At 42.6% G+C, this 123,458-nt stretch overlaps 2 protein-coding genes, 1 long non-coding RNA gene, 1 other non-coding gene and 4 pseudogenes across 4 annotated transcripts; 2 read left to right on the top strand and 6 right to left on the bottom strand.

The window, feature by feature from the left end:
• Positions 1-18,568: 18,568 nt before the first annotated feature.
• Positions 18,569-25,548, bottom strand: LOC100977296 (myomegalin). The gene is made up of 6 exons (XM_063604698.1): positions 25,545-25,548; positions 23,825-23,932; positions 23,030-23,256; positions 21,953-22,096; positions 20,727-20,865; positions 18,569-18,714 (listed from the first exon to the last, which is right to left on the bottom strand). The coding sequence occupies exons 1-6, from the start codon at positions 25,546-25,548 to the stop codon at positions 18,569-18,571; spliced, it is 768 nt and encodes a 255-aa protein (XP_063460768.1).
• Positions 25,549-34,825: 9,277 nt separating this feature from the next.
• Positions 34,826-44,083, bottom strand: LOC134730459 (myomegalin-like; annotated as a pseudogene).
• A 193-nt stretch (positions 44,084-44,276) lies between these two features.
• LOC100974271 (insulin-like growth factor 2 mRNA-binding protein 2) lies at positions 44,277-46,585 on the top strand (annotated as a pseudogene).
• Positions 46,586-64,520: 17,935 nt separating this feature from the next.
• Positions 64,521-67,959, bottom strand: LOC134730761 (uncharacterized). Its single transcript, XR_010112716.1, has 3 exons — positions 67,680-67,959; positions 66,336-66,560; positions 64,521-65,468 (listed from the first exon to the last, which is right to left on the bottom strand). It is a non-coding gene; the product is annotated as an uncharacterized LOC134730761 (long non-coding RNA).
• A 407-nt stretch (positions 67,960-68,366) lies between these two features.
• TRNAH-GUG (transfer RNA histidin (anticodon GUG)) lies at positions 68,367-68,438 on the top strand. Its single transcript has one exon. It is a non-coding gene; the product is annotated as a tRNA-His (tRNA).
• An 8,916-nt stretch (positions 68,439-77,354) lies between these two features.
• LOC100973934 (lupus La protein-like) lies at positions 77,355-78,743 on the bottom strand (annotated as a pseudogene).
• Positions 78,744-79,760: 1,017 nt separating this feature from the next.
• LOC112438753 (U1 spliceosomal RNA) lies at positions 79,761-79,902 on the bottom strand (annotated as a pseudogene).
• Positions 79,903-95,744: 15,842 nt separating this feature from the next.
• On the bottom strand, positions 95,745-120,249 carry LOC100976640 (neuroblastoma breakpoint family member 3). Its single transcript, XM_014346372.5, is given in 21 exon segments — positions 95,745-97,254; positions 97,257-97,277; positions 100,132-100,368; positions 104,746-104,918; positions 105,680-105,731; positions 106,775-106,860; positions 106,862-106,942; positions 107,571-107,622; positions 108,329-108,379; positions 108,382-108,499; positions 109,103-109,158; positions 110,200-110,363; positions 111,154-111,205; positions 112,473-112,684; positions 113,843-113,913; positions 114,973-115,015; positions 115,017-115,175; positions 115,964-116,066; positions 118,963-119,175; positions 119,273-119,290; positions 119,293-120,249. Coding segments are annotated over 21 exon segments (2,340 nt in total). The 5' UTR covers positions 119,489-120,249; the 3' UTR covers positions 95,745-97,072.
• Between the last annotated feature and the right edge of the window lie 3,209 nt (positions 120,250-123,458).

Raw genomic sequence — 123,458 nt, 5'->3', positions numbered from 1 at the left:
ATTGGCACCTCTGGTCCTCTGCACGGTGAAGCCCCTTCCTTTCAATTCCCCAGTAGCCAGTGCTCTAATCCACCAGGTCTCAGGCATGATCTATGTTTCTCCACACTCACTTTCTGAGGATAGTTTTACCTGGGTTCTATCATGAACAGGCCCTCCCTGCTGTCCTGGCCTCTATTTGCATAGTGTTTCCTGCTCCCTCTGCCATCCTGTGGCTCCCAGACCTGGCTAAAGAAAATCACCTGAGGGCCACAGTGTTCCCTAGCCCTGGTGTTTAGGGGCAGGATTATGGGTGAGATTTTTGAGTCTCTAAGTTGACCCCTACGGCTCTGAAGTGTATGTTGAGAAATTCAGCTGTTATCATCCTAGGTGGACTTGCTCCCTCCTATCCTCCTACTTCAAATGCAGAACTTCAATCATTTACAAAAGAAGACTGAATCGTATAATAGAACACACCCTTATTCATTGGCTGGCTTCACCAATCATCTCATGGCTGAACTTGTAAAAATACAATCTTAGCCACATACCTATGAAATGTATATGTGTGTGTATATATATACATGAATTTGCTTCTGAGATTATGGAGGCTGAAATTCCCAAGATGGAAGGAAAGCTGGATATCCAGGAAAGCATTTGTTTCCCATTAGGCCTCTTAATTCTCTCCTGGCCCTTGATTGATTGCATGAGGCCCACCCCTATTAAGGAGGGCAATCTGCTTCACTTAGTCTGCCCATCCCAATGTTAATCGTATCTGAAAGACTCTCTGGAACACAACCAGGATCATGTTTGACCAAATGTCCTGGCACCCTGGTGCTCGGTCACAGTGACAAGTACAAGTAACTATCACACATGCCCTTTGTCATATTGGTGATTTCCACTGTTTTTCTCCCAAACTGCAGCTTATATTTGTTCTCTTAATACTGTTGAGCAAAAACTTTTAATTTTTATAAAGTCGAATTTATCAGTGTTTTCTTTAATGGTTTGTGTTTATTGATAATAAAGAACACTTTGCCTAACTCTGTGTCATGAAGATTTTGTCTTATATTTTCTGCTATACTTTTTCTAGTTTTATAGTTTATATTTAGTTGCATAATCCATTTTGAGTTAGTTTTTGAGTTAGTATTGAGGTTCAGGTGAATTTTTTTCCTTTGGGGATATGCATGTCCAGTTGTTTCTACACAATTTGTTGACAAGAGAATGCCTTCTCCATTGAATCATATTTGCACCTTTGTCAATCCATTGGGTGTTTGAGACTGGTGAGAGGACTGTCCTGGTGTTTGTTTGGACAGAGAGACAGGGCATGAAGTAGGATGGTTCTTATGGGAAAAATTAAGGAAGACACATTTTTCCATGAGGAATAGGAAATCCCCAAGCACAATTGGGGTACCCTCTACCAGCATGTTGTAGCACACTCATCTCTGCTCTACCTGTCCTGCTGCAAAAGCTTGGGTGTGCATAGACACTGAGGTTGAGTGGTGTCTTTGGGCACTTCTGAGCATTGACACCAAAGTTCCAGCATCAAATCTTAGAATATCAAGCAGCCAGATGGATCACCTGAGGTCAGGAGTTCACGACCAGCCTGACTAGCATGGTGAAACCCCATCTCTACTAAATACAAAAAAATTAGCCAGGCATGATGGTGCATGCCTGTAATCTGAGCTACTTGGGAGGCTGAGACAGGAGAATCGCTTGTGTACCTGGGAGGTGGAGGTTGCAGTGAGCTGAGATCACACCATTGCACTCCAGCCTGGGCAATGGGAGCGAAACTCCATCCCCCACCCCCCCCCAAAAAAAATAAATAAAAATAAAAGAATATCAAGCAGCCAAAGAAGCAGGAAAACATGACACATAATGAAGAATCTAATAATCTAGTTGAAATTGACAGACATGTTGGAAATAGAAGAAAAGGACATTAGAGCAGCTAGTATAATTGTATTTTAATTAAATGGGGAGGTTGAAGATTTTTTAAATATCAAATTCTGTAGATAAGAACTCTGATTTACATTCTGAAATGGAAGAAGGCAGTGGATTAAACATTGCAGAAGAGAAGATTATTGAACTAGAAGGAATAGAAGTTGAAACTAACATAAATGAAACACACAGTAACAAATGACTTGAAAACATAAAAAGACCATCAGCATCAAAACTTTAAACCCCCTAGTATAGGGCTAAATGGAATCCCTGAAGGGCAGGTAGTGGAGAAGAGAGACAAAGATATTTAAAACATACTGGATGAAAGATTTAGAAGCTCCATGGAAACCATAAACTTCAAATATTACAGAAATATGATTATTCTAAGAACAAGAAACATGAAGAAAACTTCACCAAGGAACACCTTAATCAAATCCATCAAAACCAGTGATAAAAAGGAAATCCTAAAAGGAATTAAAAGGGAAAGAACATGTTATATACAGAGCACTAAATATAAGGATGGCATAAGATTTCTCATACAAACCAGAAGTTTGCAATAGAGTACTTAAAAAAAGGAAAACTGTCACCTACAATTCTACACCTGGCCAAATTATCTTTTAAAAATAAACATGAGAAAAAGTATTTTTGAACAGAAAACAAAATGATCTCAATTTGCAGATGGTGTGATCCTATGCATAGAAAATCCCAAATAATACCTACAGATGCAAACACACATACATGCGCACACAGAGGCCAGACACACACACACACACACTCACATACACACACTACTAGAGTTAATAAGCAAATTCAGCAAACTTTCAGCAAACAATCAGTTGTGTTAGCAATGAACAATCTGAGAAGAAAATTGACACAATGATTTCATTTATAATAGCACTTGTAAGAATAATATGCCTGGGAATAAATTTGTTCAAGAAGGTGCAGTACTTGTACACAGACAAATACAGAACATTGCTCGAGGAGATTCAGGAAGACCTAAATCAATGGACAGACATCTTGTGTGCATGGGTTGGAAGTTGTAACATGGTTAAGACAAAAATACAACTCAAAGCAATCCACAGATTCAATACAATCCTATCAAAAAGTGGCCTTTTTTACAGGAATGCCTGAGAAGAACTTCATATTCCTAAAAAATAGTGTGTCCCCCCAAAACAAAAGCAATCTTGAAATGCAAGAAGGAACATTTTCTATTCCAAAGGTCTTCAACTGCTCTAAGCAGTACTTGGTAGTCTTCAATATATAGGCTTTCACATCTTTTTTTCTTCTTTTGTTTCTGCACAGGATCTCACTCTTTCACCCAGGCTGGAGTACAGTGGCACAATCACAGCTCACTGCAGCATGGAATTCTCAGGCCTATGACATCCTAGGGCCTCATCCACTGATTCCTGGGACTACAGGCTCACACCACCAAACCCGGATAATTTTTCTGATTTTCAGTAGAGATGAGGGCTCACTATGTTGCCTAGGCTAGTTTCAAGCTTCTGAGATCAAGCAACCCTCCTGCCACAGCCTTCCAAATTGGTGGGATTTGAAGCCAAGCCTGGCTGGCTTTCACATCTTTTCTATGTAGTTTATATTTCTTGATGCCATTGAGAGCCTGGCTGGCTTTCACATGTTTGCTATGTCGTTTATATTTCTTGATGTTATTGTAAATGTTTATTAAAGGAATCTTTTAAAAACTTTGTTTTGGCCAGGCGCGGTGGTCCACGCCTGTAATCCTAGCAGTTTGGGAGGCCGAGGTGGGTGGATCATGAGGTCAGTAGATCGAGACCATCCTGGCTAACATGGTGAAACCCCATTTCTACTAAAAATACAAAAAAAAAATTAGCCGGGCGTGGTGGCGGGCGCCTGTAGTCCCAGGTACTTGGGAGGCTGAAGCAGGAGAATGGTGTGAACCTGGGAGGTGGAGCTTGCAGTGAGCCAAGATAGTGCCACTGCACTCCAGTCTGGGAGACAGAGTGAGACTCTGTCTCAAAAAAAAATTGTATTAAAATTATATATTTAAGGAATTACATATATATTTATATATATACATAATACATATCCTTAAACTATATATATTTAAGGAATACAACCTGAGGACTACATATACATATACATAATGAACTAATGCCTACTAGGTGAGGGGCTGCCTTGTGAGCAAACCCAAGGTCCCTGGCTTATGAAGCCTTTGTCTAGAAGGATGGAGGGATCAGCAAGTGGGCACATGGCAGGTTCTGTCTTTGGTGTGGGCATCTGCCCACTCGGGTCTCTGGCAATAGTAACCAGGCTTCACAATGGGTGAGGTGAGCTAGGAATGGGAAAGTGGATGACTTCAGATCCAGAGACTGCAGTTGTCACCTGGGGACCTGGCGTAGGCGTGGAGGAGTCTCCCACTGACTTGGCCCTGGGTCAATGCCCAAACATGCACAAGGACAGGACTCTCAGCCTCAATGTTTTAGGAGCCCCCAGTCTTCTAAAGAGGGTTTGTGGTGGGGAAGAATGTTCAACAAAACAGAAGAGTTATGGGTACTCTAGCTTGGCAACGGAGAATACTTCCTTGTGCTACTAAATGGCAATATTTGACAATTATGGATGACACAATTGAGCAACAGCTTTCACTGTTTAACAAGCAGTGTCTCTGGAACACTGGGTTAGTGCTGTCGGATGTTGACTGAAAAGTCAGTGGTTTGAGCCCATCCAGTCATATTAATGTTTCTAGCTGACATGACCTTCCATCTGAAGAGTCTCTTCCTTGGACCAAATATCTCTTAAAGCTTCTCTTCTTGTTGTCTCTTGTCTATTTTCTAAGGTGCCTCTTTGTTGCTTGGGGCAAAAAAAAGTCCATCTTAAATACACACCCAACAAACATCTACCCTTACGTATCCTGGCTTTTAGGGTTTTGAGTTTGTTTTCTCAGCTTCTCATATTTGGAATACTGGAAATTCCTAAAGTGGAGAATGACAGAACGTGAATCACACCTATGGTGAAGCCACAGGCTCTGGATGAAAAACCTAATCTGCCAGGGTTTGAAGTTAAACACATTAATCTTCTGTGCCTCCATTTCTATCTGTCCAATGGGCTAAATCAGAACACTTAGGTTGTCCAGTGTTTAAATGAGCAGTGCAGGAAAAGCGTGGAGCCAATGCCTGTCACGTAGTAATTTGTCAACACGCATGATCTCCTGTCAGCGCCATGGTCTCCAGCATTTCCATCAGGTTTTGATCTTTGAAATGTCCTTCTTGATATGAAAGGATCATTCCTCAAATATTCTCTAACCGATGGCCATGAAATTGCTCCAATGTGTATTATTACAAATACAACTGCAGGGACCAGACTGACACATGTATCTGTCGTGCATCTCTTGTCTATTTCTCCGTAGACACCTGGAGATGGAATTGTCAGACCAAAGTATTTATACATGTTTGATTTTGCTAATTTCTGTCTAAATTACTGTGAAAAGAAAATATAACATTTCATACTTTTAACATTTTTTGAGAATTCTTTTTTTCTCCATCTTCTGGTCAAAACTGGGAAGTACTTGCCTACCATTTCCTCTGAACTTACTTTTGCCAACATTTGTGTAGTCATACAGTGGGATCACATTATATGCATGACATCAAACTCAAATCCTTAAATGAAAGCGATTAACATGACTGTGTAAAAATTTATCTTCAAAATTCAATGAATACATATATACACACATACTTATATGGGAAAGGAATTATTTTATTTGGATACTTTATCAAAGTTATATATACTTGAAAATTTGTTTAGTAAAATAGCATTCCCCTTGTGTACTCCCAGAGTTTCATCACATAGAAGCAATTATTTCGTTATTTATCTCCTTATGTCTAAATAGATATTATTACTTTTTGATTTTCAAGTTTAGGCACTACCTCTCCTTCACATACTTGCTCATCACCACCACCCCCAAACATGCCTCTCACCACCTTACCCTCCAACACGTTTGTGTCCTCGTTTGCTGGGTCAATTGCTACATTGTTATAACTTGTATATTTTATTCAGAGTTCAGTCACATTGGATATACATAGCAGGAATGAGAGGCCAGTATCTTCAGGGACTCTCTCTCAAGTAGATAAGCTTCAGAGATTTTTGTAGTCTTTGGTCACTCTCCCCATCTTTTTCCTATTCCAGGTAAGTACTGGATCTGATGGGCCCAGCTCAGGTCAGGCACTCTCTCCTTGAGCAGGGGAGAGCGGGACATCTTCATGTGCAGTACCAGGAAGACACTGTCCAAAGAGGGACAGGTAGTTCTAAGACAGAAAAGTCTGTCTGGGGTACAGGTAGGCAAAACAAGGACACACACACAAAAATTAGTCTGTTCTGTGAGGGGAGCATGCAGTAGAGGGTGGATTCAGAGTGGGAGGGGAGAGTTTTGAGAGATATGGGCCATGGATATCACTCTGTGGGCTGGAGCCACACAAGATGGTTGGGGTCTCTCAGGGGCAGGGAGCTGAGGAGGATCTGCCCTCCCCAACCTGGGAGACTGGTGAGGGGACTGTCCTGGTCACCAGACAGAAATGGGGTCTGGGCCAGGGCAGTTCTGGTGGGAAAGAAAGAACAGGACATCTCCTTAAGGAAAGGTCCTGAGTCAGGTCTTGGCAGGGAGGGAGGTTACCTTGCCCATTGGCAGCTGAAGATGGTTGGCCAGATGAGGGCACTGAAATCCATGTCCTCTAAACTTGTAGTTCAGTAAAAGAATGACAGCAGTAAAGGGTCTTTAGGAAGAGGAGGTGGAAGACCTGATTTGGGTTGGGGGCTCCAAGAAGAATGTCTGCCTTGCTGTGCAGAAGCCTGCTACACAACCTCCCTGGTCCCCTTGCTCAGTCTCCTGTCCAGACCCCTGTGAGCCCTGGAAGTGCACAGTCAGCTTAGCCAAGGCATCTCCAGCCGGGACTCATCCCTGGGCATTTCTGTGGCCTTGGATGCCCTGGCCTCCTCCAGGCCCTGTCTTGCAGGCAATCATCCTGCAAGGGAAGGGGGAAAGGAGGCTACTTGACAGTTAACTCTGAGCGGCTCCACAAGGTCCTGACTTAGCTCCTAGTCACTTGCAAACCTATATACCCCCATCTCATCCCCCAAATGATGAAAAGAAACTTTGCAGGACTCATGCCAGACAAATAGGGTGGGACCATTCTGTAGAGCCAAGTTCTCAGGACATCAATAAGAGATGGAAACCACCTGCTGGAAGGTGCCACAGTGGGAACCTTGGGGTCAGGGAGCAGTCACTGAACTGTCAGGGTGAATCCTGGCTCCTGGCCCTCACATACCCTTTCTCCCCCTCCCTCCTTCTCTCCTCCTGTCTGCTCTTTCCCCTCTCTCTCCTGAATCCCTCAGGTACCTTCCATGGGCCCTGACCCCTCCTTTTCAGAGGCTCCAAAGTGAGCCCTCAAAACACTTGGTAACCTTGGACATTTCCAAAACTGGAGAGACTTGACCACAGCATTTTTATGAGCTAGGAAGGTCCTCCAGAGCTCTTGCCTAAATTTTTCTGCTGATAAGAGAACAAGAGTTTCCATCTGATCTGGTCCTAAGGCAACTTCTCCTTGGAGCAGAGTCTGGGCAGGAAGAAGGGGGTTGCCCAGGGCCCTGGACTTGCCCCTCCCAGCTGCTCTGCTCCTCTCCCCTTCACTGCAGGAGGCTGGCCAGGGATCAGGAACCTCTGTTCTCCACAGATGCTGGGATTCCAGGCTCAAATCTAAATATTGGCTGATTTAAGAGGCTAAGGGAGGCAATTCCCTGGAGGGAGGTGTCAGGATTTTGGACAAGAGCAGCATCTAGTTACCATCCACAGAGACCCCAAGGACAGGAATCCACTGGTAGCTGGTTGGAGGGGATCCCATGAAAACAAGATGAAATGCGCGCATTAGTACTGGACCCAAGATCAGGAGATGAAAAACTGCACTGTCCTAGGGGATGAAGGAATTAGGGAATCCTGGAAGTAAAGTGTTTCATATAGGTCATTTCTTCCAAAGAGACATAGGGCAATGGCCCAATGACGTGAACAAAAGAAAACTCGGGGTCTAGGATTGAGGGGAGGCAGCCTTTTTAGTGGAGACCTGTGACCTGGAGGCCCAGGGTCACCCCGACAGGGGAGGGGTCTTGCTGGTCGCTGGGTCCGGGACTCCAATTGCACACAGCCAGTGGCATGGAGGGTCTGTGACCACGATTGGGCAATTTCCCCCATTCTGCTTATGGAGCAATAGAGAGGAACCTCACTGGAATTATACAGAAAGGTTCCAGTGAGACTTGAACTCTGATCACTGTATTCAGAGTCCAAAGTGCTCACCATTACACCATGGAACCTCACACTAGCTTATAACTGGAGGTAACTGAGTTCATACTTAGCAGCCATAGTTCCCACACACCTATGTTAAGGCATTTCTTCTGATCCCTCAAGCAACACCAAAGAAGGTGGACCTGCGAGAGAGGAGTCATCCTCTTTCTTTCTTTCTCTCTGCCCTCTCCTTTGATCAACTTTTATCATTTCATTTGCACCTCAGAAAATGAGGCAAAATCCAGTTTGGGCTTAGGGCCAGAGAAGAGCCCTTGAGGCCTCCCTCTGGAAAACATACTCTCTCAGTTTACCAGAGTTTCCTGTACCAAGGGGAAATTTCCACAAACAGTAGTGTTATATTCTTTTTGCCTTCCCTCTTTTCCCTTTGCCCAGGTAGGCCAGATAATTGTGAGAACAGGACTTGGGACTTCCTGGGTGTCTTGCCCCCATCCTCCATGTGATAAATAATGGCTGACACCAAGCAAGTGGGATTGGGAGGCAGGGAATCTTTCATTTTCTTCTTCATATACTTCTATGCATTTGTTTGGTTGGTTTTGGCAAGATTTTCTCACCAGAAATGGAGATTTGTTGGATTTAAAATAAAAAGTAATCAGCCATGTTTTACATTTCTATAAAACACTCAAACCAGGCCATACTCCCCTGCTGTGCCTCAAAATCAACCATAAACTGTCGAGGTCAGGAGGCAGGGCCCTGACACTTAAGCACAGTGTGTTTCCTCAGAATTGGCCAAGTTGATGCCACTCCAATTTCTCAATATACCACAACCTATTAATTGCAGTTTTTAAAAGTGTACATGTATTTTTACCAAAACCCCAGGGCTTCAGTGTTCTCAGCACACAGAAAGACAATCATTGAGACATTGAGTATTGCTGAGGAAGAAGGCTTTAATCAGGTGCTGCAGCTGAGTAGACAGGAGATGAGTCTCAAATCTATCTCCCTGATTGACTAAAGTTAGGGGTTTATATAGCGCAGAAGAAAAGTTAACTGTGTGTGGGAAAAGAGGAACTAGGGAGGGGTGAGGAAGCACTCGTGATGAGTGAGGGGACTGGCATCTCATTGTCTGGATGCTGTGATTGGCTGAGTTTCAGGTCTCTGATGCTTTTTGAGAGGCCTGAGAGTCCTTTCCTGAGGAAGGAACTCAGATAAAACAAATATAAGTTTGTTTTATAGAATGGCTTGACCTCAGGAGTTTGAAACCAGCCTGGGCAATATGGTGAAACCCTGTCTCTACCAAAATACAAAAAGAAAAAGAGGGTTGCTTCCAAGATGGCTGAATAGGAACAGCTCCGGTCTACAGCTTCAAGTGAGATAGACGCAGAAGACAGGTGATTTCTGCATTTCCAACTGAGGTACCTGGTTCATCTCACTGGGACTCGATGGAGAGTGGATGCAGCCCATGGAGGATGAGCCAAAGCAGGGTGGGGTGTCGCCTCACCCGGGAAGTGCAAGGGGTTGGGGGATTTCTTTTTCCTAGCCAAGGGAAGCTGTGAGTGACTGTACCTCGAGGAGCAGTACACCCCTGCCCAAATACTGTGCTTTTTTTCCACTGTCGTTGCAACCGACAGACCAGGAGATTCCCTCTTGTGCCTGGCTTGGCAGGTCCCATGCCCATGGAGCCTTGCCTGCTGCTAGCACAGCAATCTGAGATCAACCTGTGACACTGGAGCATGGCAGGGGGAGGGGGTTCTGCCACTGCTGAGGCTTGAGTATGTGGTTCTATGGTCACAGTGTAAATAAAGTGGTAGGGAAGCTCGAACTGGGTAGAGCCCACTGCAGCTCAGCAAGGCCTACTGCCTCTAGATTCCATCTCTGGGGGCAGGGCATATCTGAATAAAAGGCAGCAGACAGCTTCTGCAGACTTAAACGTCCCTGCCTCACAGCCCTAAAGACAGCAGTAGTTCTCCCAGCATGGCATTTGAGCTCTGATAATGGACAGACAGCCTCCTCAAGTGGGTCTCTGACCACCATGTAGCCTAACTGGGAGACACCTCCCAGTAGGGGCCGACAGACACCTCATACAGGTGGGTGCCCCTCTGGAACAAAGCTTCCAGAGGAAGGATCAGGCAGCAATATTTGCTATTCTGCAGCCTCTGCTGGTGATACCCGGGCAAACAGGGTCTGGAGTGGACCTCCAGCAAATTCCAACAGACCTGCAGCTGAGAGACCTGCCTGGTTAGAAGGATTAACAAACAGAATGGAATAGCATCAACATCAACAAAAAGGACATCCACACTAAAACCCCATCTGTAGGTCACCAACATCAAAGACCAAAGTAGTACATAAAACCACAAAGATGGGGAGAAACCAGAGCAGAAAGGCTGAAAATTCCAAAAACCAGAACACCTCTTCTCCTCCAAAGGAACACAACTCCTCACCAGCAAGGGAACAAAACTGGATGGAGAATTAGTTTGATGAGATGACAGAAGCAGGCTTCAGAAGGTCGGTAACAACAAACTTCTCCGGGCTAAAGGAGCATGTTCTAACCCATCACAAGGAAGCTGAAAACCTTGAAAAAAGGTTAGATGAATGGCTAACTAGAATAAACAGTGTAGAGAAGAGCTTAAGTGACCTGAAGGAGCTGAAAACCACAGTATGAGAACCTCGTGAAGCATAAACAAGATTCAATAGCCAATTCAATCAAGCATAATAAAGAATATCAGTGATTGAAGATCAAATTAATGAAATAAAGCGAGAAGACAAGATTAGAGAAAAAAGAGTAAAAAGAAATGAACAAAGACTCCAATAAATATGGGACTATGTAAAAAGACCAAATCTACATTTGATAGCTGTACCTGAAAGTGACAGGGAGAATGGAACCAAGTTGGAAAATGCTCTGCAGGATATTATCCAGGAGAACTTCCCCAACCTAGCAAGGCAGGCCAACATTCAAATTCAGGGAATACAGAGAACGCCACAAAGATACTCCCCAAAAAGAGCAACTCCAAGACACATAATTGTCAGATTCACCAAAGTTGAAATGAAGGAAAAAATGTTAAGGGCAGCCAGAGAGAAAGGTCGGGATACCCACAAAGGGAAGCCCATCAGACTAACAGCTGATCTCTTGGCAGAAACTCTACAAGCCAGGAGGGAGTGGGGGCTAATATTCGACAATCTTAAAGAAAAGAATTTTCAACACACAATTTCATATCCAGCCAAATGAAGCTTCATAAGTGAAGGAGAAATAAAATACTTTACAGACAAGCAAATGCTGAGAAATTTTGTCACCACCAGGCCTGCCCTAAAAGAGCTCCTGAAGGAAGCACTAAACATGGAAAGGAACAACCAGTACCAGCCACTGCAAAAACATGCCAAATTGTAAAGACCATCGATGCTAGGAAGAAACTGCATCAACTAATGAACAAAATAACCAGCTAACATCATAATGACAGGATCAAATTCACACATAACAATATTAACCTTAAATGTAAATGGACTAAATGCTCCAATTAAAAGACACAGACTGGCATATTGGATAAAGAGTCAAGACCCATCAGTGTGCTGTATTCAGGAAACCCATCTCACATGCAGAGAAACACACAGGCTCAAAATAAAGGGATGGAGGAAGATCTACCAAGCAAATGGAAAACAAAAAAAGGCAGGGGTTGCAATCCTAGTCTCTGAAAAAACAGACTTTAAACCAACAAAGATCAAAAGAGACAAAGAAGGCCACTACATAATGGTAAAGGGATCAATTCAACAAGAAGAGCTAACTATCCTAAATATATATGCACCCAATACAGGAGCACCCAGATTCATAATGCAAGTCCTTAGAGACCTACAAAGAGGCTTAGACTCCCACACAATAATAATGGGAGACTTTAACACCCCACTGTCAACATTAGACAGATCAACAAGACAGAAAGTTAACAAGGATATCCAGGAATTGAATTCAGCTCTGTACCAAGTGGACCTAATAGACATCTACAGAACTCTCCACCACAAATCAACAGAATATACATTCTTCTCAGCACCACACTGCACCTATTCCAAAATTGACCACATAGTTGGAAGAAAAGCACTCCTCAGAAAATGTAAAAGAACAGAAATTATAACAAACTGTCTCTCAGACCACAGTGCAATCAAACTAGAACTCAGGATTAAGAAATTCAATCAAAACCACTCAACTACATGGAAACTGAACAACCTGCTCCTGAATGACTACTGGGTAAATAATGAAATGAAGGCAGAAATAAAGAGGTTCTTTGGAACCCACGGGAACAAAGACACAACAAACCAGAATCTCTGGGACACATTTAAAGTAGTGTTTAGAGGGAAATTTATAGCAATAAATGCCCACAAGAGAAAGCACGAAAGTTCTAAAATTGACACCCTAACATCACCATTAAAAGAAGTAGAGAAGCAATTGAAAACACATTCAAAAGCTAGCAGAAAGCAAGAAATAACTAAGATCAGAGCAGAGCTGAAGGATATAGAGACACAAAAATCCCTTCAAAAAATCAATGAATCCAGGAGCTGGTATTTTGAAAAGATCAACAACAAAATTTATAGACTGCTAGCAAGACTAATAAAGAAGAAAAGAGAGCAGAATCACATAGATGCAATAAAAAATGATAAAGGGGATATCACCACTGATCCCACAGAAATACGAACTACCTTCAGAGAATACTATAAACACCTCTATGCAAATAAACAAGAAAATCTAGAAGAAATGGATAAATTCCTTGACACATACACCCTCACAAGACTAAACCAGGAAGAAGTTGAATCTCTGAATAGACCAATAACAGGCTCTGAAATTCAGGCAATAATTAATAGCTTACCAACCAAAAAAAGTCCAGGACCAGATGGATTCACAGCCGAATTCTATCAGAGGTACAAGGAGGAGCTGATATCATTCCTTCTGAAACTATTCCAATCAATAGAAAAAGAGAGAATTCTCCCTAACTCATTTTATGAGGCCAGCATCATCCTGATACCAAAGCCTGGCAGAGACAAAACAAAAAAGGAGAATTTTAGACCAATATCCCTGATGAACATCGATGCAAAAATCCTCAATAAAATACTGGCAAACCGAATCCAGCAACACATCAAAAAGCTTATCCACCATGATCAAGTGGGCTTCATCCCTGGGATGCAAGGCTGGTTCAACATACACAAATCAATAAACGTAATCCAGCATATAAACAGAACCAACGACAAAAACCATGAGTATTTCAATGAAGGCCGAAAAGGCCTTCGAAAAAATTCAACAGCCCTTCATGCTAAAAACTCTCAATAAATTAGGTATTGATGGGACGTATCTAAAAATAATGAGAGCTATTTATGACAAACCCACAGCCAATATCATACTGAATGGACAAAAACTGGAAGCATTCCCTTTGAAAACTGGCACAAGACAGGGATGCCCTCTCCCACCACTCCTATTCAACATAGTGTTGGAAGTCCTGGCCAGGGCAATCAGGCAGGAGAAAGAAATAGAGCCTTTTCCTCAATTAGGAAAAGAGGAAGTCAAATTGTCCCTGTTTGCAGATGACATGATTGTATATTTAGAAAACCCCATCGTCTCAGCCCCAAATCTCCTTAAGCTGATAAGCAACTTCAGCAAAATCTCAGGATACAAAATCAATGTGCAAAAATTAGAAGCATTCCTGTACACCAAGAACAGACAAACAGAGATCCAAATCATGAGTGAACTCCCATTCACAATTGCTTCAAAGAGAATAAAATATCTAGGAATCCAACTTACAAAGGATGTGAAAGACCTCTGCAAGGAGAACTACAAACCACTGTTCAGTGAAATAAAAGAGGACACAAACAAATGGAAGAACATTCCATGCTCACGGATAGGAAGAATCAATATCATGAAAATGGCCATACTGCCCAAGGTAATTTATAGATTCAATGCCATCCCCATCAAGCTACCACTGACTTTCTTCACAGAACAGGAAAAAAAACTACTTTAAACTTCATATGGAACCAAAAAAGGGCCCTCATAGCCAACATAATCCTAAGCAAAAAGAACAAAGCTGGAGGCATCATGCTACCTGACTTCAAACTATACTACAAGGCTACAGTAAACAAAACAGCATGGTACTGGTACCAAAACAGAGATATAGATCAATGGAACAGAACAGAGGCCTCAGAAATAACACCACACATCTACAACCATCTGATCTTTGACGAAATGACAAAAACAAGCAATAGGGAAAGGATTCCCTATTTAATAAATAGTGCTGGGAAAACTGGCTAGCCATACGTAGAAAGCTGAAACTGGATCCATTCCTTACACCTTACACAAAAATTAACTCAAGATGGATTAAAGACTTAAATGTAAGTCATAACACCATGAAAACCCTAGAAGAAAACCTAGGTAATACCATTCAGGACATAGGCATGGGCAAAGACTTCATGATCAAAACACCAAAAGCAATGGCAACAAAAGCCAAAATTGACAAATGGGATCTAATTAAACTAAAGAGCTTCTGCACAGCAAAAGAAACTATCATCAGAGAGAACAGGCAACCGACAGAATGGGAGAAAATTTTTGCAATCTATCCATCTGACAAAGGGCTAATATCCAGAATCTGCAAAGAACTTCAACAAATTTACAAGAAAAAAAACAACCCCATCAAAAAGAGGGCAAAGGATATGAACAGACACTTCTCAAAAGAAGACATTTATGCAGCCAACAGACATATGAAAAAATGCTCATCATCACTGGTCATCAGAGAAATGCAAATCAAAACCACAATGAGATACCACTCATGCCAGTTAGAATGATGATCATTAAAAAGTCAGGAAACAACAGATGCTGTAGAGGATGTGGAGAAATAGGAACGCTTTTACACCGTTGGTGGGAGTATAAATTAGTTCAAACATTGTGGAAGACAGCGTGGCAATTCCTCAAGGATCTAGAACTAGAAATACCATTTGACCCAGGAATCTCATTACTGGGTGAATACCCAAAGGATTATAAATCATGCTACTATAAAGACATGTGCTCACCTATGTTTATTGAGGCACTATTCACAATAGCAAAGACTTGGAACTAACCCAAATGTCCATCAATAATAGACTAGATAAAGAAAATGTGGCACATATACACCAAAGAATACTATGCAGCCATAAAAAAGGATGAGTTCATGTCTTTTGCAGGGACATGGATGAAGTTAGAAATCGTGATTCTCAGCAAAATATCACAAGGACAGAAAACCAAACTCCGCATGTTCTCACTCTTAAGTGGGAGTTGACCAATGAGAACACATGGACACAGCGAGGGGAACATCACACACCGGGGCCTGTTGTGGGGTAGCAGGCTGGGGGAGGGATAGCGTTAGGAGAAATACCTAATGTAAATGATGAGTTGATGGGTGCAGCAAACCAACATGGCACACGTACACCTATATAACAAACCTGCACGTTGTGCACATATACCCTAGAACTTAAGGTATTTTTTTAAAAAAAAGATTATTTCTTTGAATAAGCGTTCTACTCTTTGCTCCTTCTCAACTCCCTCTTTAAGGCCAATGAATCTTTGATGTTCTCTTTTCAGGCCCTCTTCTAGATCTCTTAAGCATTCTGTGTTCCTTCTCATTCTTCTTTTCTTTTTTCTCCTCTGACTGTATTTTCAAATAGCTTGTTTACATGCTCACTAATTCTTTCTTCTGCTTGATCAATTCTACTGAGACCCACTAATGCATTTTCCAGCTCCAGCATTTGATTTTTTTCTCTTACTTCAGTAATCTTGTTAAATTTCTGATATATTTCTGAATTGTTTCTCTGTGTTTTCTTGAAGTTCATTGAGCTTTCTCAAAATAGCTATTCTGAATTCCCTGAGAGGTTACACATCTCCATCTCTCCAGGGTTGGTCACTGAGTGCCTTACTTGGTCCATTTGTTGAGGTCATATTGGCTTCAATGTTATTGATACTGTTGATGTTTGTCAATATCTGGGCATTGAAGGATAAGGTATTTATTCCAGCTTTTGCAGTCAGGTCTTGTTTGTACCTGTCCTTCAGAGGACCTTCCAGGAATTCAAAGTGGGCTGACGAGTTCCCTAAGCCAGTGATCACTGCAGCCATTTTTGTACTACAGGGCACCCTAGGCCCAGGTACACTGCAATTGTTACAGATTCCTAGGTCCCCAGCCCTGTGGACTTGGGGAAGATCAGGGATTGTTCTCTGCATTCCCATGTAAAGCCCCTAGCTTACTTCCCTTTCTTTCCCCCAAGCAAGAGGAACCTCTCTTCAGGCTGCACTGCCTGGAGTGTGGGGAGGTGTGATACAGGCATTTCCATAGCCGCTGCAGCTGCTGCCATCATACTGGCTCACACCTCAAGTCCAGGGTCTTCCAGACCTATGCAGCATCAGGGCTTGACCAAGGACTGCGGTTACTACAGCCTGCCGGCCACTGAAATTTATTTGTAGCCCAATAAATTTCCAGTGATAAAGCCAGCCAGAACTTTGCTGGGTTCTTCCTCCTGGGGCAGCTGATTCCCCTGTGGCCCAGGGTGGGTCTAAATGCTTCTTTTGTGGACACCAGACTGGAATCAAGTGCTGTGGGGTTCTGTCCAGTGCCGTGTGTCACTATGGCAAGACAGGTACTAAGTTTCATAAAGTCCCACACTTTCCCCCTTGTCCCCAAGCCATTAGATTTTCTCTCGGAGATGCATTTCCTGTGGTTGGGGGAGAGGTGTCATAGGCAATGCAAGACTGTCCTTCCTCCCTTCTTCAATGCATCTTTTCTTGTTAGCATGTTAAAACCAGGTGCTATGATCTCTCACCTGGTTAGCCCTTGTGAGAGTATTTTCTTGCATAGATAATTGTTCAATTTGATGTTCCTTCAGGGAGACCATTGCTGGAGAATTCTATTCTACCATCTTACTCCACCTTTTACCTGTTTATTTTTTAAATGTTTCTAGTAAATAATTGTGAAGTGATACCTTTATTTTAATCTTGGGGATCAAAAGCATGTAGCTAAGAACTTTTCCCAAGGAATATTTTAAAATTTTTATATCAATGTTTATGGAATGACATACTTTTTGTTCAAGGTTCTTAAATGTAGTTTTAGTTTTGATTCAATGTTATAGAACACTGTTTTTTTAAACTGTGATCTGCAGCCCACATGTAATGGAATCACCTGGGGTGCTTATATTTAAAAAATGCAGATTCTAGGGCTCACACCAACTAAATCTCCTGGGATTGGAGACCAGGAGGTAGTTCCTATAATCTCCACAGCTGCTTCTAAGGTACACCAAGTTTAAGAACCATTCTTTCATATTTTCAGACTGGGGATTCTTACAAAATGACAAAGAAGGAAAACCTTAATCTTTTAAAGTTAGAGTTCAACCATTAGACTGTGCACTTCTTAAACACAGTTTGTCTTTCCCATTTTCTCTTTCCAGTTCTTTATACTGTCAAGGAATTGGGGCAGAAATGGGAAACAAAGCAGTGAAAGAACAACTATTTATTTCTTTACACACATTTTGCTTTAATAATCACCAAAAAGGCTTTCATTTTCTGTCACCCACCCTGTCCACCAGTTATGCTGGCCTTCAATATATGGCGATAGCAACATAAATAAATCTGTATCATACATTTATACACACAAGCACATTCTATTCAAAACTGTGAAGACACAGACTAGGCTTTACTATGGCTGGGGGCCTCTCCCATGCCACTTAAAAATGAGCACAGGTTTGCTCTATGCAAGAATTTCAACAGAATTGGTCTGGCCATCAGTCCCAATTTCCCTGAGGTAAGATAGGACGACAAAATGGGACAAGATATTTGAAGTGAGGTCAGTCCAATTTGGATATCATAGAAGAAAAGAAATAGGATGTGCTAGGTTAAGCCTGAGATGGTATCTGGGAAGTCACCACATTCATGATGTGAACTGAAAGAACACAGGTGCTACAGTGCAGACCAAAGCCCAGCCTGACTCGACCCAACAGGGTCAGGTGTGGATCTGTGAGTAGTGCTCACTGAGCCCCCACGAGCAGTGTCTGGCAGGGCACCGCTGCTCCGTAGTGTGCTTTTAGAACCTGCCAGAGGAGCTCCAGCATTGGGACCACGTGCCCCATTCATCGGAATCAGGGTCCTATATCCACTGAGTTTTCCATCTCAGGACAGCTGATGAGGCAAGAAATGTGCTCTTGCTAGTTCCCAAGCTGCTGGGGCTGTTGAGAGGCAGTATCACAAAACCTTCTGTGCAAACTATGCATCTTTTTCTTAGTGCTGGGCCAAGTGGACCTTGGCTAATCGTATTCCATAGCTGTCAGAAAGGCTTTCTGCCTTTCTCCCAGCTCCACCAGGATACAACTCTGACTCCCTCTTCTGGACCCTCCAGTGGACTTGGAGGAATGAGGCCCAGATGCCCCTCAGCAGATAGGTAGCTGCACAAAAGGGGGACAGGCCAACCTTTCCTGATGTTTTAAGGACTTCCGGTGGCTGCGCTTCTTGCATGGTTCCTGGAAGGCAAGGGTCACAAGGCTGGAGTACACGGCAGAGCCCTTAGGGATTTCACCTGCAGACAAACATAAAACAAACCAAATCAGTGTATATTGCCAGGCCCTACTGATGGCTACCCAAAGCTGGAGTGAGAACTATGGGGTGACCAAAGCCAGGAGCACAGTGAGAGCCAGTGAAGAGGATGAGCTAAGAGCATGCGCTGCAGTCTGGAGAAGCAACAGGTGCCCGAGGTTAGGGGGAGCCTCCCACCTCCCTGTGTGCTGAGATCCCTGCTCCAATTCACTGCACACTGGGTGGCTGGATCCTACCACTCCCTCTTCAGGGGCCAGGTGACTCTCCAAATCACTTTGTCTCAGCAGAAAGAGGCCTTTGCCATCTCCACCCAAGAAAGAAGTGCTTAGCGTGAAACATGCACATATAGAAACAGCCTGTTGTAGGAAGAAGAGGACACTCTGCAGGGAAGTCCTCTGTTAAGTTTATGTCCAGTCGCCATAATGAGGGTGTGGAGGGGCCAAGTCCACAGGGACCTCAGAGCTCAACTAAGTCCAGTTCCATCTTTGACAGATGAGGGTGCAGCAGTCTCACAGAGACTAAGGGACAAGCCAAAGCCACACAGCAGTTAGTGATAAGCCTGGGATTAGAACCGAGGCCTCGGGTCCTTTCCAGTGATCTGTGGGAGGTGGAGGGGAAAGCTTCCACACTAGAGAAAGCCAGTGGATACTAGAGACATTTGGGTTACCTTTCAGTGGATACTAGAGACTTTTTGGGTTACCTTTTCTGGGACAGGAATAAGGCTTTACAGAGGCAATCCTGTAAGTGCTGCTCTAAAGAGGCTCAGGAAAGAGAAGAATTATCAGAGAAAAACAAAACGGAATTAGTTTAGAAAAAAAAAAAGTGCAAGTTAAACTGGCCCAAGTCATTTTCACACTATGGAGATCAACATTCTCTCAGGTTATGGTTTAGAAACATTTCTAGGAATATGCTGAATTGCTTATGGCAAAGCTTTGAAGTCCACGTTAAAAGGTTTAGTTTCTGCTTTTTAAACCATTTCATATACCTCAAGTTTTTCTTCAAAGCAATTCCTAGGGAATGATTAAACACTTAGTGTTTTAAGTAAATGTAGATAATGTCTGATATATATATAACATTTTTCCCGTGAAGGTTCAGTTGTTATTTAACAAATTCTCTTTTAGACGAATGAGACCCAACAGATCTCTTTTGTCGTGTTACTTAAAGAAATATCAAAATCAAATTGCGTTCTTAACCCAGGAGTGTGCAGTGAAATCAGTTTATTAGGTTGCAAATTGCTTTTAGTTTTTCATGAAGAGTAGAACACATAACTGGCCTCAAGATCCCTCTACCAAAAGCTCATTCAGAGGCAGACTCCCAAATGTCTAATGACTTCAAGAGTGAGCTGAATTGCATTTCTCCAGTCTCCTGACTTGGTATCAAAGAAGAAAAATTGGAGTAAAAAGGAGAGATGCTAACAATGTGAGAGTGAACCAAGATACAGGGGTAGGAGCTGACAGGGTGGGAGGGTGATGGGAACAGAAACTAGCAGGAAGCCCACTGAGGACCTGTGATCTTACAAGTGGACTGGAAATCTTCTCCTGGAAGGCGAAAGCAGGCCAAGCGTCACCTACAAGATCTGCTAACAGATGGTGATGGGTTGGGGACAGGCTTGGTGCCTCTGACTGGTGCAGTAGTTTCCTTAACTCTAGGTTAGTACTTGCCTTCTTTAAAACATCATGTGTTCTGGTTACTGAAACAACAAAAGAGCACCACAGAGTAGAAATAGTCAGCAGAAATTAACCCTACTTGCTTAGCATGAGAATCCTAAAGCATTTATTTCTCTCTGGCCATTCAGCTTGGAGTTTTCTGCTATCCACCCCCTGTCCTCCCCTCCCTCTGCATCCACAACTGCTCGGGGCACAGGAGGTTTGGGGACATCAAATCAGCCTCCACTCCCAACATCCCCAAGCCCCCCAGTCACTGCTCATCAGCAGCACAAGTGGGGCATCGGGAAGACCGCCCGTTTCTTCCCCCATTCCCTCTCAGGGAACCTACGCTGGCTGACGATGAACTGCTCCATGCTCTCCTTCTGTTGGTTGGCGGTCTTCAGATGCTCAGCTGTGCTCTGAAGGAGCCGCTCCTGTTTGGATACTTTGGTTCTCAGTTGTAGAAGTTCCCTTTCTGTCGATTCTCTCTGGATAAGAGGAACAGACTCTTACTGAACAGGCAGAAGGCATAAAGCACCCTGTGCTTTGTGGCTCTTTCCAGTTCAAAGAAGGATTCTACAATCTTCTCAACCCTCCTGAACTGGATTTCCTCCTTCACAGCCTTGAATACCTCCAGCTGAGGACAGTTTAGGATGAGGCCATTAGGTAGGAATATTGAGACTCTGGAATTCCCCATGCAGACTAGCACAGGCCTACACACCTGTAGCTTAAGAGAACCTCGCCTCAGGCTGGTATAAAACTCCCAGTTCTGAAGAGGACCTTGCTTTAGTCCTGATATCAGTTCTGTCACTCTCCCTTCACAGGTAAGATTGAGAGTTCAGAAATGTTCTGTTGGGGAGAGAGATCTGGACTCAGGCAAGTATGCAAGTTTGTAAATATTTGTGCCAATATGAAGATAGCAAAACACCCTCTCCCTGGAATTAGCATAGTTGGATCCAAAAGGTATTGGTGACATTGACCTGGAGCTAGAATCCCTGGGGAGGGGATCCTGAAACCTACCTACACAAGGGTCTGCCAATCAGAGTTAGCCTGAGCTCTGAGCAGATCCTGAGGGGAGGCTGACTTTCCCCAGGCCTGGTCCAGAGATGCCAGCTTAAGTGATATGCTGGGATTCCAGGCAGTGGCTAAAAAGGCTCAGTCTCATGGGGGCATTCTATGATAATTTGACCATGGAACCTGAGGGTTAGGAGATGGGTGCTAAAGCTTTAACTGAATTTCAGCTCATCCAAACTTCAGAGAGGTAAAGAAACTGAACATTTATGGATTGCCAGGGTTCTGATGTCTCCGCCTTCTCCACACTCCTTCCTCTTCTTCTTTGGTTTCTTATCCAGGGGCCAGGGGGCTGGTGTGGAATGGGATGTATTTAGAGCTGCAATGAAAACAGTGACTGTGGGTCAGAGATGTCCCTCCAGGGACACTCCTCTAAGTTCGTGTCTATCCCAATTCACTATGTGGCTCCTGATTTTCTGGAAAAGCTGTGACATTGAGGAGACAGAACAGTATTGGAGGGCAGGAGAACTGGGTTTGAACCAAGAAAGGACACTGGTATCTTACCACTTTGCCAGGCAGCACAGGGATGTGGGTGCTTGGCAGGGCCACTCTCCAGAACATGGTGAGGAGGGAAGCCGACTCCTCTAGGGCATGGTGCAGGGCACTGGTGCTGCTCCGAAGCTCATGAATACCTTTGCTGCCTAGCACCTGGGGAAAGGTAACACCACAGGAGCGGAGAGATTACTTTCTTCCCCTTGCATGGGCTCAAGTTCCTTTGTGAGTGAGGCACAGAACATGGGCCTGCTTGAACCTGTGAAGCCCTCACACAACCATTTGCAGCTCTCAGAACTAAGGTGTTGCTCCCTTTACCAGGAATGCCTTCCTCCACCTGCAGAACCCACAAGGCTTTCAAAACTCACCCCCCTTGCTATGTCCTCTATGAACCTGTTACCTTCCTTGCCTGAGATAAATGACCACATTTGCATTGGTGCTCTCACAGCACAGAGGATGACTTCTCATACTGTGCCTGTAGCCCCTTACTGTGCTTATCTACTTGAGTGTGTGTCTTGCATTCCAGTGTGGGGGCTCCATGGAGGCAGGGCTGTCCCTACGCACCCATGGGTCTCCAGCAGCTCAGACAGCACAGCCACAGGTTCCTGGTCTCTCTCACTGGCAAGGTGCTCTGAGAAGCTTTGCTGACTGCCTTCCCTCCCTCTATGCAGTCTGCACAAGGAAATGCCGTGGCTGCCAGGCTTCTCACCCCTTCCACACGTGGGGGTCATACACCTGCAAATCCTTCGGTTTCTGTCCATCCCATTGAGTCTACTCTGCCCACAGATGGTTCATGTGCCTGCATGACTGTGGTAGATAATAAGCTACCAAAGGCTGCTAGGCAATGCCACATGTTTCTGTGGGTTTGAGGGGAAATATCCAGTCAGCTACATATGGAACAGAGCAGAACTCACAGTGAAAATAGGAGATAGAGAAGAAAGGGCCTGGCTGCTATACATGGAAGAGGAAGCCTCAGCTCTGGAGAGATGCAAAGCATGAAAAAAACCAAAAATGGTGGGAGAAGGAGTTAACATCAAAGGAAGAAAGGGCACAAGTAAAGAGTGCACCTAAAGCTACAGATGTGATTACCCCTGTGCCTTGGGCTTCAAGGCCAGGGAAGCTGCACGCTGATCTCACAAGAGACACTATCTTTTTGACCAGCAGCTTACCCTCCGCAATCTGCTGTCTTAGGGCACTGTAGTCATCAATGTGGCCAATGACATGGCGGCCATGCTTACTGGCAAAGGAGCCATCAGTAGCATCACCCTCCAGCTTGGGAGGGGTCTTCATTACTGGAGAAGTATCAAAACCCAAGCCTAAAAAAGAAAATGACAGCACAACAGAATCTTCTGTTATTCATAATGATATCCTCAGTTTGCTCCAACTCAAAAGAGGTAGGGAACAAGAAAAGGACGAGGCTGGGAACAAGAAAGGAAGCCTGGGAATGTACAAGGGTGGGGCAAAGTCCATAGAGATCTTCTGGCTTCTCTATTTTTATAATCTTTCTTACATTATCTCTTAATGATAAATTTGCCAGGAGACAACTTTTTCATTATTGGATAATGAAATAGGACAAATCACAATAAATAATAAGTTTCTGGGTAGAGAAGACACAGACAATTAAATCAAGCTGGATACAGAGAGCATTTTCAAGAATGGAGAGATTACGGTGCAATGAAGCAAAAACAGCAGTAGGAAAACTACAGGAGGATGAACAATGGCAAGAAAGGCAGCCACAGAAGGTGCAGGGAGTAGGGCTAAAGGCCTTGGGGCATGCAGAGAATACTCTCTAAATACAGATAATATGTTTAGAGACAACAAAAGGTTGTTTGCATTAATCTCTTTCCATCATCAGTCCCTGGGACCTGTAATTGCCATATTTACCATTTGTTCTGTTGATTATGGCTGTCTCTGAGCCGGAAGCAGAGCTGGGGAGGACCAGAGCTTGGGAATTCATACCAACATCCCGGACTGGAGGGGACACAGCTGAATCTAGGGAGTAAAGGCAACCACAGTTTTCAGGAGCCCTGGAACACCCTGCATGTGAAGCACATGCACACCTAGCCGTCCCCACTGAGGACTAATTTTCACCAAGACATTCCAGATAAATTCTTTCCACAACAACAAACTCATACTGGGGTTGAGTGGAAGCAAACATGGCTGTAACAAGTCTATTCACTTAACTTCTTTGAGCCTCAGTTTCCTTTTATATAAAATAAGGATGATAACACTTACCTAGTGGAGTTAGCAGATGCTTAAATGAAATTGCATATATGGTATGGCTAGCTCAGGGTCTAACAGGGAAGTCATTCAATGCCTGCTGTACTAGCTGCAGACCTGAGAAATACCAACAGCAGAATCCCATGTGGTGCTGCCAGGCACGGTGGCTCACGCCTGTAATCCCAGCACTTTGGGAGGCTGAGGTGGGCAGATCATGAGGTCAGGAGGTCGAGACCATCCTGGCTAACACGGTGAAACCCCGTCTCTGCTAAAAATACAAAAAAATTAGCCAGGTGTGGTGGCGGGCACCTGTAGTCCCAGCTACTCGGGAGGCTGAGGTAGGAGAATGGCGTGAACCCGGGAGGCAGAGTTGCAGTGAGCGGAGATCACGCCACTGCACTCCAGCCTGGGTGACAGAGCCAGACTCCATCTCAAAAAAAAAAAAAGCTGTAGAGCAAAGGTCTATGAATCCACATTTTACTTAAGTTCCACAGGTGATTCTTTTTTTTTCTTTTTTGAGACAGAGTCTCACTCTGTTGCCAGGCTCGAGTGCAGTGGCAAGATCTCGGCTCACTGCAACCTCCAGCTCCTGGGTTCAAGCAATTCTGCTACCTCAGCCTCCCGAGTAGCTGGGACTACAGGCACGCACCACCATGCCCAGCTAATTTTTGTATTTTTAGTAGAGATGGGCTTTCACCATGTTGGCCAGGCTGGTCTCAAACTCTTGACCTCAGGTGATCCGCCCACCTTGGCGTCCCGAAGCGTTGGGATTACAGGCATGAGCCACAACGCCCGGCCCACGGGTGATTCTTAAGCATGCTAAACTGAGAACCCCTGAGCTAGAGGATGCACAGGAAATGGGTAATTCACAACTTGAAGGATCAGTAGTGGCCTATGCACATAGATTGGATTTCTCAGAATCCAGGAGTCTTGGAACCTAGAGCAGAGCTTGTCTGGTGTGTTTCCGGGAGGAAAATAGGACATAGCATACAGACAGACAATCTATGAGATAGTTTCTCAATAAAGAAAAAGGGGATAGGCATTTTACCAAAACTGGGATGTGAATGGGGGATAAAGAGGGCACATGTGTATATGGAAAAGGATATTTAATATTATGTTCTAACTTTATGTTTAAAAAAAACTGATGTTTCTAAATACAAACAAATAAAAGAAAAATTCAACAAAACTTTCTTGAAAGGAAGAACAATGCATTAGATTCTACCTTCTACAGTATCAGTGATTCTGTAGGTTGGGTGGAGGGTTGAACAAATCAGAGTTTCAGGTTAGTAACTCTGAGGACAAAGGAAAATAATCCACAGGGATATCTACAGAGGGTTTGATTGTAGGTTCAACAATAGAATCAAAAGAGATGTCCTGTTCTTACCCATGACAACTCAATTACGTTTACATATGCAAAAATTTAAGTAAAATAATATGCTTTAAGTAGAACTTAAGGAAAAATTTATTATGATAATTCAGGGCAAAAGAATCAGCACTTAGAACAATCACAAGAATTTTTTAAAAATTGTTTGACAAAGTATGTAGTATAGAAGCAAGGTTTAGATGTTAGAAATTGGGAGCCACAGACTATTATGCAACCTTGAGAAAGTCACTTGAAACTTTCTAGGCCTGAGTTTCCTCAGCTATGAAACAAGGACATGAGGCTAGATGTGTAGGCCCTTTTTAAAGTGCTAACATTATTCAGGGAAGTTTAAGTGGTATGTAATATGCAGGGAAACAACAGGGCATGATTTAGAAGTTGTACAGCTGAACTTTAAACAGGCAGTGATGATGATAGTCCTGGGAGTGAATGAATAAATGGATCAGCCCTACAGTATCAGCATGTTCTCCAAGTATCTTTTGACAAAAAGCCATCAAAGACAGAGTGGCCAATCTAACCAATGAATGAGCTATCTGTGATTTCTGTAAAATTACTAAAGCACCAGAGATGATTAAAATTGATATTCTATGATTCAAGAACTTATGAGCAGGAGCTGAGAGGAGAGGGAGTGGCCTCTACAGAAACCCTGCCAAGCAGCCAACTCTGCAGCTACTGGAAGGTGGAGGTGAAGCCACCCTGCCAAGCAGCCAACCTCACTTTTTGGTAATTATCCTTGTGCTTATGCTGCCAGACAAACTCTCTCTACAAATCTCAGCATATGGAAGAAACAGAGGCAGGAACAATTGCCCAGCACCTATTTCTCAAAGACACCCTTGAAGTTACTCATCAAAGTTTTAATTAAAGCAGATCTTATGGCTTTTCCTCAAATGGGAATTTGTTAACTTTTAGACTTTGTTATTGTTCATTTTGGGCCTCTGTGCAAATCTGATGTCCTGTTTGAATGACATTGTTTTGTTTTTACCCTATTGCTTCATATCTGTCACAATGTTAAGTCAGTTCTCAACATTAAGGCATTAAAAATTAGCTTTTCTCAAATGCTCAGCATCACTAATCATTAGGGAAATGCAAATTAAGACCATAATGAATATCATCTCACACCTGTTAGAGTGGCATTTATCAAAAAGGTGAATGATGTGTTAGAGATAATGCAGAGAAAACGGAACACACATTGTGAATAGGTATGTAAATTAGTACAGCTGGTGTGGAAAACAGTATGGAGTTTCCTCAAAAAACTGAAAATAGAATCTACCCTATGATCCAGTAATCCCATTTCTGGATATATATCCAAGGGAACTGAAATGAATATGTTAAATGTATATCTGCACTCTTGTGTTCATTACAGCATTATTCATAATAGTCAAGATGTAGGACAAACCTAGGTCCATCAGTAGATAAATGGGTAAAGAAAATGTTGCAGATAATACACAACGGAATACTATTTAACCTTAAAATGTTGGGGGATAGGTCCTGTCATTTGTGACAACATGAATGAATCTGAAGGTCATTATGCTTAGTGAAAAAAGCCAGGCACAGAGAGACACCTACCACATAATCTCACCTATATGTGGAATCTAATAAAGTTGAACTCATAGAAGCAGAGAGTAGAATGGTGGTTACTAGAGGCTGGTGGAGTGGGGAGGGAGAGGAGGGAGAATTGTTGATCGAAGGTATCGACAAAAAGAATAGGTCTTAAGGTATATTGCATAGCAGGGTGACTATAGCCAATAATAATGTATATTTCAAAATAAGAGTAAATTTCCAGTGTCTCACCACCAAAAATGATAGGTAGGCAAGTTGATGAATATGTAATTGGCTTGGTTTAATCATTCCATATTGTTTGTTTGTATATATATGTGTGTGTGTATACATATAATCATATCATACCCTATAAATGTATATAATTATGATTTGTCAATCAAAAATAACTAATTTTTTAAATAGCCTTTTTGAAGTTTATCACACTTTGACTACTAATGTCTGTTCTTTGTATTTGAATCTTGATTTTTTTTCTTCAAGAGGTGGGGGTCTCATTATGTTGCCCAGGCTGGCCCTGAACTCCTGGGCTCAAGAGATTCTCTTGCCTCAGCCTCCTGAGTAGCTGCAACTATAGATGCACACTACCTGGGCTTGAATCTTTATTCTTAATTAACTTTTTCTCCATTACAAAAGTTCACATTAAAAAATGCAATGGTTGATTAGTTTCTTTCACAGCAATTTCATAGGTATTTATTATAGATCTTACATCTGCTTGAGAATAGAATTTTGTGGGAGAAAATCTAGGGAAAATTACTATCATGCCAGACTTGAGGCTTCCTGAGGTGGCTGAGTCCAAAAAATAAGGAGGAAGCAAGTTGCATTGGCCAAAAGGTGATTCTCACCTTGGAAGAAAGACAAGGTTGGATGTGTCTGTTAGTGAAAGTGTATGAATGCTTGGAGTAGGAAGGGAGCTTTGTGTCAAGCAAAAGTTTACCTTCCAAGGACATAACAAGGAGAAGCTCAAAATCTATCTTAAGGGACCACTTCCCTGGAAACAAGCAAACAAATTTTGAGAATCTGGACACAAAACAGTTATGGTAAAGTAAGCTTTATTTAGTTGGTAGCAGGAGAGTCACAACCTCAAACTCCAGAAAAGATGAAGTAAATTTGCAATGATTTCATACACCAAGATTCCTCCTACCCAAAGCTGAAGATGTATTTTCAAGGAAAGGTGATAGAAAGAAAAATGATGCTTACCCAAGAGATTCTTCCATCCAGCAGGCATATACTTTGTCTATCATGAGTCAAGCCCTGATCCAAAGGCTTGTTAACTCACAATTACACTAAGCGTCTCTCCTATGCCAAGTAATATGGCAAGTATTGTGATGGAAATACTAATGCCCTAATGTAAAAAGTACATTCCAGGGTGGGCTGACATCCTCAAAATGGGGTCTGGTCAGATTCTCCATGCTAGGCTACAGGAAAGAAGGCTGAAGAAGAAGCAACTTTACAAAGCAGTTTGCCTACAGTTCAGAATTAGAGCAAATGACTTGCAGTACCTGGAGTACTTCAGAACATATCAATCAGAATCTGACTGTCTTCATATCTGTATCTCCTGTTCTTTTATTCTGAAGTTAATCTTGTCCCGCAGTCATTATAACCATCAGTGACCAGCTAACCTCCCAATCTAGCTGTCTTAGAGTAGACATTTGTTCACCCTGAAGGTCCCTCTCTCTCACCCAAGATCCTCAATGAAATCAGAGAGTGAGGACAGAGGGATCTCTCTGGAGGGAGAGAGATGTATATAAAGTCACAACCATCAGTAAGGAGGACTCAGGAGAAGCTGTTCAAGCAAAAGGAAAAGTGGAGCTCATGCAAGCACTCAAGGGAGAAGGGAAGGTCGGATACAGCTATAGCAACAAGAAGGTGATCCTATTATAAGAAGGTGATCCTACTACTATAAAGAAACTGTTGAGAACATGACGTATCCCAGACAACTACTCATGTCCCCAAGTGCCAAATCCCAAAAGATTTGAGGACGCTCACTTGGGCTTTTCTTATTGGTTGATTTGATGTCTCTTCTTTTTCTTATGCAGAAGACATACAGGCAGACCCAGAAAGCCTCATTTCTTGTTTAGTTTTCCTAATAGCCCCAAGAAAGCTATCACTGGAAAGTCCAGCTGCTTGTGTGGGATATCTACCAATGATTCACTTTCTCCTTAAGAATCATAGGCACAATCCATCTAGGAGATGAGATGGCTAAATGGCATGGACAAAGTGGAGACATTATAGGAGTTCCAGTGAGTGCTTGTGGGATCACTATTGGTGACTTAATCTCTGAAGTCCAGATTATTCACTCTTGTAACATGCTAGTTACATCTTCACTGATGGTGGGTGGAAGCAATGGTCTCTTTTTTTCTTCAAAGAACACGAGAAATAGGCTTTTCTAGGAATGTTTAGAGACAGCACTACCCACCACAGTTGGCTCCTCAAACGTCTGTCGTGCTTTCTGCTATTCTCCTACAGCAAAGAAAGCAAGGAAGGGTTTTTAAGGTAAATTAGCCTATGTCCCATTTCTGGGGAAAGTGTAACACTGTTTCTTTAGTGTTACACTTTTCATTTCTTCAAGAGGAGAAAAATTTGGGTTTCTTCTTCCTTCCTTTAGTTAAATAAATACTCATTCTACAAGCCTTGCTTTGACTTGGAATTTAGTAAATAATCAATAGATTGATTCTCCTATAAGGAAAAAAAAGATACAAGCTTTCTCTACTTCTTTTTTTAATAAATATTTTAAGAATAAAACCAAATAGTTTCTATTGGCCTTTGATAAGTTTATTGGATCAGTAACAATTTTTTGTGTCTCAACTAAGATAGCTAAAATTCTAACACTTATATGTAAAAATTACACTCCATTTTAGCACAAATGTTAACACAAATTAACAGCACAGTGCCATGAAGAAATGAAAAATATACAGCTTATTTTGGTGGGGAAATGGTCCTGGAAATAATGTAATGCCAAGTTTCTGATCATTTAATATATCACTCACCTCCTTCTTCATCTGATGTTATGAACCACTTTATTTATTTATTTATTTAAGACGGAGTTTCACTCTTGTTGCCTAGGCTGCAGTGCAATGGCATGATCTCGGCTCACTGCAACCTCCACCTCCCAGGTTCAAGCATGAAGTTATGAATCACTTTAATTCTTCTCAACAACCTACAAAATTTTAAGTGAAAACTAACAAGACTTCATGGACAAAGATAGAAACTCATAATTTATAAAATGTGCTGATATATGCACATGCCTCCAAAGGTTATAGATTGAGAGTGAGGTCACTATCTTGGAGCTATGACTTTGATTATTGTAAAAAGAAACACTACATATTCATGTTATACACTAAAAGTAAACCTGCAAGGAAGCCAATTTGGTTTATGTACTTAAAACCCCTATTCTCCATATTATTTTAAATACAACATTTTCTGATGTTGCTGAACTTTCTATTTTACCCTTCCAGTTTAAGTAAGAGCAAAACAATATGATAAAGATTTTTACTTCTGGAATTTGATTTTAAACAACAAAAAGGGAGAGTAACACAAAAATAATCAGTATGTCACTTTATAAGTTTAATTATTCTTATTTGAAACCTGGTAGAATTAGTATTGTCAGGACCACAGTTTTGTGTTTATTTCCGTTTCCCATTCTTTGTTGGAGGCAAATTACGATGCTATTTTTTATTTAGAAAATTCATCTTGGCCCAGATGAGAACATGGAGAAGTTGAAGACTTACCTTCTGTTAACACTTAGACTACTTAAAAGCAACAGGCTTGTTATTTGATCATAATAAAATGTTTTAACAAAGCTACTGGTGCAAAGGGTGAGAAGGTGGCTTAAATCCACATTCTAAAACACATTATAACTGAAATCATTACCCTACAGAAATCACTCCAATATATTATCCTACTGACTCATTCCTTCTGTTTATTACTGTATTGCCACATTGGAGTTCCATATTTCCAGCTATTCTTTCTATGGTACAAATGGTTCCACACTACCAAAGAGAAAAGAAAAGCTAACTGAGCTTTAACCCTGAGAGAACTGAGAGAAAATACTCTGTGCTGGTATCTCACAGGATATATCTGGAAAAGAAATCTAATTTCATTTGTTCTATCTCTAGTACAATTTCTACACAGTAAAATGGAAAATGGACTTTAAGTGTGTGTGTTACTAATATTTCTTCCTAACCTCACAGGAAGTTTGTCATGTTTCCTTGCAGGATACTGACTGTAAACCTGCAGAATACTACATAATACCCTATTTGAAAAGGCCACTTGAGCTTTTCAGGGATGCCAAATGTCAAGATTTTGTGACTGTTTTATATAAAAAGACCATGAAATGAGAAAACAAGTTTATCCTATCAATGGGAACTAGAGTTTTCTAATACTACCTCAAGAAAAGCAAAGGTATTATTGTTCTCTCTAAGGCTTACAGTCCAAAGGAAAGTGACTTTAGGTAGCTCAGTCAACCTTTATTTCTCAATGAAAAGGACAATTTTCAGTATAATGTGATCTGCTACTCCTTTCCACAATCAGAAGACTCCAGATCCAACTGGAAGATCAACATAGAGAGAACTGAAATCAGTTTTCTTGAACTGTTTTTGAAGCTATGAGCCAAACATCTCATGACCCAGACACGGAATTAGGAGGATGAATGAGCATAAAAGTGATAGGTTTTTTATGTACATTGGCCACAGAGTTTACTTATGCATAAACCGTGTAAAAAGAATATACTAAAGAACCCTCAAGGAAACTAATTCTTATGGTTAGGAACTCATATCCTCTACAGGTTAAGATTTTCTGGATCCTTAATAGATCTCTTGCTATATATAATGTAATAGAAACATCTTTTAAAAATATAAATAAGGAAAAATGTATTTCCTCTAAGAAGCAAAGGTCCTGAAAATATTACTGCTGTCCACAGCTGAATGAAGAGAAGAGGGTGTGGAGAAGATTCGGTGGCAGATAAGAGTACACACTACCAAAGAAAAAGGCTGACCTACTAACTTAGTCCAATAATGTCTTTTCAAAAAAGTTATAACTTGGTTATCTAAGAAGAGAACATCAGATGAATGTTGATTTATACTAGGTACTAATAGTCATCAAATTTTCCATACTATAAACTTTCAATAGAAAAGAGTTTGGGAAAATATCTACCTAAGGACATTTATTTCACTCATTAAATAAGTCCTCTTGGAGGTTCTTTTCAACTCTATAGTTCTAAAACCTACAGATTTCATCTACCCTGAACTCTTACAACCATTACTCTGCATTATTTGCTATTATTCAAAAAGGAAACATGAGAAAAACAAAATTTATCATATGGATTTTTTTCTGAATTTAAGTTCTATGCTTCCAATTAAGCACGGCCTAAGTAAAAATTTACTTCATTATTTTTATTTGAAGATTATTTTTACTCAAGCACAAGGTTCTATAAGCACAGGATGCTTTATCTAAAATTACTGTCATGTTGAAAAATGACTGTGAAAGGTAGAATAATCCAGTATGAGAAAGAGTCTGTGCTCCTGAAGAGAAAATGGAATATTATATCACGCTAAATATTATTAAATGATGTGTCCAACCACAGCATGATCTATGTGTGGATTATAAAATTTATCAGACTCATGCTCTCTAGTCAGATGCCAAATTATCACACAAAGTTGTTAGACCAGCAAGCTCTCTCCAGACAACACTGTTTGCAAGCCTCATTCCAGCTATCTAGACCAGAAAGTTAGTACCATATTTTAGTCACATTTATGACATTAAGATCAGACTTTTAATTTATCCTGCTATCAATCTACTCTTGCTGCAGGTTGACAGAAGTAGGAGTGATTATTAACATAAACTGTAATCACTATGAGCCATTAGAAACCAAGAATCACCCGGAGCTGAATCTTACTAGCGGACTCAGAAGGCTTCTCTGGTCTATTAGTAAAATTAAGGAAAGATGTTCCCTAAATGCCTTGTTGTAATGACACAACAAACTAGTCTTTGATGGGTTGACATTTCTATAGCTCCATTACCTTCCTCTTTACTTCTGGAAAGTTACAAAAAATTTTGTGCAAGAAAGGGTCTCTTAAAATTAGAAGACTAAGAAAAGTGGATGGATCAGCCTACACTTCCTATCTCCTTCCTTAAATGACTCCTTTTTCCTCAAAAGCCATTGAAACTGAAATGGCAGATCCATTAAGAGTAAGGCTTATGGCTATCAATCTTTTGCAAATGACTTAATCAGAAGATTCCAGAGTGCTTCCCCAGTAGAACATTTTCTCCCTGTCCACTCTAGTTTGACTGATGCTCTATCTGTTATAGACACAGCTAAAGTTACAGAAACAGATGAAATTTAGAATGTAATACAAGCCATGTCAACATGTGAAAGAAATAAAGCGTCATGTAAAAAAAAAAGGAAGGAAAAAAATCATTGTGCCCCACTTAGTTTAAAAAGGGTATTCAGTCACATTTATTGTGCTAGAAATCCTCAATCCCTGTTCCCAAATTCCATGTTTAAAGTAACTGAAACCTCAGCTTCTAACCTAGGAAACTTAAAACCAGAGGAAATAAAAACAAATTCATGATGTTGAACCCACAAAGCTGCAAAGCAATCTTGGTTACTTTTCACACTCCTGACATTCGAGACATCAGAAATACAATCTCCAGTGCCCCTCTCCTTATACCTGTCATGTTGCCACAAGAAAGCATTGAGACGATTAAAACTATAAACATACATCTGTAACATTTCTTTTTAAACTATTCAAGTACTTCAAAGCCTGAAGCCTATTACTTATTTTTATATGGAGAAATGTATGCATACTAAATAGTGAAAAACATAGGATCCTATCTAGTGCCACAAATGGAAGAAGCAATACCCTCTTCTGGCTGTAATGAGTTATTTGGTGAAACACTGAATGTAAAGAGAGATACTACATTTGAAATTATCTTTGTAAACAGAGAATTCTGACTCTGGAAGGCCATTCTAGAAGTCATGTTCTGACTAAATAGCATGACCTTGGCTTAAAGAAACGTAAAGGAATCAGTAAAGAACAAATTTTAAGTAGAATTTAACCTGTACCTAATCTAATTTCACTTGTGTACAACAGTCAACTCTGAGACAGTATTGGAGATAAAAGTTGACTATGATCACTTTCATAGTTCTTGCCTCTGTTCTTTAACTTGGCCTTCCCAATACTTGCAGTCTACTATTACAAGACTACTCTCCTGGTTTTGATTACCTTCTGATAAGGATTATATCACTTTTGCGAAGTCATTCTTATAGACTCAATCTCTTTCCCACTCTCTCATCTTAAAACTTGTATTCCTTTGATTTAAAAAATGCTCTCACTCAAAGAGAAGTTGACTGAATGGCAAAAATACTACACACACATGCATTTATGATATGATATGGGACACATGAAATGGATTGTGAAAGTGGGGGAAGAATAAACTTTATTGGCCCACAGAAGGGATGAGGGAATGAGAAGAGCTAGGGATAAGAATGAATGAAAATGGAAAAACTAAAACAGAATGATTTAAAATGTGCAAATACACTTTGCAACCTCCACCATTCAATTTAGGAATTGATATATATGTACAATGAGATCCATGTAGGCTAAAGTGAGTTTCACTTTGTAGTTGATGCTACTTGTACCAGTTCTATCATTAGTAAGTCACCATTTAATTCTGCCAAAGTCAGACAAGGATCTTTCTGGTTAGTGCAAACAAGGTTTTTCATCTTGGGCTGCAGTCTGACCCACCAGTGCTCAGTAGGCAAGCTTGTGATGAATTCAAACACTTTCCAGTTCCCCACCTCCAATGGCAGCCAGGGTCTCCAGACTGTTTAAGCGCTCCAAGCTTCTTCCAAGAACTTCTTCTAGCCGACTACGTAACACCTGAGCCCCCTCCAGTTCCACCTGCAGAGTTTGGTCTCTCTCAGAGCTTATTAAACATGCCTCACAGAAGGAAAATGGATTAGCTATCAACTGTAGTGAGTCCATATTTGCTTCCAAAGAACCATCAATGCCATTTTGAGCCACACGACTTTGTAAAGTAATTATTCCCCAGGACACAATAAATGAATGTAGTCTTTGTGTGGCTTTCGTGTTCACTGTTGATAGATTAGTAAGGACCATTGCTTTTTTTAAAAGCTTGCCCCTTATGCTAGATTCTGGGCCAATTTCACATAAAATTATAGCTCCTAAGACTTATCTCACACCCCTATAGCCCAAACAAGAGAAATTTCATTATTTGGCTAAAAGCTTTTGTTTCTGAAAAACTAAAACCCAGGACAAACTAAATATAAACTGGAGCAAGACTGAGCCAAGTAGAACCACTACTGAAGATATTTGTTTTCTCATTTGTTACCAAACTTGATGGTGGGATGGTGTGCTGAAAAGGAATCTGGTTCATAAAAACTAAAGCTCCAGAGGTTCTTTAAAAAGTAACACAATCAACTGGTCCTATCATACCTTTCCTCTGCCTTCATTTTCCTGGTAGAAAGAAAACATTTTTAAAGCCCAACAATAAATTACAAGAAACTGAATAGCAAATAATAATAATAATAATAATAATAATTGAAAAAGAGGAAAAGGGGCTAGTAGGGGAGGCAAAATGAGAAAAAAAAAATGAAGAGTATAGAAAACGATCCAGAGAGGTATCATATATGTGACCAAAAATCAAGAGGTAGAAGAAAATGTATTCATCATGATAGTTATCGGTGGTCCCAGGATGATATTAGCCATCCCAATTAATATATTTTCTTTGATGATATTAAATGAATATCAGAGCCCATTATAGCCTTACTTTTTTTTTTTTTTTTTTTTTTTTGAGACAGAGTCTTTCTCTGTCACCCAGAATGGAGTGCAGTGGTGCGATCTCGGCTCACTGCAACCTCTGCCTCCCAGGTTCAAGTGAGTCTCCTGCCTCAGCCTCCCGAGTAGCTGGGACTACAGGTGTGCACTACCTCACCCAGCTAATTTTTCTATTTTTAGTAGAGACAGGGTATAGCCTTATGTTTGTAATAGAACAGCCTTTAACAGGACATGGATCACAGAAAAGAAATGAACATACATTGAGTGCTTAGTATATACAAGGCATTGTTTTAGACACCAAAGATGTCTTCTTATTTAATCTCTGCAATAGCTGTATGAAACAGGCGCTATTCCCGACTTAAGATTTTGACACTGAGGCTCAGAGCAATCCATAAAACAAATGAAAAAGTGGGTGGCCCTGGTAATTGTCCCTGTTTTTTCTCCCCTCTTCAGTATCATAAGCATCTGCACTTAATGAAGAATAAAAGGCATAAAAAGAATACAATAGTAAAAGAAATAAAAATTTCAATAAAGAATAAAAGAAAAAACAGCCACTCTCTTACCTCTCTGGATGGGCATGGAACTTCACCAGACTGCTATAGAGCTGTCTCTCTGCTTGTAAGGCCTCATTGAGCTGACTCCGTTCATCTACTAGTCCTTCTAGCATCAGCAGCAACTGAGAAAAGAAGAGAGAGGAAGCAATATGCAAATGGCACAGTGAGACATGAAACCACAGTTAATCCTGAGAAACAAGAAAATGCATTAGCATGTACTATGACTTAAAAAGCCCACTATCTTAGTACTTAAGCTTTTGATACTATTTTATGGTTTTCGAATCAGTGTCATATTATCTTTTTTTTAATCTTTAAAACCTGTAAGGTAGAATTCAAACATGGGAGCAAAAAGAAGAAAAAGGAGAGAAGCTAGAAGCACAGGAAAGCAGCTAAGAGAAAAGAGTAAGAGGGAAACAGGACAGGCAAGAGGGAAATGTATATAATAGGACTTACTAGTATTCTTCATTCATTCAATTAATATTTACTGAGCACCTTCTATGGGACAGACCCTGTTCTAGGTTCTAGGGGGAAGCTTACTATCTAGGGGAGGAAAAAGACATTCATTAATCATAGATGCGTGTCATTGTGAGTGTAATAAGTGCTATAAAGATAATGAGCTATGATAATGTATAACCAGAGTTGTTTAAGGTAGAGTTAAAAGCCAGAATGGAGTGGGGTGAGTAGTTAGTGAGAGAGATGAGTCTTTTGGAAAAGTCTGGCATTGAAGAAAAGTTAAACGGGGCTGTAGCTACAAAGAAATTTGGGGCAAATGTAGGGGTTTCTTTCTCTTTCTTTTTTTTTTTTTTTTTTGACTGGGAGAGATTTGAACATGGTTAAATGCAGATAAAAGAGAAAGATTCAGTTGAGAGGGAGGTGACTTAGGTATGAGTGTGAGGGATAACTATTGGTATGTGTCCAAAAGAACTGCTGCTCTTTTCAGAACTACAAATGTCAGAAAGGGGCATCTATAGCTGCTACCGACCAAAGTAAGAAACGTCAGAGCACAGTTTCTCTATGAAATACCATCAACTAACCCTCCACAAATAGCTGAGATTGACAGCTTTACCATGGTTTATTTCACAGTAGAAAAATTAAGTTTGAGCCAGGCGTGGTGGTGTGTACCTGCAGCTCCAGCTACTCAGGAGGCTGAGGCAGGAAGATTCCTTGAGCCCCAGAGTTTGAGGCTGCAGTAAGCTATGATCGTACCACTGCACTCCAGCCTGGGTGACACAGTGAGACCGTGTCTCAATGTGGTGACTCATGCCTGTATGTAATTCCAGCACTTTGAGGGGCTGAGGAGGACAGCTCACTTGCAGTCAGGAGTTCAAGACTAGCCTGATCAACATGGTGAAACTCCATCTCTACTAAAAAAAAAAAAGAATACAAAAAAAGTAAATAAATAAATAAGGTTTATATTCCAATAACTTACCTGTTGTCTTTGGTTTCCTGAAATTTCTTGACCCTGGGATTCTACTGAAGCAACTTTTTCCCAAAGAAGTAAGACTTCCTGGGTCAGGCGTTTCATAGCTCTTATGTCTTCAGGATCAACCAGTTGCATTTGCAGGTCCTAGAAGTCAAAAAATAAGTGTGGATGTGAAAATAGTAATAAAAGGATTATTCAGCAGAGGGGAGCATGGGAACAAATGTTCTTGAAATATTCTGCCTATACTTTCAAGTGGGATATTGATAATCACTGGCCAAGGGATTCAATGTGTGCAAATATTGTCTGAAGAGGCCCTATAAGTATTCTGAGCTGTGAACATTTCCAGTGGTCTTTAAAAAGTTTTGAAAGACCTTTATGAGATCTTCTTTCCATATCAGCAGCCTGCACCTGCGGCTCTTCTTCCTGCACAGCCATCATGGACTGTAGAGCAGAAAGTTCCATCTGTGAAAAGAGGAAACAATGTCTGCCATGTTTACATTTTAACACTGAGGCAAATGCTTTTGCATATCTATCACTATCAGCCAGTAATGGAAAAGAAAACGAGAACATGAATAGGGCTCTACAGCATCAAATCAATAATCCATGCAGTATGGTAACAAAGGATGTTTTATGGGAAGATGTCATAGTCGTTCTTAATGATGTCTTCCACTTTAGCTGGCACTGTAAAACACATCAAATTCATTTAACAAGCTTATTATGATACTGAAAAAGAATGGTCACCATTAGCAGAAGCAAGAAGAGATGAAGTTTTTATGTATTTCACCTAACAAATGAAAACAATGATAGCATTAGGATATCTCCATTTTGCAACTCTTAATGAATTAATGGATAAGGCATCAAACAGCAACAGCTGCTAACATCATGAGAGATCACCAAACATTACATGCCTCCTGATGGAAGAACACGCCACCACCTATGAAGAAATATTGCCAAAAGCTGGCACTACATGCCCTAAACTTTCAGTGTTCTCACCAGAAAATGACAAGTACTTGGTTATGACAAAGTTCATTAAAAATCATGATAATAGGCAGGGCGCGGTGGCTCATGCCTGTAATGCCAGCACTTTGGGAGACTGAGGTGGGCAGATCACGAGGTCAGGAGTTCGAGACCAGCCTGACCAACATGGTGAAACCCATCTCTACTAAAAATACAAAAATTAGCCAGGTATGTTGGTGTGTGTCTGTAATCCTAGCTACTCAGGAGGCTGAGGCAAGAGAATCACTTGAACCCGGGAGGCGGAGGTTGCAGTGAGCCAAGATCACGCCACTGCACTCCAGCCTGACAACAGAGCAAGACTCCGTCTCAAAAAAAAAAAAAAAAAAATCTTGATAATAACCATAGCTGCTAACATTTACTATGCCCCGGGTGCTCTAATAAATGTTTTGTGTATATTTAATCCTTTTAACAAACCTAGTGATCTGGCTCCTGCCTACTTTTCCTACTTTGATATCTGCCATTTTACTGCTCACTCATGACTCTGTAGGCACACTAGACTTTTTCTGTTCCAGGAACACCAGACTTTCTCTTGACTCGGCCTTTACAACTACTACTCCCTTTGCCTGAAATATCTTTCCCAGGGCTGCCTCCTTTTCATCCTCAGGTCCCAGCTTACATGTCGTCTGCTCAGAGAAGCCTTCTTTGGCCACCCTATTTAAGATGGTCTCCATCCATGTTGCTTTCTACCATTTCCCTCATATCACTTACTATACTCTATAATTATAATGTTTATTTATTGTCTGTATCTCCCCAGGAGAAATTAACTACATACAGCCAGAGACCTTACTGATTTCATTCACTACCTCATCCCCAGCACTAGCCCAAGCTTAGAGAAGGTCCCCATATAGCTAATGAATGAATGAGTGAATCCTCACAAAAATCCTATGAGATAACTACTCTTTGATTTATACATAAGGTGATTTCTTCTACTCTTCAATTTACAGACAAGGTGATTGAGTCTGAGGGAAATTAAGGAGCTTGTTCAAAAATCACAGGGCTGGCTAGTAAGTGGTAAATCCAGAATGTGAACTCAGGGAAGCTGACTCAGAGCCACTAGGTTATAATGTCTTTCCTGTAGATACCACATATCCATACAATCTTTATGGTAAGGACAAATTATTTTAAATAAACCCTTTAAAGGAATTTAGCCATAGCTAAATATCACTCACTCAAAATATCTATTCATAGGCATTACAATTTCATGATCCTGAAAACAGGACAGAATCAAAAAGTAACATTACTCTGGATTTGATAAATGCGACAAAAACAGGAAGAGGATGTGGAAACTAAAATATCTGATATGAATACTCAGATAACGGCTAAGGTAGAACCACAAAATGGAAGGGAGACTAGGGGATTTTTAAAACTGGTATTTCTTAAATGCCACACATTCTCATATCCTGAAAACTAATTGAGTTGAAAAACATGAGTCTGTTAGTAAGCAGAAATATGGTAATGAAATCAAAAGATAAAATATGATAATTCCATCACAAATAGAAACACAGGTTTTATATTACAGATCTAGCTATGGCAAAAGGTAAAAAAAAAAAACTAAGAGCTATTTGGACTAGCTAGCTAAACTGAGTTTAGGAAGCCATGACACTGACTGATCTTCTAAAAGAGATGCCAACATAGTAACAAACAAGCTTTTAGTTTCAGTCTGTAACTCTGCGCTGTGGTCCTAGTATTTCTTCAACATCATAGTTGAATATGCAACTAGCTGTGGAGGAAAGGCAGGGGGAAGGGAATCTCTAAGGTTTAAAGGTCTCTTCTAAAAAAATTGAAGAGAACTCTATGCTAGAGAGAGTTAAAGCATAAGGTGGGAAAAATGTGCTCTAGGAAATGAATCTTCTTAGGAAGTATGTGAAGTCACAAAAGGCTTGAGTTTGAATCATAACTCTGGCATTTATTAGTTACATGACTATTTTCCACTCCCATTTTAAAAGAGAAATCAGTGTTTCAGCTTCTTCGTCTATAATAATTGGGCCGACACCACTTACTTTGTGTAGAGTTGTGAGCATTAGTGCTAATTTAAATACCTAGCACAGTACATTGCACATGAGTACTCAATAAACATTGATTATACTCAAATTTCTCTTGTTTAATGTTTCTAAAACTGATTTCATGGGTCTAATGTCATAACTCTAAGCAGCAATCACACAACACTTCCTTTTTTCACTAGTGCTTTACAATTACTGTTATTATTATTATCTTGGAGGCGGAGTTTTGCTCTTGTTGCCCAGGCTGGAGTGTGATGGCACGATCTCAGCTCACTGCAACCTCCACCTCCCAGGTTCAAGCGATTCTCCTGCCTGAGGCTCCCAAGTAGCTGGGATTACAGGTACCCGCCACTACACCTGGCTAATTTTTGTATTTTTAGTAGAGACGGGGTTTCGTCATATTGGCCAGGCTGGTCTTGAACTCCTGACCTCAAGTGATCCGCCCACCTCGGCCTCCCAAAGTGCTGTGATTACAGGCATGAGCCACTGCACCCGGCCTTTACAATTATTTTATTCCAGTTAGCAATGGGGAGAGAGGGTTACGTTTTTCCAGCACTTAATAAGTTTTAATGGTCCCAATCTAAAAACAGGAGCATCTTTTTGAGATAATGTATATATAAAATAACTTATCTCCAAAAAGAAAAAAGTCATACCTGGCATTTGGACTCAGATATTATACTTGGAGAATTATATGCTTTTAAATATAAACTATTTTGAAAGAAAAAATAATAGGGATTTAGAAATTAAGACTTGACTAGAAAACTCACCTGACTTTCTCTTTCTTTGTTAGCCATGAGTTCAAGTTCCACTTTGGCATTACTCAGTTCTTTTTCCAGCCCTACAACTGTGTCCAAGTCTCCTAAAATGAAAATATAGCACTAGTTTTCATTGCTATTAACATAATGTGATATTTGCTGCCTCCTTTGAGTAATTTATAGAGGACACATTCCAATAATAAGAAAAAAGAAAACATACACAGATTGTTCTTTGTAGCATTATTTATCATAGCAAAATACTGCAATCATCCTAGATGCTATAAAGAAAAGATTGAATAAACTATAGTATATTCACAGATGGCACTATATACTGCTGTAAAAAAAGAATAAGGATGATCTTTATGAACTTTTATGGACTGATTTTGAGATTCTAAGAATATGTTAAGTAAAACAAGCTATGTGCTTAAGAATACATCTAAGGTAGTAGGTTTTATATTAGGAAAAAGGGGAAATAAGAATATATATATATACATCACATATACACAGATGATTCATTTGCTTATTTTTGCAAAAAGATATACAGGAAGAATAACCCAGAAATGAAACTGATTACCTGAAGGAGATGAGTGGAAACAGGAGAGAAGGGATAGGGAAATATGGGACATCTGAGTATATTGTTTTATATACTGGAGTTTTGAACTGTGTAAATGTTTAATTTTTAAGTGTAAGTCAGCTTGACAATGAATGGGAGAGAAAATGTCTAGAATTGAATACTAATATAAATAAATAAAGCTATATAGCAAATAGATAATGAAACTACCCAGAAGATAATAAAAAAATTAATCCAAATAATTTTTGAACTCACTACTCTAACTGAACACTGTCAGTGCAAAATATCCTAAGGATAAAAAGAATTACAAAAAAAATCTTAAATATTACTTAATACATTTATTGTTGATGGTGGTATTTATGTAGCAATTCTGAAACTACCTTTGCATACTATAGTATTCTGCAAATGTGTAAATATTTTGAAACATATTGATGCTATAAGTAACCAGGGCTCTCAAGGAGATACAAATATGAAATGAGGGAAAAAAGAACCTATATTGTTAAATTGGAATTACAGAAATCAGTATCAAATCTTCATTATGTATACAAATACGCACAAACATACTTAAAAATATTCATTGCTAGCTCTGTTCTCTTAAAAGGGCCTAGAAGCAAAAGGCATTCATGTAGCAATGAACACATCTTGTGTCCAGATCATAGTTTCTGAATGCCATTACCCACCAAAAGGAACCAGGGAGCTCTTTAAGATAATGGCTGATTCTGGGACTGAGGCAGGTAAAGCAAAAGGTAATCATAGAACATCTTATTGTGCCAGAAACTATCAAACTATGCTAAAAAAAGAAACTGATGGGGATATGGCAAAGGCTCAGAGAAACAGCTTGATGAGGCTCCCACTGACCAAATATGGGTTAATTTGAGCATTAAAGGAAATAATGACCAAAATCAATAATATAATGATTTTTAAAACTCCATATTGATAAAAACAAATGGGGTATAGAGATAAGGAAAGGACAGCTCTTCTTTATAAATAACACCCACAAATAAACAAAGAAGAAATTTTACAAACAGAAAATCATAATTTCTTTTTTTTTTTTTTTTTTTTTTTTGAGACTGAGTCTTGCTCTGTCCTCCAGGCTGGAGTGCAGTGGGGCAATCTCTCCTCTTTCCAGGTTCAAGCGATTCTCCTGCCTCAGCCTCCTGAGTAGCTGGGATTATAGGCATGCACCATCAAGCCCGACTAATTTTTGTATTTTATAGTAGAGACAGGGTTTCACCTTGTTGGCCAGGCTGGTCTCAAACTCCTGAGCTCAAGTGATCTACCCGCCTCAGCCTCCCAAAGTGCTGGGATATAGGCATGAGCCACCGCGCCCAACCCTGAAAATCACTATTTTTAAACTACCAACGTAGTTTAAATTCAGCCAGCAGATCACTTATATACTAAAGGGGAAATAAACCTTTTACAATGGAGAGATTTGGCAGCTACAACCTTAACTAAATGACTAAATTTAATATCACCAAGGATGACACAAACTGATTATCATGCAATGACGTGTGGCACCAAAAAAGATGTCATCCAGGCCATGCGCGGTGGCTCACTCTTGTAATGCCAGCACTTTAGAAGGCTGAGGTAGGTGGATCACTTGAGGCTAGGAGTTCCAGACCAGCCTGGCCAACATGGCAAAACCCTGTCTCTAAGAAAAAATACAAAAAAACTAGCCAGGCATGGTGGCGCATGCCTGTAGTCCCAGCTACTTGGGAGGCTGAGGTGGGAAGATTGCTTGAAACCGAGAGGCAGGCAGGCAGCCAGGCAGGACGGAAGGAAGGAAGGAAGGGAGGGAGGAAGGAAGGAAGGAAGGAAGGAAGGAAGGAAGGAAGGAAGGAAGGAAGGAAGGAAGTCACCCACCCATATGGTATTCCTGCCAAAAATGTTTAACTCGAATCTAACCATGAGGAAACAATCACAGCTAAATTGAGGAATATTATCTGGCCTGGATTCTTCAAAATGCCAATCTCAGCCTCTGCCCCCGGGCGGGCCGGGCGGCAGTGGTCGGGGGAGCCAGGCTGAGGGTGGGGGTGGGTGGCCGGCGGGCGGTGGGCGGGGAGGGCAGTGGAGGAGAGGAGGGCAGCGGAGGAGGCGAGGAGCGCCGGGTACCAGGCCGGGGGAGGCGCGGGCTCCCGGGGAAGAGACGGATGATGAACAATCTTTACATCGGGAACCTGAGCCCTGCGGTCACCGCCGACGACCTCTGGCAGCTCTTTGGGGACAGGAAGCTGCCCCCCACCGGACAGGTCCTGCTCAAGTCCGGCTACGCCTTCGTGGACTACCCCTACAAGAACTGGGCCATCCGCGCCATCGAGACCCTCTCGGGTAAAGTGGAATTGCATGGGAAAATCATGGAAGTTGATTACTCAGTCTCTAAAAAGCTAAGGAGGAGAAAAATTCAGATTCGAAACATCCCTCCTCACCTCCAGTGGGAGGTGTTGGATGGACTTTTGGCTCAATATGGAACAGTGGAGAATGTGGAACAACAAGTCAACACAGACACAGAAACCACTGTTGTCAACGTCACATATGCAACAAGAGAAGAAAATAGACATGGAGAGGCTAAGCGGGCATCAGTTTGAGAACTAGTCCTTCAAGATTTCCTACATCCCGGATGAAGAGGTGAGCTCCCCTTCGCCCCCTCAGCGAGCCCAGCGTGGGGACCACTCTTCCTGGGGAGCAAGGCCACGACCCTGGGGGCACTTCTTAGGCCAGACAGATTGATTTCCTGCTGCAGGTCCTGGTCCCCTACAGTTTGCAGTTTGTTGGTGCCATCATCAGAAAGAAGGGCTTGACCATAAAGAACATCACTAAGCAGACCCAGTCCCGGATAGATATCCATAGAAAACAGAACTCTGGAGCTGCAGAGAAGCCTGTCACCATCCATGCCACCCCAGGGGGGACTTCTGAAGCATGCCTCATGATTCTTGAAATCATGCAGAAAGAGGCATATGAGACCAAACTAGCCAAAGAGATTCCTCTGAAAATCTTGGCCCACAATGGCTTGGTTGGAAAAGAAGGCAGAAATTTGAAGAAAATTGAACATGAAACAGGGACCAAGATAGCAATCTCATCTTTGCAGGATTTGAGCATAAATAACCAGGAAAGAATCATCACTGTGAAGGGCACAGTTTGAGGCCTGTGCCAGTGCTGAGATAGAGATTATGAAGAAGCTGCGTGAGACCTTTGAAAATTATATGTTGGCTGTTAATACGCACTCCGGATACTTCTCCAGCTTGTACCCCCATCACCAGGTTGGCCCGTTCCCGCAGCATCACTCTTATCCAGAGCAGGAGGTTGTGAATCTCTTCATCCCAACCCAGGCTGTGGGCGCCATTATCGGGAAGAAGGGAGCACACATCAAACAGCTGGTGAGATTCGCCACAGCCTCCATCAAGATCGCCCTTGCGGAAGGCCCAGACGTCAACGAAAGGATGGTCATCATCACCCGGCCACCGGAAGCCCAGTTCAAGGCCCATGGACGGATCTTTGGGAAACTGAAAGAAGAAAACTTCTTTAACCCCAAAGAAGAAGTGAAGCTGGAAGCCCGTATCAGAGTGCCCTCTTCCACAGCTGGCCGGGTGATTGGCAAAGGTGTCAAGACCTTGAATGAACTGCAGAACTTAACCAGTGCAGAAGTCATCGTGCCTCGTGACCAAAGGCCAGATGAAAATGAGGAAGTGATCGTCAGAATTACTGGACACTTCTTTGCTACCCCAACTGCACAGCACAAGATCAGGGAAACTGTACAACAGGTGAAGCAGCAAGAGCAGAAATACCCTCAGGGAGTCGCCTCACAGCGTAGCAAGTGAGGCTCCCACAGGCACCAGCAAAACAACGGATGAATGGAGCCCTTCCAACACCTGACAGAATGAGACCAAACACAGCCAGCCAGATCGGGAGCAAACCAAAGACCATCTGAGGAATGAGAAGTCTGCGGAGGCTGCCACGGACTCTGAAGAGGCCCTGAGAATTCCAGGGGCCGAGGAGGGTTGGGGAAGGTCAGCCAGGTTTGCCAGAACCACTGGGCCCGCTTCTCACCCCCATCAGGGCTTCTGCAGGCTTCAGCCATCCACTTCACCATCCACTCCGATCTCTCCTTAACTCCCACGACGCTATCCCTTTTAGTTGAACTAACATAGTGATGCGTTCAAAGCCAAGCAAAATGCACACCCTTTTTTTGTGACAAGTCATCTCTGTGCATGTGTATACATATTAGAAGGGAAAGATGTTAAGATATGTGGCCTGTGGGTTACACAGGGTGCCTGCAGCAGTAATATATTTTAGAAATAATATATCAAATAACTCATCTACAATTTTTAATCAATCATTAATTTTTTTTCTTTTTAAAGAGAAAGCAGGCTTTTCTAGACTTTAAAAGAATAGTCTTTCTTTGGGAGGTCTCACAGTATAGACAGGAGCTTTGAGGCCACCCACACAAAATTCACCCAGAGGGAAATCTCAAAGGAAGGACAATCACAGCAGTTCTGGATCACCTGTGCATGTCAACAGAAGGGATACCATCTCCTTGAAGAAGAAACTCTGTCACTCCTCATGCCTGTCTAGCTCTTACATCCATTTCTCTTTGCTTCACAGGTTTTAAACTGGATTTTTGCATACTGCTATATAATTATCCATCTCTCTCTGTTTATCTCTCCCCTCCCTCCCCTCCCCTTCTTCTTCATCTCCATTCTTTTGAATTCCCTCATCCCTCCATCTCAATCCCGTATCTATGCACCTCACTCCCTCACAGGGAAAGCAGTGCTCTGAGTATCGCATCACACGAAAGGAACAAAAGTGAAACACACAAACCAACCTCAATTTACACTTGGTTACTCAAAAGAACAAGAGTCAATGGTACATGTCCTAGCGTTTTGGAAGAGGAAAACAGGAACCCATCAAACCAACCAATCAACCAAACAAAGAAAAAATTCCACAATGAAAGAAGGTGTTTTGTCTTTTTTGCATTTTGGTGTATAAGCCATCAATATTCAGCAAAATGATTTCTTTCTTTAAAAAAAATGTGGAGGAAAGTAGAAATTTACCAAGGTTGCTGGCCCAGGGCATTAAATTTACAGATTTTTTTAATGGGAAAAACACACAGAAAAAGCTGCCTCAGGTGTTTTTTACCTCAGCACCTTGCTCTTGTGTTTCCCTTAGAGATTTTGTAAAACTGATAGTTGGAGCATTTTTAATTTTTTTTTAATAAAAATTAGTTGGAAAAAAAATAAGATGTCAACTGCCAGCCTGGAGAAGGTGACAGTCCAAGTGTGCAACAGCTGTTCTGAATTGTCTTCTGCTAGCCAAGAACCTATATGGCCTTCTTTTGGACAAACCTTGAAAATGTTTATTTAAAAAAAAAAAAGATGACAAAGAAAAACAGACAGAGATAATATTGGAGATGTCCTGAATTTTAATAGGGTATGCGCCATTAGGACTTTTTGTGCTAAAGGATGAACATGTACTGTTTTATGTGAATAAGCCATTATACCACCAGACTGCAATGCCAGTTTCCTCTACTGCAAACAGTGTTCTGTGACAAAAAAAAAAAAAGAAAGAAAAGAAATATATCCAGCTAACAAGAAAAAAAATGCAAATCTCACTAAAGAAAAAAAAAGCTAGACAATTGTTCTAGATTAGAGACTAAGAGACATGACAACTAAGCACAATGCATAACCCCTGGGTTGGGGGAAACCAAAGTAGCTATACAGAACATTATGGGGACAACAGGAACTCTGAATGTGGACTGTATATTAGATACGAAGCCTATATCAAGGTTAAATTTTCTGAGTGTGATAATTATATTGTAGCTATGTAGGAGAATGCCCTTCTTCTTAGGCAATACTTACTCAAGTATTCAGGAATAAAATGTCATGATTTCTGTAAGAAATTCCCCAGTGGTTCAAAAAATACATTACAACTACATATGTGTGTGTAACAGAAAGAAAAAAGGCAAATGTGGCAGAATGTTAATAACTGGTAAGTCTGAATAAAAATGTATATGAGTATTCACTATACTATTTTTGCCACTTTCCTGTAGGTTTGAAATTTCCAAAATCAAAAACTTTAGGGGAAAGTATACTTTTTTAAAAAGGCAAATAGGCCGGGCGCGGTGGCTCACGCCTGTAATCCCAGCACTTTGGGAGGCCGAGGCGGGCGGATCACGAGGTCAGGAGATCGAGACCATCCTGGCTAACACGGTGAAACCCCGTCTCTACTAAAAATACAAAAAATTAGCCGGGCGTGGTAGCGGGCGCCTGTAGTCCCAGCTACTTGGGAGGCTGAGGCAGGAGAATGGCGTGAACCCGGGAGGCGGAGCTTGCAGTGAGCCGAGATCGCGCCACTGCACTCCAGCCTGGGCGACAGAGCGAGACTCCGTCTCAAAAAAAAAAAAAAAAAAAAAAAAAGGCAAATAAAGAATAAATAAAACAAATTCAACATTCTTTTACTCTTTGATTAGTGTAAAGCTTTCTTGCTAGAGAATGACTACTTGTAAGGCTTTTCTAAACCGTTCCCTGAATGGGGCTAGGCTTGGAAAATAACTCAATGTACATTGCCTACCCTTCCTAACGGTTTAATGTAGGTGATGTCAAGTTACAGTGAGTGGCCCCAGACTTGAAAGATACCCGGAAAAAGGTGTCAGCTCATGGCTCTGCTGTGCAGGATTGGAACCTCCTGCATTTCTGAATCCCTGCAAAGCTATCTGAAAAGGAGAATAATGATAGAGTTTCTCTGGCCAAATTGTGAACCCAGAGCAATAACCTCAACTCAACGTAAGGTAAGGACAGTTCTTCAGCCTTTCAGAGGAATTCCAAACTTGTTTGTTCCATTAAGGTAGGAAGAGAAAAGAGTCTTGGCCAAACCTATTAATACGGAGATTACTAGAAGGAAAAACAAGAGAAAAACAAAGTCCCTTAATGAAATGAAATTTGATACTTATCTAATGTGGATCTGGGTATGCTGGCATCCTCTTTGGCAGTCGATGAAGTGCTATCATCTCTGGAAGGTATCTGCATTGAACCCTAAAAAATTGGAAAAGTCGGGGGACTTAGGAAGATGCAGGAACTATGACCACAATGACACTACTGAGAATATTCTCAGAATTTGGTATTAAAATTATCAAACTTACACCTCAAATGTAAAAAGAAAATGGAATCTGCATGAATTATCTAAGTCCACAGTTCTTACTTGATCAGTCTGTTCTCCAAGAGTGGGGGCCAATGGAGGTAAATTCAGCTTGCTGGTTAGAGATGGGTGCTTGGGACATTAGGGAGCCTCTCCCTCCTAAATATTGGTGCAGGGCCTGTAATTCTGAATTTCTTTCCATTAAGGCTTGCACCATATTCTCTCTTCTCGAAAAAAAAAAAAAGAATTTACTTCTTAAATATTGTGAAATTAATATACCCCATACTATTATGAGATTGTTTACTCTCACCATGACCTCTGAAAAATGCAATATTTTTTCCCTCTTAAGATAACTCAGATTTTACAAAAACTAAGAGTAAACATGTTGAGTGTAAGTTTTCCCATACCTTGACTGGAAATGCAAAATCTCACTCAAGTCTTAATAATTTAGAATCAAAACCAAAACACTCACAACCCCTACTCCTTTCTCTCAAAATGATCAGATTATTAAGGAAAAGAAAATGTATGTAATGAAGTTAATGGATACATGTATTGTTTAGGCACCCTTCCAAATGCAAGGTTTTCAAGAAATGTTTCATACTTTGATGATTAATGTAAAACTGTGGTCTAAGGCCAGGTGCAACAGCTCACACCTATAATCCCAGCACTTTGGGAAGCCAAGGCAGGATGATTGCTTGAGCCCAGGAGTTCGAGACCAGCCTGCGCAACACAGCGAGACCCCCACCTCTAAATAAATAAATAAATAAAACTGTGGTCTAGGTAACAAATAGAAGGAAAGAAACTAACAGAGTTGACTGTAAAATATATAAATATACATGCATCTATAGTCTGCAAATGCTTCCTATTTGCAGACTATAAATGCACTATGTGATACTTTTCTGATCTGTGCATTAATCCTTACTTGGCTTTCCTGCTCCCTGGTGTGCATAGACCAAAGCAGGCCTTGAATCTCCATTTCATCTTCTACCACTTCTTTGTTTTGATCACTTAGAAGGTCCTGCAGCATCCTTTCCTTTCGCTGTAGACGCTGGCACAGCTCCTGTGCTATCTCACTCTGCCCTGGTTCAAGTTTGCAGAGCAATGTTGCACTAAGATCCTAATGCAGAAAGGACACTGTAAGTTTCTGGAGGAAAGAACTGCCTCTACTAAATATCAAAGGGCTTATAAGAATCTATCATAGAAGAAGGAGTGTGAGATACTTGAGAATAAGTATCATGTTTTACTCATTTTTGTTTTACCAGATCTAGCACAAGCCTGGAACACAGAAGTCTCTAAATACATGTCCCAGGAATGAATACAAACAATACAGAAAACTGTCTTTAGTGGCCACTTACATACATATTGTTTTCTGAAATAAGTCTTTTTCCTATTTGTTCAGGGCATGTAACAATTAATGTTAGGTGAGGATAAATGGACACTCAGTTCATTTATTTGTTTTCTCCCCAGTGTAACTTTATAAGGGTAAGCATAAAATGATAAGCTGAAAGGAATACTAAACACTATGTTTGCTATCATAGTGATGGTTTCTATTTCTGTACTAACCGACGGCACACGGTGGAGGAAACGGAGGAGCTATACTGCCTAGGTTGATACTGGATCTGCTACTTATTAGCTATGTTAGCTTGGGCAAGTTACTTAGCTTTAGACATCTGTTTCCTCCTCTATAAAACAGGGATAATAGAATGTGCCCATGAACTTGTGGGGATTCAATGAGTTAATATCCATTAAGATCTTAAAACAGTACCTGACCCAGCATGAACACTATAACTAATAAAGGTTAGCTATCATATTAAAGATGCAATTTTTAGGTCTCATTAATTCTCACATAACTTCTTTGAGAAAGTTAATTGCCAACTTAAGCTTCTAGATGTGGGGGAAAAAAATCCCAGTGAAAGTCAATTACTTGCCCAGGCACAGAATCACTTGTACCTGGAGAATCACTTGTACCTGGGAGGCGGAGGTTGCAGTGAGCTGAGATCACACCATTGCACTCCAGCCTGGGCAACAAGAGCGAAACTCCATCCCAAAAAATAAAATAAAATAAAAGAATATCAAGCAGCCAAAGAAGCAAGGAAACATGATACATAATGAAGAATCTAATAATCTAGTTGAAATTGACACACATGTTGGAAATAGCAGAAAAGGACATTAGAGCAGTTATAACTGTATTTTAATTAAATGGAGAAGTTGAAGATTTTTTAAATATAAGATTCTGTAGATAAAAACTATGATTTACAGTCTGAAATGGAAGAAGGCACTGGATTAAACATTGCAGAAGAGAAGATTATTGAGCTAGAAGGAATAGAAGTTGAAACTAACATAAATGAAACCCACAGTAACAAATGACTGGAAAACATAAAAGGACTATCAGCATAAAAACTTTAAACACCCTAGTATAGGGCTAAATGGAATCCCTGAAGGGTGTGTAGTGGAGAAGAGAGACAAAAATATTTAAAACATACCGGATGAAAGATTAAAGAGCTTCATGGAAACCATAAACTTCAAATATTACAGAAATATGATTATCCTAAGAACAAGAAACATGAAGAAAACTTAACCAAGGAATATCTTAATCAAATCCATCAAAACCAGTGATAAAGAGGAAGTTTTAAAAGTAATAAAAGGGGAAAGAACATGTTACATATGGAGGACTAAATATAAGGATGGCATAAGATTTCTCATAGGAAACTTGACAAACAAGAAGTTTGCAATAGTTTTAAAGTAATTAAAAAAAGAAAAACTTTTTATTTCAAGTTCCACTCTATTAGGTGATTTCTTAAAATAATTTTACAGAGGCAAGAATATGAGTCCTATGCAGTTTTGACTAATCTGAATTATGTAATTGATATGACTGATAACGACTGAAGAAAACAATTTTCAGGCTAGCAACTGGAACTCCAGGAAAAATGTTACTGTCCCAGTCCATAATTTCACTAAATTAGCTCTTTAGTCCTTCTTGACTCTGAGGCCATAGTTCCTCTTCCTCCTCTTCACTTCCCCTCTTCAATATTATGATATTTGTATGGGGATAGTGTCTACCTAGAGATCTTGTCATTGACCCTTTTCACAATCGTATCTTGAAATCTCCTACTTCAAAATTTGCTTCTTAAAAAATTTAGAGATCTTCCCATGAATCCCTCAGTTTAATTGTAAAATGTTAGCTTTTCTTATCCTAGTAGCCCCCAGTATATCCCTCTGTTGAGTCATCTTAACTAGACATCAATAATATTGTAAATACACTAAAATATTTTATTCTAAAATGTTAGGAATAAATTGACGAGTTCCCCATAGCATTCTAAAAGTATATGTTGTGAGTGAAAGCATAAAGCCCTTGCCAAAAAGAAATTCCTAATGACAATTTTAACCTTTTCTTTGTTCACTGTGCATGATGAATATATTACGCCTTTTCATACTGGTAGTCATCATTCTATTACAAATGTGTCATTTATTCTAAACATATAAATTAATATCTTTTAAAAGTATCTGTTAATAAAATTTACTTTCATGGTCAAAAAAAAAAAAAAAAAAAAAAAAAAAAAAAAAAAAAAAAAAGAAAAACTGTTGCCTACAATTCTACACCTGGCCAAATTATCTTTCAAAAATAAACATGAGAAAAAATATTTTTGAAAAGAAAACAAAATTATCTCAATTTGCAGATGATGTGATCCTATATATAGAAAATCCCAAATAATACAAATGCAAACACACATACATGCACATAGATACCAGACACACACACACACACACACACACACACTCTGCTAGAGTTAGTAAGCTAATTCAGCAAACTTTCAGCAAACAATCACTTGTGTTAGCAATGAACAATCTGAGAAGAAAATTGACACAACGATTACATTTATAATAGCACTGGTAAGAATAATATGCCTGGGAATAAATTTGTTCAAGAAGGTGCAGTACTTGTACACAGACAACTACAGAACATTGCTCATGGAGATTAAGAAGGACCTAAATAAATGGAAAGACATATTTTGTCCATGGGTTGGAAGTTGTAACATGGTTAAGATAAAAATACAACTCAAAGCCATCCACAGATTCAATACAATCCTATCAAAAAGTGGCCTTTTTTACAAGAATGGCTAAGAAGAACTTCATATTCCTAAAAAATAGTGTGTCCCCCCAAAACAAAAGCAATCTTGAAATGCAAGGAGGAACATTCTCTATTCCAAAGGTCTTTAACTGCTCTCAGCAATACTTGGTAGTCTTCAATATACAGGCTTACACATTTTTTTTCTTTTGTTTCTAGGCAGGATCTCACTCTTTCACCCAGCCTGGAGTACAGTGGCATGATCACAGCTCACTGCAGCATGGAATTCTCAGGCCTATGACATCCTAGAGCCTCATCCACTGAGTTCCTGGGACTACAGACTCACACCACCACACCCGGATAATTTTTCTGATTTTCAGTAGAGATGAGGGCTCACTATGTTGCCTAGGCTAGTTTCAAGCATCTGAGCTCAAGCGACTCTCCTGCCACAGCCTTCCAAAGTGTTGGTATGTGAAGCTGAGCCTGGCTGGCTTTCACATGTTTTCTATGTAGTTGATATTTCTTGATACTATTGTGAGCCTGGCTGGCTTTTACATCTTTGCTGTGTAGTGAAACCCTGTCTCTACCAAAAAGACAAAAAGAAAGAGAGAGAGAAAGAAAGAAAGAAAGAAGAAAGAAAGAAAGAAAGAAAGAAAGAAAGAGAAAGAAAGAAAAGAAAATTAAAGAAGAGAAAATCTCTGAACTAAACTTATTCCTCAAACTCTGACCTTACAAATCTTATGTGCCCATCTCTTCTGCCTAGAGGAAGAGGGGGGCATGAGGCAGAAGAGAGGTGCATGTGGGATTGTTGGGCCTAGATGGATTGAATGGTTTCAATTTCTGCTTTTGTGTCTCATGAAAGCAGTTCATTTTCGTTGTCATCTTCTCCAGGTTCTGAAGACGAGGCATTGATTGGCATCAATGTTCAAGATTTAGCAAGAGTAGGTGCCTTTTTTCAGACCCAGGAGTCAAAGCTCTGTAAGCTAAAAGCACAGGGATCAGTTAATAGGACATTGGTACTGCAGGAAGTCCTATTTCTCTCTAACATGTCACAAATGAAAACACTGTGATTTGGTGTCCAGTAGTTACTGCCTGAAGCACTTCAAACCATTGTATTAAAGCGGTTAGGATACTCCTTGCATGTACCTAATTGCTAGCATTCTAATCACAGAACCATGACCAAAAGCATCAAAAATGTGACAGGGCCTATGCCAAACTTATCAAAGTAAGACAATTGACATTTCTCTCTATCATTTAACAAAATGGTAAATGCAAAGAACAGTTTTGGAAATTTACTATGGGGATAAATAATCTCCTTTTCTTTAAACACCATACAACAAAACAAGGACAAAGTGAGAATAAACACACAGTAATTTTTTCAGCTATGTTATTTATTTATTTATTTTGAGACAAAGTCTCCCTCTGTTGTCTGGGTTGGAGTGCAGTAGCAGGATCTTGGCTCACTGCAACTTCTACCCCCACCTACCAGGTTCAAGTGATTCTCATGCTTCAGCCTCCCAAGTAGCTGGGATTACAGGCGTGCACCACCAACCCCAGCTAATTTTTGTATTTTTAGTAGAGACATCGTTTGGTAGTGTTGGCCAGGCTGGTCTCAAACTCCTGGCCTCAGGTGATCTACCCACCTTGGCCTCCCAAAATGCTGGGATTACAGGCATGAGCCACCACACCAGGCCCTCTTTTCAGCTATTTTAAAAGAGCATAACCACATATTTCCAAGATTGGTTTCTACTGATTATGGATTAGGTCACTTTCACCACTAAAATCTTCAAACCAGTGCAATATTTGTACATGTTTTGTTTTCAAGTACACACATGAAGGCCTAACAGTGATACAAGGCTTGGGTTCAAAAATCACTAGAAAGTCTCACATCATTTTTTTTATTACTACTTAATCCAAGTGAATGTTGCTTAATTTTAATAATGGTAAACACAACTAGGTTGAGAGAAATCCCAATTCATATAATTTCCTAAAGGACAAGGCCAATCTGTCCCGAACATGGAAACTTTGTACCCATATCAGAGCTTTTCTTCATTAAAGGAAAGGGTCTGCAACCAATTCAAATGATTGATCCAAACCAACTGAAGTTACTGATTGCATTGAATGTGTACCAAACCTCAGGCCATGGGTGCCTGAGTCCTAGTGTTCCTGTGACATCCCCTTGGGGTGGTGGAACTCTACCTTTCAATGATGGGAAGTCTTGGGAAAGAGCAACTCTCCTCTCCTTGTCTAGTATAGGTAGCTTTTGTGTCAAACTCTACTCAGCAGGTGACCTATACCTGGGACCAAGGGTAAGAAGCGTTCCTTCCTCCAACATCAGTGGCAGATGCCTTTTGTTTCATGTGAGAGAAGCAACCAGGTTTTGTGCCTGTACTCTGGTGGTGGCCAATCATGACCTATATGCCTATACCACTGAGGGAAGCTCAAGAAATTCTCTTTTGCCTCTCTCTCTCTCTCTCTCCTCTCTCTCTCTCTCTCCCTCTCCCTCTCCCTCTCCCTCTTTGCACAGTCTCCCTCTGATGCTGAGCTGAGGCTGGACTACTGCCGCCATCTCGACTCACTGCAACCTCCCTGCCTGATTCTCCTGCCTCAGCCTGCCGAGTGCCTGGGATTGCAGGTGCGCACTGCCACGCCTGACTGGTTTTTGTATTTTTTGGTGGAGACGGGGTTTAGCCGTGTTGGCCGGGCTGGTCTCCAGCTCCTGACCGCGAGTGATCTGCCAGCCTCAGCCTCCCGAGTTGCCGGGATTGCAGACGGAGTCTCGCTCACTCAGTGCTCAATGGTGCCCAGGCTGGAGTGCAGTGGCGTGATCTCGGCTCGCTACAACCTCCACCTCCCAGCCGCCTGCCTTGGCCTCCCAAAGTGCCGAGATTGCAGCCTCTGCCCGGCCGCCATCCCATCTAGGAAGTCAGGAGCGTCTCTGCCTGGCCGCCCATCATCTGGGATGTGAGGAGCCCCTCTGCCCGGCTGCCCACTCTGGGAAGTGAGGAGCGCCTCTTCCCAGCTGTCATCCCCTCTTGGAAGTGAGGAGCGTCTCTGCCCGGCCGCCCATCATCTGGGACGTGGGGAGCGCCTCTGCCCTGCCGCCCCGTCTGAGATGTGAAGAGTGCCTCTGCCTGGCCGCAACCCCATCTGGGAACTGAGGAGTGTCTCTGCCCTGCAGCCACCCCGTCTGGGAGGTGAGGAGTGTCTCTGACCGGCCGCCCCATCTGAGAAGTGAGGAGCCCCTCCGCCCGGCAGCCACCCCGTCTGAGAAGTGAGGAGCCCCTCCACCTGGCAGCTGCCCCATCTGGGAAGTGAGGAGTGTCTCCGCCCTGCCAGCCGCCCCATCCGGGAGGTGGGGGGCAGCCCCCACCCGGCCAGCCGCCCCGTCCGGGAGGTGGGGGGCAGGCCCCGCCCGGCCAGCTGCGGCGTCTGGGAGGTGGGGGGCACCTCTGCCCAGCCGCCCCATCTGGGAAGTGAGGAGCCCCTCTGCCCCACCGCCACCCCATCTGGGAGGTGTACCCAATAGCTCATTGAGAAAGGGCCATGATGACGATGGCGGTTTTGTCGAATAGAAAAGGGGGAAATGTGGGGAAAAGAAAGAGAGATCAGATTGTCACTGTGTCTGTGTAGAAAGAAGTAGACATAGGAGACTCCATTTTGTTCTGTACTAAGAAAAATTCTTCTGCCTTGGGATGCTGTTAATCTATAACCTTACCCCCAACCCCATGCTCTCTGAAACATGTGCTGTGTCCACTAAGGGTTAAATGGATTAAGGGAGGTGCAAGATGTGCTTTATTAAACAGATGCTTGAAGGCAGCATACTCTTTAAGAGTCACCACCACTCCCTAATCTCAAGTACCCAGGGACACAAACACTGCAGAAGGCGGCAGGGCCCTCTGCCTAGGAAAACCAGAGACCTTTGTTCACATGTTTATCTGCTGACCTTCCCTCCACTATTGTCCTATGACCCTGCCAAATCCCCCTCTCTGAGAAACACCCAAGAATGATCAATAAATACTAAAAAAATTAAAGAAAAAAAGAAAGAATGAACATATCCTTAACAGGGGCTTGATTAAAATAAGAAATAAAAGGATGTATCTCTATAATGAAAATAAATAAATAAATAAATAAATAAAAAGACATGACAACTAAAAACCCTCTCAATTACCTTCTCTCCTCCTTTCCCTTCCTTCCTTCCTTCGTTCTTCTCTCCCTCCCTCTTTCCATTCTTCTCCATTTACAAAAAAAAAAAAAGATTATCTTCAAAAAACAAAACAAAACAAAAAAAGTAATTCTCTTTCCCTGCCACATGTTTCTTGTTAGCACTCAGGAAATGTGGGAGGAAAAAACTTGGCAAATGGGCAAAAACATGCTACATATCTGGGACTCACATAGATTCTGTCACAATAGTTCACACTTGACCTTTAAGAAATGATGAAAACTTCAGTGATTTTCTCCAATCAACATTTATGGCTGCCATCTTTTTCTTCCATTATCTGGAAGGAAACTGCTTCATTTGTTTGTCCTTCTTTGGTGGGGGTTCTCATGCTTTGGACTTCAGTTGATCTAGTGGCCTTCAAACTTCACCTCTCTGGTGGGATCAAAACAAATATGATTTTGCAGACCATACAGCTTTCTCTTCTCATTAGAGTGGAACAACTGTCTCTTGCAGCTTTCTACGTCTTAAACAACTGTAGAATCTATTTTATAAATTCTTTATCTTCTCTATTTCTAGACTAATTTCTCTTCAGGATAGTACACAAATTCTGTTAGCTGATCACTTTTTTTGAGGCTATGAGATGGAAATAATGAGCACCTTGAAGATCCCTGCAAAGGAGCATATTCATTTGGTGCTCAAGGGAAACCTGGGCCCAGACCCGTACTGAAACTCACAACTGTCACCCACAGCTCTAGTTAAATTTTTTTTTTTTTTTTTGAGACGGAGTCTCACTCTGTCACCCAGGCTGGAGTACAGTGGTGTGATCTAGGCTCACTGCAAGCTCCACCACCTCGGTTCACGCTAGCTCTAGTTAAATTTTTACAATGAGGCTACCTCTTCTCAATCAGCATACTAGTCTTAAAACAAGTTTGAGATAGGGACTATCTTAAAATAGGCTTCCCGGAGGCTGGAGCCAAGATAGCCAAATAGGAACAGCTCTGGTTTACAGCTCCCAGTGTGAGCGTGGCAGAAGATGGGTGATTTCTGCATTTCCATCTGAGGTATTGGGTTCATCTCACTAGGGAGTGCCAGACCGTGGGTGTAGGACAGTGGGTGCAGCACACTGTGCACGAGCCGAAGCAGGGCGAGGCACTGCCTCATTTGGGAAGTGCAAGGGGTCAGGGAGATCCCTTTCCTAGTCAAAGAAAGGGGTGACAGATGGCACCTGGAAAATCGGGTCACTCCCACCCTAATACTGAGCTTTTCCAATGGGCTTAAAAAATGGCACACCAGGAGATTGTATCCTGCACCTGGCTCAGAGGGTCCTAAACCCACAGAGTCTCACTGATTGCTAGCACAGCAGTCTGAGATCAAACTGCAATGCAGCAATGAGGCTGGGGGAGGGGCACCTGCCATTGCCCAGGCTTGATTAGGTAAACAAACCAACTGGGAAGCTTGAACTGGATGGAGCCCAACACAGCTCAAGGAGGCCTGCCTGCCTCTGTAGGCTCCACCTCTGGGGGCGGGGCACAGACAAACAAAAAGACAGCAGTAACTTCTGCAGACTTAAATGTCCCTGTCTGACAGCTTTGAAGAGAGTAGTGGTTCTCCCAGCACACAGCTGGAGATCTGAGAATGGGCAGACTGCCTCCTCAAGTGGGTCCCTGACCCCCGAGCAGCCTAACTGGGAGGCACCCCCCAGTAGGGGCAGACTGACACCTCACACGGCTGGGTACTCCTCTGAGAAAAAACTTCCAGAGGAACGATCAGGCAGCAGCATTTGTGGTTCACCAAGATCCACTGTTCTACAGCCACCGCTGTTCTGCAGCCACCGCTGCTGATACCCAGGCAAACAGGGTCTGGAGTGGACCTCTAGCAAACTCCAACAGACCTGCAGCTGAGGGTCATGTCTGTTAGAAGGAAAACTAACAAACGGAAAGGACATCCACACCAAAAACCCTTCTGTATGTCACAATAATCAAAGATCAAAAGTAGATAAAACCACAAAGATGGGGAAAAAACAGAACAGAAAAACTGGAAACTCTAAAAAGCAGAGTGCCTCTCCTCCTCCAAAGGAACACACCTCCTCACCAGCAACGGAACAAAGCTGGATGGAGAATGACTTTGATGAGTTGAGAGAAGAAGGCTCCAAATGATCAAACTACTCTGAACTACAGGAGGAAATTCAAACCAATGGCAAACAAGTTTAAAACTGTGAAAAAAAATTAGACGAATGGATAACTAGAATAACCAATGCAGATAAGTCCTTAAAGGAGCTGATGGAGCTGAAAGCCAAGGCTCCAGAACTACATGAAGAATGCAGAAGCCCCAGGAGCTGATGTGATCAACTGGAAGAAAGGGTATCAGTGATGGAAGATAAAATGAATGAAATGAAGTGAGAAGGGAAGTTTAGAGAAAAAAGAATAAAAAGAAACGAACAAAGCCTCCAAGAAATATGGGACTATGTGAAAAGACCAAATCTATGTCTGATTGGTGTACCTAAAAGTGACGGGGAGAATGGAAACATTTTGGAAAACACTCTGCAGGATATTATCCAGGAGAACTTCCCCAATCTAGCAAGGCAGGCCAACATTCAGATTCAGGAAATACAGAGAATGCCACAAAGATATTCCTTGAGAAGGGCAACTCCAAGACACATAATTGTCAGATTCACCAAAGTTGAAATGAAGGAAAAAATGTTAAGGGCAGCCAGAGAGAAAGGTCAGGTTACCCAAAAAGGGAAGCCCGTCAGACTAACAGCGGATCTCTCGGCAGAAACTCTACAAGCCAAAGAGAGTGGGGGCCAATATTCAACATTCTTCAAGAAAAGAATTTTCAACCCAGAATTTCATATCCAGCCAAACTAAGCTTCATAAGTGAAGGAGACATAAAATACTTTACAGACAAGCAAATGCTGAGAGATTTTGTCACCACCAGGCCTGCCCTAAAAGAGCTCCTGAAGGAAGCACTAAACATGGAAAGGAACAACCAGTACCAGACACTGCAAAAACATGGCAAAATGTAAAGACCATCAAGGCTAGGAAGAAACTGCATCAACTAATGAGCAAAATAATGAGCTAACATCATAATCACCAGACAAAATTCACATGTAACAATATTAACTTTAAATGTAAATGGGCTAAATGCTACAATTAAAAGACACAGGCTGGCAAATTGGATAAAGAGTGAAGACCCATCAGTGTGCTGTATTCAGGAACCCCTTCTCACATGCAGAGACACACATAGGCTCAAAATAAAGGGATGGAGGAAGATCTACCAAGCAAATGGAAAACAAAAAAAGGCAGGGGTTGCAATCCTAGTCTCTGATAAAACAGACTTTAAACCAACAAAGATCCAAAGAGACAAAGAAGACCATTAAATAATGGTAAAGGGATTAATTCAACAAGAAGAGCTAACTATCCTAAATATATATGCACCCAATACAGGAGCACCCAGATTCATAAAGAAAGTCCATAGTGACCTACAAAGAGACTTCGACTCCCACACAATAAAATGGGAGACTTTAACACCCCACTGTCAACATTAGACAGATCAATGAGACAGAAAGTTAACAAGGATACCCGGGAATTGAACTCAGCTCTGCATCAAGTGGACCTAATAGACATCTACAGAACTCTCCACCCCAAATCAACAGAGTATACATTTTTTTCAGCACCACACCACACCTATTCCAAAATTGACCACATAGTAGGAAGTAAAGCACTCCTCAGCAAATGTAAAAGAAAAGAAATTATAACAAACTGTTTCTCAGACCACAGTGCAATCAAACTAGAACTCAGGATTAAGAAACCCACTCAAAACCGCTCAACTACATGGAAACTGAACAACCTGCTCCTGAATGACTACTGGGTACTTAACAAAATGAAGGCAGAAATAAAGATGTTCTTTGAAACCAACGAGAACAAAGACACAACATACCAGAATCTCTGGGACACATTCAAAGCAGTGTGTAGAGGGAAATTTATAGCACTAAATGCCCACAAGAGAAAGCAGGAAAGATCCAAAATTGACACCCTAACATCACAATTAAAAGAACTAGAAAAGCAAGAGCAAACACATTCAAAAGCTAGCAGAAGGCAAGAAATAACTAAAATCAGAGAGAACTGAAGGAAATTGAGACACAAAAAACCCTTCAAAAAATTAATGAATCCAGGAGCTGGTTTTTTGAAAAGATCAACAAAATCGATAGACTGCTAGCAAGACTAGTAAAGAAGAAAAGAGAGAGGAATCAAATAGATGCAATAAAAAATGATAAAGGGGATATCACCACCGATCCCACAGAAATACAAACTACCATCAGAGAATACTACAAACACCTCTATGCAAATAAACTAGAAAATCTAGAAGAAATGGATAAATTCCTCAACACATACACCCTCCCAAGACTAAACCAGGAAGAAGTTGAATCTCTGAATAGACCAATAACAGGATCTGAAATTGTGGCAATAATCAATAGCTTACCAACCAAAAAAAGTCCAGGACCAGATGGATTCACAGCCTAATTCTACCAGAGGTACAAGGAGGAACTGGTACCATTCCTTCTGAAACTATTCCAATCAATAGAAAAAGAGGGAATCCTCCCTAACTCATTTTATGAGGCCAGCATCATCCTGATACGAAGGCCTGGCAGAGACACAACAAAAAAAGAGAATTTTAGACCAATATCCTTGATGAACATTGATGCAAAAATCCTCAATAAAATACTGGCAAACTGAATCCAGCAGCACATCAAAAAGCTTATCCACCATGATCAAGTGGGCTTCATCCCTGGGATACAATGCTGGTTCAACATACGCAAATCAATAAATGTAATCCAGCATATAAACAGAACCAAAGACAAAAACCACATGATTATCTCAATAGATGCAGAAAAGGCCTTTGACAAAATTCAACAACCCTTCATGCTAAAAACTCTCAATAAATTAGGTATTGCTGGGATGTATCTGAAAATAATAAGACCTATCTATGACAAACCCACAGCCAATATCATACTGAGTGGGCAAAAACTGGAAGCATTCCCTTTGAAAACTGACACAAGACAGGGATGCCCTCTCTCACCACCCCTATTCAACATAGTATTGGAAGTTCTGGCTAGGGCAATTAGGCAGGAGAAGGAAATAAAGGATATTCAATTAGGAAAAGAAGAAGTCAAATTATCCCTGTTTGCAGACGACATGATTGTATATCTAGAAAACCTCATCATCTCAGCCCAAAATCTCCTTAAGCTGATAAGCAACTCCAGCAAAGTCTTAGGATACAAAATCAATGTACAAAAATCACAAGCATTCTTATACACCAATAACAGACAAACAGAGACCCAAATCATGAGTGAACTCCCATTCACAATTGCTTCAAAGAGAATAAAATACCTAGGAATCCAACTTATAAGGGATGTGAAGGACCTCTTCAAGGAGAACTACAAACCATTGCTCAAGGAAATAAAAGAGGATACAAACAAATGGAAGAACATTCCATGCTCATGGGTAGGAAGAATCAATATCGTGAAAATGGCCATACTGCCCAAGGTAATTTATAGATTCAATGTCATCCCCATCAAGCCACCAATGGCTTTCTTCACAGAATTGGGAAAAACTACTTTAAAGTTCACATGGAACCAAAAAAGAGTCCGCATCGCCAAGTCAATCCTAAGCAAAAAGAACAAAGCCAGAGGCATCACGCTACCTGACTTCAAACTATACTACAAGGCTACAGTAACCAAAACAGCATGGTACTGGTACCAAAACAGACATATAGATCAATGGAACAGAACAGAGCCCTCAGAAATAATGCCGCATATCTACAACCATCTGATCTTTGACAAACCTGAGAAAAACAAGCAATGGGGAAAGGATTCCCTATTTAATAAATGGTGCTGGGAAAACTGGCTAGCCATATATAGAAAGCTGAAACTGGGTCCCTTCCTTACACCTTATACAAAAATTAATTCAAGATGGATTAAAGACTTACATGTTAGACCTAAAACCATAAAAACCCTAGAAGAAAACCTAGGCAATACCATTCAGGACATAGGCATGGGCAAGGACTTCATGTCTAAAACACCAAAAGCCATGGCAACAAAAGCCAAAATTGACAAATGGGATGTAATTAAACTAAAGAGCTTCTGCACAGCAAAAGAAACTACCATCAGAGTGAACAGGAAACCTACAGAATGGGAGAAAATTTTTGCAACCTACTTATCTGACAAAGGGCTAATATCCAGAATCTACAATGAACTCGAACAAATTTACAAGAAAAAAACAAACAACCCCATCAAAAAGTGGGCAAAGGACATGAACAGACACTTCTCAAAAGAAGACATTTATGCAGCCGAAAAACACATGAAAAAATGCTCATCATCACTGGCCATCAAAGAAATGCAAATCAAAATCACAGTGAGATACCATCTCACGCCAGTTAGGATGGCGATCATTAAAAAGTCAGGAAACAACAGGTGCTGGAGAGGAAGTGGAGAAATAGAATCACTTTTACACTGTTGATGGGACTGTAAACTAGTTCAACCATTGTGGAAGTCAGTGTGGCGATTCCTCAGGGATCTAGAACTAGAAATACCATTTGACCCAGCCATCCCATTACTGGGTATATACCCAAAGGATTATAAATCATGCTGCTATAAAGACACATGCACACGTATGTTTATTGCGGCACTATTCACAATAGCAAAGACTTGGAACCAACCCAAATGTCCAACAATGATAGACTGGATTAAGAAAATGTGGCATATATACACCATGAAATACTATGCAGCCATAAAAATTGAAGAGTTCATGTCCTTTGTAGGGACATGTATGAAACTGGAAACCATCATTCTCAGCAAACTATCGCAAGGACAAAAAACCAAACACCACATGTTCTCACTCATAGGTGGGAATTGAACAATGGGAACACATGGACACAGGAAGGGGAACATCATGCTTTGGGGACTGTTGTGAGGTGGGGGGAGGGGGGAGGGATAGCATTAGGAGATATATGTAATGCTAAATGACGAGTTAATGGGTACAGCACACCAACATGGCACACGTGTACATATGTAACAAACCTGCACATTGTGCACATGTACCCTAAAATTTAAAGTATAATAATAATAAAATTTAAAAAAAATAGGCTTCCCAAGAGGCTAAGATTTGCTGCAACTCCTGTTTGTGGTCAAATGCAGACCAGCAGAGTACAGACGGCATTGTTGGCCCAGGAGAAGGCAACAATACAGGGAGATGCCACATTTTTTATCAACCTCCTAACAATTATCTCAATGAATATTCAAATTGGTGACTGAAGTACTTATTTCTCCAAGCAGGTGATAGGCAAAATTGGAAAAGTTGCCTTGCTTGTATAAATAATTGTGTGCTCAGATTGAATTTGAGGGTATACAGGTGCAGCCTCCAGTGGAAAATATTCTAAGAACAGGATGTGGGTAGAGGATGCAATTATGGAACTTCATATCTTCACCACCTTTCTCTTCTTTCTTCCTATTTTGACTAGTCTTGTAATCCTAGCCTCGTGCATCAATATACATACAACTAAGAGAGGCAATATCAATGCAAAAGACACAATATCTATACAACGAAATTAGATGGTGCCTATTGCTAAAGGTACTTTAACTTCACATCATATAGCCCAATTAGGTGAGTGCCGCCCACCTACCAAAGGTATTAGTCAGCTCAGGCTGCCACAGAAAGATAACAAAGTTTGCGTGGCTTAACAATAGACATTTTCTCAAAGTTCTGGAGGCCAGAAGTTCTTCTTGAGTCTTTTGTGAGGTTGGATATGCTAGCAGGGTTGGTTTCTGGGGAGGCCTCTCTTCCTGGCTTGCAGAAAGCCACTTTCTTGCTGTGTCCTCCCATAGTTTTTCCTCTGTGCCTGCGTGGAGAAAGAGATTCTTTGATGCCCTTCCTCCTCCTATATGGACACCATTCCCACCAGATTAGGGGCCCACTTGTATGACCTCATTAACATTAATTACCACATTAAAAACCCTATCTCAAAATACAGTCAACTTGAGGGTTAAGCTTTCAACATATGAACTCACAGGGAAACACTTCAGTCTATAACATCAAGCAATACAGATGATCCTAAGATCCTCTACCTATTAAGTCCTGTGACATTTGCCTGGTGGTGCAGCCAGAAATAAGTTGTTACCAAGGCTGCTATTATTGCTAATTCTATGATTAGGAAAGCACACCTGAACTGGTTTGCCTGCCATATAGGAAAGAGTGCAGATCAAACAGGTATGAAATAAAAATAGGGGAAAATGGTAGCAAACAAAACAGTGCTCTTAAGTGAGTCATGAATCTAGGAAGGACTGAAATCATGCAATTTCAAGGAAATCCTATTGTCTTTATTGGGAGAAATGACTTGCCAAATTTCCTAAACTAGGGAGAAAAGGGTGGTGTGGATTAACGTCCACACCTGACAGTTCAAGATAACTTGAGTTCTTGGCTAATCAGCTATATGGGGTGAGAGACAGAGCAGCAGTCAAAGAAAACTCTAAGATTTCTGGATTGAGTGTATGTAAGGATGGAGTTTCCATCAACTGAGGTGAGAAAACTGCAGGTGCTGTAGGTTGCAGGAGGAAAAAGAGAGATCAGTACCAGGCCTCAAAGCCTAGCTTGAAAGAGGTTTCCATTCCCCCATCTCCGTTTCTGCATCTCTTTGAGTCTTTTGTGAGGTTGGATGCAGAGGTGTTGGTGCTTGGCCACTTCTCCCCCTGGACATCTCTCTTCTCACCTCCTTTGACAGCCACATCTATGGTCTTGTCCTGATGACATCTCCCAGCACGATGTCGTTTTGCAAAGGTGATCTCAAAATCAGCTCTGAGCTGAAGCCAGGGTGAGGTCACCCACTCCTTGATTTGTGTGGCCTTGGTGGGCCCCAGGAGCACTTCACTGCTTCTCAGGGGAGTAGGTCTTTTGTATGGAACTCTTCATCTGAGGGAAGCAGGGAGAAAATGTCCTGTGGGGAGGGAAGGGAGGGCTGTACCAGAGAGCCTAGGTGGGCAGATCTAGGCTCTCAATGCAAAGAACATTTACAACCTGAGAGGTTCTACTCAGTTACTATTGTTAATTTCGGATCTCATCAACGAAAATGGTATAGAAATTTGTTTTCTCATCGGTTACATGTGCACCTACATAATACCCTCGGTTTTGCCTCTTGGCTTAAAAGCCTACAATATTTAATAGATCTCTCTAGCCCTTTACAGAAAAATGTTTACTGAACTCTGTAGAGAACAATGCCGCATGCTTTACAGAAAGGGACACTCAGGAATCTCCTTTGCTAATTTTTTTGTGTTAGATGTTTTTCCTGGCAAACAATAAATTCCCTTTCTTGGCTTGTAATGATTAATCTGTGGTTGGTTGTCACCTGCAATGAAACAATACATATGGGAACCTCAAAGTAGAAAAATCCTAGAAGAAAACCTAAGAAATACCATTCTTACTTTTTTTTTTTTTTTTTTTTGGAGATGGAGTCTCGCTCTGTCGCCCAGGCTGGAGTGCAGTAGCACAATCTCGGCTCACTGCAAGCTCCGCCTCTCCAGTTCACGCCATTCTCCTGCCTCAGCCTCCTGAGTAGCTGGGACTATAGGTGTCCGCCACCGCGGCCGGCTAATTTTTTCTATTTTTAGTAGAGACAGGGTTTCACCGTGTTAGCCAGGATGGTCTCCATCTCTAGACCTCGTGATCCACCCGCCTCGGCCTCCCAAAGTTCTGGGATTACAGGCGTGAGCCACAGCGCCCGGCTCTCTCTCTCTCGAGACCATCCTGGCCAACATGATGAAACCCGGTCTCTACTAAAAATACAAAAATTAGCTGGGGGTGGTGGCCTCTGCCTGTAATTCCAGCTACTCGGGAGGCTGAGGTAGGAGAATCGCTTGAACCAGAGAGTCCGGAGGTCGCAGTGAGCCGAAATCGCGCCGCTGCACTCCAGCCTGGCGACAGAGCGAGATTCCGTCGAGAGAGGAGAGAGAGAGAGAGAGAGAGAACGGGTTCGAACCACTGACCTCCAAACTTGGAAGCAAGCACACCACCCGACTGCGACACACGAATGGACAGTCAACTGTCGCTCCCGCCTCACCATGCAGAGCACGCGCCCATCCAACACTAGGCAGAGCCACCGCCTTTTGTAGAACAATTGTGCAGGCTCCAAAGCCTCAGAAAACCGGAGAGGCGCATCTTGCTGGCTACGGTTGAAACCCGTGCATTGGGTGATTCCAAAGCTGGAAGGGCAGCGGAATGGCCTTGGCCCCGTCCTGCCCTTCGCAGGCGTCAGAGCCAGCGTCCCGGGAAACGCCCGGGTCCGCGACTTCCCAAAGGAAGCAGAACGCCCCGTGGACTCTAGTGATGGCTCTTTCCGTTCTTGGCTCCGCCTTCACCCGACTTTCTACGCCGCCTGGGCTCCCCTAGCTCAACTCGGCTTCGGTCGGTGGGGCGGCAGAGAGAAAGGGTGAAAAGCAGAAATACAGAGAGGCGGGAGAGAAGCAGAGGAGGTGCGGACCAGGACAGAGAGACCTCCCGAGAAAGGCTGGTGCAGGGAGACCGAGGCTGGTGCAGGGAGGCCCAGGCTGCAGTGGAGGAGATGAGAATTATTCTCGACCTGTATTAGGATTGGGAGGGAGGGAGGGAGGGGAAAGCAGAGCGGGTATGAAAGGGAGAAAAACGTGAACCCCCTGTGGCTGTCTGGGAACAAAGCCGCCTAATAATGGAAACCTATTACTCAAAACTGCTAGAGCAAGGTCAAGCATCACCGCTTGCCCTGTGGCCCGCCGTGATCGTATAGTGGTTAGTACTCTGCGTTGTGGCCGCAGCAACCTCGGTTCGAATCCGAGTCACGGCAAAGTTGCTCGTCTGGGTAGTCAGCTGATCCGTTTTGCTCCCCGCAACCAGGTGCGTCAGGGTAAGGCAGAAATGTATTCAGCTACAGTCTCTTCCAATAACTTTAGGGTTCCGTTTCAATTTCTAAATCTATGGCATATCAAATTCATCTCCTGACCAGAGCAAGCTTAGCATCTGCTAATGTCTTGATCCCCAGAAAACTTCTCTATAGTGTAAACACACTGGCAAGAGTTACTTCTCTGCTCTTCGACAGCTACGGGCCCTGCGCCTCCCTCCATTTCTTCCCTACTCCCCTCTCCCTTGGTCTCTTTCTCTGTCCTTCTCTCTCTCCTCTGGTGCAGCTGAGAATCCCAGAGACACCTGAAACAGAGAAGTGGGCAGGTCCAGTCTAATCTATGTCCAAGAACCCAGGTTCTGTTTTGGAAATCTACGTCGGCCCTTGCCTGACCTTGGTTAAGTATCTTAAATTTTATGTGCCTCAACAATTTTCTATGGAAGGTTGGGCCACTTTGAGAACTCTGCCTTACACTGCTGTTGTCAGACATGCCTGGATTTAGTGACTATTCAATCAATAACATAATCACTAGAATTATAAAAATCATTGTCATTGTCTTCTGCCTTATTTGTGAACAATCACTCTCCTGATTGTTTTCACTTTACCTTTGCTTCTAGAACTTCACGCAGATGGAATCATGGTGCATCTACTCTGTTCTACATGCTTCTTTCTCTCTGCATAATGTCTCTGGCTCTATCCATTGCTGAGTGTAGCAGAAGTTCATTCCTCTTTCATTGCTGAGTAGTATTCCATTCCATTACAGGGAAATAGCACAGTTTGTTTGCCATTCCCACCCCATCCCTACCCTGATAATGAGTGTTTGGGTATTGGCTATTCTGAATAAACCGGTATTGGCTATTCTGAATAAGCCTGCTTTGAACATTCTTCCCACAAGAGATTTTGAGGGCATCTGTTTTCGTGTCCCTTGGGGAAAACCTAGGTGCCGAATTGCGGGTACCAAAGAGTGGGATATGTTCAAGTTCATAAAAACTGCAAAAACTTGTCCCAAAGTAGTTGTGCCATTTTACATTTCCACCAATGACGTGTGAGAGTTGTGGTTGTTCTTTATCTTCTCCAAGATTGGGTGTTTCCTCTCCTTATAAATTTAGCCATGCTACTGGGAGTTATAGTGGTGTCTCAATGTGGTTTTAATTTCCATTTTCCTGATAGCTAATCATATTGAGCGCTCTTTTATGTGCTTTGTTGACCATGTGTGTACCTTTTATTTTAAAGTATCTGTTCAAGTCTTTTACCCATCTAGCACATTTGGTGTTTTTTTTTTTTTTTTTTAATTACCAGTTAGGAAGATCTCACCACAGAGTTTGGAGGTCAGATAGGTTTTGTGACTATTTTCTCCTCATCTGAGGCTGGCTTGTTTCTTCATTTTCTTTATGGCGTCTTTTGATGAGAAGATATGGCTAATGTTCATGAAATCGAATTTATCAAGTCTTTCCCTTTTACATGTGTTCTTCAGTGCCCTGTTTAATAAATCTCATCTACCAACAAGTCACAAGTATCCTCGAAATGCTTTATACCTTTAGCTTTTAAGTTTTGGTCTATAATGTTCCTTAAGTTACTTTCGAGTGTAGTGTGAGGAAGAAATAACCTTGTTGGTCTCCCTCTTCCCCCATATGAAAGTCCATTAGTTGAAACTATTTCCTTTGCCCCATTGAACTGCTTTTATTGAAAACCTATGGTCGGGCATGGTGCTTATGCCTATAATCCCAGCACAGTGAGAGGCTGAGGCTGGTGAGTCACTTGAGCCCAGGAGTTGGAGATCAGTCAGGACAACATGGCGAAACCTCATGTCTACTAAAACGCGCCTGTAGTATGAGCTACCTAGGAGGCTGAGGCAGGAGGATCACTTCAGCCTGGGAAGCAGAGTGAGACCCTTTCTCAGAAAACAAAACAAAATTAACAAACAAACAAAAAACCTATGGACCATATAGCTGTGGGTGAGTTTTGGGTCTCCCAAGGCAGTCTGTTGATGTATTTGTGTCTCCCAATGCCGCATGCACACGGCCTTGTCTGTAACAGCTTAGAGTGAGTCTGAAAGTCAGGTTGTGCAAGTCCTCTGGTTTTGTTCTTTTTCACACAGCGTAATAACCTTTGAAATAGGTCATAACTCATGTAACCATCACATAGATCAAGGTATGCTGTCACTTCATCTCTCTCATTTCAGTGTGGGACACATGTCCTCGCTCACCTATGCTGATTGCCCTCTTGGGGCCAAGGATCCTCTCCTCTACCCTCTGAAGAGAATAAATCTCCAGTTGTCTGCAGGGAGGATGAACATGCAAAAAGTCCACAACACTCAGCACAGAGTCCAGATTTTGGTGGTGGGGTTGATGGGGAGGAAGCTCACATTTCAGGCCTTTCAAAATTGTAGGAAAAGTTTTCTTTATTTCTAACTGTGAAATGTACAAAGCTTTGGGTCATTCATAATTTCTTCTTCTTCTAGAAAGATCACAGGACACCTAATGTTTGTGTCCCCCCAAAATGCCTTGGTTGAAACTCTAACCTTCCTCCACCCACACCTGGAAAGTGTTAAAATTAGGAGGAGGGGCCTTTGGGAGGTAATTAGATCCAGAGAGTGGAGTCCTCCTGAGTGGGATTAGTGCCCCTATAAAAGGGACACTAGAGAGCTTTCTCAGCCTCTTTCAGCCACCTGCAGATACAGTGGGAAAATGGCAGTCTATGACCAGGAAGAGGTTCCTCACCATAACCCTACCATGCTGGCACCTTGACCTTAGACTTCCAAACTCCAGAACTGTGAGAAATGTCTGCTGTGGATGAGCCACCCAGTTTATGTTACATTGTTATAGAAGCTCCAACTAAAACATAGATGGAGTCCCATGGAGGGTGTCTAATTTTTGATGCTGGTTGTTGAGTTCTTCGAGTGGGGTGTTGCAAATTAGAAACTGAGGGAGAGCTGAACTTTCCTGCATATGAAAGAAGAGAGTGGAAAGGAAGGGATACAGAATGGGGAAGAATAAGCTGGTACCAAAAAACTGATTTCAGGGTCTGGCACTTGAATGTCTGATTTTGGAGAAAGAGAAGACACTGGTAGGTGTAGCCAGAGAAGAAGACCTTCAGTAGAAATGGCAGATATTTAAAAGCCATTTGATTACGTCTTTCGCTTGTTTGTGTGTAGACCCTCTTTTCATATCTTTGTAAGTGTGGCACAGGTGAACTGGATGCATTTGTCCAATGTGTTTTTGGAATACATGTGTAAATAAAAATGACTGTGTCATACTTCAAATATTCATCCTGGAACCTCCTAGACTCCCCTTAGGTTCTGCCAACAGGGCATTGAAATAACAGGCCCGTCGTGGGGATTAATTTTCATTGTACATTATAGGAAGAGGGAGCAGGAGGAAGAATGGGACAGTCTCAGCAACAGTTGCTATAGTCTTCCCGAATATATGCTTCTCAGCACATCAGCCCTTAATTCAAATAAGAGCAGCTGGAACGACAAAAGGTGTTCAGTTGTACCCTTGGAATCCACAGAAATCCTGGGTAGGGAAGCTCGAGTACCACCAACTGGAAAGACAGGGATGCCTAGTAGCTGATTCGGGGCCCATTGTCGTAGGCTTTGTCCACTTTGGCAAACTGGAGAGAGGGACTCGACTCACCTTCTCCAGCCACTGGAGGACCGGGAGGACCTTCAGAGGAGGTGAGGTCGACTTCATGGTAACTTTAGATCCTGAAACCTCACAGGATTTTTCTTCTCTTCCCTTTGAGCTCTCTTCCGCTAACCCAACGGGACAGGACTCGCCGCCTTTCTTTCCGGTCAGAAAGGGGTCCCTTCCGGACAGGACCGAAATGAGCAGCTTGTTTTCCCTACCTGTCCTTTTGGGCCTGGGCTTCTTGGGAGCTTAGGCTGACCGGAGACCTACCTCGGGGCTAGTGGGACCAGCAGGAGCCGGGAAGGGCGCGCGCACCGGGGTGGAGGTTGGGCGCCGGGGGTCGGGAACCACAGTCACACCCTCCTCTTCCCCGCGCGACGCTCACCTGCCCCCTACGATGCCGAACGAAGTGGCCCCTAAGGCTTCTCTACAGGCCAAACCGAAAGAGGCCTGATGCTCCAGGAGGGGCGAGAGGATCCTCGGTGAGCGAACCCAGCCTTCTACCTGGCTGGCCCTGGTCAACAGGCTCAGAAGAGGCCGATTTGGAGGACAGAACAGAAGGAAAGACCTAAAGGTAGAAACTCATGATGTCGAGATGTTAAAAGCCTCAAATCCTAAGGTCCGACTGTGCCGGGGAGGGAGGGGGTCTTGAGCTGGATCGACCCCTGAGTCTTCATCTGGAGAGTCCTCTGCACAAGCTCAGAGAGCAGGACTAGGCGCACGAATTCTAGACAAGGGGCAACTTCGTCCTCACACGCCTCCCCCATCCCCGCTGGGACATTAGGCCACGACTGGGGGAAGCGGGGAGGGAGAATGTTAACCCCCTGTCATCTATCTAGTCAGCGGAGGCGAGGGATGCGGCTAAACACCTTACAATCCACCGAAGGGCCCCTCCCCCACCCCGTAATAGCCATTCCGCGGAGGTAGAGAAACTCGCGTGTAGATCAATGCCCACACACTTGGCCGATGGGAAATCACGAATTGGTGACCAGTTCGATCTTGGCTCTGAGGAAAAAACTCAAACGTCAGCGGGAACCCTTGGAGCTTTGCCCAGAGCATACGGAAGGGTGGCGTTGCAGTATAGCCTAAGATGGGAAAATGGCAGGTATTGCAGGTTGCAGGGAGACCAGCAGGGAGATCGGAGACCAGTTCAGGGCCCCGGAGCCTTCCTGGAAAGAGTTTCCCATCCAGCCCGTCTTGGTTTCCGCATACGTCTGAGTCCTTTATGATGTCGGGGATGCCAAGGTCTGAGTCTTTTATGATATTCGGGGTGCCCCGATCTCACCCTGGGAGCCTCCTCCCTCCTGCCTGCTCCTGGTTACCCAGTGCGCGGCTCTGGCCCCGGTGACCCGCTACTGTCTCTCCATGCGCTGCCGCTTCACAAAGGCGCATCTCTAGGTCAGTGGTCAGGTTCTGCCCGGACGCTGCAACTGGCTCCGGGACTCGTGTCCTTGGTGAGCCTAGCGGAGTGCTGGGTGCGTCGCCTGCGTGCTCCTCTTTTGGAGAAAGGAGGGAGGGAACGGCCTTGTGAGACGACTCCAGGAGCGACCAGCGACCCCCACAAGTCCCAAGTCTTCCCAGCGCACAGGGAAACTGTCACTTACAGGGAAACTGTCACTTCAGTGGCAAGAAGGTTGAAAAAGCCCCTCCTGTGCCTCCCTGGTGGTCTGGTGGCTAGAATTTAGCGCTTTCACCGCCGCAGCTCGGGTTCGATTACCAGTCAGGGAATTGTTTTGCACTGACTGCCTTCCCGCAGGAATCTTCCTTTACGCAGCTGTAAGCGGGCCTTCTCCAAGGGCCAGAGGCAGAACAGTCTCCGCAGCGAGGTGCAAACCCTGGCGAAGGAGGGCAACTCCTGGTGGGCCACCTCTCATGACACAGCGCTCTTATTTATCTCCGTGTCTGTCATTCGCACAAGCTGCTTTAGAGAGCGACTGAGCGTCTCGCTCAGGCGTACACCGCTGTGCAGAGATGCCAGCCCTCCTGGAACTGCACCCAAGAAGCCCACCGTCTTTGCCGCCTCTGCCGTCCCGGAGGCGCCGATCGGGCTGAGCTGCGAATAACTAAGAAAGAGGCCAAGGCAAGTAGTGGCGTTTGTGCGTGCCACAAATTATCAGCTGACACGGGACGGTCAGTGGAGCCTCCTCACCTCCGTTCGCGGGTAACGTGCTTCTTAGGCCTTCAGAAGAAGCGACTGGAGGCGATGCCCGCGAGGTTGGAAGTGGGGTGAGCGGCGGGTGAGCGGCGGGTGAGGCCCTCCAGGACCGCCGGTTTGTAGACTGAGCGGTAAAGGGAGGCGATGTTTGCTGACCCAACAAAGACAGCACGTGGAGCAGGCACAAATGGAAAACTGTGGCCGGTGAACAGAAGGCAGGTGTGAAAATCACTAGGACGTCAAAGCGATGGTACCGCAGTCAAATCCCGCAATGTCTGTCTACACTCTACCAAGCAATTGCGCACGCTTCCCCTTTTCCATTCAGTATTCCCAAGAGGGGTTCGGAGGAACCCCGCGTCCACTGTAAGCTCAGGGGGGAGCCGGAGCGAGGGAAGTGAAGTGCACAGACTCGGCAGAGGCGGCGGGCAGAACCGCGGGGGTGAGAGGGCGCGGTGGCTGCGGAGCGGGAGCCGCTGTTGAAAGGAGGCCTGGGTTGTCCTGTGGGTGACTGTTGGTGGAATCTTTCGCGGAAAGCGTTTTGGAAGAATGGCGCGACGAGCGAGCAGAGGGGAAGGTGGTGACCCTGAGCGCTCGGCTAGGGGAGAGGAGGCTGTGCTGTTTCTCCTCTTCCCTTACCTGGCGGGGGACAGACCGTGGTCAGGAAGGGGGTTCTCCCTGGTTGAGGCTAGTCCACCGCACTCTGGCTGCGCTCACCCCTGCGATTTCCCCACATGCGGGGCCCTAGTCTGCGGTGGTGTTCGTGCTACCCCGGGGCTGGGTTCGCGCACGCTCCTGACCTGCCTTGGCTCACGGCACACGCGGATATCGCCGCCAGAGACCCTTCGCCGCCCTCCTAGGGCTCCTGAGGGCGCTTCCTTGGTGTTCTCACTGAAGCTCTCGAACAGACAGATCTGAGCTCTCTGTCTTTTACACGCTGAATTTGGCTATTGGCAAAAAAGCCCTGACCCAGAGCTTGGGTCTCCTTCCGACCTGCACACGACTCCCCGACTCCCGCCTCCAAGCGCGGCTCTTGGCTCGCTGGCGGGCAGCGTCCACCGAGTGTGGAACCGCCGCAGCCGCAGCTCCCGCCCGCTGGCGGGCAGACACTAGCAGGAAAAGGGACACAAGGCCTGCGTGGTGGGAAAGCATGGGAGACCTCGCTTTCCCACCGGACGAGAAGGTCTCCCTGCAGTCTTTGGACACCAGATGGATGGAGGCACCCCTTCTAGGAACAAGGCGGCTGCTCCTGGGGCCTGGCTCCCCAAAGTGGCTCCTGGGCCCGCGCGCCCTCTCCCTTCCCGCGGTAGCAAGAGGTGCTTTACATATCTCAGCCGGCTTCCTCTTTCTCCCCAGCCGTCCTTGGGACAGCAAGGCCCCCAGCCCGTGGGAAAGACCTAGCACTTGTAGAGGGAGTCGGATGCACGTCTCTTAACCACAGGAAGACAGAGACCCTGAGGCGGGAGCTTCCCTTGCTGCTTCTCTTGGCACAGCGGGTCCAGGGGGCTGGTTCAGGGCCCAGGACTCCTCGCTCCTCCTGGAGGGCCTGGGTCGCGTGGCCTAGGAGCTGGCCACATGGGCATCTCCCGCACTGCTCCTCAGGGAACGGGAGGCATTATCCTGCAGGACCCACTCTTACCCATGAGAGACACCGGGAAATGCTCCTGCGGAAGCTGGAGCTCTGCGCGCTTGACCACTTCGGGGTGAAGCTTCCGTCCGCCCATCCTTCCTTCGAGGGGCCTTGGGGAGAGGAGAAATGCTCCAGGACGATGCCCTTTGCAGTGTCTCAACCGAGACCAGAGGAAAGGAGGGTGCGTCTTCCTGGAAGAAGGTGGCCGAAGGCCTGCGGTCGCCGGGAGGCTTGCGGAGCAGGAGCGCCCTCTCTCCGCCCGAGCTATCCGGTGGCTTCCTGCATCCCACCTGGCGGACTCCTCTTCCTCTCTCTCCTTCTACTCTGGCTCTTCTATCCTGGTGTTCCCTGAATGCCTATCTTCCGTCTGTGCCACGGAACTTCTCACACCCGCTACAAGTTACTCATTTCCTTGGTTGTTCTGAACTTTAAATAAGGTAATGTATGTTACCTTATGCATTTTTCATTGTTAAGAATAGACAATACTGATGATTCAGATGATGCTACTGATGAAAATAATAACAGAAGACAATTATTGAGCATTTATGGCACTCTTACATACATGGGATATTGAATATTTTATGCTAAAGAATTTGAGGAAATATTTATGCTAAAGGAATTTGAGAAAACAACAGAAGCAGGAAGGTCACTGTCACCCTCCCCCTGCGCTTCTTCCCTGAAGTCTATCATAAGACTCTCACGTGAGAGGTGCCCTCTCTGTACCCAGAGGAAAGGTGCATCCTTGAGTCTGAAGACACAGGGACACAGAGAAGAGCCTGAACACAGAGACCTGGCTACGTTATCTCCAGTTTGTTACTGTTAGATCATACATTTTTTTGTCTTACCATACTTCTCCATGAGTATGCACTCTTCATAAAACATACTGTTTAAAAAAAAACCAACAACAACTGAGATTTAGCTCTTTCCACAGGTCTTCGTTTCCTTTGAAGGCACTCTTGTCATGTAAAACTTACATTAAATAAATACATATGCTCTTCTCTTGTTAGTCTGTCATATATATTATACACTTATAAAAGTATATACATACTTATATATAGTTTATATATATTATATATAAGTATATATATACTTTTATAAAATTGAGCTTAGACTCTATTTTACAAATATTCCATTTAATAGTGCATGAATTTAACTGAAGACAAAGAGACAGAAACAGAAATCAAGGAATTCCTGAACTCTCAATCACAGAGAGACACCTTTCTAAGGCTAAACATACACTAAATTAAGTAGAAGACATTAAGATTTGGAGGGTTTTTTTCTCTTTTCATGTAGTATATATTTCATTAGTTTGTACTAATATATTCTCATATTACAAAGGCAATTTAGTGGAAGAATCTTCCTTCTGATATTTGAATCATCTGAAAGAACACAAAAAGAACTATGCATTCAAAAAAATTCTCATTTGGATAACAAAAAAAGACAAGTTAAACAACAAAAAAACTTTTCCTTTCTCACAGGTGGACACTGAAGTGAACCTAATTCGGTTTTCCTTTTAAAAGCCCCCCATAAACAAAAGTAGTTTAAAACCTATTTAAAATGAATAAAAGATTGGTTTACTAAACTACTCGTCTCCAGCACCATTTTCTCTTTTCTGTTGTTTGGACACAGGTCCTTCTTTGTCTGTTTCTTCTCCTGATCTTTTCATAGGTCCAGTTGCACCATTTTCATCATGTTCATCATCATTAGCAAATTTCATTTTCTTGCCCTGAAACTGTACTTTTTCTTTACCAGACCTAGGATGGGCAGCTTTATTACCCTTTCCTTTTCCTTTAAATCTGTGTCCTTTTGACTTCCATATGTTTAGGGATTCTTGTTGGTCTTCTGTTATATTTTTCAGTGCTTCTTTTTCCACCTCTCCTTCTAGTACTTCCCAAGTCACTTCTTTGCTCTGTAATTGTAGATTACCATTATTTACATCTTTGGCTTTACCCAATGCTTCCTTGTCTTTTTCTTTAAATAGAATTATCCCCTCTTTTGCTCCTCTGATGAAGTCTATCCATTTTATTTCACCATGACTTGAGAAAAGGATGTGTAAATCTTCTCTACAGGTCTGATCATCTAAATCACCTGAAAACTTCAGCAAGCATCCAATCTTCTCTTCTAGAGATTTCATTTCAGCAACTTCTTCTAACTTTTGATTTGCTTCTTGCTCTTGTTTAGCTCTCAATTTAGCTTCCATTTTATTTTGTTTTCTTTCTTCTTCTTTCTTTTTTATTTTATTAATATTATTTTTTTGGCAAAGTAATCGTCCTTGAAAAGTATTAGCAGGCCTGTGTCTGTACTTCTGGCCAGGGGTCTCTACAAACTTCTTAGCAGATTCAATGCTATCAAACACAACAAAAACTGATCCCTTAAATATTTTATGCAATGTTCTTCTCATCTGAATATTTAGTACTTGATCTTTATCTTCTAATCATTCTTTTATGTCATCAAGAGTTGCATCAGTTCGGAAGCCTTTAATATAAACAGATCTGTTTCTTTACATCATTTTTATACTCATCAGTCACTTCAGGTAGGGGTTTGCTTGAAGACCTTCTGACTTTAGTTTTATCTTCACTGATTTTCATGAGTTCTGCCTTGGATTTGCTCAATGCTTCCACAATTACATTAAAGTCTGTTGTTAGATGGTTCAACCTGTTGAATTTTATCATTATCTCCAAAGATACCCAGCCTTCGTCCAGTTTTATCTGTTCCCTTAAAAACTTGTCTCCTGGGAAATTGAAGTCTCCAAAATAATACTCAATTTGATGACAGATTTTGGCCTCCAGGGCAGCCATCTTTTCATTATCATCATTTTCAGCCATTGTGGCTATCTTTAAAGTTCCAGTCCCATAGAGCCGTGCCACAGGCTCACAAACAGCAACAGCAACGACTCCTGGAGTGGTTTTCTTATTACTTTTTACAATTAAGTTGATTGAAGTGTGAGTTGACTAGGTACAATGCATCCATTTCAAGTTTGATGACATGTCTATTATTATAAAAGGTCCTCTTTTGCGCTTTGAAGTCAGTCCCCGCTTTCCCTGACCTCAGCAATCAATGATGTAGTTTCTGTCAGTCACTATACAGGTTAGTTTTACCTGTTCTAGAAATTCACCTTGATGGCGCCGCATAGGATGCACTCTTTTCATCACTCAGCATAATGTTTTTGAGATTATCCATGCTATCTCATGTTTTGTAATGTGTCCCATTTTATTGCTGGGTAGTTCGGGTAGTTGGAGTCGATCGCAGCGCATTCTGCTGACAGGTGAGACTGCGGTTCCGACCTGAGGGCCTCGGTGAATATGCGCAAGGGCACCTGGGCGCGGGCAGAGCTGTTCCCATCCACAAAATAAGCATGTTATGTCTACAACCGAAGGGGGTCACAGAGCCCCAAAGGCCCTGCTTTCATCCCAAAGAACTGAGCCCGTCTGCGTACAGTTTCTACCTGGCTCTATGAGGTGAGAACACATTCCCCGCCAGCACAGAAATCCTATAAACTCCTGTGGGGCAGCGGTTAGAAGCAGAGGCTGTTAAAGGTAACTCTAGAGGCTGAGGAAAAACACGAAGATTTTCACAGAGCGTGAGAACCCAGGAGACTGGAGACCACGGGCCCATCTCTGCTAAAAGCAGCCCCACGTAGAAAGAAAAGCGCTCTGGGGCCATCGCGCTAGTTAGCTTACGTTAAACAATCTCACCTCGGCTGACCTTATAATTTCTCCGGCGGCAAGGACAACAACGCGTTACTTTCTATTTCATAGCCTCCTAACTACAAGGAAAAACACTTGGAATGCCGTCCAGGATATAACACGATAGACAGAGTGCAGTCTATCCTTCTACACCGCAAAAAACAAAAAACGAGGGAAAAAGCGCGAATGCAGTCCCCCACTACCACAAATTATGCAGTCGAGGTTCCCACATTTGGGGAAGTTGCACGAATTAGCTTCAGCTCTGAGAAAAACCACCTTCGCGAACACGATTTTTTTTCTGCTAGGTAAATATGAGTCTGCACGTTTCCGCCCCGCCACAGCCTCATACGCCTCACCCTTTACACGCACGGTCACTTGCCCCGCGCACCCTCGAGCCCTCCTAGCCCTGATACACAGCTGGGACTCTCAGGTCCGACCAGCGGTCCTGGACTCCCTCCCACAGCACGGGAACTCCTTCGTGGCGAAGCCGCCGGTGGCGAAGCAGCAGCCCCTGCGCTGCCTCATCTACATAGAAGTCGCCCTATCCGTGATGTCACTGACAGCGCCTTCCCCGTCCCAGTCAGCTTTTCCGTCCCACCCTCCGCCACTCAGCCGAACAACATGCTGCCACAGCCTGCGGGAGAAGTGACGTTTGCCTCTCCTTCTTTTTCCTCCCTTCCGCGCCGCTGGTCTCCCCCAAGGAAGAGGGTTTTGATTTTTGTTTTGTTTTGTTTTTTGTTTTGAACCGGAGTCTCGCCCTGTCGCCCAGGCTGGAGTGCAATAGCACGATCTCCGCTCACTACAACCTCCCTTCCCGGGTTGAGACGATTTTTCTGCCTCAGGCTTCCGAGTAGCTGAGATTACAGCCCGGCTAATTTTTGTATTTTTAGTAGAGACGGGGTTTCACCACTTTGGCCAAGCTGGTCTCGAACTCCTGACCTCAGGTGATCCGCCCGCCCCGGCCTCCGCAAGTGCTGGGATTACAGGCGTGAGCCACCACGCCCGGCCAGAAACGGGTTCTTAGCCTGTGTTGCTGAGGACCTCTTTGGCGGGCAGCTGGAGCCTGTGCACTCTTCTTCAAATAATGGCTTTTAATACACTGACTAGAACGTTTGGGATTACAAAAGAAACCAGTTCTTTTCACATCGTTATTCTTGTGATGTAGCATTCTACTTGAAATTGGAAGCCGTTCAATATCAGAGAGAAACCATATCTATGAAACTAGAGAGGTTGCTCAGATGACTGCAAACCAGCCATCCTTAGTTGTTTTACCACTAGTAGTGTTATAAAGATGGTTGTCCAATTTCATGAATCTTGTAGGGTTTTTGCAAATACAGCAATGTACAAAAATATGCTGCCTCAGCAGAGCACACTGGACACTCAGGCATCATGCTGGAGTTTGTCATCTCTTCCACAGCCTTCTCTAGGCCTTAGCACTTACCTCATGTTAGCACTTTATATTGTGCAAAGACAGAAACAAAGTCATCCAAATTTGGCAAAAAATATTTGGGGGAAATTTTATTGGAGGTGCTTAACCGATTAATTTTAATCTGTAGAATACAACCCCAAACTCTGACAATACTCCACAGATTCCAAAACTATCAGGCGAGTTTTTTCCTGCCCATTACTTTCATATAAACTGAATCATAAAGTGTGTAGTGGGTTTTGAGGGAGTGTAACCACCTGATGGGTTCACCTTGTCTGCTGCCTAGACACAGCCAATTTATCAAGACAGGGGAATTGCAATAAAGAAAGTTATTTATGCAGAGCCAGCTGTGTGGGAGACCAGAGATTTATTATTACTCAGTCTTCCCGAGCATTCTGGGACAGGAGTTTTCAAGGATAATTTGGTGGGTGGGGGCCAGTGAGTTGGGAGTTCTGATTGGTCAGGTGGGAGATGAACTCATAGGGAGCTAAAGCATCCTCTTGAGCTGGGTCAGTTCCTCGGTGGGAGCCACAAGACCAGATGAGCTGGAGTAAGGTGGTATTGCATTGTGGTTTTGATTTGCATTACCCTGATTGATAGTTAGTGATGTTGAGCATGTTTTTTCACATGTTTGTTGGCCACTTGTACATATCTTCTTTTGAGAATTGTCTATTCATGTTCTTAGCCCACTTTTTGATGGAATTATTTGTGTTCTTCTTGCAGATTTGTTTGAGTTGCTTGTAGATTTCTAAAATTCAAATGCAACCAAAAAAGAGGCCACATAGCCAAAGCAAGATTAAGCAAAAAGAACAAATCTGGAGGCATCACATTATCTGACTTCAAACTATATTATAAGGTCATAGTCACCAAAACAGCATGGTACTGGTATAAATATAGGCACATAGACCAATGAAACAGAATAGAGAACCCAGAAATGAAGCCAAATACTTACAGCAACTGATTATCCGCAAAGCAAACAAAAACATAAAATGGGGAAAATATACTCTATTCAACAAATAGTACTGGGAAAATTGGCAAGCCATATGTAGAAGAATGAAACTGGATTCTCATCTCTCACCTTATACAAAAATCAACTCAAGATAGTCAAAGACTTAAATCTAAGACCTGAAATTATAAAAATTATAAAATTATAAAAATTCTAGACGATAACATTGGAAAAACCCTTCTAGACATTGGCTTAGGCAAAGACTTCATGACCAAGAACCCAAAAGCAAATGCAACAAAAACGTAGATAAGTAGATGGGACTTAACTAAATTTAAAAGCTTCTACCCAGTAAAAGAAATCATCAGCAGAGTAAACAGAAAACCCACAGAGTTTGAGAAAATCTTCACAAACTGTGCATCCAACAAAGGATTGTGGAATTCGTGACATAAAAATAAAATTCTTGGCTGGGCATGGTGGCTCAGGCCTGTAGTCCCAGCAATTTGGGAGGCCAAGGTGGGCAGATCTCTTGAGACAAGAAGTTCCAGACCAGCTTGGCCAACATGGTGAAACCCTGTCTCTACCAGAAATACAAAAATTAACTGGGCATGGTGGTGCATGCCTGTAATCCCAGCTACTCAGGAGGCTGAGGCAAAAGAATCGATCAAACCCAGGAGGCAGAGGTTGCAGTGAGCTAAGAATGCGCCACTGCACTCCAGCCTGGGCGACAGAGCAAGACTCTGTCTCAAAAAAATTAAAAAATATTTAAAATAAAATTCTTGTAACCATAGCACACAGTCCAGGAAGGGAGATAGAGAGATATAATACTCTAAGGCTCTTACTCCATCTTTCTTTCTTTGTTTTTTTGAAACAGGGTCTTGCTCTGTCTCCTAGACTGGAGCATAGTGACATGAATGTAGCTCACTGCAGCCTTGACCTCCTGGGCTCCAGTGATCCTCCCATCTCAGCCTCCCAAGTATCTGGTGGTAACACCTGGCTAATTTTCAAATTTTTTGTAGTGATAGGGTCTCACCATGTTGTCCAGGCTGCTGTTGAACTCCTAGGCTCAAGCAACCCTCCTGCCTCACTTCCCAAAGTGCTGGGATTACAGGTCTGAGCCACTGTGCCCAGCCTAATTTTATATTTGAAGTGGCATAATGTAACTACAAGGTAGACAGTGTTAACTAGAAAATATATAATATAATCCCTAAAGCAACCACTAAAATAACAAAACAGCAATGGGTAATAAACAAATAAGTTGAGATGGAATAATAGAAATACTAGTTTAATACAAAAGATGGCAGAAAAATAAAAAACAAAATGGACAAATTGAAAATTAAGAGGAAGGTAAAACTCAAACCTAGCCCTTTCAATAATTATATTAGATGTAAAGGGTCTAAAAACACCAATTAAAATGCAGAGATTGTCACATTGGATAAAAACAAGATTAACCATGTGCTGCTTAGAAGAAATGCACTGTATAAATGAAAATACAAATGTGTAAAAGTAAAAAGATGGAAAAAGATATATTATGCTAAACATAGTCAAAAGGAAAAAGAAGCTGCTATATGAATATCAGATGAAGTAGATTTCAGAGCAAACCATATTTCCAGGGATAAATAGGGTGATTTCATAATAATAAAGGAATTAATTTGTCTAGAAGACATAATAATCATCCCCTCACCATGACAGAACTTGAAAGTACATAATGCAAAAACTAATAGAACTGAAGGAAAAATAGATAATTCACCATATTGTCAGAGTTTCCAATGCCCCTCTCTTATTAATTGATACAACAGACAGAAAATTAACAAGGTTATGGCAGACATCAACAACACTATTAACCAACTAGACCTGAATAATGTTTGCAGAACACGGCACCCAAAAAGAACATAAGATATATTTTACTCAAATGCACATGCACCATTGACCAAGACAGACTATATTTTGGGCCACAAAACAAGGCTCAAAAGATTTAAAAGAATTCAAGTCATAAAGATGTGTTCTTTGATAACAATGGAATTTAGTTGGAAATCAACAGAAGAAAGACTTTTGCAAAATTCCAACAAATATTTGGAAAATGAGGAAAATACTTATAAATTACCCATGGATCAAAGACTAAATCAACAGCAAAATTAGAAATTTTTCTGAAAAGAATGAAAGTGAAAACACAATATATCAAAATGAGGAAGGGGGATTATAGCATTGAAGGTCTATATTAAAAATGAAAAATAAAAAATCAGCGTATAGGGCTCCAGTGATGGAAGCCCCAAAATCTCACAAGTCACCACAAAAGAACTTACTCATGTAACCAAATACCACCTGTTCCCCCAAAACCTCTGGAAATAAAATAAAAAATAAAATAAAATAAAATAGCCAAAAAATTTAAAAAATGCTTTCAAATCAGTGACCTCAGCTTTACTTTAAGAAACTACAAAAGAACAAATTAATTTCCAACTAGGAAGAAAGTAAATAACAAAGGTAAAAATTAAAATCAATGACATAGTTTTGGGGGTAGGGAGTATGTTGTCATTCCATAATATTAGCATATAAATTCACAGTAGTTCTTCTCTGTGGCGCCTTCTGTTAACCGAAAGGTTGCTGGTTTGAGCTCACTTAGGAACAGAACCTACTCATAACCTATAAAGACTTTTGATCAGCTTTTATGTTTCAAGCAGCCACTTCATCCTGCAGCCCTCACTTCCTCCTCATGATTTCCTCCTTTCATCACCCAGGGTGTTCATGAAACTTCTCCCAGCAAACTCGTTTTCCCAGATCTTTACATGGTGCCACTGCTCACCTTGCACTCCCTGGAATGCAAAGGGTACCTTCACTCACCGCATCGACGCTCTAGATTCCAGGGGAACTGCCAGGGTCAGAGGCTGAAGGCACAGGCACTGAATCCCTTCCTCAAGCATGTGACATCAGAAGTCACCTTCTAAGTAACCATTTGCTCTCATTCCAGATTGTTGCATCTCAATATGCAATGTTCATCACAGGATCAGAGGACACCACAACCCTTTGATTTAGGGCTGTCTTGTCCTTACCTTTTTCTTTTCAATTAAATTTACGTACAAAAATTTTACCCATTGTAAATATGTGATTCAACTGTATGGAGTTTCTCAACCTGTACCATAATCCACTTTTAGAACATGTCCTTTACCTTCCCAAATTTTTCCACTGCCACTGTAGCAAATCCTACTCCCTCCTCTAACCTCATCCAACAATTTATGTTTTCTGTCTACAAATTTATCTTTTTCATATAAATGGCATGAAACAATATGTAGTCTTTTGTGACTAACTTGTTTCACTTAGCATAATGCTTTAAGATTCATCCATACTGTAGCAGGTGTCAGATTTTTTCCTTCTTATTGCTAAATAGAATTACATTGTACAGATAATGCCACATTTTATTTATCCATCTACCACTGGTGGACATTTGAGTAGGAGCTAGTTTTTGCTATTATGAATAATACTGCCAAGAACATTTCCAAAGAAGTTTTCTGTGCACCTGTATTTTCATTTATCTTGGATAGATTTCTAGGTGTGGAATAGCTGAGTAGTATGGCAAGCTTCTGTTTAACTTTTTAAAACACTGTCAAACTGGATTCCAAAGTGGTTGTATCCTTTTACATCCTTCCCAGCAATATATGAGGGTTCCATTTTCTCCACCTTCTCAGTAACAGTTGATGTTCTCTGTATTTTTTTTTAACATAGCCACATTAGTGGGTGTAAAGTGGTATCTTATTGTTGTTTTAATTTGCGTTTCCATGCAAATCAACACTACAATGCAATACCACCTTACTTCTGCAAGAGTGGCCATAATCAAAAAATCAAAAAACAATAGATGTTGGCGTGGATGCAGTGAAAAGGGAACACTTCCACACTGCTGGTGGGAATGTAAACTAGTGCAACCACTATGGAAAACAGTGTGGAGATTCCCTGAAGAGCTAATAGTAGAACTATCTTTTTTTTTTTTTTTGGAGACGGAGTTTCGCTCTGTTGTTCAAGATGGAGTGCAGTGGCGCGATCTCCGCTCACTGCAAGCTCCGCCTCCCGGGTTCACGTCATTCTCCCGCCTCAGCTTCCCGAGTAGCTGGGACTACAGGCGCCCACCACCAAGCCCGGCAAATTTTTTGTATTTTTAGTAGAGATGGGGTTTCACCATATTGGCCGGGATAGTCTGCATCTCCTGACCTCATGATCCGCCGTCTCAGCCTCCCAAAGTGCTAGGATTACAGGCGTGAGCCACCGCACCCAGCCAGAACTACCATTTGATCCAGCAATCCTACTACAGGGTGTCTACCCAGAGGAAAAGAAGTCATTCTATGAAAAAGATATTTGCTCACACGTGTTTATAGCAGCACAATTCACAATTGCAAAAATGGGGAACCAACCCAAATGCCATAAATCAACGAGTGGATAAAGAAACTGTGGATTAAGAAAAAAATATAGATAGATAGATAGATAGATAGATAGATAGATAGATAGATAGATAAATGATGGAATACTGCTCAGCCATAAGAAGGAATGAATTAATGGCATTCACAGCAACCTGGAGGGGATTGGAGACTATTATTCTAAGTGAAGTAACTCAGGAATGAAAAACAAAACATCGTATGTTCTGACTCATAAGTGGGAGCTAACCTATGAGGAGGCAAAAGCATAAGAATGACACAATGGACTTTGGGGACTCAGGGGGAAAGGGTGGAAAGGGGGGAGGGATAAAAGACTAAAATTTGGATTTAGAATATACTGCTCAGGAGATAGGTGCATCAAAATCTCACCAATCAGCTGGGCACGGTGGCTCACTCCTGTAATCCCAGCACTTTGGGAGGCCAAGGCCGGCAGATCACCTGAGGTCAGGAGTTTGAGACCAGCCTGGCCAACATGGCAAAACCTTGTCTCTACTAAAAATATAAAAATTAGCCAGGCATGGTGGCACGTGCCTGTAGTCCCAGCTACTTGGGAGGCTGAGGCAGCAGAATCGCTTGAACCCAGTAGGTAGAGGTTGCAGTGAGCCAAAATTGCACCACTGTAATCAAGTCAGGTCTTGAACTCCTGACCTCAGGTGATCTGCCCACCTCAGCCTCCCAAAGTGCTGGGAATACAGGTGTGAGCCACTGCACCTGGCTGCTGCGGCGGCGGCGGCTGCTGCTGCTGCTGCTTCTTCTTCTTCTCCTTTCTTCTTCTTCTTCTTCTTCTTCTTCTTCTTCTTCTTCTTCTTCTTCTTCTTCTTCTTCTTCTTCTTCTTCTTCTTCTTCTTCTTCTCCTCTTCTTCTTCTTCTTCCTCCTCCTCCTCCTCCTCCTCCTCCTCCTCCTCCTCTTCTTCTTCTTCTTCTTCTTCTTCTTCTTCTTCTTCTTCTTCTTCTTCTTCTTCTTCTTCTTCTTCTTCTTCTTCTTCTTCTTCTTCTTCTTCCTATTATTTGAGACAGAGTCTTACTCTGTCACCCAGGCTGGAGTGCAGTGGCACGATCTCAGTTCACTGAAACCTCCGCCTCCCAGGTTCAAGTGATCCTCCCACCTCAGCTTCCCTAGTTGCTGAGACTACAGATGCCTGCCACAATATCCGGCTAATTTTTTGTATTTTTGGTAGAGACGGGGTTTCGCTAGGTTGCCCAGACTGGTCTTCAACTCCTGAGCTCAGATGATCCACCCACCGCTGCCTTCCAAAGTGCTGGCATTGCAAGCATGAGTCACCGCACCTGGTCAATTGTGTTGCTTTATGTTAAGTTGAAAAACTTCTTTAGGTATTGTGAATAGAATTGTTTTTTATTACATATTTAATTACAAATATTTGCTCCTAGTCTGTGGCTTATATATTTTTCTCTAAATAGTGTCTTTTGAAGCACAGAATTTTTAAATTGTAATAAAATCCAACTAATATTTTTCTCTTATAGCTTATGTTTTTTCTGTAGTGTCTTAGGACTCTTTGCTTAACTCAAAGTCACAAAGATTTTCTCCTATGGGTTTCTCTTGAAATTATATATTTTAGGTCTATCATTTAGGTCTGTGATCCATTTTGAGTTGATTGCTGTGTATGTGTGATCTTAGGCAAAGTCCCCTGGGGGAGTTTTGTCCAGATATTGGCAAGGAACTTGGTGGTAAGTGAAGTTTAAGAGTTATCCTCCTCTAGCCCAGGAAACAGATTTCATACTCCTGCACCTGTTAGTGATTGGCTAAGTGCCTTGGGAGAGATGAATGGGATGTGTGGGTCCCTTACTCCCAGATATGTCCCATTCTTTGGGACCTGGGTATAAAGTGGCTCCAGTTCCCCAAGGATAGTTCTTCTCAGAAGAATCTTTGGAAGAAAAACACAGCAGCAAAAGCAGGGAAGGATTATACAGATGGGCTAATAGGGATCTCAGGTGATCTAGGTTGAGCTCCTACAGGGTCTCCTCCTAGGGTGGATAGAAAGGAGGACGGGCATCTCAATAACTCAGTAAACACACATCTTGGGAGTCCAGAGCAGATTGGAGGCGTTGCACAGGTTTGTAAACATTTTTACAAACATGAAAACAGTGGAGTTGTGTTTATATGTGTGTTTGTTTTGCTGTGGCTGAGATAAGGTGTCTGGATCTGAAATTTAGACATACTCCCCACAAGGGAAGGACAGGGAATCTACCTAGCCTCCTGCAACACCAAGAGAGATTCTGAGCTCGGGCAGAATCCAAAGGGTGGGCTGGCATTATCTAAGCTCAAGCCAGGGACCCTACACTTTTATGATTTGTTGGATCTCCTATTTTTTGGTTACAGCTAGACCAGCAGCCAACTGCTAACACCCTGAGTATAGAAATAGACTAAGAAACATATATTATTTGGACATACCACATTATCACCCTCACTATTAGTGGTGGTCCCACTGTAAATGGGAATGTGCATCTGAAATACTTAATTAACTTGAAATGGATTAAAACTTTGTAAATAAAAAAAAACAATGTAAATTAAAAAAATTAAAAAGTCTCCATTATTTTAGGAGGGTTATTTACCAAGATTAAGGATGTGCCCAGAAAAGAACAGAGATCCACAGGAAAAACCGTGGCCCACTTTTTACCCAAAGAGGGTCTGGGGACCTCAATATTTAGTGGGAAAATGGCAGGTAGTGGGGAAAGAGGAAGACATTTTTTAAAGGGTGTGGGTAGATACGAGGCAAGTTGTTGCATCTGGTTGCAATTCTTTTGAGTCTTTGATCAGCTGTTTACATGTGGGGGGTGGGTGTAAATACACAATCACTTAGTATTTGTCTCGCTCAGTGAATCTGCATTTTTACATAGGATAATGTAAACATAGGACAGAGAAAGCAATTACATATGTGTTTGTCCAGGTGAGCAAGGGGATGACTGAGTGTTTTCCTTTGTCCTGTACCTATGAAGAGAAGCTATCAATTTACATTGTCAGGTTGAAATTTAACAGGACTGTTTTAGGGTAAAGATCTTGGGGCCCACAAGGAATGTCGTTGTGATCAAATTGTGAGAAAGTTATGTAGCTTTATATTTGTATTCTATTCTATTCCACTTATTATTTTTATTATTTTTATTTTACCTATTCTATTTAGGAATAAAATGGGAGGCAGGTTTGCATGACCCAGTTCCCAGCTTCACTTTTTCTTTTAGCATAGTGAGTTTGGAGTGTTGACATTTCTTTTCCTCTCACAACTTTTTTTTTTAAGATGGAGCCTCACTCTGTCACCAGACTGGGTTGCAGTGGTGTGATCTCGGCTCACTGCAACCTCTGCCTCCCAGGTTCAAGTGATTCTCCTGCCTCAGGCTCCTGAGTAGTTGGGAATACAGGCTTGGGCCACCAGGCCCAGCAAATTCTTGTATTTTTAGTAGAGACAGGTTTAACCATGTTGGCCAGGCTAGTCTCAAACTCCTTACCTCAGGTGATCCAACCCCTTCGGCCTCCCTAAATTCTGGGATTACAGGCATGAGCCACCACGCCCAGCCTCCTTTCAAAACTTCAGTGTAAGATGTGAAACATTAACATTCCTAGAAGAAACCATAGAGAAAAAGGTCTTTGACATTGGTCTTGGAAATGATTTTTTTGCATACGGCACCAAAAGTACAGGAAATAAAAGCAGAACTAGGCAAGTGGGATTGCATTAAACTAAGCTTCTAAACAGCAAAGGAAACAATAAAAAAAAAAAGAAAAGAAAAGGCAACCTATGGAATGGGAGAAAATATTTGCACCCATCAATAGGGTAAGGAGTTAATATCCGAAATATATACAGAAATCACAAAATTCAATAGCCAAAACAATAAATAACCTGATTAAAATATGGGCAAAGGATCTGAATAGACATTTGTCCAAGGAACACATACAAAATAGCCAACAGGTGTATGAAAAGGTGCTCAACATCAGTAATCCTCAGGGAAACGCAGATCAAAACCACAATGAGATAGCACTTCACAGCCATCAGGGTGGTTATTATCAGAAAAACAAGTAAGTGTTAGCAAGGATGTGGAGAAATGGGAACTCTTGTATATTGTTGGTGGGAATGTAAATTGGTGCAGCCATTATAGAAAACACTGTGGAGACTCCTCAAAACATTACAAACAGAACTACCAAACAACCCAGCAATCCAACTTCTGGGTATATAATCGAAGGAAATGAAGTCAGTATCTCAAAGAGCTATTTGCACCCCCGTGTTTATCACAGCATTCTTCACAGTAGTCAAGACATGAAAACAGCCTAAGTGTCTGCCGATAGTGAATGAAGAAGGGTCACCTCAGAACTTACACCCACTAGGAGGGCATGTCGAAAGCAGGCTCACTTGGCCACTTTTACAACTTACTTCTGACCAGAAAGGCACCACCTTGGCTGCCCAGTGGATAACTGCCTGGGAGCAGGGAGACCCCCTGTCCTTGCTCACTTCCCCATTTACCTAATAAAAATATCCACTTTTTGCTCCAAAGGTGAAGTGACACATTTAAACAGAGAGGTTTTGTGCTTCTCCCCCAAGCTACCTTTGGAAATAAATTCACTTTTTTTGTAGCGGGCCTCACACTTAATTGGACTCTACATGTGGTGAGCAACTGACCTGCTTTTGGTTACAGAATGAGTTTTAGAGATCTAATGTACAGCGTGAGAACTATTGTTAATGCTGTATTGTATACTTGAAGTTTGCTGAAAGAGTAGATCAAAAGTGTTCTCACTACACTAAAAAAGGAGCTATGTGAGAAGGTGGATATGCTAATTAGCCTGACTGTAGCCATTAGTTCATTATGTATATGTATATCAAACCATCATGTTGTAGACTTTAATAGTATAGCATTTTAATAAAAATTTTTAAAAGATTCCTTTAAACAAACATTAACAATACCATCGAAAAATATGAACTACATAGCAAAAGAGGTGAACACCTGTACAATGAAGACTATGAAATATTGCTGAGAGCAATACAAGATCTTTGGAGGCCAGGTGTGGTGGCTCAGGCCTGTAATCCCAGCACTTTAGGAGGCCAAGGTGAGTGGATCAGTTGAAGTCAGGAGTTTGAGACCAGACTGGCAAATGTGGTGAAACCCATTAGTCTCCACTAAAAATGCAAAGAATTAGCCGGGAGTGCTGGTGGATGCCTGTGGTCCCAGCAACTCAGGAGTCTGAGGCAAGGGAGTCATTTTAACCTGGGAGACGGAGGTTACAATGAACAGAGATCATACCACTGCACTCCAGTGTGGATGACAGAGTAAGACTCCATTTCAAAAACAAATTTAAAAAATTAAAATAAAAAAGATCTTTGGAATATAAGTTATTTATCGTATTTTTCAAGATTCCTTTTGCTATTTGCAGATACTTGCAATTTCTTCCAAATAAAAAGTTCTGTTTTTTTAATTTCTGAAAAAACAGGCCACTGGAATTTGAATAAGATTACACTGAATCTGTAGATTGTTTTGAGTTGCATTTCCATCTTAACCATGTTAAATCTTCCAACAATGGACACAGGATGTCTTTCCATTTTTTTAGTTCTTCTTTAATCTCTTTAAGCAATGTTAGGTAGTTTTCAGTGTACAAGTATTTCACCTTCTTAAATTTATTCCTAGATGTGTTATTCTTATGGGTGCTATTATAAATGAAGTATATTAATTTTCCTTCAAAATTTTTTTCATTGCTAAAGCAACTGGTTTTTGTCCATTTATCTTGTGTGCTACAAGTTTGCCGAATTAGTTTATTAACTCCCGTAATGTGTGTGTGTGTCTGTGTGTGTGTGTGTGTGTGTGTATTATTTGGTATTTTCTCTATATAGGATCATGTCATCTACAAATTGAGATAATTTGTTTTCTTTCCAAACCATTTTTGCTCATCTTCTTTTTTTTTGAGATGCAGTCTCACTCTGTTGTCCAGGCTGGAGGGCAGTGGCCTGATCTCAGCTCACTGCAACCTCCAACTCCCAGTTTCAAGCAATTCTTCTGCCTCAGCCTCCAGAGTTGCTGAGACTACAGGTGCCCACCACCACACCCAATTAATTTTTATATTTTTAGTAGAGACAGTGTTTCACCATATTGGCCAGGCTGGTCTCGAACTCCTGACCTCGTGATCCGCCTGCCTCGGCCTCCCAAAGTGCTGTGATTACAGGTGTGAGCCACTGTACCCAGCCTCATCTTCATTTTTGAAAGAGATTTTCAGTGGGTATAGAATTCTAGGTTGACTTTTTTTTCAGTACTTAAAAGTATTGCAAACTTCTTGTTTGTAATGTTTCTGATGAGAAATCAGATGCCATCCTTACATTTAGTCCTCAGTATATAACATATTTGTTCCCCTTTTAGCCCTCTTAGGATTTTCTCTTCATCACTGGTTTTGATCAATTTGAGTATGGTGTTCCTTAGTGTAGTTTTCTTCATGTTTCTTGTCCTTAGGATACATTATGTTTCTGGGATATTTGCAGTTTATGGTGTTCATGAAGCTTAGAAAGCTTCCATCCAGTGTGTTTTAAATATTTTTCTATCCCTGTTACCCACTCCATTCCCCTCAGGGATTCCATTTACCCCTACAGTAGGGTGTTTAAGCTTCCCATTGATGGGCTTTTTATGTTTTCAATTCATTTTTCCCTGCGTGTTTCATTTGTGTTAGTTTCTTCTACTACTCCTTCTAGTTCATTAATCTTTTCTTCTGCAATGTTTAATCAAGTGTATTTTTTTAAACTTCAGACTGTAAATTGCAGTTTTCACTTATGGAATTTGATATTTAAAAATATCTCCCAATTCTTCACTTAATTAAAATTATAATAACGGCTGTAATGTCCTTGTCTGCTATTTCTAACATGTGTGTCATTTTCAACTGAATTATTTCATTCTTCATTGTGTCTCATGTTTTCCTGTCACTTGCCTGCTTGAGATTCTGGGATTTGATGCCACATATTTGATGTCAATGCCCAAATGTGCCCAGTGGCACAACACGGCCTCAGTGTCCATGCACACCCAAACTTGTGCAGCAGGAGAGGCAGGAGAGCAGAGGCAAGTGTGCCACACATGGGGGTAGGGAGTACCCCACTTGTGCTTGGGGCTTTCCTCTGCCTCATTGAAAAAATAAGTTGTTCCTTTTCTTTTCCATAAGACCTGCCCTATTTCAAGCCCTGTCCCTGGACAATGATAGCACAGTCCTCTCTCCAGTCTCATGCCTGCCAATGGGCGGACAATGGTTCAAAACAATTCAGGGGAGAAAGCATTGTCCTGTTAACAAATTCTGCTGAAAAAATGGACATCCATAGGCAAAAATAGAAAAAAATCCACAACAGATGTTGGCAAGGTTGCATAGAAAAAGGAATGCTTTTACACTGTTGGTGGGAGTGTAAGTCAGTCTAACCATTGGGAAAGACACTGTGGCTATTCCTCAAAGACCTACAGGCAGAAATACCATTTGACCAGTAATTCCACTACTGGGCATATACCCAAAGGAATATAAGTCATTCTGTTATAAAGATACATGCTGGCATATGTCCACTGCAGCACTATGTGTACAGGATGGAACATGAAGGCAGACTAGGAGCATGACCACTGAAGCACAGCATCACAGGGAGATGGTTAGGCCTCCGGATAACTGCGGGTGAGCCTGACTGATGTCAGGCCCTCCACAAGAGGGCTAAACTCCCCAGGGGAAAGGGAGACTCCCTTACCCAGTCCACTAAGTAGTGGGTGTTTTTCCTTGACACTGAGGCTACCGCTAGACCACGGTCCACATGGCAATGGGCGTCTTCCCAGATGCTGGCGTTACCACTAGACCAAGGAGCCCTCTGGTGGCCCTGTCCGGGCATAACAGAAGGCTGGCCCTCTTGTCTTCTGGTCACTTCTCACTGTGTCCCCTCAGCTCCTATCTCTGTATGGCCTAGTTTTTCCTAGGTTATGATTATAGAGCGAGGATTATTATAATATTGGAATAAAGAGTAATTGCTACAAACTAATGATTAATGATATTCATATATAATCATGTCTATGATCTAGATCTAGTATAATTCTTGTTGTTTTATATATTTTATTATACTGGAACAGCTCATGCCCTCAGTCTCTTGCCTCGGCACCTGGATGGCTTGCCGCCCACGAAATATAATAACTGACACAGGCAGGGGTGATTAATTGATGATAAAATGTTCAGAGGAAGATCGTTAGAATACAAGATATTTATACTTTTTCAAACCACTTTCCAAATGAATTATAAATAAGGAGTCTTTACAAGTGAAAGATCTCCTAGGCCCCTCCTTAACCAACTGACCAGTCCTGGTATCATGATACTGGTGATGGACAAACTAGACCTTCTCTGCCTGCAGATGGGCTGAGGTAGGAAACTCACCGCATTGACTCTGCAGTGTTCCCAGCAAAATGTTTAGGCTGAATTTAATCATCAGGACATTTTCAGACAACTTCAGAATGTAGACCATGATCTAGACAGCTGACCTGTCCTCTACAAACAAATCCATGTCACCACCATCAGTGACAACAATAAAAAGATGAGATGCTTTGGGTTCAAAATGACTAAAGAAGTGTAGCTACATTATCTTTTCAATCTTTTTCAACCCAAAATGTCTCTTCTCTTTTTTGTTGTGTGATTCATGGTGACGTGGACTGTGTGAAGGAGATAGGTCAGTTGTCATTCTGCAGTTGTCTGGTGATTACCTCCTATGAAACTCAGGCTAAGTGCTTTCAGCAAGAACGTGGCATTGTTCTTATTCTGCACTGGCAAAGTCCCGGGTGACATGCTGTCTCCTGCCAGCGGCTCCTGACTCCTGTTCTCTACGGGATAGGAATTGAGAGGAGCAGGGCTAAGGCCTCTCAATGCTGTTTGTTCATCTGGGCATCAGTCTCTTTAGGTACTGATCACAGTTGATCACAATTGGAGGGGGAAGGGCTGTGGCTTCTCAAATCAAAGGAGCCTGGTGGGTTAAAATCATCAACAGCATTTCATGGTCTTAAGTTCACTTCTCATCAAAGGATCCCTGTGGTGTTGTGTTTGATCTTGAACTTGCTTTGCTGTTTTAGTCTTTTCCATCAAGTGAAAAAACTACTTTGATGACATCCTTTCATCCTTTTCATTCTTCCAGCAGTATTTGGTATCTTGAGGGGAGAGAGAGACAAAAATCAAATGAGAATCTTTGTCTGGTCCTGTCTGGCTGAGTCTGGAGGGACTGCTAAGTGGTGATAACCCAGGGGCAAACTGAGCTCCTGCTGGGAGGACCAGCTGCAGGGTGAGCCTCAGGCTGGCTGAAGTGGCAGGTGCCATCCACAAGTGAGAAGAAAATACCCCAGAACTTCCAGTCAGCCTGGGGTGCAGAATGTAGGGACCTCATCTATGCCCTACTAGCAACTGGTAACATCAGTACCTTTCTTCCTGATTAGCTCTGTTTGGAGCAAAGTGATTGCTTTTCACATCTCCCAGTGAGGATGTGCTTAGCATCAACCATGCATGCCCAGAAACAGAGGGCTGCAGAAGGAGAGGACCCTTTGCAGAGAAACCCACCCCCTTACAACTCCATGTCCCAGTCTTTTAAGGGAGCAGTGGGAGGGCCATGGGAAGAACCCTGGATGTGAGAAGCAGCAGGGGCCTCAGACCACATCCACATCCAGTTCTGCCTTTCACAACAGAGGAGCAGTGATGCCACAGGGCTAAGATTGAACTAAGGCCACATGAGTTGCTATTGACCACCTGGGAACTACAGCCCAGCCTCAGACCCTTTCAATAGTGTTTGGAAGAAGGGAGAGAAAAGGCTCCAATCTGGACTCTCAACAGTCATGAGAGGCTGTTGGGTCACCTTGGCTAGGACAGGAATAAAGTTTTACAATGATATATGACTTCACTGCTGCTTGTTTGGTTGGTTACAAATAAAAAATGAAAAAAAGAGAAATATAGAAGGCTGGGCAAGGTGGCTCATGTCTGTAATCCCAGCATTTTGGGAGGCTGAGACAGGTGGATCACAAGGTCAGGAGATCAAGACTATCCTGGCTAACACAGTGAAACCCCGTCTCTACAAAAAATGCAAAAATTAGCCAGGCATGGTGGCAGGCACTTGTAGTCCCAGCTACTCAGGAGGCTGAGGCAGGAGAATGGCATGAACCTGGGAGGCGGAGCTTGCAGTGAGCCAAGATGGCGCCACTGCACTCCAGCCTGGGTGACAGAGCAAGACTCCGTCTCAAAAAAAAAACAAAAACAAACAAAAAAAAACAAAATATATATATACATATATATAAAATCATAAGTATTCTTTCCAAGGGGCTCAGGAAAGAAAGAAAAACAAGAGAGTCTACTTGCAGTTAGCAAAGAGAGAGCAGGGATTGTAACCATGGCCCAACTTATTTTCTCTAATTCCCTGAAGTTGATTCCACACCTGGTTACATCTTAAGACATTTAGAAATATTCTCAATATCTAGACAAACAAAACTCTGAAGTGAGAGGGACACCCAAGATGGTAGCAATGGGAACAGAGCAGAGTTCAGAGAGCAAAGAGCAGATGGGAATGGAAGGTCCTGGCAGGGTGGCAGCTCATGGGACACAGAGGTAAAACCAGACAGACATGATGGCAGCTGCTGGAGAGAATGAATAGGGAAGAGAAAAGCAATGGGAGAATGAGCTGTCATCATAGACACAGGAGTGAGTGCAGCTAAGAGCCATAGATGTGATTACCTTTTTACACTAAGCTTGCAGGCCAGGGAATCTGCATGCCAGTCTCCACTTGCTGAACAGCAGTTTTCTTTTGATCATATTCGGTTTTAGGACACTTGAGGCATGAATGTGGCCAATGACTTGATGCCCATGTGTGTTGTCAGCTGAGCCTTCAAGAGCATCCCCTTCCAGCTGGGGAGGGTTCTTCATTCAAGGGAAGGCTCTAAACCCAGCTCTGAAAATGAAACCACACCCAACAGTGTTCACTATCGTCCATGATCCTACTGTGACTTTCTCTTCCTCCCAAGAGGATCATCAGAGAAGGAAAGTGGCCTTGGACAAGAAAGTCCAAGGGGTAAAGGGAAGCCAAGAAAGACATTTTGGTATTTTCTGCATTGCTGATTTTTCATGCATCACCCAATAATGACAAGATTGCCAGGAGGCAAAGGTGATCTCAATTGACAAACATATTCAAGAAACTTAGGATTAATAAACACAAATAGCTTCTAGGTAGATAAGGCAAAGGCAAGGAAGTCACACTGGATACAGGCTGTGCTTTGGGAGGGAGGAGATTCTAAAAATCAAGCAAAATCAACATTAAATGCACATATGAGAGAAAAGAATTGGGAAGACTAAACATGGGATATTGATGAAATGATCATACAGAGATATATATAGCATATATACACATTTAATTAAAAATACATGCCAAATATGCATAATGTACATGACAAATGACATAAATGCATGTATTTATATATAAAAGTCTATTGGAAGAAAGTATTACATAGGGATGTGGAGGATGCTGAATTAGCATTATAATCACTAACATTATAATCTGGTCCATTGAAATTGGAAAAAAATTCAGAAAAATAAGATGAATGACAAAGGGAAGACATGGTGAGAAACAAATGCCCTATTAGACAGCAGGGAGAAGTCACCAGTAAAGGAGAATGAAACAAAAGGCATTCACTCTGTCCTCTTGCCTGGAGCCTGGTTAGTGCTCTGGACTCCTGGGAAACCCAGCAGGTGAGAGTGTTGGAGCCAGGTGGGTGAGTCCTGACTGGGGGTGTGGGAATCCATAGAGAAGCAAAAGAGACATCAGTGGAAGAAATCAGTTTAAATACTTAAAGTTATCAGGGCACATGTCAGGGACCACACATCCCCCAACACTCACTGAGCATCTTCCATGTGTCCTCTCCACGACCCAGATGGTGCTCTTTATCTCACATGTCCCTCCCTCCTCCTGAGGACGCAGGTCTCCTTATTCCTCAGCTGGGGGCATCACTTGACAGATGAGCAACAGGCAGCCCCAGGGGCTCCAGGAGGAGATATTGAGTGGGACAGAGAGTAAGGATGAACACGACCCAGGGTTTTAAGGAAATCTGAGCAGAAGTGGAACCCTGGGAGAAGGAAACTGAGGACATGGCCATGGACGTGAGTGGAGATGATGAACTAAATGGAGTTTCATAAAACAGACAGATTTGTACACTTTCCATGAGAAGGTTGCCATTTTATTCTTTTATTTCAAAACAAGGGGAAAAAAAAAACAGAGCAAGAAGCTGGGTATGTCAGGAGACTGACTTGTGGGCCCAGGATTTGCACTTTTACTGAATGTGCCTAATAGGTTGTTACTGAAAGTGCTTGATAGGGGAAAATTGACTTAAAAAGGGATGCTGACAAAGAGGAAGAAAACTGGCAAAAGAGACTTTCGAAGAAAACACAGGAAGAGGGGTTCCTAGAGAGTAGAGACCCTAACAGTTACTCTCCCTAAGATGAAACAGTGCATGTGAAGTCACTTCCTGTAGGGAGACCCCCTGAAACTATTGCTATGGAATAAAAGATGAAATGCTCCTGATTATTGTAAATACAAAATTGCATGCAGGATTGTGTAAAGACAATGCCAGGTTGGGCGCCAGAATGAGCCAACAGCGCATGATGTGCTTCCCCCTGCAGAGACCCTATGAACGGACGTGCAGTCAGGGAGGTTTCACATCACCAAGATTCCTATCCCAGAAAAGCAGATGTTCATAGCTCTGGGAATGGAATGCAACCCTTGTGGAGAGCCTATAAACGGACACATGGGGGGGTGCCTGTTCATATGGATAAGTTAGGGCTATAAACACTCTCATCTTGCCATGGCTCTTCTAGGCCTCTTTAGGGTTAAGGCATACACCCTTCTGAGGATTTCTGGTCTAACTGGTTATCTAGCTTCACGTCCTGTTTCTATGGATTGTTTGTAACCAGCTTTTGCTGCAACTGTTACTGCTGCTTAATATCTTGCTAATCATAGGTTATGGAAAGACTGTGTTTCTGTTTTAAGGCTCTGTTAGAAATTACTGATGCACACACTATACTGTAAATTCTTATCTCTGTATACTGTACTTCTGCATACAGATGTTATGTTAAAAAATTACTTCATCCACATGTGACCGTCTCACTCATAATCAAATGATCCTAAATCCCTCACTAACCTACTCCCGCCCTCACTAAAGTTAATAATAAATGCTGGTATATCCAGTGCATTGGCAGCATCATGGGACCAGAAGGTGGTGACACCCCTGGATCCAGCTTTCACTACCTTGTGTGTGTCTATTATTTCTCGACCTGCCGATCTGCCTGGGAACAAAGAAAGAACCCTGTTGCATTGTGGGCTGCTGGCCAGATCCCACAATACTTCCTAAGTGCTAATTTACCAGAAAGATAACAGAATTAGATAACATCTATTCATAGATTTATTGAGCAATTTTTATTGAATTAGCCCTTTGGAAATTCTCATAATTAATGTTATCAACAATAATTGAATGTCAATATTATTTTTCAGGTCTCACAGATGACAGAACTGAGATGTAAATACCAACACCACAAATGACTTCGCCAAGGTCAATAATGAGTAAAGGTTAAACCCAGGACCTGAGAGCAGATTTGATCCTAAACCCCAGGCTCTTGCTCACCTCACTGGGTTGGAACATTGTGGATTTCTGCTTGACTCAGAGGGAGCATGAAGAGACCCCATTGCCTCCTCCCCTCACAGCACCATGACTACCAACACCTGGATTAGAGCTTCCTAGTGCCCTTTACTTCCCTACCTTGGAAGGGCCATTGCTTCCCAGGATCAGCGTTGGCTGTGAAGCTGCAGGTAGTGGAGGAAACGCCCCACCTGGCTAAGCCATAGCCACAGTCAAACCCTTGATCCAGTTGCAGTCACAGACAACTGGGCACCAGGGTTCTTGGCTCTGGCTGTGGCTGTGAAGCCTGCACCTCTGACAGGTGGTGGCTCAAGTCTCCACTCCAAGGTCCATAAGGACAGGCCGCCTGGGTGGGAGCTGAAAGGAGAAGGGGCTTCAGTAGGAATGCTCTCACTTTTCCCTTTCTTAATCATGCAGGGGCTTGGGGCCCCCTGCAATAGACCAAATACTACATAAGGTGAACTTTTTAGAGTTCTGAAACATTTTGAATTTCCTTTGCCTATAATTGTTTTACCACCTGCCCACACATATACATCTTGTTGCCATATAGTGGGTGTCCGCAGTCATAAGCAATGTTGTAGAGGGACCAGTCCCTTCACAGACACTTAGGGGCCACAGGTATTACCGATCAGCATGTGTGGTTCTGTAGGGAGGCAACACCGAGCACAATCCTCATCTTACCCACTCCTCCAGTGGGGTCCGGGCAGCACCCCCTCATAAAAATTATTGCTATTTCCACAGGAAGAGGAAATCACACTCTCAGAAAGTGGACTAAGGAAAGACTTCCAGTGGCCTCAGGCCAGTCCAGATCAGTCTCAGAAGAGGGACGGGGCCCGCAGGGCCTGATCCACATTGCTGCAGGGCTCCTCTCTCTCTCTCCTCCCCTCTGCACATCCTCATTCTCACCAAGGTTTCTCTAAGTTTTCTTTAAAATGCCTTCCGTGTATCTGTTCTTCATCTTCCTGAGAGCACAGTGTATCAGACTTGAAGGGGTGGCCTGCCCCTCCACACCTGTGGGCGTTTCTCATCAGGTGGGACAAGAGACTGAGAAAAGAAAAAGACACAGAGAAAAAGTATAGAAAAGTGGGCCCAGGGAACCAGCGCTCAGCATACAGAGGACCCACGCCAGCACTGTTCTCTGAGTTCCCTCAGTATTTATTGATCATTATCTCTACCATCTCGGAGAGGGGGATGTGGCAAGACAATAGGGTAATAGTGGGGAGAGGGTCAGAAGGAAAATATGTAAACAAAGATCTCTGTGTCATAAACAAAGTTAAGAAAATGTGTTGTGCCTTGATGTGCACGTATACAAACATCTCGGTGCATTAATGAGCAGTATTGCCACTAGCATGTCTCACCTCCAGCCCTAAGGCGGTTTTCTCCTATCTCTGTAAATAGATCATACAATCGGGTTTTACACCGACACATTCCATTGCCCAGGGACGAGCAGGAGACAGATGCCTTCCTCTTATCTCAACTGCAAAGAGGCCTTCCTCTTTTACTAATCCTCCTTAGCACAGACCCTTTATGGGTGTCGGGCTGGGGGAAGATCAGGTCTTTCCCTTCCCATGAGGCCATATCTCAGGCTATCACATGGGGAGAAACCTTGGACAATACCTGGTTTTCCTAGGCAGAGGTCCCTGCGGCCTTCCGCGGTGTATTGTGTCCCTGGGTACTTGAGATTAAGGAGTGGTGATAGTTTTAACAAGCATGCTGCCTTCAAGCACTTTTTTAACAAAGCACATCCTGCATAGCCCTAAATCCATTAAACCTGGAGTCAAAACAGCACATGTCTCTGTGAGCACAGAGTTGGGGCTACGGTTACAGATTAACAGCATCTCAAGGCAGAAGAATTTTTCTTAGTACAGAACAAAATGGAGACTCTTACGTCTAATTCTTTCTACGTAGACACAGTAACAGTCTGAGCTCTCTTTCTTTTCCCCACAGACTCATCATTGATGCCTGGCTTCATACACCCCCACAACTGCTTTCTCTAATTCTGCCATCTTCACACTAGCAATTGTCTCAGCAATTTTATTGCCCAGAAGTCCTGTTCTTTCCACATTCTTACTCTGTTTCTGAAAACTCTCTCAGTACTGCCCACTGGGTGACTCTCCCCGCTCACCCTGCCTTTGTGCTCCTTCTAACTTCTGCCCCATGATCCTATCCAGCATCACCTCCCACCACTCCCTCATACAGTGTCTTCCCTGGAGTCAGGTTGGCCCCTCTCTGGTGCAGCCCTGCATGGGGTGCCTTCCAGCTTCTGGGTCTTTGTCCCGGAGCCCTTCACGCCACCTCATGTGGCCTCCTTAGTCGCTCAGGGCACAGTTTACTGTTCATTAAACATCACTTAGGACACTCAATGCAACTCCATGGTAGTTTATGTTGGGCAGATGGGGAAACAACTCAAAACAACAAATCTGGTTGGGGAAGCCTGGTCAAACCCAGGCTTCCCATTCTTGTCCTCTGCAAGTGCTATTTAGAATCAATGTTTGGGAATGTTTTTAACTCTAAATACTTAATTTTGTTAAGTCCTTTTATCCCTCTTTCTCAGAATACTAAGTCTTCTTAAGCTTATACTTTTAATATTCTTTGCATTTTCAGAAGAAAACAAAAAACATCTCAAACTTCTGAAATACTGTACGTATTATTAGTCGAGCAGGTGGGGAAAAGTCCTCAATAAGTGATCAAGTTATGATTTAGTTTGATTCTACTGTAACTTTCCCTGAAGCGAGAGGATAGGTGGAGCACATCGATTCTGGCACCACGGCTAGGATCACAGCTGTGCATGGTACAGACTCTTCATAGGTTATCATCAGAACCCACACACAGGATGTCTTCTGGGGTAATTGAGACAGTGCATTCATGCATCTCAGCCTGTCTGCATGGATGAACGTGGCCTCTCCTGGCCCATGTTTCATGATGCCCTGGCAGAGCTGGCCCATATCACAGACATCTCACTTCTGAGACATGTGTCTGAGCATTTCCCTTCCTCCTCATGGGAGCCTGGACCTGGTGGGGGTGTTCCTGAGACAGAGCCCAGTAACTTTATAAGGGCTCCAAGACTGCCATGTTGAGAGCAGAAACCCAAGTGATACAAGGTAGGAAGAGACTGGCATCTTTCATTCCCTGAGACATTTTCCAGCAAGCACCTTCTGGAGCTGTAGGTCCCCCTGGAGGGACTGGAGGAGCCACTGGTTCTGCTCAAAGACAAAGTGCACTAAGGTATTTATCACTGGGTTATGTGCGTGAGGGGCTACAGGAGTTCTTTGTACCAGACTAGCAAATTTTCTGTTTCAGTTTGAAATAATTTCCAACAAATTTGCTACAAAGGGAAAAACCTTGAGCACTCATCCTAGCTCAGTCTCTGAGAGATCCAACCAAGAGAAATGACAGCAACTGCACCATGGAGTGGTGCCCGTGTTCTCACTGTGACTACTCGGGGCATCCTGGGCAAGTGAAGGGACCTTGCTGAGCCTCAGCATCCTCAGCTCTAACATGGAGATGCCACTGCCCACTTGGGAGTGCCCCTTGGGCATTGCATAGGTTATAGCAAGGACAGAGCTTGCTTGGCCAAGGGCAAGGTGTACAACAGGTGGAAGCGTAATGTGTATTTTACTTCATTTTATGAATTGCTGTGATCCTACAAAAGCCTTTGCTTGTTTGAAACTGAAGGAGAAATGAAACACAGGAAAGAGGATGGTTCCAGCAGGAAGGTGCTTACTGACCAAAATAGAATGGAAGACAAAAGTTTCAGTCACTACTCTCATTACAACATATTCAGATAGGGGACATCACAGAGTTACTTGCTCTTCCTACAAGAGTCAACGGGTAAAACTCGTAACAATTCACGTGAAATTCTCAGAATAATGGTACAAAAAAACAGAATGAGTGAGAACAAAATAAATTTTTTTTTCCCTTACACACCCTATGAAACAGCGACCTCAAGGGTCACTTGCTCACAGGAGGGGTTTGCTGGAGATCATGGGGATGAGAACCACTGTGCTTTCCTCATCAGTTAGGCCAGCACCTGATCAGGGAAACTAGTTGTTGATGGTTTACGTGAGAATATAGCACTGAGATGACACATGATTGAAACTACAAACCCACACATGAAAGAAACCACCGGGGCTCTACAGAGGATGCAAGCCATGGCCATACATGGAGGAAGGGACACTAACTGCCTCAGTGGAGGGAAGCCACCTCAGAGGAGGTAGTAGAGAATCTGGCTTGAAACACAGGAATCATGAAACAGCCCTCCAAAATAATGGGGGAAAAATGCCAGCATAGGTGGATGGCCAGAGAAGAGAGAAGGGCGCTGCTCAGGATATGTGATGAGAAGGGTGCTGCTCAACATAATGTCTGAAAAGAGAGATGCCCTATCTTAAGGAATGAAGTCTGTTATATAAAATTCTCCAGGTGAGCTGTTGTGGCCAAGAGTTTGCAATGATCCCTCATCATTCCCCTCTCTGGCCTGTTTTGATACCTACAGCCTGCTCTTGTGAGAAGGGGTTGGGTGACAGAGGAATCACCTGGCACAAGAGAAAGGGGTTCCACCCATCGAATGTCTGAGCATAAAACTGGATCCAAGAACCAGATTCAAAACACTCTGAATTTACAGGGCCTGGCTGCAGAAATGATCCATCTCACCTGCACAAGTTACAGGAAACAGAACATATAGAGGCCACCTAGGAGAATAGTAGAGCTTTGTGACCTTCAGGCTGGAGTACTCACAGGCTACATCGAGAGCAAAGCAGGTGAGCTGATCCTCCAATGAGTACAACGTGCTGTTGTAAGGTTGCTGGCAGTCAGACAGGTCATGGGGGAGTGAAGGAGTCAAGTAAACTTCATCCAGGGAGTCCTGTGGGACGTCCTGTTCCTCCACCTCTGGCAGTTCCGGGCTCAGCCTGGTGGGTGAAGAACACAGAAGATAAACATTAGAGGGAACAGAAACTACAGTGCCCAACTGATTCTACAGAGAGTCTGACAGGAGAAGCCAGAGGAAGCAAAAAACAGTCCCCTCAGGCAGAGAATGATTCTTCTCTGTCTCCAGCAGGAGACAGAGCAGCAGGTGCTCAGTGCTCTGGGTAGACAGTGAGCTGGAAAGGAAGGAGATGGAATGATCCCTCTACCAAAGAGCTATGACACGGCACATGCAGCAGACCCTTGTGTCTTCATAGACTGATAGAGTTACTGTGACCTCAACATCTCTTGTTCTCAAAATTTTGGCATGATATGGATTATGTGTATTCACATTCCTGCTCTCAGATATTTGCCAATATAATGGCAAAGACCCAGACATTGGATGAGCATCTCAAGTTCACTTTAAGCCAAAAAGGCAGAAAAGGAAACTGCAGAAAATGTGATTGATCAGTTCAACAAAGTCAATTGAATAAAGATTAGTAAAATTTTGAAGGAATCAATAAGAGAAACAAATACAAATATAGGTGTAAAATGAAAAGAGGCAACTTTATTAATATTGTACCAATAATATTAATATTAACTAATAATCCTGCTTAATAATTATTCCACACTGATAATCTTAACATTACTAATATGGCGATTTCATAGTTGGCTGAATGAATGGACAGGTATGTTCTGCTATCCCTGTATCTGGCATCTCCAGATATCAAAAATAAATTAAATGTCTGCAATTGCTCAAAGTTACCTGGGGCATGGTGGGTCTTGGTCTTCTTCTTCTTCTTGATTTTTTTCAATGTCTGCAACAAAGTCAGACAGGGACAGACACATTAAGTCTATTCCCCTATTCATGCAACAATCCACTGTCCAATCCTAAAACAGGAACATCTGTCTCCTGAGCATGAGAAGAGGACACTGTGAGAGATATATTCCAGGAGGCCTGAGGGTCAGACATGATACAGATTCCTTGGTTTTTGTCTCTGAACCTAAGGGTGAAATGTCCACTGTTCTGGTAGATCATTATCCCAGTATCATCTGTCCTGAGTTTGTGCAACAGTTATGCAATATTTTCCCTATCAATTCAAAGCAAACACCCAAAATAATTTCTGGAAAAAAAGACTGCAGTATTCAGTCCTGTCTCATCAAATACCCAGCTTGTTCACAAAGGCGAGGATTTTAGACACTGAAATTACAATGAGGGAGAAAATTAACAAACCCTTGAGTCAAAAATAACTCTTTGGTTCTTTAAAAAAAAATTGGTTATTCATGGCATCAAAAATGTGACAGGGCTCAGTCTTGCTTCCAAAACCAAAACAAAAGGTAACAGACAGATCAGCTAAAACAAGCAGACATTGAAGATACAAAGAATGAGGTTAGGTTAATTAAAACCAGGGTAACACCTTTGCATGAGCTGTACACAAAGATGACACTGACCTTGAGCAGGTATTGAAGCTCAGAGACATGCCTGCAAAATGAAATCCCTGAGGAACTTTGTAGCTACCCAGAGATATGTGGCTCAAATTAAAATGTCTGATAGATTACTCCCGGCATGTGCTGCATAGTTATGTGAACGTGTCACAACTAACTTGGGTCTAATGTCTTCAGACTGAGCACAGGTTGCCACTGGCATGGTCTGAGAATAGGAATAGAGCCATGCCCACTGACCCATCCTATGTCTGGGCTTCCAACTGGAACTAGGGTTTCATTCAAACCTACAGGCGCCTATAGGTCCTGCCTGTGGCAACGACATCTCTCAGCTCAGTAAGGGCTGCTCAGTGCAGGAATATGACCCCTATCCGGAAGACCAGGTGGAGCCTTATCACCTTCATAGTAAGGAACCTACTGTCCACGTAAAGAGCCAAGCCAACATGCTATTCCTCCAATGAGTAAAAGGCACTTCTGTAGGACTGGCATGAGTCACGCAGTTCAACTGGAAGGAGTTAAATAACGTCTATCCAGTGAGTCCTGCAAGACTTCAGGCCCTTCCCCTTCCAGCAGCTCACTGCTGAGCCTGGAAAAGTGGGAAAAATTAAAGAGTAAGCCAAAGAAAATCAGACACCACAGAGCCCCAGCTAGATTTCATGAGTAGCATAAGGTAGTAGTTATAAAAAGAAAAGGATACATCCATTAATGAGGTAACAAATTATTGGCTATATCTTGGGACAGAACAGGGCCAAATGGAAAAGGATGAAAGAGAAAGACAGACAGAGAGACAGAGAGAGAGACAGAAAGAGAGAGAGAGAGAGAGAAAAAGCTTAGTGAATTGCCCAGGTGACACACTGATGAGGGAGTAACAGGACACTCCGAGTTAGTGCCCTCAGGACACACAGTGTACAGTGATCATGAAAAGAATGGGCTCAATAATTTTCCATAAAATGTGCTTAAGTTTCCATGCAGTTGCCATGAGAATACAGCTTTTGAAGTATGGTCCACCTACGGTAGGTTAGTAAATGATAAGGGGAGGAAGAAATGGAAACCTAAATATCTACTGCAATGAAAACCAACAGCAATGTTAGTAGGAATAATTCAGGCTTGGTTGAAAAGATGTAATCAATATTGTCAGCCTGCTCTGTTTTCTCTGAACCAGGAGTCTCAAAGTGTCAACAGAGAAGTAGCTGTTCACAATTGCTCAAAGTTACCAGGGGCCTGGTGGGCCTTGGTCTTCTTCCTCTTCTTGGTCCTTTTTAATTCCTGCAATACATTCAGACAGGGACAGACAAAATAAGCCAATTCACCTACACCCATAACAGCCCACTGTCTAATCCCCACACAGGGATCTCAGGCTCCTCAGCATGAGAACAGGACAATGTGAGAGATATACTTCAGGAGGCCTGAAAGCTGGTCATGATATTCTTTGATTTGCATCTCAGAACCAAGGGTGAAATATCCCCATTCTGGTAGATCATTATCCCAAAATCATTTATCCCAAGTTGTGGAAACAGTTATGCCTTATTGTTCCCATCAGTTCAAAGAAAATGCCCCAGATGATTTCTAGGAGGAAAACTGCAGTATTCAGCCCTGTATCATCAAATACCCAGCTCATTCATGAATGCAAGAATTTTAGACACTGAAATTAGAATGAAGGAGGAAACCTACAAACCCTTGAGTCCAAATCATAGTTCTGTGAATTTTTTACATCTGCCTGGGTCCAATGTGCTGAGAGTGGGCTCAGGTTGCCACAGGCATGGCTGGAGACTAGGAATAGAACCATGTTCACTGGCCCATCCTATGTCTGGGCTTCCAAGTGGAACTAGAGTTTCATTACAACCTACATGCACCTATAGGTCCTCCCTGTGGCAATGACATCTCGGGTCAGTAAGGGCCACTTGGAGCAGGAATATGACCCCTATCTAGAAGACCAGGTGGAGCCCTATCACCTTCATAGTAAGGTACTCACTGTCCCCGTCAAGAGCCAAGCCAACATGCTGTTCGTTCAATGAGTAAAAGTACTTCTGTAGGGCTGGCATGAGTCAGGCAGTTCAAGATAACTGGTAGGAGTCGAATAATATCTATCCAGTGAGTCCTGCAAGACTTCAGGCTCTTCCACTTCCAACAGCTCCCTGCTGAGCTTGAAGAAGTAGGAAAAACTAAGGGTAAGTGAGGGAAAATGAGAAACCACAGAGCCCCAGCTAGATTTCATGGGGCATAAGGAAGTGGTTAAAAAAGAAAAGGGATAGATCCATTAATGAGGTAACAAATTATTGCCTTTATGTTGGAATAGGCCATGGCTGGGTAGTAAATGATGAAAGAGAAATACAGACAGAAAGAAAGAGAGACAGACAAAGAGAACTTAGTGAATTGTCCAGGTGACACACTGATGAGGGAGTTAAAGGACACTCTGAGTTGGTGCCCTGAGGACACACAGCAAACAGTGAGCATGAATAGAGTGGGCTCAATAATTTTCCATAAAATGTGCTCAAGTTTCTGTGCAGTCGCCATGAGAATACAGCTTTTGAGGTATGGCCAACCTTCACTAGGTTAGTAAATGATAAGGGTAGGAAGAAATGGAAACCTAAACCTTTACTGCAATGAAAAGCAACAGCAATATTAGTAGGAGTAATTCAGGCTTGGCTGACAAGAATGAAATCATTATTTTCAGCATGTTCTGTTTTCCCTGGACTTGGCATCTCCAGGTGTCAACACCAAATTAACTGCCCACAATTTCTCAGACTCACCTGGGACATGTTGCCTCTCGATAGTCCTTTTTCACTTGATCACACTGAGGTCCTGCAAATAAATTCAGATGGGGCCTCTTACATTAAGCAGTTCTTCCTTGCACACAGAAACATTCCTCTGTCCAATCCTAACACAGGGACTTCAGTCTTGTCAGTGTGAGAACAGGAGACTTTGAGAGAAATATTCCAGTAGGCCTGAGGTCAAGTCTTGAAAGAACTGGCTTGGGTTCTTTCATGAGCCTTGGGCAAAATTCCCCTGTTTTGGAATGTTATCTTCCCTATGTGCTCTGTCCTAGGTCTGTGTACACAAATGAGCAATATTTTCCCCAATAAATTGTAGGCAAATAGTTCTAACACCTCGTAGGAGAGGTACTTCAATATTAAGCTTTCTCTCATCAAATACCCAGAATTTGATAGTTTATGAGATTGTGGACACTGAGATTTGATGGATGGGTGCAATGTATCAGCTCTTGAGTCAGAATGAGTCTTGGTGCTACACAGAAGCATCAGCTATTATGGCTTTTGTGAGTGAAAAGTCAACTGTTTATCTAGAAAACATACCAGCAAGATGATGGACAGATGAGCTGAAACAAGCCAACTTAGAAGACACAGAAAATGGAGATAAATTCAGTGAAACCTGGGTCACATCTTCCACTGAGAGGTAGACAAGGGTGACACTGGCCTTGGGCAGGTAAAGAACCACACAGACCTGCTTGGGCAACAAAACTCATAAGGAACTTTGCAGCTGGCAAGGACATTTAATTCAGATGAGCTGATCTGACAGACAACTCCTGGGCATGTGCTGCAGAGCTTGGTGTGAGTTTGCCACACCTGCCTTGAGTTCAATGTCCTGACAGTCAGTCCAGGGTGGCACAGGCATGGCCTAAGACTAGGAAGAGAGCCAAGCTCACTGACCCACCCCATGCCTGTGCTTCAGACTCGACTCCAGAATGACTGAAATCTACATTGATATATAGGTTCAGCCCGCAGTGATGGCAACTCTCAGCCCAACCAGGGGCACAAGGCCCAAAGATTACGGGGTCTACCTGGGATGCTAACTGGAGCTTTATCACCTTCGCAATGGAGTACTCACTACCTATGTCAAGAGCCAAGCCAACTTGCTGTTCCTCTAATGAGTGAAAGGTGCTCCTGTAAGACTGGTACAAGGCAGATATGTCAGGAGGAATTAATAGAGTCGAATAACCTTCATCCCAGGACTCCTGAGGGGCTTCCTCCTCTTCAGACTCCTGCAGATTCCTGATGAGCCAGGCAGGACAGGGATGACAGAAGATTTAACCAACAGAGATTAGACAACAAGGCCTTTCAGCTGATCCAATGGGAAACAGAATCGAGTGGTCACAAAAAGCAAAGGCATTTTTCCTTCAAGAGAAAAAAAGCTATCCTTCTAAATGCAGGGTAGAGGGTGACTGCTCTGGGGACAGAGCAAAAATGTGCAGGTCATGCTCAGTGCATTTGCCACAGATGAGCCACTGCAGGGCACCCAGACTCTCCGTGTAAACTACCATCATGACTTGCAACACAGAGAACTAACACAGGGCTTCAACCACTTTGCATAAATTGGGTTGAATTTTACATGCAGCATTCAAGTGAACAGAGCTCTTGAGGCAGTGCAGACACACAGATCTTGTGTATTAAGGGCCCCCTTTTCCCAATATTTTGATATGTATGTTTATTTTTGAATTTCTTTTCTTGTGCAAATACTAGCAAAGATACTAACAACAAATGGGCAGAAAGCATATATACATCTCTCCCTGGATTTAAACACATGGGAGAGAACAGGCAATACCAAGAAATCCCTGTTTGGTTAGTTCACCTGGCTCATCTGATTGCAGGTTCCTATCTTGAGAGGACTACAAAATTAAAACCAACACAAGTGCCATGAATAACCCACAACAGTGTTAATAAGGACAATTTGTGGTGGGGTTAATGGAAGAAATTGTTCTATTCATCATTTCCTCATTTTCCCTGGATCTGCAGTCTCCAAGCATCACTATTGAACTAATAGCTCACAATTACACAGCGTTACCTGGGAGACGCTGGCCCTTTTTCTTCCTCTTCCTCGTGATTACTTTGATTTTCTGTAAATAAATTCAGAGAAGCAGGTCACATTCAGCAAATCACACTTCACATATGACCAAATAAGTGTCCAGTCATAGCACGAGGACATAAATATTCTCAGTGCAAGAATATGGATTCTGACAGGAATGTTCTAGATTAAGTCTTGTGTGAAGTAGATGAGCCTGCTTTCCAGACCCACAGGCCAAAATCTCCCTCTATGTGTAGACCGTAATGTCACATTCCCTGCCTGAGTCTACGCAAGTTAAACAAAATTTTTTCCCAAAAAATCTTCAAAACTTGGTCAAGCTACTTTCTGAGAGTGTTGCTGCAATACTGACTTATCTCACCAGATAATATGGTCATTGAATGTTTAAAGGCATCTATATATGAGACTAGACTGTTGGATGAATTCTAACAACTCTGTCTTAAAAAATAATCTGCAATTTGGGAGGCCGAGGTTGGTGGATCACTTGAGGCCAGAAGTTCGAGACCAGCCTGGCCAACATGGTGAAACCTTGTCAGTACTAAAAATATAAAAAATAGCCAGGCATGGTGGTGTGCACCAGTGGTCCCAGCTACTCAGGAGGCTGAGGCAGGAAAATCGCTCGAACCCAGGAGGCAGAGATTGCAGTAAGCCGAGACTGTGCCACTGCACTCCAGCCTGGGTGACAGAGTGAGACTCTGTCTCAAAAAAAAAAAAAATGTGTGATGCTACGAAGAAACATTGGACATTGATGGAGTGGAGAACTCAGGGCCCAACCTTGCTCTGTGGAAACATATCAGCAAGGTAAAGAATAAATGTTTCCATCCTGGTTTCAAGGTGACTGTGCAGCTAAGCAAGCTGACTTAAAGGAGATCAAGACTGAAGCTGAGAGCAGTGAAACTCGGGGAACAATATCTCCAAATACAAAGGCAAGGCTGCCAGTTTCCTTAAAAAGGCATAAAAACTCCATGGACTTTGTTCAGGGACAGATGACATAATGACAGGTGATGAGAGATATTGGATCTAAGCTAGGAGGCTTGATAGATACCTCCTGCACACCTCCTGGACAAAGGTGACTATGAGTTTGTCCCAATTGCCTGGGGTCCATGACACTGGGAACAGGCAGACAGAGGCATGATATGGGCTGAGGAGGAGAGGAAAACTCCCTAAACCACCTGATATCTGTGTTTAGTACCCCATCCTAATTTCTAATTCAAACCAATTTGTTTGTATAGAGCTCTTTTTCAGAGTTGATCTTCCTCAGCCTAGACAGAGGTATGAGGGACAGAGAATATAGAGTCTACCTGGGAGAATGTGTAGAGCATCCTCCCATTCATCGTGAGAGGATTCACCGTCTACAACCAGCCCAGAGTCAAATTTGTCTGCCTCAAATGTGATTTTGGTGTTCCTGTGTGGCTGGTTGGAGTCATAAGTGCCATGGCTATTTGAACAAGTGACGGCACATTCCTCCAGTGAGTCCTCAGGGACTTCCTTTTCTTCAGCCTTCTGCACCTCCCTGATGAGTCAGGTGGGATAGAGATGGCAAAATATTAAACAGAGAGGGATTGGACCCCAGGGAGTCCTAGCCAGTTTTGACAGAGGCATAAGAGAATTGTCCCCAAAAGCAAAGGGGTGGCTCCCTCTAAGAGGGAACAGGCACTCCTCCTCTCTCTGCAAGAGATTGTGGATGCCATGGGAGCCAAAGAGGAAGAGAGCAGCTGGTGTTCATTGCACTGGGAAGATAGGAGCTGAAGAAGATGGAGGCTCAACTATCTCTGTGTGTGCAGATGTGACACTCAGCATGCATGGAGAACCATAACAGCTGCTACATCGTGTGCCAAAGTTGGGTTGAATTTAAATACTGTGGCCAAAGGAATACAGGCTCTTGAGCCACTGTAGGCTCCAGAAATGGTGTGCCTTCTAGGTCTTTTTTTTTTTTTTTTTAATATTGTGAAATGTACAATTTTTTTCTAGGTACTTCTCTTGATGTTTATATTTTCTAGAAACTTCCTAAATAATTCCTCTGTTTGTTACCTCTTTACTATTTTTTTGAGACACATTCTCGCTCTGTTGCCCAGGCTGGTGTGCAGTGGCACAATCTTGGCTCACTGCAACCTCCACCTCCCGGATTCAAGCGATTCTCCTGCCTCAGCCTCCCAAGTAGCTGGGATTACAAGTACCCACCACCACACCTGGTTAATTTTTGTATTTTTAGTAGAGACGAGATTTTGCCATGTTGGCCAGGCTGGTCTCGAACTGCTGACCTCAGGTGATCCACCCACATTGGCCTCCCAAAGTGCTGGGATTACAGGTGTGAGCCACCATGCCTGGCCCACCTCTTTGCTATTTATCTTTCTTAACAAGAACCTGAAGACAATCATGTAGAAAGCAGCTTTGCATCTCCTCTTGGTTTTCATTACAGGAGAGAACAGTTCTCTGTGAATGCAGGAAATCCCTAGGGCTGGTGGGTTTATCGAGGGTCATGCTTACAAGGACCATGAAGACAATGGACTAGGGCTATTTCCTTGTTGGGTGAGCGCATGAAATCAGCGCACTCTGCAGCTTTCTTTACCCTCCATCTGGAATCTGTGATTACCTTCAACTCACTTGTATTCTTTCTAAGACCTTTTCCATGGTTTATCCACCCACTACCTGCCTGATTATTCAGTGTTACCTGGGGGCAGGTGATTCTCATCCTTTATGAATCTCTTCATCTTTATCATTTTCACTATCACCTTCATCATTCTCTGCAAACAAATATAGAAGTGTCCATTTAGATATTCCTCACTTCACACACTGCAAGTACAGCAAGCCCTATGTGCACAGAGACATTAACATCTATGTATGGGTCAGCATTGTGCTGAAAGCTCTCATGTTTTATCTTTAACAAAATGCCCTGGTATGGTTTCCTGATCCATCAGGCAATGAATTTCTGATCTGGAGGGCCACCATCAAGCAGTGGCCAAATATTGAAAAGACCTTTTGCTCCCCGTATCACTGGAGGCTTGTCCAGCATCTTTCTGGACTTTGGCAGCTGTCTTCCCCATCCTGCCACAGATCTGATTCCCAGGCACAGGATCGGTGTCCTGTCACAACTCTCACATTTAGAATATATTTCTTTCTCTTACGGGAGGACAAACAGCCTTGTCCCACCTTTCTCCATGCATTGGGAGACTTCACAAGCCCTCCAAGTTGGCTTCTGCTGTGTTATTCAGGGACATTCTCTCCATGGGGAGTGCTCCAGTCTGAAGCACTTCCTACCACCAAATGCCCCCACATCAAGTGCCTTCTCCAACACCACACGGTGAGGGGCTTCATCTTATTTTGAAATGTAATCATAAGTGTTCCCATATTTGAATGCTGTATCTACCATTGAAGAGACATTTTGACCCCTGTAGAGATTTAGACAAAGAAATCCAGAAAGGATAAATCAATCACTCACCCAAGGTTACTAAGGACATTGCTGAAGATACAGCCTGGGAAACTTCATTCTTAATCCAGGACTCTTTTTACTCTAACAAGTTGCCTCCTGTCACAGCCTCCTTCCTATCCTTTAAAACTGAATGGATATGGCCTCTTGCTCCAAAGAACGTGACTATCAAGGAGGAGGAGACATTTGCAATACTGTGACCTCTAACCCCATGGACTTCTTGTCTCTGTTCCTACCCAGGAAGTCCTGGTCATGTCATGGCCACATATGTTTAATGGAAAGAAACACCACCTATGTAACTGTCATTGTGGAGGTATGGAGGTGTAGAGTCTCTCACAAGCCTGGGGCTTTGTGTCATCAGGGCCTGTGGTCACCTTATCTGGGCTGAGCTTGTGGACAAGGTGCTCAGCCAGCCTGCTCTCAGAGGTCCTGCCCCTGGCAGTTGTCAGAATCATCGGGAGTGAGGAGGGCCTTGAGATGCTGATTCAGTAAGAGGAAGGCATCTCTCCCTTCCCGTAACTTGTCCTGTAACTGGGCCAGCTCTCGGGCCTGGGAGTGAACAGAGACTTTATATTGCCTAAGGTGGGATAGTAGAGAAAATTTAGTAGTGGAAAGAGATGAGTGATCAGTTCTAATATTGAAACAAAGGAGCCCTCCACGCAGAAAGTCAGCACATATTAAAGGAAATGCCTGTTGCAAAGAGAAAGAAAAATGTATTTTTTTAAAAAAACAGGTCTTCCCCACTGCGATAGAGAGAGAGAGCTCCAGGAAGATTTTTCAACATTCCATTCATCTTTTTCTTCTGTAACCAAATCAGTTCCAAAAGGATTTTCCTTCAATTTCTCATTTTGCCTGTGGACATTTTCATGTTAAAATACACATTGTGCATTATTCAGTGACTGGACACAAAGCCGTGCACAGAAATGTGGCCAGGTACAACTGGAAACATGAAAGAATAAAAGAATGACAGTGTCAAGAAGGCAATATTGGTTGAAGAAATGAGAAGCCCAAGTCAGTTAGGAGTTGATTCTGACTAAGAGTAAATGCAGTGGTGATCGCACAGCATCTTGAGTATACTGAATGCTGCTGGGTAGTTCACTTTCCTTTGGTTAATTTTGTGTTATGCAAATTTCACCTCAACAATTACTTGTTAGAAAAAGAGAAAACGAGGCTCTGAGAAATAACTGCAACCCATAAATTACTATTATTGTTCTCTGTTTTATAAATATTTGTGTGACATGTGTCTGCCATGGCAATTCCTGCCCTTCCCCTGGCTCGGCTTAGCTCTTACTTCTCCCCCGCTGAGCTGCTGAACAGAGATTCACACTCCTTCCCACCTGCCTGCCCCCAATGGGGCCCCCTTACCTGAGCTTTCCAGCTTGCCTGAGCTTCTCTGCCAGCTTCTCCTCCTTGAACTGCAGCTCATCCCTCAGCCTAGATTTTATGAGGTCTTTGCACTCTTCACACTCTGAGAAAAGACAGACACACCTGCCTCAGTGGAAGGCTGGACATGCTGTTGCAGTCACTGCCTACAGGGCAGGAGCCAGGTCCATCCCAAGGACAAAACTGTCCCCAGTACCAGGCTCTAGGCAGGGATTGCACATCTTTACTCTTCAGTCTCCTCACTTCCTGGCATCTGATACTCCCCAACTTAGAGATAGGAAAAAAGCTCAGGGGCCCACCAAGCAACTTGACAAGATGATTCACCTGGAATGAGGTAGGGTCAGAATTCACAGCCCCTGAGGTCTGACTCTGAATCATGGGACACTTTCCCAAGCCTTGCAGCCTCTCCTGCACTGGGGCATAAAGTAGTGATTTTCTGTACAGCTAGGAAGGCTTCTAGGACTATGGGACTGTGAAAGGAAAATATCTTGGGCCTCCAAAATCACTAAGGAAAACTCAAGCTGGGAACTGTTTAAGGCAAACCTGCCTCCCATTCTATTCAATCACTCCTCTGCTCACTGAGATAGATGTATATCTGATTTGACTCCTTTGGAAAGGCTAATCAGATACTCAAAATAATGTAACCATTTGTGTGTCACCCATCTGTGACCTGGAAGCTCCCTCCCATGGAAGCTCCCTCTCCACTTTGAGTTTTCCTGCCTTTCCTTCAAGATTTCCTGTCTTTCCAGACTGAACCAATTTACTTCTTACATATATTGGTTGATGTCTCATGTCTCCCTAAATGTATAAAACTAAGCTGTGCCCCAACCACCTTGGGTACATGTCGTCAGGACCTCCTGAGGCTGTGTCCTCGTGCATCCTCAACCTTGGCAAAATAAACCTTCTAAATCAACTGAGACCTGTCTCAGATTTGTTAGGTTCACATTTTGGTAACCACCACGGGGGGATTCTGAGTGGAGATGCCCCTGACCTTTGACAAATCTCCTGTCAGTGCTTGGTACCAGCATGAGCTAACTTTATGGCTCAAGCCAATAGGATAATTTGCTGAGATCTGACAGTACCCCCTCCAGAGAATCCCTGATCTCCCCAAATTTGGTTGAGATCTTAAGTTTATCTTACTGTACAACTCTTCTTTTTTTGGAGTTTTACTTGCTTTCAACAGGAAGGCAAATTTTCCTGCTTCCATGACAATGGAATGCAGGTAACTCCTTTATGAAGTTTGAGCTCGCTTCTTCCAACAGGGAAGATGAGTTGTTTTCTCTTCTTCTAGGATGGTAGAGAGCAGTCTACAGACTGAGACCAATCACTAGTTAAGAAACTAGTTTGGGATTGTATCTTGCAAATTCCTTTTAAACGACTAAAATAAGCATTTAACAACCAGCTGGTGTTAATTTCTGCTTACACTTAGAGTACTCAGAAATCATATAATTTGGATCTTCCTGCCTTTGCTTCAAGTTGTCCCGCCTTTCCAGACTGAACAAATGTACTTCTTACATATATTAATTGATGTCTCATGACCACCTTGGGCACATGTCGTCAGGACTTCCTGAGGCTGTGTCCCACGTGCGTCCTCAACCTTGGCAAAATAAACTTTCTAAATTAACTGAGACCTGTCGCAGATTTTGTGTGTTCACAGGACTGATTTCTTTTCTAACTGGGAATTTTAAGCACCAATATGTGCAAGATTTTAAAAATCATATCTGGATATAATTGCATAAAATATGAGGCATAAGACCATAAGGTCATGAAGGAAATATGCCCAAATACTAATCAAGTTCCTGTTAAGTTAGAAACCGTAGAATGAAGAACTAATAGTGTTTACTCTGTGCCAACAACTGTTCCAGGAGGTTTACAAGCAATAGGTTGTATAATTCATTGTAGCAATTTACCAAGGTAGGTATTATTATAATACCCATGAACAGATGAGGAAACTAAGGCACAGAGAAGATGAGCAACTTGGATGGAGCCCAGGAAACTAGCCCAGGGTCCCTGCTTTACACACTGCTACCTCCACACAGTCTTGGGGGCTCTCTTTTTTCCTCTTTAGAAATAAGAGCCTCAGCCAGGTGTGGTGGCTTATGCCTGTAATCCCAGCACTTTGAGAGGCCGAGGCGGGCGGATCACCTGAGGTCGGAAGTCCGAGACCAGCCTGACCAACATGGAGAAACCCCATTTCTATTAAAAATACAAAAATTAGCTGGGTGTGGTGGTGCATGCCTGTAATCTCAGCTACTTGGGAGGCTGAGGCAGGAGAATCACTTGAACCCAGGAGGCGGAGGTTGTGGTGAGTCGAGATCGGGCCATTGCACTCCAGCCTGGGCAACAAGAAAGAGCGAAACTCTGTCTCAAAAAAAAAAAAGAGAGAAATAACAACCTGTGCCCCAGGAAGCAAGACTTCCCTGTCACCAGGGTACTCCCTGCTCTTGATGCTGTCACTTATGGATACCACAATTTCTATTAGGTGCAGACTCCTCTTTAAGCTCCTTGGAGTTGGTACTGTGTGCTATCACCACGTTTCCACCAGGGTCCTCAGCATGGAACTTTGCCTATCAGGCCTCAACAGCCTGAACTGAATGGAAATTCATTAGTCCCAGATATGTAGAGCCACAGATTACATGCTACTTGTCTGCAGGATCTTATATGGTACAGAGAGAATTCTTGTAAACATGATTTAGCCTCTTGCTGAGAAAAACAGGTGGTTCTGTTCCTATGTCAGAAATCAATAACTGGTATTTTAACTCTAGTCCCACCCCACACCAAATTGCAAACATGGAAAAGTTGCTGAATACTTTGTGCCTCTGTTTTCCATCTTTTAAAAAATAAGGTTAAAATACCCTCTTCTGTTTTCCTAGAAGCATGGAAAGGATAAAATTAATTTTGATTAAGAGAGCATTTCATCTCTCAGGGAGAAGATGGGCAATCATTCATCATTTTTGGTATAGTGAACCTATAGAATTTACTGTACTTCTTCAGCTGGTTGGCCAGGGAGTAGGCAATAGTTTGAGTTATAAGAAATTTCTCTTTGAGGTCTCAGAACTGCTGTTTGCTCTATGCCAGCTGCGAGCGCAATTCTTGGTTGATTTCTAGGATGTTCATCTCTGCCCTCTCACTCAACAAAAGGCTGGCAGATACAGCCATGCTGACATTTATGCCAGAAGAGGTTGAGCCGGGGACTAAGGAGAAGAAACCCAAACACATAATGGGTTGAAGACTAGTGAAATCAAATAGGTTTAATCAGGACTGAGGGATGACAGTAACTGGAATTGTTACCGCTGAGAAAAACTTGATCACTCCCCACAGCACTTTAGAGTCCTTAACCACAAAAACAGAGTTTGAGATGCCAGATATCTGAGCCAAAGTCACTGCCTGTAGCTCAGGCTCTGAAAAGAGTGAGGCAGCTAGTGGCCAGCGTGCCACGTAATGGCCTGCAGTTGCAATAACAAAATTAGAAGGTGGGAGTGTCGTGGAATCTAAGGAACCCTGCATTACAATTGCCCAGGGTTTGCTGAAATACAGCACCTCCTGGTCTTACCTGAGGGTCACCATTGAGGGGGACCATTTGTTCAGCAGTCATTCTCAGTATTTGTGTACTTTTGTGACAATGCCACAGACCCATCTCTTTCCCAATACAACTAAGCATATTCCTCATTGTTCGCTTCTTGTGTGTACAAGGCAGAAACAGTTTCCCAACAGGTTATATTTTCCTTTTTTTCTTTTTTTATTATTATTACACTTTAAGTTTTAGGGTACATGTGCACAATGTGTAGGTTAGTTACGTATGTATACATGTGCCATGCTGGTGTGCTGCACCCGTTAACTCATCATTTAGCATTAGGTATATCTCATAATGCGATCCCTCCCCCCTCCCCTCACCCCACAACAGTCCCCAGAGTGTGATGTTCCCCCTCCTGTGTCCATGTGTTCTCATTGTTCAATTCCCACCTATGAGTGAGAATATGCAGTGTTTGGTTTTTTGTCCTTGCAATACTTTACTGAGAATGATGATTTCCAATTTCATCCATGTCCCTACAAAGGACATGAACTCATCATTTATTATGGCTGCATAGTATTCCATGGTGTATATGTGCCACATTTTCTTAATCCAGTCTATCATTGTTGGACATTTGGGTTGGTTCCAAGTCTTTGCTATTGTGAATAGTGCCGCAATAAACATATGTGTGCATGTGTCTTTATAGCAGCATGATTTATAATCCTTTGGGTATATACCCAGTAATGGGATGGCTGGGTCAAATGGTATTTCTAGCTCTAGATCCCTGAGGAATCGCCACACTGACTTCCACAATGGTTGAACTAGTTTACAGTCCCACCAACAGTGTAAAAGTGTTCCTATTTTTCCACATACTCTCCAGCACCTGTTGTTTCCTTTTTAATGATTGCCATTCTAAATGGTGTGAGATGATACCTCATTGCAGTTTTTATTTGCATTTCTCTGATGGCCAGTGATGGTGAGCATTTTTTCATGTGCCTTTTGGCTGCATAAATGTCTTCTTTTGAGAAGTGTCTGTTCATGTCCTTTGCCCACTTTTTGATGGGGTTGTTTGTTTTTTTCTTGTAAATTTGTTTGATTTCATTGTAGATTCTGGATATTAGCCCTTTGTCAGATGAGTAGGTTGCAAAAATTTTCTCCCATTTTGTAGGTTTTCTGTTCACTCTGATGGTAGTTTCTTTTGCTGTGCAGAAGCTCTTTAGTTTAATTAGATCCCGTTTGTCAATTTTGGCTTTTGTTGCCGTGGCTTTTGGTGTTTTAGACATGAAATCCTTGCCCATGCCTATGTCCTGAATGGTAATTCCTAGGTTTTCTTCTAGGGTTTTTATGGTTTTAGGTCTAACATGTAAGTCTTTAATCCATCTTGAATTAATTTTTGTATAAGGTGTAAGGAAGGGATCCAGTTTCAGCTTTCTACATATGGCTAGCCCGTTTTCCCAGCACCATTTATTAAATAGGGAATCCTTTCCCCATTTCTTGTTTTTCTCAGGTTTGTCAAAGATCAGATAGTTGTAGATATGTGGCATTATTTCTGAGGGCTCTGTTCTGTTCCATTGATCTATATCTCTGTTTTGGTACCAGTACCATGCTGTTTTGGTTACTGTAGCCTTGTAGTATAGTTTGAAGTCAGGTGGTGTGATGCCTCCAGCTTTGTTCTTTTGCCTTAGGATTGACTTGGCGATGTGGGCTCTTTTTCAGTTCCATATGAACTTTAAAGTAGTTTTTTCCAATTCTGTGAAGAAAGTCATTGGTAGCTTGATGGGGATGGCATTGAATCCATAAATTACCTTGGGCAGTAAGGCCATTTTCATGATACCGATTCTTCCTATCCATGAGCATGGAATGTTCTTCCATTTCTTTGTATCCTCCTTTATTTCATTGAGCAGTGGTTTGTAGTTGTCCTTGAAGAGGTCCTTCACGTCCCTTGTAAGTTGGATTCCTAGGTATTTTATTATCTTTTAGTAATTGTGAATGGGAGTTCACTCATGATTTGGCTCTCTGTTTGTCTGTTATTGGTGTATAAGAATGCTTGTGATTTGTGTACATTGATTTTGTATCCTGAGATTTTGCTGAAGTTGCTTATCAGCTTAAGGAGATTTTGGGCTGAGACAATGGGGTTTTCTAGATATACAGTCATGTCATCTGCAAACAGGGACAATTTGACTTCCTCTTTTCCTAATCGAATACCCTTTATTTCCTTCTCCGGCCTAATTGCCCTGGCCAGAACTTCCAACACTGTGTTGAATAGGAGTGGTGAGAGAGGGCATCCCTATCTTGTGCCAGTTTTCAAAGGGAATGCTTCCAGCTTTTGCCCATTCAGTATGATATTGGCTGTGGGTTTGTCATAGATAGCTCTTATTATTTTGAGATACGTCCCATCAATACCTAATTTATTGAGAGTTTTTAGCATGAAGGGTTGTTGAATTTTGTCAAAGGCCTTTTCTGCATCTATTGAGATAATCATGTGGTTTTTGTCTTTGGTTCTGTTTATATGCTGGATTACATTTATTGATTTGCGTATGTTGAACTAGCCTTGCATCCCAGGGATGAAGCCCACTTGATCATGGTGGATAAGCTTTTTGATGTGCTGCTGGATTCGTTTTGCCAGTATTTTATTGAGGATTTTTGCATCAATGTTCATCAAGGATATTGGTCTAAAATTCTCTTTTTTGGTTGTGTCTCTGCCTGGCTTTCGTATCAGGATGATGCTGGCCTCATAAAATGAGTTAGGGAGGATTCCCTCTTTTTCTATTGATTGGAATAGTTTCAGAAGGAATGGTACCAGCTCCTCCTTGTACCTCTGGTAGAATTAGGCTGTGAATCCATCTGGTCCTGGACTCTTTTTGGTTGGTAAGCTATTGATTATTGCCACAGTTTCAGAGCCTGTTATTGGTCTATTCAGAGATTCAACTTCTTCCTGGTTTAGTCTTGGGAGGTTGTATGTGTCGAGGAATTTATCCATTTCTTCTAGATTTTCTAGTTTATTTGCGTAGAGGTGTTTGTAGTATTCTCTGATGGTAGTTTGTATTTCTGTGGGATGGGTGGTGATATCCCCTTTATCATTTTTTATTGCATCTATTTGATTTTTCTCTCTTTTCTTCTTTATTAGTCTTGCTAGCGGTCTATCAATTTTGTTGATCCTTTCAAAAAACCAGCTCTTGGATTCATTAATTTTTTGAAGGGTTTTTTGTGTCTCTATTTCCTTCAGTTCTGCTCTGATTTTAGTTATTCAACAGGTTATATTTTCTTAATGGTAGTCATGAAGTCACCACACCTTCTCTTTCAGTTAAAACAGAGCTGAAGGCTTTTCCACAAGTGAAAGATATCAAACTGTTAGACCGCCATGATATTCTCAGCGTCGTCTGCAGTTTTCTCTGTATCCACTAAAAAGTGAATGAATAATTCATTTTTTAAAAATGTTTTCTTTCCCATCTCAGTATTCTTCTTGCTGCATCTCATTGTTAGGTTGATTTCTTTTCTCTTACTGGATGAGAATTTTGACTTTTCATTGCACTTAAGACAAGTTTGACACCACTATCTTCAAAGCTTTTCTTCTATGTGTGGGTTGATTTGTTTTCTAATGTCAGTGAGCACTACCTTTTATACTTGTCACTTATCGATGTCATTCTAGTCCCACAAGAGCTCTTTTCAAGGTATCAAGTAATCCAAATAATTTATACGTATATCACGTGTGACCATCTATCTTGGGAAGTTTTGTAAACCTGATACTATTTTGTTGCTTTCATTCAGTTTTCCCATATAATAAAAAGAACAGGGCCGTGAGCAGTTCTTATGGGACACTGTTTGACATATATATATTTTCTGAGTTTGTCTAACACCATTGAAGTGTGGTTGCATTCCACTAACAGAACATGGCAAGATCAAGGGGGCAAGACACGGTCAGGGGTGGTTTGTGATCCTCAGTGTTTCTGTGCAGTAGAAGGTGAG

Source organism: Pan paniscus, chromosome 1, assembly GCF_029289425.2.
Source record: "Pan paniscus chromosome 1, NHGRI_mPanPan1-v2.0_pri, whole genome shotgun sequence".
Classification (NCBI taxonomy): Eukaryota; Metazoa; Chordata; class Mammalia; order Primates; family Hominidae; genus Pan; species Pan paniscus.
Note: the sequence above shows the minus strand (reverse complement) of the source record. Positions and strands in the feature narration are given on the sequence as shown.

Coding starts and splice junctions, on each gene's coding strand:
- LOC100977296 (XM_063604698.1), bottom strand. Junction 23,257..23,824: donor CATAATCAACAGAACAAATG/GTAAATATGGCA, acceptor TTTCTTTTTTAG/GCTTGGGTTTTGATACTTCT. Junction 22,097..23,029: donor TTGAAGCCCAAGGCACAGGG/GTAATCACATCT, acceptor ACCTTTCCCCAG/GTGCTAGGCAGCAAAGGTAT.